The sequence below is a fragment of the Pseudophryne corroboree genome, chromosome 1 (genome assembly GCF_028390025.1).
Source record: "Pseudophryne corroboree isolate aPseCor3 chromosome 1, aPseCor3.hap2, whole genome shotgun sequence".
NCBI lineage: Eukaryota > Metazoa > Chordata > Amphibia > Anura > Myobatrachidae > Pseudophryne > Pseudophryne corroboree.
The window spans coordinates 989,370,123-989,514,301 of NC_086444.1; positions in this window are offsets into that span (position 1 = coordinate 989,370,123).

Sequence of the window (144,179 nt, forward strand, 5' to 3'; positions counted from 1 at the left end):
GATACTAGTATACTTGACGACACAGAGGTAGGTAGAGCAGTGGCCTACTGTACCGTACTGCTATATATTATATACTGGTGGACAGCAAACTGTGCAAAACTGAAATGCACCACAGGTATGGATGGATAGTATACTTGACGACACAGAGGTTGGTAGAGCAGTGGCCTACTGTACCGTACTGCTATATAGTATATACTGGTGGTCAGCAAACTGTGCAAAACTGAAATGCACCACAGGTATGGATGGATACTAGTATACTTGACGACACAGAGGTAGGTAGAGCAGTGGCCTACTGTACCGTACTGCTATATATTATATACTGGCAGACAGCAAACTGTGCAAAACTGAAATGCACCACAGGTATGGATGGATACTAGTATACTTGACGACACAGAGGTAGGTAGAGCAGTGGCCTACTGTACCGTACTGCTATATATTATATACTGGTGGACAGCAAACTGTGCAAAACTGAAATGCACCACCGGTATGGATGGATACTAGTATACTTGACGACACAGAGGTAGGTAGAGCAGTGGCCTACTGTACCGTACTGCTGTATAGTATATATTGGTGGTCAGCAAACTGTGCAAAACTGAAATGCACCACAGGTATGGATGGATAGTATACTTGACGACACAGATGTAGGTAGAGCAGTGGCCTTCTGTACTGTACTGCTATATATTATATACTGGTGGACAGAAAACTGTGCAAAACTGAAATGCACCACAGGTATGGATGGATACTAGTATACTTGACGACACAGAGGTTGGTAGAGCAGTGGCCTACTGTACCGTACTGCTATATATTATATACTAGTGGACAGAAAACTGTGCAAAACTGAAATGCACCACAGGTATGGATGGATACTAGTATACTTGACGACACAGAGGTAGGTAGAGCAGTGGCCTACAGTACCGTACTGCTATATATTATATACTGGTGGACAGCAAACTGTGCAAAACTGAAATGCACCACAGGTATGGATGGATACTAGTATACTTGAGGACACAGAGGTAGGTAGAGCAGTGGCCTACTGTACCGTACTGCTATAATATACTGGTGGACAGCAAACTGTGCAAAACTGAAATGCACCACCGGTATGGATGGATACTAGTATACTTGACGACACAGAGGTAGGTAGAGCAGTGGCCTACTGTACCGTACTGCTGTATAGTATATATTGGTGGTCAGCAAACTGTGCAAAACTGAAATGCACCACAGGTATGGATGGATAGTATACTTGACGACACAGATGTAGGTAGAGCAGTGGCCTTCTGTACTGTACTGCTATATATTATATACTGGTGGACAGAAAACTGTGCAAAACTGAAATGCACCACAGGTATGGATGGATACTAGTATACTTGACGACACAGAGGTAGGTAGAGCAGTGGCCTACTGTACCGTACTGCTATATATATTATATACTAGTGGACAGAAAACTGTGCAAAACTGAAATGCACCACAGGTATGGATGGATACTAGTATACTTGACGACACAGAGGTAGGTAGAGCAGTGGCCTACTGTACCGTACTGCTATATATTATATACTGGTGGACAGCAAACTGTGCAAAACTGAAATGCACCACAGGTATGGATGGATAGTATACTTGACGACACAGAGGTTGGTAGAGCAGTGGCCTACTGTACCGTACTGCTATATAGTATATACTGGTGGTCAGCAAACTGTGCAAAACTGAAATGCACCACAGGTATGGATGGATACTAGTATACTTGACGACACAGAGGTAGGTAGAGCAGTGGCCTACTGTACCGTACTGCTATATATTATATACTGGTGGACAGCAAACTGTGCAAAACTGAAATGCACCACAGGTATGGATGATTACTAGTATACTTGAGGACACAGAGGTAGGTAGAGCAGTGGCCTACTGTACCGTACTGCTATATATTATATACTGGTGGACAGCAAACTGTGCAAAACTGAAATGCACCACCGGTATGGATGGATACTAGTATACTTGACAACACAGAGGTAGGTAGAGCAGTGGCCTACTGTACCGTACTGCTATATATTATATACTGGTTGACAGCAAACTGTGCAAAACTGAAATGCACCACAGGTATGGATGGATACTAGTATACTGGACGACACAGAGAAAGGTAGAGCAGTGGCCTACTGTACCGTACTGCTATATATTATATACTGGTGGACAGCAAACTGTGCAAAACTGAAATGCACCACAGGTATGGATGGATACTAGTATACTTGACGACACAGAGGTAGGTAGAGCAGTGGCCTACTGTACCGTACTGCTATATAGTATATATTGGTGGTCAGCAAACTGTGCAAAACTGAAATGCACCACAGGTATGGATGGATAGTAAACTTGACGACACAGACGTAGGTAGAGCAGTGGCCTTCTGTACCGTACTGCTATATATTATATACTGGTGGACAGCAAACTGTGCAAAACTGAAATGCACCACAGGTATGGATGGATACTAGTATACTTGACGACACAGAGGTAGGTAGAGCAGTGGCCTACTGTACAGTACTTCTATATATTATATACTGGTGGACAGCAAACTCTGCAAAACTGAAATGCACCACAGGTATGGATGGATACTAGTATACTTTACGACACAGAGGTAGGTAGAGCAGTGGCCTACTGTACCGTACTGCTATATATTATATACTGGCAGACAGCAAACTGTGCAAAACTGAAATGCACCACAGGTATGGATGGATACTGGTATACTTGACGACACAGAGGTAGGTAGAGCAGTGGCCTACTGTACCGTACTGCTATATATTATATACTGGTGGACAGCAAACTGTGCAAAACTGAAATGCACCACAGGTATGGATGGATACTAGTATACTTGACGACACAGAGGTAGGTAGAGCAGTGGCCTACTGTACCGTACTGCTATATATTATATACTGGTGGACAGCAAACTGTGCAAAACTGAAATGCACCACTGGTATGGATGGATACTAGTATACTTGACGACACAGAGGTAGGTAGAGCAGTGGTCTACTGTACCGTACTGCTATATATTATATACTGGTGGACAGCAAACTGTGCCAAACTGAAATGCTCCACAGGTATGGATGGATAGTATACTTGACGACACAGAGGTTGGTAGAGCATTGGCCTACTGTACCGTACTGCTATATAGTATATACTGGTGGTCAGCAAACTGTGCAAAACTGAAATGCACCACAGGTATGGATGGATACTAGTATACTTGACGACACAGAGGTAGGTAGAGCAGTTGCCTACTGTACCGTACTGCTATATATTATATACTGGTGGACAGCAAACTGTGCAAAACTGAAATGCACCACCCGTATGGATGGATACTAGTATACTTGACGACACAGAGGTAGGTAGAGCAGTGGCCTACTGTACCGTACTGCTGTATAGTATATATTGGTGGTCAGCAAACTGTGCAAAACTGAAATGCACCACAGGTATGGATGGATAGTATACTTGACGACACAGAGGTAGGTAGAGCAGTGGCCTTCTGTACTGTACTGCTATATATTATATACTGGTGGACAGAAAACTGTGCAAAACTGAAATGCACCACAGGTATGGATGGATACTAGTATACTTGACGACACAGAGGTTGGTAGAGCAGTGGCCTACTGTACCGTACTGCTATATATATTATATACTAGTGGACAGAAAACTGTGCAAAACTGAAATGCACCACAGGTATGGATGGATACTAGTATACTTGACGACACAGAGGTAGGTAGAGCAGTGGCCTACTGTACCGTACTGCTATATATTATATACTGGTGGACAGCAAACTGTGCAAAACTGAAATGCACCACAGGTATGGATGGATAGTATACTTGACGACACAGAGGTTGGTAGAGCAGTGGCCTACTGTACCGTACTGCTATATAGTATATACTGGTGGTCAGCAAACTGTGCAAAACTGAAATGCACCACAGGTATGGATGGATACTAGTATACTTGACGACACAGAGGTAGGTAGAGCAGTGGCCTACTGTACCGTACTGCTATATATTATATACTGGCAGACAGCAAACTGTGCAAAACTGAAATGCACCACAGGTATGGATGGATACTAGTATACTTGACGACACAGAGGTAGGTAGAGCAGTGGCCTACTGTACCGTACTGCTATATATTATATACTGGTGGACAGCAAACTGTGCAAAACTGAAATGCACCACCGGTATGGATGGATACTAGTATACTTGACGACACAGAGGTAGGTAGAGCAGTGGCCTACTGTACCGTACTGCTGTATAGTATATATTGGTGGTCAGCAAACTGTGCAAAACTGAAATGCACCACAGGTATGGATGGATAGTATACTTGACGACACAGATGTAGGTAGAGCAGTGGCCTTCTGTACTGTACTGCTATATATTATATACTGGTGGACAGAAAACTGTGCAAAACTGAAATGCACCACAGGTATGGATGGATACTAGTATACTTGACGACACAGAGGTTGGTAGAGCAGTGGCCTACTGTACCGTACTGCTATATATATTATATACTAGTGGACAGAAAACTGTGCAAAACTGAAATGCACCACAGGTATGGATGGATACTAGTATACTTGACGACACAGAGGTAGGTAGAGCAGTGGCCTACAGTACCGTACTGCTATATATTATATACTGGTGGACAGCAAACTGTGCAAAACTGAAATGCACCACAGGTATGGATGGATACTAGTATACTTGAGGACACAGAGGTAGGTAGAGCAGTGGCCTACTGTACCGTACTGCTATAATATACTGGTGGACAGCAAACTGTGCAAAACTGAAATGCACCACCGGTATGGATGGATACTAGTATACTTGACGACACAGAGGTAGGTAGAGCAGTGGCCTACTGTACCGTACTGCTGTATAGTATATATTGGTGGTCAGCAAACTGTGCAAAACTGAAATGCACCACAGGTATGGATGGATAGTATACTTGACGACACAGATGTAGGTAGAGCAGTGGCCTTCTGTACTGTACTGCTATATATTATATACTGGTGGACAGAAAACTGTGCAAAACTGAAATGCACCACAGGTATGGATGGATACTAGTATACTTGACGACACAGAGGTAGGTAGAGCAGTGGCCTACTGTACCGTACTGCTATATATATTATATACTAGTGGACAGAAAACTGTGCAAAACTGAAATGCACCACAGGTATGGATGGATACTAGTATACTTGACGACACAGAGGTAGGTAGAGCAGTGGCCTACTGTACCGTACTGCTATATATTATATACTGGTGGACAGCAAACTGTGCAAAACTGAAATGCACCACAGGTATGGATGGATAGTATACTTGACGACACAGAGGTTGGTAGAGCAGTGGCCTACTGTACCGTACTGCTATATAGTATATACTGGTGGTCAGCAAACTGTGCAAAACTGAAATGCACCACAGGTATGGATGGATACTAGTATACTTGACGACACAGAGGTAGGTAGAGCAGTGGCCTACTGTACCGTACTGCTATATATTATATACTGGTGGACAGCAAACTGTGCAAAACTGAAATGCACCACAGGTATGGATGATTACTAGTATACTTGAGGACACAGAGGTAGGTAGAGCAGTGGCCTACTGTACCGTACTGCTATATATTATATACTGGTGGACAGCAAACTGTGCAAAACTGAAATGCACCACCGGTATGGATGGATACTAGTATACTTGACAACACAGAGGTAGGTAGAGCAGTGGCCTACTGTACCGTACTGCTATATATTATATACTGGTTGACAGCAAACTGTGCAAAACTGAAATGCACCACAGGTATGGATGGATACTAGTATACTGGACGACACAGAGAAAGGTAGAGCAGTGGCCTACTGTACCGTACTGCTATATATTATATACTGGTGGACAGCAAACTGTGCAAAACTGAAATGCACCACAGGTATGGATGGATACTAGTATACTTGACGACACAGAGGTAGGTAGAGCAGTGGCCTACTGTACCGTACTGCTATATAGTATATATTGGTGGTCAGCAAACTGTGCAAAACTGAAATGCACCACAGGTATGGATGGATAGTAAACTTGACGACACAGACGTAGGTAGAGCAGTGGCCTTCTGTACCGTACTGCTATATATTATATACTGGTGGACAGCAAACTGTGCAAAACTGAAATGCACCACAGGTATGGATGGATACTAGTATACTTGACGACACAGAGGTAGGTAGAGCAGTGGCCTACTGTACAGTACTTCTATATATTATATACTGGTGGACAGCAAACTCTGCAAAACTGAAATGCACCACAGGTATGGATGGATACTAGTATACTTTACGACACAGAGGTAGGTAGAGCAGTGGCCTACTGTACCGTACTGCTATATATTATATACTGGCAGACAGCAAACTGTGCAAAACTGAAATGCACCACAGGTATGGATGGATACTGGTATACTTGACGACACAGAGGTAGGTAGAGCAGTGGCCTACTGTACCGTACTGCTATATATTATATACTGGTGGACATCAAACTGTGCAAAACTGAAATGCACCACAGGTATGGATGGATACTAGTATACTTGACGACACAGAGGTAGGTAGAGCAGTGGCCTACTGTACCGTACTGCTATATATTATATACTGGTGGACAGCAAACTGTGCAAAACTGAAATGCACCACTGGTATGGATGGATACTAGTATACTTGACGACACAGAGGTAGGTAGAGCAGTGGTCTACTGTACCGTACTGCTATATATTATATACTGGTGGACAGCAAACTGTGCCAAACTGAAATGCTCCACAGGTATGGATGGATAGTATACTTGACGACACAGAGGTTGGTAGAGCATTGGCCTACTGTACCGTACTGCTATATAGTATATACTGGTGGTCAGCAAACTGTGCAAAACTGAAATGCACCACAGGTATGGATGGATACTAGTATACTTGACGACACAGAGGTAGGTAGAGCAGTGGCCTACTGTACCGTACTGCTATATATTATATACTGGTGGACAGCAAACTGTGCAAAACTGAAATGCACCACCCGTATGGATGGATACTAGTATACTTGACGACACAGAGGTAGGTAGAGCAGTGGCCTACTGTACCGTACTGCTGTATAGTATATATTGGTGGTCAGCAAACTGTGCAAAACTGAAATGCACCACAGGTATGGATGGATAGTATACTTGACGACACAGAGGTAGGTAGAGCAGTGGCCTTCTGTACTGTACTGCTATATATTATATACTGGTGGACAGAAAACTGTGCAAAACTGAAATGCACCACAGGTATGGATGGATACTAGTATACTTGACGACACAGAGGTTGGTAGAGCAGTGGCCTACTGTACCGTACTGCTATATATATTATATACTAGTGGACAGAAAACTGTGCAAAACTGAAATACACCACAGGTATGGATGGATACTAGTATACTTGACGACACAGAGGTAGGTAGAGCAGTGGCCTACAGTACCGTACTGCTATATATTATATACTGGTGGACAGCAAACTGTGCAAAACTGAAATGCACCACAGGTATGGATGGATACTAGTATACTTGAGGACACAGAGGTAGGTAGAGCAGTGGCCTACTGTACCGTACTGCTATAATATACTGGTGGACAGCAAACTGTGCAAAACTGAAATGCACCACCGGTATGGATGGATACTAGTATACTTGACGACACAGAGGTAGGTAGAGCAGTGGCCTACTGTACCGTACTGCTGTATAGTATATATTGGTGGTCAGCAAACTGTGCAAAACTGAAATGCACCACAGGTATGGATGGATAGTATACTTGACGACACAGATGTAGGTAGAGCAGTGGCCTTCTGTACTGTACTGCTATATATTATATACTGGTGGACAGAAAACTGTGCAAAACTGAAATGCACCACAGGTATGGATGGATACTAGTATACTTGACGACACAGAGGTAGGTAGAGCAGTGGCCTACTGTACCGTACTGCTATATATATTATATACTAGTGGACAGAAAACTGTGCAAAACTGAAATGCACCACAGGTATGGATGGATACTAGTATACTTGACGACACAGAGGTAGGTAGAGCAGTGGCCTACTGTACCGTACTGCTATATATTATATACTGGTGGACAGCAAACTGTGCAAAACTGAAATGCACCACAGGTATGGATGGATAGTATACTTGACGACACAGAGGTTGGTAGAGCAGTGGCCTACTGTACCGTACTGCTATATAGTATATACTGGTGGTCAGCAAACTGTGCAAAACTGAAATGCACCACAGGTATGGATGGATACTAGTATACTTGACGACACAGAGGTAGGTAGAGCAGTGGCCTACTGTACCGTACTGCTATATATTATATACTGGCAGACAGCAAACTGTGCAAAACTGAAATGCACCACAGGTATGGATGGATACTAGTATACTTGACGACACAGAGGTAGGTAGAGCAGTGGCCTACTGTAGAGTACTGCTATATATTATATACTGGTGGACAGCAAACTGTGCAAAACTGAAATGCACCACCGGTATGGATGGATACTAGTATACTTGACGACACAGAGGTAGGTAGAGCAGTGGCCTACTGTACCGTACTGCTGTATAGTATATATTGGTGGTCAGCAAACTGTGCAAAACTGAAATGCACCACAGGTATGGATGGATAGTATACTTGACGACACAGATGTAGGTAGAGCAGTGGCCTTCTGTACTGTACTGCTATATATTATATACTGGTGGACAGAAAACTGTGCAAAACTGAAATGCACCACAGGTATGGATGGATACTAGTATACTTGACGACACAGAGGTTGGTAGAGCAGTGGCCTACTGTACCGTACTGCTATATATATTATATACTAGTGGACAGAAAACTGTGCAAAACTGAAATGCACCACAGGTATGGATGGATACTAGTATACTTGATGACACAGAGGTAGGTAGAGCAGTGGCCTACTGTACCGTACTGCTATATATTATATACTGGTGGACAGCAAACTCTGCAAAACTGAAATGCACCACAGGTATGGATGGATAGTATACTTGACGACACAGAGGTTGGTAGAGCAGTGGCCTACTGTACCGTACTGCTATATAGTATATACTGGTGGTCAGCAAACTGTGCAAAACTGAAATGCACCACAGGTATGGATGGATACTAGTATACTTGACGACACAGAGGTAGGTAGAGCAGTGGCCTACTGTACCGTACTGCTATATATTATATACTGGCAGACAGCAAACTGTGCAAAACTGAAATGCACCACAGGTATGGATGGATACTAGTATACTTGACGACACAGAGGTAGGTAGAGCAGTGGCCTACTGTACCGTACTGCTATATATTATATACTGGTGGACAGCAAACTGTGCAAAACTGAAATGCACCACCGGTATGGATGGATACTAGTATACTTGACGACACAGAGGTAGGTAGAGCAGTGGCCTACTGTACCGTACTGCTGTATAGTATATATTGGTGGTCAGCAAACTGTGCAAAACTGAAATGCACCACAGGTATGGATGGATAGTATACTTGACGACACAGATGTAGGTAGAGCAGTGGCCTTCTGTACTGTACTGCTATATATTATATACTGGTGGACAGAAAACTGTGCAAAACTGAAATGCACCACAGGTATGGATGGATACTAGTATACTTGACGACACAGAGGTTGGTAGAGCAGTGGCCTACTGTACCGTACTGCTATATATATTATATACTAGTGGACAGAAAACTGTGCAAAACTGAAATGCACCACAGGTATGGATGGATACTAGTATACTTGACGACACAGAGGTAGGTAGAGCAGTGGCCTACAGTACCGTACTGCTATATATTATATACTGGTGGACAGCAAACTGTGCAAAACTGAAATGCACCACAGGTATGGATGGATACTAGTATACTTGAGGACACAGAGGTAGGTAGAGCAGTGGCCTACTGTACCGTACTGCTATAATATACTGGTGGACAGCAAACTGTGCAAAACTGAAATGCACCACCGGTATGGATGGATACTAGTATACTTGACGACACAGAGGTAGGTAGAGCAGTGGCCTACTGTACCGTACTGCTGTATAGTATATATTGGTGGTCAGCAAACTGTGCAAAACTGAAATGCACCACAGGTATGGATGGATAGTATACTTGACGACACAGATGTAGGTAGAGCAGTGGCCTTCTGTACTGTACTGCTATATATTATATACTGGTGGACAGAAAACTGTGCAAAACTGAAATGCACCACAGGTATGGATGGATACTAGTATACTTGACGACACAGAGGTAGGTAGAGCAGTGGCCTACTGTACCGTACTGCTATATATATTATATACTAGTGGACAGAAAACTGTGCAAAACTGAAATGCACCACAGGTATGGATGGATACTAGTATACTTGACGACACAGAGGTAGGTAGAGCAGTGGCCTACTGTACCGTACTGCTATATATTATATACTGGTGGACAGCAAACTGTGCAAAACTGAAATGCACCACAGGTATGGATGGATAGCATACTTGACGACACAGAGGTTGGTAGAGCAGTGGCCTACTGTACCGTACTGCTATATAGTATATACTGGTGGTCAGCAAACTGTGCAAAACTGAAATGCACCACAGGTATGGATGGATACTAGTATACTTGACGACACAGAGGTAGGTAGAGCAGTGGCCTACTGTACCGTACTGCTATATATTATATACTGGTGGACAGCAAACTGTGCAAAACTGAAATGCACCACAGGTATGGATGATTACTAGTATACTTGAGGACACAGAGGTAGGTAGAGCAGTGGCCTACTGTACCGTACTGCTATATATTATATACTGGTGGACAGCAAACTGTGCAAAACTGAAATGCACCACCGGTATGGATGGATACTAGTATACTTGACAACACAGAGGTAGGTAGAGCAGTGGCCTACTGTACCGTACTGCTATATATTATATACTGGTTGACAGCAAACTGTGCAAAACTGAAATGCACCACAGGTATGGATGGATACTAGTATACTGGACGACACAGAGAAAGGTAGAGCAGTGGCCTACTGTACCGTACTGCTATATATTATATACTGGTGGACAGCAAACTGTGCAAAACTGAAATGCACCACAGGTATGGATGGATACTAGTATACTTGACGACACAGAGGTAGGTAGAGCAGTGGCCTACTGTACCGTACTGCTATATAGTATATATTGGTGGTCAGCAAACTGTGCAAAACTGAAATGCACCACAGGTAAGGATGGATAGTATACTTGACGACACAGACGTAGGTAGAGCAGTGGCCTTCTGTACCGTACTGCTATATATTATATACTGGTGGACAGCAAACTGTGCAAAACTGAAATGCACCACAGGTATGGATGGATACTAGTATACTTGACGACACAGAGGTAGGTAGAGCAGTGGCCTACTGTACAGTACTGCTATATATTATATACTGGTAGACAGCAAACTGTGCAAAACTGAAATGCACCACAGGTATGGATGGATACTAGTATACTTGACGACACAGAGGTAGGTAGAGCAGTGGCCTACTGTACCGTACTGCTATATATTATATACTGGTGGACAGAAAACTGTGCAAAACTGAAATGCACCACAGGTATGGATGGATACTAGTATACTTGACGACACAGAGGTAGGTAGAGCAGTGGCCTACTGTACCGTACTGCTATATATTATATACTGGTGGACAGCAAACTGTGCAAAACTGAAATGCACCACTGGTATGGATGGATACTAGTATACTTGACGACACAGAGGTAGGTAGAGCAGTGGTCTACTGTACCGTACTGCTATATATTATATACTGGTGGACAGCAAACTGTGCCAAACTGAAATGCACCACAGGTATGGATGGATAGTATACTTGACGACACAGAGGTTGGTAGAGCAGTGGCCTACTGTACTGTACTGCTATATATTATATACTGGTTGACAGCAAACTGTGCAAAACTGAAATGCACCACAGGTATGGATGGATACTAGTATACTGGACGACACAGAGGTAGGTAGAGCAGTGGCCTACTGTACCGTACTGCTATATATTATATACTGGTGGACAGCAAACTGTGCAAAACTGAAATGCACCACAGGTATGGATGGATACTAGTATACTTGACGACACAGAGGTAGGTAGAGCAGAGGCCTACTGTACCGTACTGCTATATAGTATATATTGTTGGTCAGCAAACTGTGCAAAACTGAAATGCACCACAGGTATGGATGGATAGTAAACTTGACGACACAGACGTAGGTAGAGCAGTGGCCTTCTGTACCGTACTGCTATATATTATATACTGGTGGACAGCAAACTGTGCAAAACTGAAATGCACCACAGGTATGGATGGATACTAGTATACTTGACGACACAGTGGTAGGTAGAGCAGTGGCTTACTGTACCGTACTGCTATATATTATATACTGGTGGACAGCAAACTGTGCAAAACTGAAATGCACCACAGGTATGGATGGATACTAGTATACTTGACGACACAGAGGTAGGTAGAGCAGTGGCCTACTGTACCGTACTGCTATATATTATATACTGGTATACAGCAAACTGTGCAAAACTGAAATGCACCACAGGTATGGATGGATACTAGTATACTTGACGACACAGAGGTAGGTAGAGCAGTGGCCTACTGTACCGTACTGCTATATATTATATACTGGTGGACAGTAGAGATGAGCGCCTGAAATTTTTCGGGTTTTGTGTTTTGGTTTTGGGTTCGGTTCCGCGGCCGTGTTTTGGGTTCGAACGCGTTTTGGCAAAACCTCACCGAATTTTTTTTGTCGGATTCGGGTGTGTTTTGGATTCGGGTGTTTTTTTCAAAAAACCCTAAAAAACAGCTTAAATCATAGAATTTGGGGGTAATTTTGATCCCAAAGTATTATTAACCTCAAAAAACATAATTTACACTCATTTTCAGCCTATTCTGAACACATCACACCTCACAATATTATTTTTAGTCCTAAAATTTGCACCGAGGTCGCTGTGTGAGTAAGATAAGCGACCCTAGTGGCCGACACAAACACCGGGCCCATCTAGGAGTGGCACTGCAGTGTCACGCAGGATGTCCCTTCCAAAAAACCCTCCCCAAACAGCACATGACGCAAAGAAAAAAAGAGGCGCAATGAGGTAGCTGTGTGAGTAAGATTAGCGACCCTAGTGGCCGACACAAACACCGGGCCCATCTAGGAGTGGCACTGCAGTGTCACGCAGGATGGCCCTTCCAAAAAACCCTCCCCAAACAGCACATGACGCAAAGAAAAAAAGAGGTGCAATGAGGCGCAATAAAAAAACCACGGTTAGGTGGTATATATTATAATAATAATACAATTATGGATGGACGGACTGCCTGCCGAGTTCCGACACAGAGGTAGCCACAGCCGTGAACTACCGCACTGTACACTGGTTGATAAAGAGATAGTAGTATACTCGTAACAACTAGTATGACACTATGACGGTATAAAGAAAGAAAAAAAAATACCACGGTTAGGTGGTATATATTATAATAATAATACAATTATGGATGGACGGACTGCCTGCCGACTGCCGACACAGAGGTAGCCACAGCCGTGAACTACCGTACTGTACACTGGTTGATAAAGAGATAGTAGTATACTCGTAACAACTAGTATGACACTATGACGACGGTATAAAGAATGAAAAAAAAACCACGGTTAGGTGGTATATATTATAATAATAATACAATTATGGATGGACGGACTGCCTGCCGACTGCCGACACAGAGGTAGCCACAGCCGTGAACTACCGCACTGTACACTGGTTGATAAAGAGATAGTAGTATACTCGTAACAACTAGTATGACACTATGACGACGGTATAAAGAATGAAAAAAAAACCACGGTTAGGTGGTATATATTATAATAATAATACAATTATGGATGGACGGACTGCCTGCCGAGTTCCGACACAGAGGTAGCCACAGCCGTGAACTACCGCACTGTACACTGGTTGATAAAGAGATAGTAGTATACTCGTAACAACTAGTATGACACTATGACGGTATAAAGAAAGAAAAAAAAATACCACGGTTAGGTGGTATATATTATAATAATAATACAATTATGGATGGACGGACTGCCTGCCGACTGCCGACACAGAGGTAGCCACAGCCGTGAACTACCGCACTGTACACTGGTTGATAAAGAGATAGTAGTATACTCGTAACAACTAGTATGACACTATGACGACGGTATAAAGAATGAAAAAAAAACCACGGTTAGGTGGTATATATTATAATAATAATACAATTATGGATGGACGGACTGCCTGCCGACTGCCGACACAGAGGTAGCCACAGCCGTGAACTACCGCACTGTACACTGGTTGATAAAGAGATAGTAGTATACTCGTAACAACTAGTATGACACTATGACGACGGTATAAAGAATGAAAAAAAAACCACGGTTAGGTGGTATATATTATAATAATAATACAATTATGGATGGACGGACTGCCTGCCGACTGCCGACACAGAGGTAGCCACAGCCGTGAACTACCGCACTGTACACTGGTTGATAAAGAGATAGTAGTATACTCGTAACAACTAGTATGACACTATGACGACGGTATAAAGAATGAAAAAAAAACCACGGTTAGGTGGTATATATTATAATAATAATACAATTATGGATGGACGGACTGCCTGCCGACTGCCGACACAGAGGTAGCCACAGCCGTGAACTACCGCACTGTACACTGGTTGATAAAGAGATAGTAGTATACTCGTAACAACTAGTATGACACTATGACGACGGTATAAAGAATGCAAAAAAAACCACAGTTAGGTGGTATATATTATAATAATAATACAATTATGGATGGACGGACTGCCTGCCGACTGCCGACACAGAGGTAGCCACAGCCGTGAACTACCGCACTGTACACTGGTTGATAAAGAGATAGTAGTATACTCGTAACAACTAGTATGACACTATGACGGTATAAAGAATGAAAAAAAAACCACGGTTAGGTGGTATATATTATAATAATAATACAATTATGGATGGACGGACTGCCTGCCGACTGCCGACACAGAGGTAGCCACAGCCGTGAACTACCGCACTGTACACTGGTTGATAAAGAGATAGTAGTATACTCGTAACAATTAGGATGACACTATGACGGTATAAAGAATGAAAAAAAAACCACGGTTAGGTGGTAGGTATATAATAATAAATAATACAATTCTGGTCGGACGGACTGCCTGCCGTGTGCCGACACAGAGGTAGCCACAGCCGTGAACTACCGCACTGTACACTGGTTGATAAAGAGATAGTAGTATACTCGTAACAATTAGGATGACACTATGACGGTATAAAGAATGAAAAAAAAACCACGGTTAGGTGGTAGGTATATAATAATAAATAATACAATTCTGGTCGGACGGACTGCCTGCCGTGTGCCGACACAGAGGTAGCCACAGCCGTGAACTACCGCACTGTACACTGGTTGATAAAGAGATAGTAGTATACTCGTAACAATTAGGATGACACTATGACGGTATAAAGAATGAAAAAAAAACCACGGTTAGGTGGTAGGTATATAATAATAAATAATACAATTCTGGTCGGACGGACTGCCTGCCGTGTGCCGACACAGAGGTAGCCACAGCCGTGAACTACCGCACTGTACTGTGTCTGCTGCTAATATAGACTGGTTGATATTTAAAGAGATATTAGTAGTATACAACAATACTATACTGGTGGTCAGGCACTGGTCACCACTCCTGCAGCAAAAGTGTGCACTGTTAATTAATATAATTGTACTCCTGGCTCCTGCTAACAACCTGCAGTGCTCCCCAGTCTCCCCCACAATTAATTATAAGCTTTTAATTTATACATTGATGACTGTGCAGCACACTGGGCTGAGCTGAGTGCACACAGACTGAGTCACACTGTGTGACTGACTGTGCTGTGTATCGTTTTTTTTTTCAGGCAGAGAACGGATATAGCAGAGAGAAGTGAACGGATATATTATATTAAATAAAAGTTAACTAGCAACTGCACTGGTCACTGACTGTGGTAAACTAACTCTGTCTGCGACTCTGCACAATCTCTCTCTATCTAATCTATCTATCTCTATTCTAATGGAGAGGACGCCAGACACGTCCTCTCCCTATCAATCTCAATGCACGAGTGAAAATGGCGGCGACGCGCGGCTCCTTATATAGAATCCGAGTCTCGCGATAGAATCCGAGCCTCGCGAGAATCCGACAGCGTCATGATGACGTTCGGGCGCGCTCGGGTTAACCGAGCAAGGCGGGAAGATCCGAGTCGCTCGGACCCGTGGAAAAAAATGTGACGTTCGTGCGGGTTCGGATTCAAAGAAACCGAACCCGCTCATCTCTAGTGGACAGCAAACTCTGCAAAACTGAAATGCACCACAGGTATGGATGGATACTAGTATACTTGATGACACAGAGGTTGGTAGAGCAGTGGCCTACTGTACCGTACTGCTATATATTATATACTGGTGGATAGCAAACTGTGCAAAACTGAAATGCACCACTGGTATGGATGGATACTAGTATACTTGACGACACAAAGGTAGGTAGAGCAGTGGTCTACTGTACCGTACTGCTATATATTATATACTTGTGGACAGCAAACTGTGCCAAACTGAAATGCTCCACAGGTATGGATGGATAGTATACTTGACGACACAGAGGTTGGTAGAGCATTGGCCTACTGTACCGTACTGCTATATAGTATATACTGGTGGTCAGCAAACTGTGCAAAACTGAAATGCACCACAGGTATGGATGGATACTAGTATACTTGACGACACAGAGGTAGGTAGAGCAGTGGCCTACTGTACCGTACTGCTATATATTATATACTGGTGGACAGCACACTGTGCAAAACTGAAATGCACCACCGGTATGGATGGATACTAGTATACTTGACGACACAGAGGTAGGTAGAGCAGTGGCCTACTGTACCGTACTGCTATATAGTATATATTGGTGGTCAGCAAACTGTGCAAAACTGAAATGCACCACAGGTATGGATGGATAGTAAACTTGACGACACAGACGTAGGTAGAGCAGTGGCCTTCTGTACCGTACTGCTATATATTATATACTGGTGGACAGCAAACTGTGCAAAACTGAAATGCACCACAGGTATGGATGGATACTAGTATACTTGACGACACAGAGGTAGGTAGAGCAGTGGCCTACTGTACAGTACTGAGATATATTATATACTGGTGGACAGCAAACTCTGCAAAACTGAAATGCAGCACAGGTATGGATGGATACTAGTATACTTTACGACACAGAGGTAGGTAGAGCAGTGGCCTACTGTACCGTACTGCTATATATTATATACTGGCAGACAGCAAACTGTGCAAAACTGAAATGCACCACAGGTATGGATGGATACTAGTATACTTGACGACACAGAGGTAGGTAGAGCAGTGGCCTACTGTACCGTACTGCTATATATTATATACTGGTGGACAGCAAACTGTGCAAAACTGAAATGCACCACAGGTATGGATGGATACTAGTATACTTGACGACACAGAGGTAGGTAGAGCAGTGGCCTACTGTACCGTACTGCTATATATTATATACTGGTGAACAGCAAACTGTGCAAAACTGAAATGCACCACTGGTATGGATGGATACTAGTATACTTGACGACACAGAGGTAGGTAGAGCAGTGGTCTACTGTACCGTACTGCTATATATTATATACTGGTGGACAGCAAACTGTGCCAAACTGAAATGCTCCACAGGTATGGATGGATAGTATACTTGACGACACAGAGGTTGGTAGAGCATTGGCCTACTGTACCGTACTGCTATATAGTATATACTGGTGGTCAGCAAACTGTGCAAAACTGAAATGCACCACAGGTATGGATGGATACTAGTATACTTGACGACACAGAGGTAGGTAGAGCAGTGGCCTACTGTACCGTACTGCTATATATTATATACTGGTGGACAGCAAACTGTGCAAAACTGAAATGCACCACAGGTATGGATGGATACTAGTATACTTGAGGACACAGAGGTAGGTAGAGCAGTGGCCTACTGTACCGTACTGCTATAATATACTGGTGGACAGCAAACTGTGCAAAACTGAAATGCACCACCGGTATGGATGGATACTAGTATACTTGACGACACAGAGGTAGGTAGAGCAGTGGCCTACTGTACCGTACTGCTGTATAGTATATATTGGTGGTCAGCAAACTGTGCAAAACTGAAATGCACCACAGGTATGGATGGATAGTATACTTGACGACACAGATGTAGGTAGAGCAGTGGCCTTCTGTACTGTACTGCTATATATTATATACTGGTGGACAGAAAACTGTGCAAAACTGAAATGCACCACAGGTATGGATGGATACTAGTATACTTGACGACACAGAGCTAGGTAGAGCAGTGGCCTACTGTACCGTACTGCTATATATATTATATACTAGTGGACAGAAAACTGTGCAAAACTGAAATGCACCACAGGTATGGATGGATACTAGTATACTTGACGACACAGAGGTAGGTAGAGCAGTGGCCTACTGTACCGTACTGCTATATATTATATACTGGTGGACAGCAAACTGTGCAAAACTGAAATGCACCACAGGTATGGATGGATAGTATACTTGACGACACAGAGGTTGGTAGAGCAGTGGCCTACTGTACCGTACTGCTATATAGTATATACTGGTGGTCAGCAAACTGTGCAAAACTGAAATGCACCACAGGTATGGATGGATACTAGTATACTTGACGACACAGAGGTAGGTAGAGCAGTGGCCTACTGTACCGTACTGCTATATATTATATACTGGTGGACAGCAAACTGTGCAAAACTGAAATGCACCACAGGTATGGATGATTACTAGTATACTTGAGGAAACAGAAGTAGGTAGAGCAGTGGCCTACTGTACCGTACTGCTATATATTATATACTGGTGGACAGCAAACTGTGCAAAACTGAAATGCACCACCGGTATGGATGGATACTAGTATACTTGACAACACAGAGGTAGGTAGAGCAGTGGCCTACTGTACCGTACTGCTATATATTATATACTGGTTGACAGCAAACTGTGCAAAACTGAAATGCACCACAGGTATGGATGGATACTAGTATACTGGACGACACAGAGAAAGGTAGAGCAGTGGCCTACTGTACCGTACTGCTATATATTATATACTGGTGGACAGCAAACTGTGCAAAACTGAAATGCACCACAGGTATGGATGGATACTAGTATACTTGACGACACAGAGGTAGGTAGAGCAGTGGCCTACTGTACCGTACTGCTATATAGTATATATTGGTGGTCAGCAAACTGTGCAAAACTGAAATGCACCACAGGTATGGATGGATACTAGTATACTTGACGACACAGAGGTAGGTAGAGCAGTGGCCTACTGTACCGTACTGCTATATATTATATACTGGTGGACAGCAAACTGTGCAAAACTGAAATGCACCACAGGTATGGATGGATACTAGTATACTTGACGACACAGAGGTAGGTAGAGCAGTGGCCTACTGTACCGTACTGCTATATATTATATACTGGTGGACAGCAAACTGTGCAAAACTGAAATGCACCACTGGTATGGATGGATACTAGTATACTTGACGACACAGAGGTAGGTAGAGCAGTGGTCTACTGTACCGTACTGCTATATATTATATACTGGTGGACAGCAAACTGTGCCAAACTGAAATGCACCACAGGTATGGATGGATAGTATACTTGACGACACAGAGGTTGGTAGAGCAGGGGCCTACTGTACTGTACTGCTATATATTATGTACTGGTTGACAGCAAACTGTGCAAAACTGAAATGCACCACAGGTATGGATGGATACTAGTATACTGGACGACACAGAGGTAGGTAGAGCAGTGGCCTACTGTACCGTACTGCTATATATTATATACTGGTGGACAGCAAACTGTGCAAAACTGAAATGCACCACAGGTATGGATGGATACTAGTATACTTGACGACACAGAGGTAGGTAGAGCAGTGGCCTACTGTACCGTACTGCTATATAGTATATATTGTTGGTCAGCAAACTGTGCAAAACTGAAATGCACCACAGGTATGGATGGATAGTAAACTTCACGACACAGACGTAGGTAGAGCAGTGGCCTTCTGTACCGTACTGCTATATATTATATACTGGTGGACAGCAAACTGTGCAAAACTGAAATGCACCACAGGTATGGATGGATACTAGTATACTTGACGACACAGTGGTAGGTAGAGCAGTGGCCTACTGTACCGTACTGCTATATATTATATACTGGTGGACAGCAAACTGTGCAAAACTGAAATGCACCACAGGTATGGATGGATACTAGTATACTTGACGACACAGAGGTAGGTAGAGCAGTGGCCTACTGTACCGTACTGCTATATATTATATACTGGTATACAGCAAACTGTGCAAAACTGAAATGCACCACAGGTATGGATGGATACTAGTATACTTGACGACACAGAGGTAGGTAGAGCAGTGGCCTACTGTACCGTACTGCTATATATTATATACTGGTGGACAGCAAACTCTGCAAAACTGAAATGCACCACAGGTATGGATGGATACTAGTATACTTGATGACACAGAGGTAGGTAGAGCAGTGGCCTACTGTACCGTACTGCTATATATTATATACTGGTGGACAGCAAACTGTGCAAAACTGAAATGCACCACTGGTATGGATATATACTAGTATACTTGACGACACAAAGGTAGGTAGAGCAGTGGTCTACTGTACCGTACTGCTATATATTATATACTTGTGGACAGCAAACTGTGCCAAACTGAAATGCTCCACAGGTATGGATGGATAGTATACTTGACGACACAGAGGTTGGTAGAGCATTGGCCTACTGTACCGTACTGCTATATAGTATATACTGGTGGTCAGCAAACTGTGCAAAACTGAAATGCACCACAGGTATGGATGGATACTAGTATACTTGACGACACAGAGGTAGGTAGAGCAGTGGCCTACTGTACCGTACTGCTATATATTATATACTGGTGGACAGCACACTGTGCAAAACTGAAATGCACCACCGGTATGGATGGATACTAGTATACTTGACGACACAGAGGTAGGTAGAGCAGTGGCCTACTGTACCGTACTGCTATATAGTATATATTGGTGGTCAGCAAACTGTGCAAAACTGAAATGCACCACAGGTATGGATGGATACTAGTATACTTGACGACACAGAGGTAGGTAGAGCAGTGGTCTACTGTACCGTACTGCTATATATTATATACTGGTGGACAGCAAACTGTGCCAAACTGAAATGCTCCACAGGTATGGATGGATAGTATACTTGACGACACAGAGGTTGGTAGAGCATTGGCCTACTGTACCGTACTGCTATATAGTATATACTGGTGGTCAGCAAACTGTGCAAAACTGAAATGCACCACAGGTATGGATGGATACTAGTATACTTGACGACACAGAGGTAGGTAGAGCAGTGGCCTACTGTACCGTACTGCTATATATTATATACTGGTGGACAGCAAACTGTGCAAAACTGAAATGCACCACAGGTATGGATGGATACTAGTATACTTGAGGACACAGAGGTAGGTAGAGCAGTGGCCTACTGTACCGTACTGCTATAATATACTGGTGGACAGCAAACTGTGCAAAACTGAAATGCACCACCGGTATGGATGGATACTAGTATACTTGACGACACAGAGGTAGGTAGAGCAGTGGCCTACTGTACCGTACTGCTGTATAGTATATATTGGTGGTCAGCAAACTGTGCAAAACTGAAATGCACCACAGGTATGGATGGATAGTATACTTGACGACACAGATGTAGGTAGAGCAGTGGCCTTCTGTACTGTACTGCTATATATTATATACTGGTGGACAGAAAACTGTGCAAAACTGAAATGCACCACAGGTATGGATGGATACTAGTATACTTGACGACACAGAGCTAGGTAGAGCAGTGGCCTACTGTACCGTACTGCTATATATATTATATACTAGTGGACAGAAAACTGTGCAAAACTGAAATGCACCACAGGTATGGATGGATACTAGTATACTTGACGACACAGAGGTAGGTAGAGCAGTGGCCTACTGTACCGTACTGCTATATATTATATACTGGTGGACAGCAAACTGTGCAAAACTGAAATGCACCACAGGTATGGATGGATAGTATACTTGACGACACAGAGGTTGGTAGAGCAGTGGCCTACTGTACCGTACTGCTATATAGTATATACTGGTGGTCAGCAAACTGTGCAAAACTGAAATGCACCACAGGTATGGATGGATACTAGTATACTTGACGACACAGAGGTAGGTAGAGCAGTGGCCTACTGTACCGTACTGCTATATATTATATACTGGTGGACAGCAAACTGTGCAAAACTGAAATGCACCACAGGTATGGATGATTACTAGTATACTTGAGGAAACAGAAGTAGGTAGAGCAGTGGCCTACTGTACCGTACTGCTATATATTATATACTGGTGGACAGCAAACTGTGCAAAACTGAAATGCACCACCGGTATGGATGGATACTAGTATACTTGACAACACAGAGGTAGGTAGAGCAGTGGCCTACTGTACCGTACTGCTATATATTATATACTGGTTGACAGCAAACTGTGCAAAACTGAAATGCACCACAGGTATGGATGGATACTAGTATACTGGACGACACAGAGAAAGGTAGAGCAGTGGCCTACTGTACCGTACTGCTATATATTATATACTGGTGGACAGCAAACTGTGCAAAACTGAAATGCACCACAGGTATGGATGGATACTAGTATACTTGACGACACAGAGGTAGGTAGAGCAGTGGCCTACTGTACCGTACTGCTATATAGTATATATTGGTGGTCAGCAAACTGTGCAAAACTGAAATGCACCACAGGTATGGATGGATACTAGTATACTTGACGACACAGAGGTAGGTAGAGCAGTGGCCTACTGTACCGTACTGCTATATATTATATACTGGTGGACAGCAAACTGTGCAAAACTGAAATGCACCACAGGTATGGATGGATACTAGTATACTTGACGACACAGAGGTAGGTAGAGCAGTGGCCTACTGTACCGTACTGCTATATATTATATACTGGTGGACAGCAAACTGTGCAAAACTGAAATGCACCACTGGTATGGATGGATACTAGTATACTTGACGACACAGAGGTAGGTAGAGCAGTGGTCTACTGTACCGTACTGCTATATATTATATACTGGTGGACAGCAAACTGTGCCAAACTGAAATGCACCACAGGTATGGATGGATAGTATACTTGACGACACAGAGGTTGGTAGAGCAGGGGCCTACTGTACTGTACTGCTATATATTATGTACTGGTTGACAGCAAACTGTGCAAAACTGAAATGCACCACAGGTATGGATGGATACTAGTATACTGGACGACACAGAGGTAGGTAGAGCAGTGGCCTACTGTACCGTACTGCTATATATTATATACTGGTGGACAGCAAACTGTGCAAAACTGAAATGCACCACAGGTATGGATGGATACTAGTATACTTGACGACACAGAGGTAGGTAGAGCAGTGGCCTACTGTACCGTACTGCTATATAGTATATATTGTTGGTCAGCAAACTGTGCAAAACTGAAATGCACCACAGGTATGGATGGATAGTAAACTTCACGACACAGACGTAGGTAGAGCAGTGGCCTTCTGTACCGTACTGCTATATATTATATACTGGTGGACAGCAAACTGTGCAAAACTGAAATGCACCACAGGTATGGATGGATACTAGTATACTTGACGACACAGTGGTAGGTAGAGCAGTGGCCTACTGTACCGTACTGCTATATATTATATACTGGTGGACAGCAAACTGTGCAAAACTGAAATGCACCACAGGTATGGATGGATACTAGTATACTTGACGACACAGAGGTAGGTAGAGCAGTGGCCTACTGTACCGTACTGCTATATATTATATACTGGTATACAGCAAACTGTGCAAAACTGAAATGCACCACAGGTATGGATGGATACTAGTATACTTGACGACACAGAGGTAGGTAGAGCAGTGGCCTACTGTACCGTACTGCTATATATTATATACTGGTGGACAGCAAACTCTGCAAAACTGAAATGCACCACAGGTATGGATGGATACTAGTATACTTGATGACACAGAGGTAGGTAGAGCAGTGGCCTACTGTACCGTACTGCTATATATTATATACTGGTGGACAGCAAACTGTGCAAAACTGAAATGCACCACTGGTATGGATATATACTAGTATACTTGACGACACAAAGGTAGGTAGAGCAGTGGTCTACTGTACCGTACTGCTATATATTATATACTTGTGGACAGCAAACTGTGCCAAACTGAAATGCTCCACAGGTATGGATGGATAGTATACTTGACGACACAGAGGTTGGTAGAGCATTGGCCTACTGTACCGTACTGCTATATAGTATATACTGGTGGTCAGCAAACTGTGCAAAACTGAAATGCACCACAGGTATGGATGGATACTAGTATACTTGACGACACAGAGGTAGGTAGAGCAGTGGCCTACTGTACCGTACTGCTATATATTATATACTGGTGGACAGCACACTGTGCAAAACTGAAATGCACCACCGGTATGGATGGATACTAGTATACTTGACGACACAGAGGTAGGTAGAGCAGTGGCCTACTGTACCGTACTGCTATATAGTATATATTGGTGGTCAGCAAACTGTGCAAAACTGAAATGCACCACAGGTATGGATGGATAGTAAACTTGACGACACAGACGTAGGTAGAGCAGTGGCCTTCTGTACCGTACTGCTATATATTATATACTGGTGGACAGCAAACTGTGCAAAACTGAAATGCACCACAGGTATGGATGGATACTAGTATACTTGACGACACAGAGGTAGGTAGAGCAGTGGCCTACTGTACAGTACTGCTATATATTATATACTGGTGGACAGCAAACTCTGCAAAACTGAAATGCACCACAGGTATGGATGGATACTAGTATACTTTACGACACAGAGGTAGGTAGAGCAGTGGCCTACTGTACCGTACTGCTATATATTATATACTGGCAGACAGCAAACTGTGCAAAACTGAAATGCACCACAGGTATGGATGGATACTAGTATACTTGACGACACAGAGGTAGGTAGAGCAGTGGCCTACTGTACCGTACTGCTATATATTATATACTGGTGGACAGCAAACTGTGCAAAACTGAAATGCACCACTGGTATGGATGGATACTAGTATACTTGACGACACAGAGGTAGGTAGAGCAGTGGTCTACTGTACCGTACTGCTATATATTATATACTGGTGGACAGCAAACTGTGCCAAACTGAAATGCTCCACAGGTATGGATGGATAGTATACTTGACGACACAGAGGTTGGTAGAGCATTGGCCTACTGTACCGTACTGCTATATAGTATATACTGGTGGTCAGCAAACTGTGCAAAACTGAAATGCACCACCGGTATGGATGGATACTAGTATACTTGACGACACAGAGGTAGGTAGAGCAGTGGCCTACTGTACCGTACTGCTGTATAGTATATATTGGTGGTCAGCAAACTGTACAAAACTGAAATGCACCACAGGTATGGATGGATAGTATACTTGACGACACAGATGTAGGTAGAGCAGTGGCCTTCTGTACTGTACTGCTATATATTATATACTGGTGGACAGAAAACTGTGCAAAACTGAAATGCACCACATGTATGGATGGATACTAGTATACTTGACGACACAGAGGTTGGTAGAGCAGTGGCCTACTGTACCGTACTGCTGTATAGTATATATTGGTGGTCAGCAAACTGTGCAAAACTGAAATGCACCACAGGTATGGATGGATAGTATACTTGACGACACAGATGTAGGTAGAGCAGTGGCCTTCTGTACTGTACTGCTATATATTATATACTGGTGGACAGAAAACTGTGCAAAACTGAAATGCACCACAGGTATGGATGGATACTAGTATACTTGACGACACAGAGGTTGGTAGAGCAGTGGCCTACTGTACCGTACTGCTATATATATTATATACTAGTGGACAGAAAACTGTGCAAAACTGAAATGCACCACAGGTATGGATGGATACTAGTATACTTGACGACACAGAGGTAGGTAGAGCAGTGGCCTACTGTACCGTACTGCTATATATTATATACTGGTGGACAGCAAACGGTGCAAAACTGAAATGCACCACAGGTATGGATGGATACTAGTATACTTGAGGACACAGAGGTAGGTAGAGCAGTGGCCTACTGTACCGTACTGCTATAATATACTGGTGGACAGCAAACTGTGCAAAACTGAAATGCACCACCGGTATGGATGGATACTAGTATACTTGACGACACAGAGGTAGGTAGAGCAGTGGCCTACTGTACCGTACTGCTGTATAGTATATATTGGTGGTCAGCAAACTGTGCAAAACTGAAATGCACCACAGGTATGGATGGATAGTATACTTGACGACACAGATGTAGGTAGAGCAGTGGCCTTCTGTACTGTACTGCTATATATTATATACTGGTGGACAGAAAACTGTGCAAAACTGAAATGCACCACAGGTATGGATGGATACTAGTATACTTGACGACACAGAGGTAGGTAGAGCAGTGGCCTACTGTACCGTACTGCTATATATATTATATACTAGTGGACAGAAAACTGTGCAAAACTGAAATGCACCACAGGTATGGATGGATACTAGTATACTTGACGACACAGAGGTAGGCAGAGCAGTGGCCTACTGTACCATACTGCTATATATTATATACTGGTGGACAGCAAACTGTGCAAAACTGAAATGCACCACAGGTATGGATGGATAGTATACTTGACGACACAGAGGTTGGTAGAGCAGTGGCCTACTGTACCGTACTGCTATATAGTATATACTGGTGGTCAGCAAACTGTGCAAAACTGAAATGCACCACAGGTATGGATGGATACTAGTATACTTGACGACACAGAGGTAGGTAGAGCAGTGGCCTACTGTACCGTACTGCTATATATTATATACTGGTGGACAGCAAACTGTGCAAAACTGAAATGCACCACAGGTATGGATGATTACTAGTATACTTGAGGACACAGAGGTAGGTAGAGAAGTGGCCTACTGTACCGTACTGCTATATATTATATACTGGTGGACAACAAACTGTGCAAAACTGAAATGCACCACCGGTATGGATGGATACTAGTATACTTGACAACACAGAGGTAGGTAGAGCAGTGGCCTACTGTACCGTACTGCTATATATTATATACTGGTTGACAGCAAACTGTGCAAAACTGAAATGCACCACAGGTATGGATGGATACTAGTATACTGGACGACACAGAGATAGGTAGAGCAGTGGCCTACTGTACCGTACTGCTATATATTATATACTGGTGGACAGCAAACTGTGCAAAACTGAAATGCACCACAGGTATGGATGGATACTAGTATACTTGACGACACAGAGGTAGGTAGAGCAGTGGCCTACTGTACCATACTGCTATATAGTATATATTGGTGGTCAGCAAACTGTGCAAAACTGAAATGCACCACAGGTAAGGATGGATAGTATACTTGACGACACAGAGGTAGGTAGAGCAGTGGCCTTCTGTACCGTACTGCTATATATTATATACTGGTGGACAGCAAACTGTGCAAAACTGAAATGCACCACAGGCATGGATGGATACTAGTATACTTGACGACACAGAGGTAGGTAGAGCAGTGGCCTACTGTACCGTACTGCTATATATTATATACTGGTGGACAGCAAACTGTGCAAAACTGAAATGCACCACAGGTATGGATGGATACTAGTATACTTTACGACACAGAGGTAGGTAGATCAGTGGCCTACTGTACCGTACTGCTATATATTATATACTGGTAGACAGCAAACTGTGCAAAACTGAAATGCACCACAGGTATGGATGGATACTCGTATACTTGACGACACAGAGGTAGGTAGAGCAGTGGCCTACTGTACCGTACTGCTATATATTATATACTGGTGGACAGCAAACTGTGCAAAACTGAAATGCACCACTGGTATGGATGGATACTAGTATACTTGACGACACAGAGGTAGGTAGAGCAGTGGTCTACTGTACCGTACTGCTATATATTATATACTGGTGGACAGCAAACTGTGCCAAACTGAAATGCACCACAGGTATGGATGGATAGTATACTTGACGACACAGAGGTTGGTAGAGCAGTGGCCTACTGTACTGTACTGCTATATATTATATACTGGTTGACAGCAAACTGTGCAAAACTGAAATGCACCACAGGTATGGATGGATACTAGTATACTGGACGACACAGAGGTAGGTAGAGCAGTGGCCTACTGTACCGTACTGCTATATATTATATACTGGTGGACAGCAAACTGTGCAAAACTGAAATGCACCACCGGTATGGATGGATACTAGTATACTTGACGACACAGAGGTAGGTAGAGCAGTGGCCTACTGTACCGTACTGCTGTATAGTATATATTGGTGGTCAGCAAACTGTGCAAAACTGAAATGCACCACAGGTATGGATGGATACTAGTATACTTGACGACACAGAGGTAGGTAGAGCAGTGGCCTACTGTACCGTACTGCTATATATTATATACTGGTGGACAGCAAACTGTGCAAAACTGAAATGCACCACAGGTATGGATGGATACTAGTATACTTGAGGACACAGAGGTAGGTAGAGCAGTGGCCTACTGTACCGTACTGCTATATATTATATACTGGTGGACAGCAAACTGTGCAAAACTGAAATGCACCACCGGTATGGATGGATACTAGTATACTTGACGACACAGAGGTAGGTAGAGCAGTGGCCTACTGTACCGTACTGCTGTATAGTATATATTGGTGGTCAGCAAACTGTGCAAAACTGAAATGCACCACAGGTATGGATGAATAGTATACTTGACGACACAGATGTAGGTAGAGCAGTGGCCTTCTGTACTGTACTGCTATATATTATATACTGGTGGACAGAAAACTGAGCAAAACTGAAATGCACCACAGGTATGGATGGATACTAGTATACTTGACGACACAGAGCTAGGTAGAGCAGTGGCCTACTGTACCGTACTGCTATATATTATATACTGGTGGACAGCAAACTGTGCAAAACTGAAATGCACCACAGGTATGGATGGATAGTATACTTGACGACACAGAGGTTGGTAGAGCAGTGGCCTACTGTACCGTACTGCTATATAGTATATACCGGTGGTCAGCAAACTGTGCAAAACTGAAATGCACCACAGGTATGGATGGATACTAGTATACTTGACGACACAGAGGTAGGTAGAGCAGTGGCCTACTGTACCGTACTGCTATATATTATATACTGGTGGACAGCAAACTGTGCAAAACTGAAATGCACCACAGGTATGGATGGATACTAGTATACTTGAGGACACAGAGGTAGGTAGAGCAGTGGCCTACTGTACCGTACTGCTATATATTATATACTGGTGGACAGCAAACTGTGCAAAACTGAAATGCACCACCGGTATGGATGGATACTAGTATACTTGACAACACAGAGGTAGGTAGAGCAGTGGCCTACTGTACCGTACTGCTATATATTATATACTGGTGGACAGCAAACTGTGCCAAACTGAAATGCTCCACAGGTATGGATGGATACTAGTATACTTGACGACACAGAGGTTGGTAGAGCATTGGCCTACTGTACCGTACTGCTATATAGTATATACTGGTGGTCAGCAAACTGTGCAAAACTGAAATGCACCACAGGTATGGATGGATACTAGTATACTTGACGACACAGAGGTAGGTAGAGCAGTGGCCTACTGTACCGTACTGCTATATATTATATACTGGTGGACAGCAAACTGTGCAAAACTGAAATGCACCACCGGTATGGATGGATACTAGTATACTGGACGACACAGAGATAGGTAGAGCAGTGGCCTACTGTACCGTACTGCTATATATTATATACTGGTGGACAGCAAACTGTGCAAAACTGAAATGCACCACTGGTATGGATGGATACTAGTATACTTGACGACACAGAGGTAGGTAGAGCAGTGGTCTACTGTACCGTACTGCTATATATTATATACTGGTGGACAGCAAACTGTGCCAAACTGAAATGCTCCACAGGTATGGATGGATACTAGTATACTTGACGACACAGAGGTTGGTAGAGCATTGGCCTACTGTACCGTACTGCTATATAGTATATACTGGTGGTCAGCAAACTGTGCAAAACTGAAATGCACCACAGGTATGGATGGATACTAGTATACTTGACGACACAGAGGTAGGTAGAGCAGTGGCCTACTGTACCGTACTGCTATATATTATATACTGGTGGACAGCAAACTGTGCAAAACTGAAATGCACCACCGGTATGGATGGATACTAGTATACTGGACGACACAGTGGTAGGTAGAGCAGTGGCCTACTGTACCGTACTGCTATATATTATATACTGGTGGACAGCAAACTGTGCAAAACTGAAATGCACCACAGGTATGGATGGATACTAGTATACTTGACGACACAGAGGTTGGTAGAGCATTGGCCTACTGTACCGTACTGCTATATAGTATATACTGGTGGACAGCAAACTGTGCAAAACTGAAATGCACCACAGGTATGGATGGATACTAGTATACTTGACGACACAGAGGTTGGTAGAGCATTGGCCTACTGTACCGTACTGCTGTATAGTATATATTGGTGGTCAGCAAACTGTGCAAAACTGAAATGCACCACAGGTATGGATGAATAGTATACTTGACGACACAGATGTAGGTAGAGTAGTGGCCTTCTGTACTGTACTGCTATATATTATATACTGGTGGACAGAAAACTGTGCAAAACTGAAATGCACCACAGGTATGGATGGATACTAGTATACTTGACGACACAGAGGTAGGTAGAGCAGTGGCCTACTGTACTGTACTGCTATATATATTATATACTAGTGGACAGAAAACTGTGCAAAACTGAAATGCACCACAGGTATGGATGGATACTAGTATACTTGACGACACAGAGGTAGGTAGAGCAGTGGCCTACTGTACCGTACTGCTATATATTATATACTGGTGGACAGCAAACTGTGCAAAACTGAAATGCACCACAGGTATGGATGGATAGTATACTTGACGACACAGAGGTTGGTAGAGCAGTGGCCTACTGTACCGTACTGCTATATAGTATATACCGGTGGTCAGCAAACTGTGCAAAACTGAAATGCACCACAGGTATGGATGGATACTAGTATACTTGACGACACAGAGGTAGGTAGAGCAGTGGCCTACTGTACCGTACTGCTATATATTATATACTGGTGGACAGCAAACTGTGCAAAACTGAAATGCACCACAGGTATGGATGGATACTAGTATACTTGAGGACACAGAGGTAGGTAGAGCAGTGGCCTACTGTACCGTACTGCTATATATTATATACTGGTGGACAGCAAACTGTGCCAAACTGAAATGCTCCACAGGTATGGATGGATACTAGTATACTTGACGACACAGAGGTTGGTAGAGCATTGGCCTACTGTACCGTACTGCTATATAGTATATACTGGTGGTCAGCAAACTGTGCAAAACTGAAATGCACCACAGGTATGGATGGATACTAGTATACTTGACGACACAGAGGTAGGTAGAGCAGTGGCCTACTGTACCGTACTGCTATATATTATATACTGGTGGACAGCAAACTGTGCAAAACTGAAATGCACCACCGGTATGGATGGATACTAGTATACTGGACGACACAGAGATAGGTAGAGCAGTGGCCTACTGTACCGTACTGCTATATATTATATACTGGTGGACAGCAAACTGTGCAAAACTGAAATGCACCACTGGTATGGATGGATACTAGTATACTTGACGACACAGAGGTAGGTAGAGCAGTGGTCTACTGTACCGTACTGCTATATATTATATACTGGTGGACAGCAAACTGTGCCAAACTGAAATGCTCCACAGGTATGGATGGATACTAGTATACTTGACGACACAGAGGTTGGTAGAGCATTGGCCTACTGTACCGTACTGCTATATAGTATATACTGGTGGTCAGCAAACTGTGCAAAACTGAAATGCACCACAGGTATGGATGGATACTAGTATACTTGACGACACAGAGGTAGGTAGAGCAGTGGCCTACTGTACCGTACTGCTATATATTATATACTGGTGGACAGCAAACTGTGCAAAACTGAAATGCACCACCGGTATGGATGGATACTAGTATACTGGACGACACAGTGGTAGGTAGAGCAGTGGCCTACTGTACCGTACTGCTATATATTATATACTGGTGGACAGCAAACTGTGCAAAACTGAAATGCACCACAGGTATGGATGGATACTAGTATACTTGACGACACAGAGGCTGGTAGAGCATTGGCCTACTGTACCGTACTGCTATATAGTATATACTGGTGGTCAGCAAACTGTGCAAAACTGAAATGCACCACAGGTATGGATGGATACTAGTATACTTGACGACACAGAGGTAGGTAGAGCAGTGGCCTACTGTACCGTACTGCTATATATTATATACTGGTGGACAGCAAACTGTGCAAAACTGAAATGCACCACAGGTATGGATGGATACTAGTATACTTGAGGACACAGAGGTAGGTAGAGCAGTGGCCTACTGTACCGTACTGCTATATATTATATACTGGTGGACAGCAAACTGTGCAAAACTGAAATGCACCACAGGTATGGATGGATACTAGTATACTTGAGGACACAGAGGTAGGTAGAGCAGTGGCCTACTGTACCGTACTGCTATATATTATATACTGGTGGGCAGCAAACTGTGCAAAACTGAAATGCACCACAGGTATGGATGGATACTAGTATACTTGAGGACACAGAGGTAGGTAGAGCAGTGGCCTACTGTACCGTACTGCTATATATTATATACTGGTGGACAGCAAACTGTGCAAAACTGAAATGCACCACCAGTATGGATGGATACTAGTATACTTGACGACACAGAGGTAGGTAGAGCAGTGGCCTACTGTACCGTACTGCTGTATAGTATATATTGGTGGTCAGCAAACTGTGCAAAACTGAAATGCACCACAGGTATGGATGAATAGTATACTTGACGACACAGATGTAGGTAGAGCAGTGGCCTTCTGTACTGTACTGCTATATATTATATACTGGTGGACAGAAAACTGAGCAAAACTGAAATGCACCACAGGTATGGATGGATACTAGTATACTTGACGACACAGAGGTAGGTAGAGCAGTGGCCTACTGTACTGTACTGCTATATATATTATATACTAGTGGACAGAAAACTGTGCAAAACTGAAATGCACCACAGGTATGGATGGATACTAGTATACTTGACGACACAGAGGTAGGTAGAGCAGTGGCCTACTGTACCGTACTGCTATATATTATATACTGGTGGACAGCAAACTGTGCAAAACTGAAATGCACCACAGGTATGGATGGATAGTATACTTGACGACACAGAGGTTGGTAGAGCAGTGGCCTACTGTACCGTACTGCTATATAGTATATACCGGTGGTCAGCAAACTGTGCAAAACTGAAATGCACCACAGGTATGGATGGATACTAGTATACTTGACGACACAGAGGTAGGTAGAGCAGTGGCCTACTGTACCGTACTGCTATATATTATATACTGGTGGACAGCAATCTGTGCAAAACTGAAATGCACCACAGGTATGGATGGATACTAGTATACTTGAGGACACAGAGGTAGGTAGAGCAGTGGCCTACTGTACCGTACTGCTATATATTATATACTGGTGGACAGCAAACTGTGCAAAACTGAAATGCACCACCGGTATGGATGGATACTAGTATACTTGACAACACAGAGGTAGGTAGAGCAGTGGCCTACTGTACCGTACTGCTATATATTATATACTGGTGGACAGCAAACTGTGCCAAACTGAAATGCTCCACAGGTATGGATGGATACTAGTATACTTGACGACACAGAGGTTGGTAGAGCATTGGCCTACTGTACCGTACTGCTATATAGTATATACTGGTGGTCAGCAAACTGTGCAAAACTGAAATGCACCACAGGTATGGATGGATACTAGTATACTTGACGACACAGAGGTAGGTAGAGCAGTGGCCTACTGTACCGTACTGCTATATATTATATACTGGTGGACAGCAAACTGTGCAAAACTGAAATGCACCACCGGTATGGATGGATACTAGTATACTGGACGACACAGAGATAGGTAGAGCAGTGGCCTACTGTACCGTACTGCTATATATTATATACTGGTGGACAGCAAACTGTGCAAAACTGAAATGCACCACTGGTATGGATGGATACTAGTGTACTTGACGACACAGAGGTAGGTAGAGCAGTGGTCTACTGTACCGTACTGCTATATATTATATACTGGTGGACAGCAAACTGTGCCAAACTGAAATGCTCCACAGGTATGGATGGATACTAGTATACTTGACGACACAGAGGTTGGTAGAGCATTGGCCTACTGTACAGTACTGCTATATAGTATATACTGGTGGTCAGCAAACTGTGCAAAATTGAAATGCACCACAGGTATGGATGGATACTAGTATACTTGACGACACAGAGGTAGGTAGAGCAGTGGCCTACTGTACCGTACTGCTATATATTATATACTGGTGGACAGCAAACTGTGCAAAACTGAAATGCACCACCGGTATGGATGGATACTAGTATACTGGACGACACAGAGATAGGTAGAGCAGTGGCCTACTGTACCGTACTGCTATATATTATATACTGGTGGACAGCAAACTGTGCAAAACTGAAATGCACCACAGGTATGGATGGATAGTATACTTGACGACACAGAGGTTGGTAGAGCAGTGGCCTACTGTACCGTACTGCTATATAGTATATACTGGTGGTCAGCAAACTGTGCAAAACTGAAATGCACCACAGGTATGGATGGATACTAGTATACTTGACGACACAGAGGTAGGTAGAGCAGTGGCCTACTGTACCGTACTGCTATATAGTATATATTGGTGGTCAGCAAACTGTGCAAAACTGAAATGCACCACAGGTAAGGATGGATAGTATACTTGACGACACAGACGTAGGTAGAGCAGTGGCCTTCTGTACCGTACTGCTATATATTATATACTGGTGGACAGCAAACTGTGCAAAACTGAAATGCACCACAGGCATGGATGGATACTAGTATACTTGACGACACAGAGGTAGGTAGAGCAGTGGCCTACTGTACCGTACTGCTATATATTATATACTGGTGGACAGCAAACTGTGCAAAACTGAAATGCACCACAGGTATGGATGGATACTAGTATACTTTACGACACAGAGGTAGGTAGAGCAGTGGCCTACTGTACCGTACTGCTATATATTATATACTGGTAGACAGCAAACTGTGCAAAACTGAAATGCACCACAGGTATGGATGGATACTAGTATACTTGACGACACAGAGGTAGGTAGAGCAGTGGCCTACTGTACCGTACTGCTATATATTATATACTGGTGGACAGCAAACTGTGCAAAACTGAAATGCACCACTGGTATGGATGGATACTAGTATACTTGACGACACAGAGGTAGGTAGAGCAGTGGTCTACTGTACCGTACTGCTATATATTATATACTGGTGGACAGCAAACTGTGCCAAACTGAAATGCACCACAGGTATGGATGGATAGTATACTTGACGACACAGAGGTTGGTAGAGCAGTGGCCTACTGTACTGTACTGCTATATATTATATACTGGTTGACAGCAAACTGTGCAAAACTGAAATGCACCACAGGTATGGATGGATACTAGTATACTGGACGACACAGAGGTAGGTAGAGCAGTGGCCTACTGTACCGTACTGCTATATATTATATACTGGTGGACAGCAAACTGTGCAAAACTGAAATGCACCACCGGTATGGATGGATACTAGTATACTTGACGACACAGAGGTAGGTAGAGCAGTGGCCTACTGTACCGTACTGCTGTATAGTATATATTGGTGGTCAGCAAACTGTGCAAAACTGAAATGCACCAAAGGTATGGATGGATAGTAAACTTGACGACACAGACGTAGGTAGAGCAGTGGCCTTCTGTACCGTACTGCTATATATTATATACTGGTGGACAGCAAACTGTGCAAAACTGAAATGCACCACAGGTATGGATGGATACTAGTATACTTGACGACACAGTGGTAGGTAGAGCAGTGGCCTACTGTACCGTACTGCTATATATTATATACTGGTGGACAGCAAACTGTGCAAAACTGAAATGCACCACAGGTATGGATGGATACTAGTATACTTGACGACACAGAGGTAGGTAGAGCAGTGGCCTACTGTACCGTACTGCTATATATTATATACTGGTAGACAGCAAACTGTGCAAAACTGAAATGCACCACAGGTATGGATGGATACTAGTATACTTGACGACACAGAGGTAGGTAGAGCAGTGGCCTACTGTACCGTACTGCTATATATTATATACTGGTGGGCAGCAAACTGTGCAAAACTGAAATGCACCACAGGTATGGATGGATACTAGTATACTTGAGGACACAGAGGTAGGTAGAGCAGTGGCCTACTGTACCGTACTGCTATATATTATATACTGGTGGACAGCAAACTGTGCAAAACTGAAATGCACCACCGGTATGGATGGATACTAGTATACTTGACGACACAGAGGTAGGTAGAGCAGTGGCCTACTGTACCGTACTGCTGTATAGTATATATTGGTGGTCAGCAAACTGTGCAAAACTGAAATGCACCACAGGTATGGATGAATAGTATACTTGACGACACAGATGTAGGTAGAGCAGTGGCCTTCTGTACTGTACTGCTATATATTATATACTGGTGGACAGAAAACTGAGCAAAACTGAAATGCACCACAGGTATGGATGGATACTAGTATACTTGACGACACAGAGGTAGGTAGAGCAGTGGCCTACTGTACTGTACTGCTATATATATTATATACTAGTGGACAGAAAACTGTGCAAAACTGAAATGCATCACAGGTATGGATGGATACTAGTATACTTGACGACACAGAGGTAGGTAGAGCAGTGGCCTACTGTACCGTACTGCTATATATTATATACTGGTGGACAGCAAACTGTGCAAAACTGAAATGCACCACAGGTATGGATGGATAGTATACTTGACGACACAGAGGTTGGTAGAGCAGTGGCCTACTGTACCGTACTGCTATATAGTATATACCGGTGGTCAGCAAACTGTGCAAAACTGAAATGCACCACAGGTATGGATGGATACTAGTATACTTGACGACACAGAGGTAGGTAGAGCAGTGGCCTACTGTACCGTACTGCTATATATTATATACTGGTGGACAGCAAACTGTGCAAAACTGAAATGCACCACAGGTATGGATGGATACTAGTATACTTGAGGACACAGAGGTAGGTAGAGCAGTGGCCTACTGTACCGTACTGCTATATATTATATACTGGTGGACAGCAAACTGTGCAAAACTGAAATGCACCACCGGTATGGATGGATACTAGTATACTTGACAACACAGAGGTAGGTAGAGCAGTGGCCTACCGTACCGTACTGCTATATATTATATACTGGTGGACAGCAAACTGTGCCAAACTGAAATGCTCCACAGGTATGGATGGATACTAGTATACTTGACGACACAGAGGTTGGTAGAGCATTGGCCTACTGTACCGTACTGCTATATAGTATATACTGGTGGTCAGCAAACTGTGCAAAACTTAAATGCACCACAGGTATGGATGGATACTAGTATACTTGACGACACAGAGGTAGGTAGAGCAGTGGCCTACTGTACCGTACTGCTATATATTATATACTGGTGGACAGCAAACTGTGCAAAACTGAAATGCACCACCGGTATGGATGGATACTAGTATACTGGACGACACAGAGATAGGTAGAGCAGTGGCCTACTGTACCGTACAGCTATATATTATATACTGGTGGACAGCAAACTGTGCAAAACTGAAATGCACCACTGGTATGGATGGATACTAGTATACTTGACGACACAGAGGTAGGTAGAGCAGTGGTCTACTGTACCGTACTGCTATATATTATATACTGGTGGACAGCAAACTGTGCCAAACTGAAATGCTCCACAGGTATGGATGGATACTAGTATACTTGACGACACAGAGGTTGGTAGAGCATTGGCCTACTGTACCGTACTGCTATATAGTATATACTGGTGGTCAGCAAACTGTGCAAAACTGAAATGCACCACAGGTATGGATGGATACTAGTATACTTGACGACACAGAGGTAGGTAGAGCAGTGGCCTACTGTACCGTACTGCTATATATTATATACTGGTGGACAGCAAACTGTGCAAAACTGAAATGCACCACCGGTATGGATGGATACTAGTATACTGGATGACACAGTGGTAGGTAGAGCAGTGGCCTACTGTACCGTACTGCTATATATTATATACTGGTGGACAGCAAACTGTGCAAAACTGAAATGCACCACAGGTATGGATGGATACTAGTATACTTGACGACACAGAGGTAGGTAGAGCAGTGGCCTACTGTACCGTACTGCTATATATTATATACTGGTAGACAGCAAACTGTGCAAAACTGAAATGCACCACAGGTATGGATGGATACTAGTATACTTGACGACACAGAGGTAGGTAGAGCAGTGGCCTACTGTACCGTACTGCTATATATTATATACTGGTGGACAGCAAACTGTGCAAAACTGAAATGCACCACAGGTATGGATGGATACTAGTATACTTGAGGACACAGAGGTAGGTAGAGCAGTGGCCTACTGTACCGTACTGCTATATATTATATACTGGTGGACAGCAAACTGTGCAAAACTGAAATGCACCACAGGTATGAATGGATACTAGTATACTTGACGACACAGAGGTAGGTAGAGCAGTGGCCTACTGTACCGTACTGCTGTATAGTATATATTGGTGGTCAGCAAACTGTGCAAAACTGAAATGCACCACAGGTATGGATGAATAGTATACTTGACAACACAGATGTAGGTAGAGCAGTGGCCTTCTGTACTGTACTGCTATATATTATATACTGGTGGACAGAAAACTGAGCAAAACTGAAATGCACCACAGGTATGGATGGATACTAGTATACTTGACGACACAGAGGTAGGTAGAGCAGTGGCCTACTGTACTGTACTGCTATATATATTATATACTAGTGGACAGAAAACTGTGCAAAACTGAAATGCACCACAGGTATGGATGGATACTAGTATACTTGACGACACAGAGGTAGGTAGAGCAGTGGCCTACTGTACCGTACTGCTATATATTATATACTGGTGGACAGCAAACTGTGCAAAACTGAAATGCACCACAGGTATGGATGGATAGTATACTTGACGACACAGAGGTTGGTAGAGCAGTGGCCTACTGTACCGTACTGCTATATAGTATATACCGGTGGTCAGCAAACTGTGCAAAACTGAAATGCACCACAGGTATGGATGGATACTAGTATACTTGACGACACAGAGGTAGGTAGAGCAGTGGCCTACTGTACCGTACTGCTATATATTATATACTGGTGGACAGCAAACTGTGCAAAACTGAAATGCACCACAGGTATGGATGGATACTAGTATACTTGAGGACACAGAGGTAGGTAGAGCAGTGGCCTACTGTACCGTACTGCTATATATTATATACTGGTGGACAGCAAACTGTGCAAAACTGAAATGCACCACCGGTATGGATGGATACTAGTATACTTGACAACACAGAGGTAGGTAGAGCAGTGGCCTACTGTACCGTACTGCTATATATTATATACTGGTGGACAGCAAACTGTGCCAAACTGAAATGCTCCACAGGTATGGATGGATACTAGTATACTTGACGACACAGAGGTTGGTAGAGCATTGGCCTACTGTACCGTACTGCTATATAGTATATACTGGAGGTCAGCAAACTGTGCAAAACTGAAATGCACCACAGGTATGGATGGATACTAGTATACTTGACGACACAGAGGTAGGTAGAGCAGTGGCCTACTGTACCGTACTGCTATATATTATATACTGGTGGACAGCAAACTGTGCAAAACTGAAATGCACCACCGGTATGGATGGATACTAGTATACTGGACGACACAGAGATAGGTAGAGCAGTGGCCTACTGTACCGTACTGCTATATATTATATACTGGTGGACAGCAAACTGTGCAAAACTGAAATGCACCACTGGTATGGATGGATACTAGTATACTTGACGACACAGAGGTAGGTAGAGCAGTGGTCTACTGTACCGTACTGCTATATATTATATACTGATGGACAGCAAACTGTGCCAAACTGAAATGCTCCACAGGTATGGATGGATACTAGTATACTTGACGACACAGAGGTTGGTAGAACATTGGCCTACTGTACCGTACTGCTATATAGTATATACTGGTGGTCAGCAAACTGTGCAAAACTGAAATGCACCACAGGTATGGATGGATACTAGTATACTTGACGACACAGAGGTAGGTAGAGCAGTGGCCTACTGTACCGTACTGCTATATATTATATACTGGTGGACAGCAAACTGTGCAAAACTGAAATGCACCACCGGTATGGATGGATACTAGTATACTGGACGACACAGTGGTAGGTAGAGCAGTGGCCTACTGTACCGTACTGCTATATATTATATACTGGTGGACAGCAAACTGTGCAAAACTGAAATGCACCACAGGTATGGATGGATACTAGTATACTTGACGACAAAGAGGTAGGTAGAGCAGTGGCCTACTGTACCGTACTGCTATATATTATATACTGGTAGACAGCAAACTGTGCAAAACTGAAATGCACCACAGGTATGGATGGATACTAGTATACTTGACGACACAGAGGTAGGTAGAGCAGTGGCCTACTGTACCGTACTGCTATATATTATATACTGGTGGACAGCAAACTGTGCAAAACTGAAATGCACCACAGGTATGGATGGATACTAGTATACTTGAGGACACAGAGGTAGGTAGAGCAGTGGCCTACTGTACCGTACTGCTATATATTATATACTGGTGGACAGCAAACTGTGCAAAACTGAAATGCACCACAGGTATGAATGGATACTAGTATACTTGACGACACAGAGGTAGGTAGAGCAGTGGCCTACTGTACCGTACTGCTGTATAGTATATATTGGTGGTCAGCAAACTGTGCAAAACTGAAATGCACCACAGGTATGGATGAATAGTATACTTGACGACACAGATGTAGGTAGAGCAGTGGCCTTCTGTACTGTACTGCTATATATTATATACTGGTGGACAGAATACTGAGCAAAACTGAAATGCACCACAGGTATGGATGGATACTAGTATACTTGACGACACAGAGGTAGGTAGAGCAGTGGCCTACTGTACTGTACTGCTATATATATTATATACTAGTGGACAGAAAACTGTGCAAAACTGAAATGCACCACAGGTATGGATGGATACTAGTATACTTGACGACACAGAGGTAGGTAGAGCAGTGGCCTACTGTACCGTACTGCTATATATTATATACTGGTGGACAGCAAACTGTGCAAAACTGAAATGCACCACAGGTATGGATGGATAGTATACTTGACGACACAGAGGTTGGTAGAGCAGTGGCCTACTGTACCGTACTGCTATATAGTATATACCGGTGTTCAGCAAACTGTGCAAAACTGAAATGCACCACAGGTATGGATGGATACTAGTATACTTGACGACACAGAGGTAGGTAGAGCAGTGGCCTACTGTACCGTACTGCTATATATTATATACTGGTGGACAGCAAACTGTGCCAAACTGAAATGCTCCACAGGTATGGATGGATACTAGTATACTTGACGACACAGAGGTTGGTAGAGCATTGGCCTACTGTACCGTACTGCTATATAGTATATACTGGTGGTCAGCAAACTGTGCAAAACTGAAATGCACCACAGGTATGGATGGATACTAGTATACTTGACGACACAGAGGTAGGTAGAGCAGTGGCCTACTGTACCGTACTGCTATATATTATATACTGGTGGACAGCAAACTGTGCAAAACTGAAATGCACCACAGGTATGGATGGATACTAGTATACTGGACGACACAGAGATAGGTAGAGCAGTGGCCTACTGTACCGTACTGCTATATATTATATACTGGTGGACAGCAAACTGTGCAAAACTGAAATGCACCACCGGTATGGATGGATACTAGTATACTTGACAACACAGAGGTAGGTAGAGCAGTGGCCTACTGTACCGTACTGCTATATATTATATACTGGTGGACAGCAAACTGTGCCAAACTGAAATGCTCCACAGGTATGGATGGATACTAGTATACTTGACGACACAGAGGTTGGTAGAGCATTGGCCTACTGTACCGTACTGCTATATAGTATATACTGGTGGTCAGCAAACTGTGCAAAACTGAAATGCACCACAGGTATGGATGGATACTAGTATACTTGACGACACAGAGGTAGGTAGAGCAGTGGCCTACTGTACCGTACTGCTATATATTATATACTGGTGGACAGCAAACTGTGCAAAACTGAAATGCACCACCGGTATGGATGGATACTAGTATACTGGACGACACAGAGATAGGTAGAGCAGTGGCCTACTGTACCGTACTGCTATATATTATATACTGGTGGACAGCAAACTGTGCAAAACTGAAATGCACCACCGGTATGGATGGATACTAGTATACTTGACGACACAGAGGTAGGTAGAGCAGTGGCCTACTGTACCATACTGCTATATATTATATACTGGTGGACAACAAACTGTGCAAAACTGAAATGCACCACAGGTATGGATGGATACTAGTATACTTAACGACACAGAGGTAGGTAGAGCAGTGGCCTACTGTACCGTACTGCTATATAGTATATATTGGTGGTATGTGCAAAACTGAAATGCACCACAGGTATGGATCGATAGTATACTTGATGACACAGAGGTAGGTAGATCAGTGGCCTTCTGTACCGTACTGCTATATAGTTTATACTGGTGGTCAGCAAACTGTGCAAAACTGAAATGCACCACAGGTATGGATGGATAGTATACTTGACGACACAGAGGTAGGTAGAGCAGTGGCCTACTGTACCGTACTGCTATATATTATATACTGGTAGACAGCAAACTGTGCAAAACTGAAATGCATGGATACTAGTATACTTGATGACACAGAGGTAGGTAGAGCAGTGGCCTACTGTACCATACTGCTATATATTATATATTGGTGGTCTGTGCAAAACTGAAATGCACCACAGGTATGGATGGATAGTATACTTGATGACACAGAGGTAGGTAGATCAGTGGCCTTCTGTACCGTACTGCTATATAGTTTATACTGGTGGTCAGCAAACTGTGCAAAACTGAAATGCACCACAGGTATGGATGGATAGTATACTTGACGACACAGAGGTATGTAGAGCAGTGGCCTACTGTACCGTACTGCTATATATTATATACTGGTAGACAGCAAACTGTGCAAAACTGAAATGCACCACAGGTATGGATGGATACTAGTATACTTGACGACACAGACGTAGGTAGTGCAGTGGCCTACTGTACCGTACTGCTATATATTATATACTGGTGGACAGCAAACTGTGCAAAACTGAAATGCATCACAGGTATGGATGGATACTAGTATACTTGACGACACAGAGGTAGGTAGAGCAGTGGCCTACTGTACCGTACTGCTATATATTATATACTGGTGGACAGCAAACTGTGCAAAACAGAAATGCACCACAGGTATGGATGGATACTAGTATACTTGACGACACAGAGGTAGGTAGAGCAGTGGTCTACTGTACCGTACTGCTATATATTATATACTGGTGGACAGCAAACTGTGCCAAACTGAAATGCACCACAGGTATGGATGGATAGTATACTTGACGACACAGAGGTTGGTAGAGCAGTAGCCTACTGTACCGTACTGCTATATAGTATATACTGGTGGTCAGCAAACTGTGCAAAACTGAAATGCACCACAGGTATGGATGGATACTAGTATACTTGACGACACAGAGGTAGGTAGAGCAGTGGCCTACTGTACCGTACTGCTATATATTATATACTGGTGGACAGCAAACTGTGCAAAACTGAAAAGCACCACCGGTATGGATGGATACTAGTATACTTGACGACACAGAGGTAGGTAGAGCAGTGGCCTACTGTACCGTACTGCTGTATAGTATATATTGGTGGTCTGCAAACTGTGCAAAACTGAAATGCACCACAGGTATGGATGGATAGTATACTTGACGACACAGAGGTAGGTAGAGCAGTAGCCTACTGTACCGTACTGCTATATAGTATATACTGGTGGTCAGCAAACTGTGCAAAACTGAAATGCACCACCGGTATGGATGGATACTAGTATACTTGACGACACAGAGGTAGGTAGAGCAGTGGCCTACTGTACCGTACTGCTGTATAGTATATATTGGTGGTCTGCAAACTGTGCAAAACTGAAATGCACCACAGGTATGGATGGATAGTATACTTGACGACACAGAGGTAGGTAGAGCAGTGGCCTTCTGTACTGTACTGCTATATATTATATACTGGTGGACAGAAAACTGTGCAAAACTGAAATGCACCACAGGTATGGATGGATACTAGTATACTTGACGACACAGAGGTAGGTAGAGCAGTGGCCTACTGTACCATACTGCTATATATTATATACTGGTGGACAACAAACTGTGCAAAACTGAAATGCACCACAGGTATGGATGGATACTAGTATACTTAACGACACAGAGGTAGGTAGAGCAGTGGCCTACTGTACCGTACTGCTATATAGTATATATTGGTGGTATGTGCAAAACTGAAATGCACCACAGGTATGGATGGATAGTATACTTGATGACACAGAGGTAGGTAGATCAGTGGCCTTCTGTACCGTACTGCTATATAGTTTATACTGGTGGTCAGCAAACTGTGCAAAACTGAAATGCACCACCGGTATGGATGGATACTAGTATACTTGACGACACAGAGGTAGGTAGAGCAGTGGCCTACTGTACCATACTGCTATATATAATATACTGGTGGACAACAAACTGTGCAAAACTGAAATGCACCACAGGTATGGATGGATACTAGTATACTTAACGACACAGAGGTAGGTAGAGCAGTGGCCTACTGTACCGTACTGCTATATAGTATATATTGGTGGTATGTGCAAAACTGAAATGCACCACAGGTATGGATCGATAGTATACTTGATGACACAGAGGTAGGTAGATCAGTGGCCTTCTGTACCGTACTGCTATATAGTTTATACTGGTGGTCAGCAAACTGTGCAAAACTGAAATGCACCACAGGTATGGATGGATAGTATACTTGACGACACAGAGGTAGGTAGAGCAGTGGCCTACTGTACCGTACTGCTATATATTATATACTGGTAGACAGCAAACTGTGCAAAACTGAAATGCATGGATACTAGTATACTTGATGACACAGAGGTAGGTAGAGCAGTGGCCTACTGTACCATACTGCTATATATTATATATTGGTGGTCTGTGCAAAACTGAAATGCACCACAGGTATGGATGGATAGTATACTTGATGACACAGAGGTAGGTAGATCAGTGGCCTTCTGTACCGTACTGCTATATAGTTTATACTGGTGGTCAGCAAACTGTGCAAAACTGAAATGCACCACAGGTATGGATGGATAGTATACTTGACGACACAGAGGTATGTAGAGCAGTGGCCTACTGTACCGTACTGCTATATATTATATACTGGTAGACAGCAAACTGTGCAAAACTGAAATGCACCACAGGTATGGATGGATACTAGTATACTTGACGACACAGACGTAGGTAGTGCAGTGGCCTACTGTACCGTACTGCTATATATTATATACTGGTGGACAGCAAACTGTGCAAAACTGAAATGCACCACAGGTATGGATGGATACTAGTATACTTGACGACACAGAGGTAGGTAGAGCAGTGGCCTACTGTACCGTACTGCTATATATTATATACTGGTGGACAGCAAACTGTGCAAAACAGAAATGCACCACAGGTATGGATGGATACTAGTATACTTGACGACACAGAGGTAGGTAGAGCAGTGGTCTACTGTACCGTACTGCTATATATTATATACTGGTGGACAGCAAACTGTGCCAAACTGAAATGCACCACAGGTATGGATGGATAGTATACTTGACGACACAGAGGTTGGTAGAGCAGTAGCCTACTGTACCGTACTGCTATATAGTATATACTGGTGGTCAGCAAACTGTGCAAAACTGAAATGCACCACAGGTATGGATGGATACTAGTATACTTGACGACACAGAGGTAGGTAGAGCAGTGGCCTACTGTACCGTACTGCTATATATTATATACTGGTGGACAGCAAACTGTGCAAAACTGAAAAGCACCACCGGTATGGATGGATACTAGTATACTTGACGACACAGAGGTAGGTAGAGCAGTGGCCTACTGTACCGTACTGCTGTATAGTATATATTGGTGGTCTGCAAACTGTGCAAAACTGAAATGCACCACAGGTATGGATGGATAGTATACTTGACGACACAGAGGTAGGTAGAGCAGTAGCCTACTGTACCGTACTGCTATATAGTATATACTGGTGGTCAGCAAACTGTGCAAAACTGAAATGCACCACCGGTATGGATGGATACTAGTATACTTGACGACACAGAGGTAGGTAGAGCAGTGGCCTACTGTACCGTACTGCTGTATAGTATATATTGGTGGTCTGCAAACTGTGCAAAACTGAAATGCACCACAGGTATGGATGGATAGTATACTTGACGACACAGAGGTAGGTAGAGCAGTGGCCTTCTGTACTGTACTGCTATATATTATATACTGGTGGACAGAAAACTGTGCAAAACTGAAATGCACCACAGGTATGGATGGATACTAGTATACTTGACGACACAGAGGTAGGTAGAGCAGTGGCCTACTGTACCATACTGCTATATATTATATACTGGTGGACAACAAACTGTGCAAAACTGAAATGCACCACAGGTATGGATGGATACTAGTATACTTAACGACACAGAGGTAGGTAGAGCAGTGGCCTACTGTACCGTACTGCTATATAGTATATATTAGTGGTATGTGCAAAACTGAAATGCACCACAGGTATGGATGGATAGTATACTTGATGACACAGAGGTAGGTAGATCAGTGGCCTTCTGTACCGTACTGCTATATAGTTTATACTGGTGGTCAGCAAACTGTGCAAAACTGAAATGCACCACAGGTATGTATGGATAGTATACTTGACGACACAGAGGTAGGTAGAGCAGTGGCCTACTGTACCGTACTGCTATATATTATATACTGGTAGACAGCAAACTGTGCAAAACTGAAATGCATGGATACTAGTATACTTGATGACACAGAGGTAGGTAGAGCAGTGGCCTACTGTACCATACTGCTATATATTATATATTGGTGGTCTGTGCAAAACTGAAATGCACCACAGGTATGGATGGATAGTATACTTGATGACACAGAGGTAGGTAGATCAGTGGCCTTCTGTACCGTACTGCTATATAGTTTATACTGGTGGTCAGCAAACTGTGCAAAACTGAAATGCACCACAGGTATGGATGGATAGTATACTTGACGACACAGAGGTATGTAGAGCAGTGGCCTACTGTACCGTACTGCTATATATTATATACTGGTAGACAGCAAACTGTGCAAAACTGAAATGCACCACAGGTATGGATGGATAATAGTATACTTGACGACACAGACGTAGGTAGTGCAGTGGCCTACTGTACCGTACTGCTATATATTATATACTGGTGGACAGCAAACTGTGCAAAACTGAAATGCACCACAGGTATGGATGGATACTAGTATACTTGACGACACAGAGGTAGGTAGAGCAGTGGCCTACTGTACCGTACTGCTATATATTATATACTGGTGGACAGCAAACTGTGCAAAACTGAAATGCACCACAGGTATGGATGGATACTAGTATACTTGACGACACAGAGGTAGGTAGAGCAGTGGTCTACTGTACCGTACTGCTATATATTATATACTGGTGGACAGCAAACTGTGCCAAACTGAAATGCACCACAGGTATGGATGGATAGTATACTTGACGACACAGAGGTTGGTAGAGCAGTAGCCTACTGTACCGTACTGCTATATAGTATATACTGGTGGTCAGCAAACTGTGCAAAACTGAAATGCACCACAGGTATGGATGGATACTAGTATACTTGACGACACAGAGGTAGGTAGAGCAGTGGCCTACTGTACCGTACTGCTATATATTATATACTGGTGGACAGCAAACTGTGCAAAACTGAAATGCACCACCGGTATGGATGGATACTAGTATACTTGACGACACAGAGGTAGGTAGAGCAGTGGCCTACTGTACCGTACTGCTGTATAGTATATATTGGTGGTCTGCAAACTGTGCAAAACTGAAATGCACCACAGGTATGGATGGATAGTATACTTGACGACACAGAGGTAGGTAGAGCAGTGGCCTTCTGTACTGTACTGCTATATATTATATACTGGTGGACAGAAAACTGTGCAAAACTGAAATGCACCACAGGTATGGATGGATACTAGTATACTTGACGACACAGAGGTAGGTAGAGCAGTGGCCTACTGTACCATACTGCTATATATTATATACTGGTGGACAGCAAACTGTGCAAAACTGAAATGCACCACAGGTATGGATGGATACTAGTATACTTAACGACACAGAGGTAGGTAGAGCAGTGGCCTACTGTACCGTACTGCTATATAGTATATATTGGTGGTCTGTGCAAAACTGAAATGCACCACAGGTATGGATGGATAGTATACTTGATGACACAGAGGTAGATCAGTGGCCTTCTGTACCGTACTGCTATATAGTTTATACTGGTGGTCAGCAAACTGTGCAAAACTGAAATGCACCACAGGTATGGATGGATAGTATACTTGACGACACAGAGGTAGGTAGAGCAGTGGCCTACTGTACCGTACTGCTATATATTATATACTGGTAGACAGCAAACTGTGCAAAACTGAAATGCATGGATACTAGTATACTTGACGACACAGAGGTAGGTAGAGCAGTGGCCTACTGTACCGTACTGCTATATATTATATATTGGTGGTCTGTGCAAAACTGAAATGCACCACAGGTATGGATGGATAGTATACTTGATGACACAGAGGTAGGTAGATCAGTGGCCTTCTGTACCGTACTGCTATATAGTTTATACTGGTGGTCAGCAAACTGTGCAAAACTGAAATGCACCACAGGTATGGATGGATAGTATACTTGACGACACAGAGGTAGGTAGAGCTGTGGCCTACTGTACCGTACTGCTATATATTATATACTGGTAGACAGCAAACTGTGCAAAACTGAAATGCACCACTGGTATGGATGGATACTAGTATACTTGACGACACAGACGTAGGTAGTGCTGTGGCCTACTGTACCGTACTGCTATATATTATATACTGGTGGACAGCAAACTGTGCAAAACTGAAATGCACCACAGGTATGGATGGATACTAGTATACTTGACGACACAGAGGTAGGTAGAGCAGTGGCCTACTGTACCGTACTGCTATATATTATATACTGGTGGACAGCAAACTGTGCAAAACTGAAATGCACCACAGGTATGGATGGATACTAGTATACTTGACGACACAGAGGTAGGTAGAGCAGTGGTCTACTGTACCGTACTGCTATATATTATATACTGGTGGACAGCAAACTGTGCCAAACTGAAATGCACCACAGGTATGGATGGATAGTATACTTGACGACACAGAGGTTGGTAGAGCAGTAGCCTACTGTACCGTACTGCTATATAGTATATACTGGTGGTCAGCAAACTGCAAAACTGAAATGCACCACCGGTATGGATGGATACTAGTATACTTGACGACACAGAGGTAGCTAGAGCAGTGGCCTACTGTACCGTACTGCTGTATAGTATATATTGGTGGTCTGCAAACTGTGCAAAACTGAAATGCACCACAGGTATGGATGGATAGTATACTTGACGACACAGAGGTAGGTAGAGCAGTGGCCTTCTGTACTGTACTGCTATATATTATATACTGGTGGACAGAAAACTGTGCAAAACTGAAATGCACCACAGGTATGGATGGATACTAGTATACTTGACGACACAGAGGTAGGTAGAGCAGTGGCCTACTGTACCATACTGCTATATATTATATACTGGTGGACAACAAACTGTGCAAAACTGAAATGCACCACAGGTATGGATGGATACTAGTATACTTAACGACACAGAGGTAGGTAGAGCAGTGGCCTACTGTACCGTACTGCTATATAGTATATATTGGTGGTATGTGCAAAACTGAAATGCACCACAGGTATGGATGGATAGTATACTTGATGACACAGAGGTAGGTAGATCAGTGGCCTTCTGTACCGTACTGCTATATAGTTTATACTGGTGGTCAGCAAACTGTGCAAAACTGAAATGCACCACAGGTATGGATGGATAGTATACTTGACGACACAGAGGTAGGTAGAGCAGTGGCCTACTGTACCGTACTGCTATATATTATATACTGGTAGACAGCAAACTGTGCAAAACTGAAATGCATGGATACTAGTATACTTGATGACACAGAGGTAGGTAGAGCAGTGGCCTACTGTACCATACTGCTATATATTATATATTGGTGGTCTGTGCAAAACTGAAATGCACCACAGGTATGGATGGATAGTATACTTGATGACACAGAGGTAGGTAGATCAGTGGCCTTCTGTACCGTACTGCTATATAGTTTATACTGGTGGTCAGCAAACTGTGCAAAACTGAAATGCACCACAGGTATGGATGGATAGTATACTTGACGACACAGAGGTATGTAGAGCAGTGGCCTACTGTACCGTACTGCTATATATTATATACTGGTAGACAGCAAACTGTGCAAAACTGAAATGCACCACAGGTATGGATGGATACTAGTATACTTGACGACACAGACGTAGGTAGTGCAGTGGCCTACTGTACCGTACTGCTATATATTATATACTGGTGGACAGCAAACTGTGCAAAACTGAAATGCACCACAGGTATGGATGGATACTAGTATACTTGACGACACAGAGGTAGGTAGAGCAGTGGCCTACTGTACCGTACTGCTATATATTATATACTGATGGACAGCAAACTGTGCAAAACTGAAATGCACCACAGGTATGGATGGATACTAGTATACTTGACGACACAGAGGTAGGTAGAGCAGTGGTCTACTGTACCGTACTGCTATATATTATATACTGGTGGACAGCAAACTGTGCCAAACTGAAATGCACCACAGGTATGGATGGATAGTATACTTGACGACACAGAGGTTGGTAGAGCAGTAGCCTACTGTACCGTACTGCTATATAGTATATACTGGTGGTCAGCAAACTGTGCAAAACTGAAATGCACCACAGGTATGGATGGATACTAGTATACTTGACGACACAGAGGTAGGTAGAGCAGTGGCCTACTGTACCGTACTGCTATATATTATATACTGGTGGACAGCAAACTGTGCAAAACTGAAATGCACCACCGGTATGGATGGATACTAGTATACTTGACGACACAGAGGTAGGTAGAGCAGTGGCCTACTGTACCGTACTGCTGTATAGTATATATTGGTGGTCTGCAAACTGTGCAAAACTGAAATGCACCACAGGTATGGATGGATAGTATACTTGACGACACAGAGGTAGGTAGAGCAGTGGCCTTCTGTACTGTACTGCTATATATTATATACTGGTGGACAGAAAACTGTGCAAAACTGAAATGCACCACAGGTATGGATGGATACTAGTATACTTGACGACACAGAGGTAGGTAGAGCAGTGGCCTACTGTACCATACTGCTATATATTATATACTGGTGGACAGCAAACTGTGCAAAACTGAAATGCACCACAGGTATGGATGGATACTAGTATACTTAACGACACAGAGGTAGGTAGAGCAGTGGCCTACTGTACCGTACTGCTATATAGTATATATTGGTGGTCTGTGCAAAACTGAAATGCACCACAGGTATGGATGGATAGTATACTTGATGACACAGAGGTAGGTAGATCAGTGGCCTTCTGTACCGTACTGCTATATAGTTTATACTGGTGGTCAGCAAACTGTGCAAAACTGAAATGCACCACAGGTATGGATGGATAGTATACTTGACGACACAGAGGTAGGTAGAGCAGTGGCCTACTGTACCGTACTGCTATATATTATATACTGGTAGACAGCAAACTGTGCAAAACTGAAATGCACCACTGGTATGGATGGATACTAGTATACTTGACGACACAGACGTAGGTAGTGCTGTGGCCTACTGTACCGTACTGCTATATATTATATACTGGTGGACAGCAAACTGTGCAAAACTGAAATGCACCACAGGTATGGATGGATACTAGTATACTTGACGACACAGAGGTAGGTAGAGCAGTGGCCTACTGTACCGTACTGCTATATATTATATACTGGTGGACAGCAAACTGTGCAAAACTGAAATGCACCACAGGTATGGATGGATACTAGTATACTTGACGACACAGAGGTAGGTAGAGCAGTGGTCTACTGTACCGTACTGCTATATATTATATACTGGTGGACAGCAAACTGTGCCAAACTGAAATGCACCACAGGTATGGATGGATAGTTTACTTGACGACACAGAGGTTGGTAGAGCAGTAGCCTACTGTACCGTACTGCTATATAGTATATACTGGTGGTCAGCAAACTGCAAAACTGAAATGCACCACCGGTATGGATGGATACTAGTATACTTGACGACACAGAGGTAGCTAGAGCAGTGGCCTACTGTACCGTACTGCTGTATAGTATATATTGGTGGTCTGCAAACTGTGCAAAACTGAAATGCACCACAGGTATGGATGGATAGTATACTTGACGACACAGAGGTAGGTAGAGCAGTGGCCTTCTGTACTGTACTGCTATATATTATATACTGGTGGACAGAAAACTGTGCAAAACTGAAATGCACCACAGGTATGGATGGATACTAGTATACTTGACGACACAGAGGTAGGTAGAGCAGTGGCCTACTGTACCATACTGCTATATATTATATACTGGTGGACAACAAACTGTGCAAAACTGAAATGCACCACAGGTATGGATGGATACTAGTATACTTAACGACACAGAGGTAGGTAGAGCAGTGGCCTACTGTACCGTACTGCTATATAGTATATATTGGTGGTATGTGCAAAACTGAAATGCACCACAGGTATGGATGGATAGTATACTTGATGACACAGAGGTAGGTAGATCAGTGGCCTTCTGTACCGTACTGCTATATAGTTTATACTGGTGGTCAGCAAACTGTGCAAAACTGAAATGCACCACAGGTATGGATGGATAGTATACTTGACGACACAGAGGTAGGTAGAGCAGTGGCCTACTGTACCGTACTGCTATATATTATATACTGGTAGACAGCAAACTGTGCAAAACTGAAATGCATGGATACTAGTATACTTGATGACACAGAGGTAGGTAGAGCAGTGGCCTACTGTACCATACTGCTATATATTATATATTGGTGGTCTGTGCAAAACTGAAATGCACCACAGGTATGGATGGATAGTATACTTGATGACACAGAGGTAGGTAGATCAGTGGCCTTCTGTACCGTACTGCTATATAGTTTATACTGGTGGTCAGCAAACTGTGCAAAACTGAAATGCACCACAGGTATGGATGGATAGTATACTTGACGACACAGAGGTATGTAGAGCAGTGGCCTACTGTACCGTACTGCTATATATTATATACTGGTAGACAGCAAACTGTGCAAAACTGAAATGCACCACAGGTATGGATGGATACTAGTATACTTGACGACACAGACGTAGGTAGTGCAGTGGCCTACTGTACCGTACTGCTATATATTATATACTGGTGGACAGCAAACTGTGCAAAACTGAAATGCACCACAGGTATGGATGGATACTAGTATACTTGACGACACAGAGGTAGGTAGAGCAGTGGCCTACTGTACCGTACTGCTATATATTATATACTGATGGACAGCAAACTGTGCAAAACTGAAATGCACCACAGGTATGGATGGATACTAGTATACTTGACGACACAGAGGTAGGTAGAGCAGTGGTCTACTGTACCGTACTGCTATATATTATATACTGGTGGACAGCAAACTGTGCCAAACTGAAATGCACCACAGGTATGGATGGATAGTATACTTGACGACACAGAGGTTGGTAGAGCAGTAGCCTACTGTACCGTACTGCTATATAGTATATACTGGTGGTCAGCAAACTGTGCAAAACTGAAATGCACCACAGGTATGGATGGATACTAGTATACTTGACGACACAGAGGTAGGTAGAGCAGTGGCCTACTGTACCGTACTGCTATATATTATATACTGGTGGATAGCAAACTGTGCAAAACTGAAATGCACCACCGGTATGGATGGATACTAGTATACTTGACGACACAGAGGTAGGTAGAGCAGTGGCCTACTGTACCGTACTGCTGTATAGTATATATTGGTGGTCTGCAAACTGTGCAAAACTGAAATGCACCACAGGTATGGATGGATAGTATACTTGACGACACAGAGGTAGGTAGAGCAGTGGCCTTCTGTACTGTACTGCTATATATTATATACTGGTGGACAGAAAACTGTGCAAAACTGAAATGCACCACAGGTATGGATGGATACTAGTATACTTGACGACACAGAGGTAGGTAGAGCAGTGGCCTACTGTACCATACTGCTATATATTATATACTGGTGGACAGCAAACTGTGCAAAACTGAAATGCACCACAGGTATGGATGGATACTAGTATACTAAACGACACAGAGGTAGGTAGAGCAGTGGCCTACTGTACCGTACTGCTATATAGTATATATTGGTGGTCTGTGCAAAACTGAAATGCACCACAGGTATGGATGGATAGTATACTTGATGACACAGAGGTAGGTAGATCAGTGGCCTTCTGTACCGTACTGCTATATAGTTTATACTGGTGGTCAGCAAACTGTGCAAAACTGAAATGCACCACAGGTATGGATGGATAGTATACTTGACGACACAGAGGTAGGTAGAGCAGTGGCCTACTGTACCGTACTGCTATATATTATATACTGGTAGACAGCAAACTGTGCAAAACTGAAATGCATGGATACTAGTATACTTGATGACACAGAGGTAGGTAGAGCAGTGGCCTACTGTACCGTACTGCTATATATTATATATTGGTGGTCTGTGCAAAACTGAAATGCACCACAGGTATGGATGGATAGTATACTTGATGACACAGAGGTAGGTAGATCAGTGGCCTTCTGTACCGTACTGCTATATAGTTTATACTGGTGGTCAGCAAACTGTGCAAAACTGAAATGCACCACAGGTATGGATGGATAGTATACTTGACGACACAGAGGTAGGTAGAGCAGTGGCCTACTGTACCGTACTGCTATATATTATATACTGGTAGACAGCAAACTGTGCAAAACTGAAATGCACCACAGGTATGGATGGATACTAGTATACTTGACGACACAGACGTAGGTAGTGCAGTGGCCTACTGTACCGTACTGCTATATATTATATACTGGTGGACAGCAAACTGTGCAAAACTGAAATGCACCACAGGTATGGATGGATACTAGTATACTTGACGACACAGAGGTAGGTAGAGCAGTGGCCTACTGTACCGTACTGCTATATATTATATATTGGTGGACAGCAAACTGTGCAAAACTGAAATGCACCACAGGTATGGATGGATACTAGTATACTTGACGACACAGAGGTAGGTAGAGCAGTGGTCTACTGTACCGTACTGCTATATATTATATACTGGTGGACAGCAAACTGTTCCAAACTGAAATGCACCACAGGTATGGATGGATAGTATACTTGACGACACAGAGGTTGGTAGAGCAGTAGCCTACTGTACCGTACTGCTATATAGTATATACTGGTGGTCAGCAAACTGTGCAAAACTGAAATGCACCACAGGTATGGATGGATACTAGTATACTTGACGACACAGAGGTAGGTAGAGCAGTGGCCTACTGTACCGTACTGCTATATATTATATACTGGTGTACAGCAAACTGTGCAAAACTGAAATGCACCACAGGTATGGATGGATACTAGTATACTTGACGACACAGAGGTAGGTAGAGCAGTGGCCTACTGTACCGTACTGCTGTATGGTATATATTGGTGGTCTGCAAACTGTGCAAAACTGAAATGCACCACAGGTATGGATGGATAGTATACTTGACGACACAGAGGTAGGTAGAGCAGTGGCCTTCTGTACTGTACTGCTATATATTATATACTGGTGGACAGAAAACTGTGCAAAACTGAAATGCACCACAGGTATGGATGGATACTAGTATACTTGACGACACAGAGGTAGGTAGAGCAGTGGCCTACTGTACCATACTGCTATATATTATATACTGGTGGACAGCAAACTGCAAAACTGAAATGCACCACAGGTATAGATGGATACTAGTATACTTAACGACACAGAGGTAGGTAGAGCAGTGGCCTACTGTACCGTACTGCTATATAGTATATATTGGTGGTCTGTGCAAAACTGAAATGCACCACAGGTATGGATGGATAGTATACTTGATGACACAGAGGTAGGTAGATCAGTGGCCTTCTGTACCGAACTGCTATATAGTTTATACTTTTGGTCAGCAAACTGTGCAAAACTGAAATGCACCACAGGTATGGATGGATAGTATACTTGATGACACAGAGGTAGGTAGAGCAGTGGACTACTGTACCGTACCGCTATATATATAGTTATACTGGTGGTCAGCAAAATTCTGCACTGTCCTCCTACTATATACTACAATGCAGCACAGATATGGAGCGTTTTTCAGGCAGAGAACGTATAATACTGGTGGTCACTGGTCACTGGTCAGCAAAACTCTGCACTGTCCTCCTACTATGTAATACTGCTGGTCCCCAGTCCCCACAATAAAGCAATTAGCACACTGAGCACAGATATTTGCAGCACACTGAGCACAGTCAGATATGGAGCGTTTTTCAGGCAAAGAACGTAGATATTTGCACTTGCAGCACACTGAGCACAGATATTTGCAGCACACTGAGCACAGTCAGGCAGAGAACGTAGATATTAGCACTTGCAGCACACTGAGCACAGATATTTGCAGCACACTGAACATAGAAATTGAGAGGACGCCAGCCACGTCCTCTCACGCTCATCTCCAATGCACAAGTGAAAAATGGCGGCGACGCGCGGCTCCTTATATAGAATACGAATCTCGCGAGAATCCGACCGCGGGATGATGACGTTCAGGCGCGCTCGGGTTAACCGAGCAAGGCGGGAGGATCCGAGTCTGCCTTGGACCCGTGTAAAATGGATGAAGTTCGGGGGGGTTCGGATCCCGAGGATCCGAACCCGCTCATCACTAAACATATCTAATACAATCTTTGTTTTGTTTTTTCTTTTTATCCACGTTCGGTACTAGTAGGGAATCTCTTGTTCTCTGATGGGTTTCCTTCTTAGCTTCTTGTATTTTTTTGTGACTGTAGCCTCTTGCTTTAAACCTGTTGGTAAGTTCTTTGCACCTTGTCTTATAGGTCTGGGGTTTAGAGCAATTTTGTTTGGTCCACAAAAATTCACCCATTGGGACTCCCTTGATAGTAGACGGCAAGTGTGAGCTTTTGGCATGTAGGATACTAATTGTCGCGGTTTCTTTGCGATATAGGTCTGTAGTGTCCCATCTTCTTCCATTTTAATTCTTAGTTCCAGGAAGTGTATTGCATTCTGACTAATTTCAAAAGTCAGTTTGAGATTTAATGAGTTATTATTAAGCTTGTTGATGAATTCCTCACAGGTGGTTTTATGACCTTCCCATATGATCAGAATATCATCTATGTACCGGAGCCAGATGACAATGGGGGTCATTCTGAGTTGTTCGCAAGCTGTTTTTGTTCGCAGTGCAGCGATTAGGTAAAAAAGCGGCACTTCTGCGCATGCGTATGGGGCGCAATGCGCACGCGCAACGTACTTTCACAACAGTCGATGCAGTTTCACACAAGGTCTAGCAACGCTTTTCAATCGCACTGCTGGCCGCAGAGTGATTGCCTGGAAGTTGGTGTTTCTGGGTGGTAACTGACCGTTTTCAGGGAGTGTGTGTAAAAACGCAGGCGTGTCAGATACAAACGCGGGCATGCCTGGGGAAACGCAGGCGTGGCTGGCCGAACGCAGGGCGTGTTCGTGACGTCAAAACAGGAACTGAAGTGATCGCAAGCTAGGAGTAGGTCTCGAGCTGCTCAGAAACTGCACAATCTTTTTTTGTAGCAGCGCTGCGATCCTTTCGTTCGCACTTCTGCTATGCTAAGATAGACTCCCAGAGGGCGGCGGCTTAGCGTTTGCATGGCTGCTAAAAGCAGCTAGCGAGCGAACAACTCGGAATGAGGACCAATGTGTTCCGTGTAAATATCATTGTCGTAAACACAAATTCTTTCTCCCACCATCCCAGGTAGAGGTTTGCATAAGTGGGGGCACACGTAGTCCCTATTGCAGTAACTCATACCTGGAGATAGCGGGTTTCATTGCAGACAAAGAAATTTTTAGTCAGGACAAATCTCAGTAGGGTCAGGATAAACTAATTCAAATCCTGTGTGGTACCCATACTGAGAAAATGTTCCGATGCTTTGATACCTACTTCATGGTCTATACTAGTGTATAGGCAAAACATCAGAGCTAGCTAGCCATGCGTTGGTTGGTAGTGAAATGTCCTGTATCTTTGTACGTCCAGAGTATCCCTGACATAAGAGGGTAGTGTCTCAACATAGGGGGTAATTCCAAGTTGATCGCAGCAGGATTTTTGATAGCAATTGGGCAAAACCATGTGCACTGCGGGGGGGGGGGGGGGGGGGGGGGCAGATATAACATGTGCAGAGAGAGTTAGATTTGGGTGTGGTGTGTTCAATCTGCAATCTAATTTGCAGTGTAAAAATAAAGCAGCCAGTATTTACCCTGCACAGAAATAAAATAACCCACCCAAATCTAACTCTCTCTGCACATGTTATATCTGCCTCCCCTGCAGTGCACATGGTTTTGTCCAATTGCTATCAAAAATCCTGCTGTGATCAACTTGGAATTACCCCCATAGTTTCTAAGGTGGTAATCAACAAAAATACTGGCTTTCTCTGTCAAGCTACCCCTTCCCAAGACAATTGGTCTGCCTGGAGGTTTGTGTTCAGCTTTGTGTATTTTTGAAGCAAGTACAATGTGGGGGTTTTAGGGGTTTCCACCTTTACTGCAGCAAAGATGTATGAGGACACATTTATACATGTATGTGTAAAAGGACTTCATATTAAGCCATTAGGACAAATGTACTCACTAAATCATGTTTTAATATGTGCTACAAAACACAATTCCCTTATTGTACCCCCTAGATAGTGTATGTACCTAAGCATACAATAAAAACACATTAAGGGTAAATCTAAATTTGACTTTCAAATTAACTTTTGTTTTTCAAAAAACACAAACCCAATTTTTGAAAGGACACATTACTTAATTTTGAAAAAAAATGGCTACAAATGTCAACAAAATATAGTTGTTTTGCAGAAAACAAAGTAGGGGGAAAAAAACAAAAATCATTGGGAGGAGGAATCCCCTCGATCCCTCAATGCGGTCATTACACCTTGTGGGGATGACTGGTGAGCCACTCTGTGTGCCAGAGTGGAAGGAGCTGGCTGTTGTTGAAGTTGGCCCTTCATGGCCTGCTCTTTGAGCTGCCAGCTCCCTTTGCAGGGCCGCAAACATCTAGATTTGCTCCCTGATGGCCTGCATGTACTCCCTGGTTGCCTGCAGTTGATCCTGAGCCACCTCCGTCTGCTGCTGTGTGGCCTGGGTCAATTACTGCTGGTGATTATTTATCTGCAAGGCCATCCAGGTGCTGGTGCCCTGTGCCACTGCTGCAGTTCTACTCATCCGCCGCATTTGCCGCCCAATATAGTCCAGCTGGCTGGTCTGGTGCTCCATTAATGCCCTGTGCTGTTCACGCAATGGGTGGAGGGGATGGGGATCTCCTCCACATTGGGTAAATTGGGCTGTGGCCTGGGCAGTGGTGGTTGCAGCTGCTGTGGAAGTGGCACAGGGGGCATATGCTCCACGGGAGTGAGAATGTTATCGTACTCCTACTCATCTTCCCCTGTTGAATAAGCCACAAGCCCTGGAAGTGGCAGGCCCAGAGCAGCTGGTGATGGGGGAAGTAAATGGCTCAGGAGGCACTGGCTAGTACCAGAGCAAGATTTACATGCAATATATGAGCCAAGGATGCATGTGTGCATTATACACAGGTGCAGCGGTATATACTCCTGGAAATTTGGTGAGTTTTGATCAGAGATGTGTGGAAAAGATAAGCAAGTGAGGCACTGCCTCACCTGTCATAGATTTTTTACTCCAGAGTTTTGACTATAAAAATGATTAGAATAATACAAAGAAGATATTTCTAACATATTCTTTGTATTTTTCATATACTTTATACAATTAAAACTCTGTCACAAACATTAGTGTGGTAAGTCACTCATGGGGGTAAATTTACTAAGATGGGAGTTCTATTTAAGATGGGATGTTGCCCATAGCAACCAATCAGATTCCAGGTATTATCTTCTAGAAGGTGCTAGATAAATGAGAAGTAGAATCTGATTGGTTGCTATGGGCAACATCCCATCTTAAATAGAACTCCCATCTTAGTAAATTTACCCCATGGTTGGGTGATTGTAGGTGTACGTGCAGTGCCGGCGCTAGCCGCTCAGCAAAGCCTGCAAAGCAGGGAGGCGCTGCACTCATGAGGCGCTCTCCCTGCTCTGCTACTACCCTTTGCTGCTAGCTGGTGCTGCCCGCGCCTGTCACACTGACAGGTAGCAGCGGCGCCGGCAGCATATACGGAAGCTCTTCATTGTTCTTACGTATCATGGACCTTCCCTCTTGTCCGGCTCCTCCCTGCACCTTCTGTAAAGCTGAATAACAGGCCGGCAGCAGTGTCACCCCCACCCCCTTCCCTCCCCTTGTCAGTATAGACACAGCAGTCTCCGCAGTGCCCGCCCCCTCCCTTATCCACCTTCTCTCCCCTCCCATATCCCCCTTCTCTCCTCTCCCATCGATGTAATAGTATAGTATGTGGCCGGGCACTTTTAATTTGCAGCCACATACTATGTGTACTATGTGTATATACTATGTGTGCTCAGCCTCATAGCAGACCTGGGCAGCCACCTCCCGATGCTGAGCCTGCTTCCTGACATTGGGCAGGAACAGGATGTCATGTGGTGCACATATGAATGCACGACTGGAGGAGCCTTCAGACGTGAGAGGAGCAGCCCAGCCCATCTAGCAGCTAGCCATGCCATACCATACAGAGAAGCAGAGACTCAGGTACACTCTGCAGCTGACACACAGTGTGTGGGGGTGGGGTGGGGGTATATAAGTGTGTGCTGGGGAGGTGGATATAAGTGTGTGCTGGGGAGAGGGAGGTGGATATTATTGTGTGCTGGGGAGCGGGGGTGGTATATTATTGTGTGCTGGGGAGGGGGGGTATATTATTGTGTGCCGGGGAGGGGGGGTGGTATAATAGTGTGTGCTGGGGAGGTGGATATTATTGTGTGCTGGGGAGGGGGGGGGTGGTATATTATTGTGTGCTGGGGAGGGGTAGGTGGATATTATTGTGTGCTGGGGAGGGGTGGTATATTATTGTGTGCTGGGGGGATATATTATTGTGTGCTGGGGAGGGGGGGTATAATAGTGTGTGGTGGGGAGGTGGTATATTATTGTGTGCTGGGGAGAGGGAGGTGGTATAATAGTGTGTGCTGGGGAGGGGGAGGGGGTATATTAGTGTGTGCTGCCCGTGGGTGTGCATGCATCTGTGATCCCTAGGATTGCATGGTGTGTACACTCCCTCAAACAGGACGCAGCTTACGATGCGGCTGCTTGCAGGTAAGATGAGTGTGGCCACATCTGTATTTGTAGGAGGGCGCCAAATTTATAGTTTGCAGGAGGGCGCCGAACACCTTAGCACCGGCCCTGTGTACGTGTTATACCTGTACCTTCCCGTCGCCGTGTGTCTCAGCCTCCTGAAGAGCTCTGGACGTCGCCCCTGTGGACATTTTGGCAGAGAGATGAGGGCAACCCCCAGAGGACCCCCACAGAAAAAATGGCAGACAGAATGTATGCAAAAGGATTTTGTATTTATTTCTCAAATTATATCAACACAGGAATCACTTAGCAGTTTGCAATCATGTCTACTTAAGCATGGAAGGATATAGTCATATACACTCTCAATATCGTTTGGTTCAATGAAAATTAAATAGATGAAGAGTCCAGACCACAATGTCATCTTTGTGTTTAACATCAGTCCATGTGATTTTATAAATTATCTGGTGACAGTGCAACATTAGTCTATGTATAGTTAAGCATTGAACATTCCTCAGGGTAATAAATATCTCTGTCCTAGGACTGGAAATGGAGTCAGACCATGTTCATAGGATAGGATGGATAAGGCAATAAGCTCCGTATTTCAATGGTATAGTTGCAGTGCTGATATATGTGTTACAGACAATGTCTAGCACAGGCTGGTGAATGCATAGATGAAATGGGTGAATGTATCAGGCGTCTCCTTCTTCAGGTCAATCTGGGATAATAATAATAATAATAATAATAATAATAATTTTATTTATATAGCGCTCTTTCTCCAATAGGACTCAAGGCGCTTAACAGATACATAGCATAATATAGTACAGAAAATAATGAAGTACATTTTCATAAAATACAGAAGCATGAAGATACTAAAAGGGACACTATGGAAATGCTTGAGTGAACAGGAAAGTCTTGAGTCTACTTTTGAAGGATTCTATAGTTAGAGCCTCTCGCATTGTGCGGGGAAGTGAGTTCCATAGAGTCGGAGCCGCATGACTAAAAGCTTGACCCCCAGATGAATTACGGTAGATTCTAGGTACTGCTAAAAGTCCTTCATCTATAGATCGCAGTAATCGAGTGGGGCAGTATGGGGTCAGAAGCTGTTTCAGGTACCTTGGGCCCTGGTCATGTAATGCTTTGAAACTCAGTAAGCCAATCTTGAAGATGATTCGCCATCTTACAGGCAGCCAGTGAAGGGAGTAGAGGATGGGTGTTACGTGGCTAGAACGGGGCTGGTTGGTTAACAGCCTGGCAGCTGTGTTTTGCACCAGCTGTAAGCGTTGCAATTCTTTTGCTGGGAGACCAAGGTAGAGGGCATTACAGTAGTCTAATCGGGGATGACTTGGAGCTTTCATTTTTCACACATCATGTACAGCAGGGCTGGCCAAACCGGTCCTCGAGATCTACCAACAGTTCATGTTTTCCAGGGCTCCTGGACATCTGTAGAATTGTCAGTTAGGAATGAATACAGCACATCTTAATTAGTAATGACTACACCTGTGCACCAGCTAGGTGGTCTGGAAAATGTGTACTGTTGGTAGATCTCGAGGACTGGTTTGGCCAGCCCTGATGTACAGTAACTTTCTCTGCTGTCTGCTTCACATCTCTCCATCATGGACTCTTCCTTTTGTGTTTCAACTAACACCTTTTGTAGTCCACTTCCTCCTTCACTTTTCTTGTCTTCCTCCACCCAGCCCCCCAGCTTGAGGGGTCATTTAGTTGCCTGTGATGACACAGATAGGGGGGTTTGTTAACCCCTGCAGCTTGATATAAAGCTTGTCAGCAAGGTCTCTCATGGGATGCCACATAAATGTGACAGGAAAGGCTCTGCCTCTCCTGCCTCACCCCACCGCATGTCACTGCTGCAAAGGAATAAAAAAGATCCTCCTACTTCTCCTCTACTGGCCTCCTCCTCCTCTCTCTACCCTCTTGCCTGGATGCCATACCTACTCAGAAAAATCCAACCACTGCTACCTCCTCACTCTTAAACTACCTGCTCTTCTCCAAAACGCCTACGACATTTCAAAGGACAAAATGGAGGGTGTGGGGTTAATATAGGGTGTGTGATGCTTCAATTATGCGACATTTGTGGGCTAATGCATACCTCCCAACATTACCCTCTCCAGGAGGGACAGAATGCTCTGCTCCTGGACTTCACTGTTAATTTATGATTGCCATCACCTGTGCTGAACCACCTTTCTTATCCAGTAACCTGCTCAACACAGGTGATGGCAATCATACATAAAGAGAAAAGTCCAGAAGCAGAGCATACTGTCCCTCCTGGAGAGGGTCATGTTGGGAGGTATGGCTAATGGGTGAGTTTCTCTCACACTGTGGACCTTCCACACTAAAAAACGCATTCTCTTAGGTCAGAAAATGACGCAAATACATTTAAGATGCATTCCGGTTGGTCTATAAATATCGTACATTTTCTAGTCTAAATACTGCAACACCTCGGATCCGAGATGCTGAAGACGGGAAATAGACGTAAGCAGTTCCATTTCCCGAGTTACGGGAAATTGACGCACATTTGTAAAGTCTGATGTGGTGTAATAATTTTCCGGGCAGCATTATTGGCTCCCATTACACCCCAGCCAATGTGCTTTAATCACATACTAAAACATTGAAACCATGGGGTATAGACGGGTCCCTTGGGAGCCATGGGCACTTTAAGAGTTTAATATTGTGGGCTGGCTCCTCCCTCTATGCCCCTCCAACCAGACTCAGTTTAGAAAATGTGCCCGAGGAGCCGGTCACAGCTATGGGAGCTCCTAGGAGTTCTTTTAGTTTTATTGTTTTTTTAAAAGAGTTAGGCACAGGAAGGCTGCTGGCAACAGCCTCCCTGCTTCGTGGGACTTAGGGGGGAGTAGTGTCCAATCCTCTGAGGTTAATGGCCACTATCTCCGCTGACAGGACAATGAGCTCCTGAGGGTGATGATCGCAAGCCCCCAAGGCGACCGCTCACTCCGGTAGCATGCCGCCACCCCCTAACAGAGCCAGAAGACGTCGGTGGTGAGTAGGTTACCAGCGGCCCGACAAGCGGGGAACCGGTGAGAATGGCGGCATCAGGGTAGGAGCGCAGCGCTGTAGCTGCGCTCTGGAGGGCTCAGAGGCACTGCTGTGTGGCGCTGTGAGGGGCGCCCTGGGCCAGTGTGATACCCTTACACTGGTCATCTGGGCTATCAGGAAAGGTATTCTACTGCTAGCAATGTGTTTTACCTTAGGCCAGTATAATCTTAAAGTGCAAGAAGACGCGCCATGACAGGGGGCGGAGCTTCTCCTCAGAGCGGACCCAGCAGCTCACCGCCGCCATTTTCTCCCTGCAGATCACACACAGAGATTCTGACAGGGAGCGCTGACCCTCCACATGACTCTTGCTATACTGTGCGGTACCAAGGGTTATAGAGGGGGGGGGGGGAGTGTTATTCACAGTTTTACACTGTGTAGTCTATTAAGGTTGCACAGTCAGTGCCAGGCTTTTATTATACTTAACTCTGTGTCTCTCTGAAGGTACTTGGGGGAAACTGTGTCTGAAAATTTCCTGTGTGTGTGTGCGTGTGTGTGTACATATTTCTCACATTACCATGTCCAGGGACTCTGTGTCTTGTGCTGCAGAGTATGTATCTTCCCCAGAGGAATCCATTCCATGTACTCAGGAATGTAATATCAAGTCTCAGCCCTCTGAATCTGAGTTGTTGTGGGTGGCTTCAATTAAGGGAATGATATCCCAGATTTCATCTAAGATTGCTCATACTGAGACTGAAACACAGGTTTTGAGAAAATCTGTAGGGGTTTTGTCTGGTTCTGTTCCCACTACCTCCTCAAACTCCCCTGGTATATGCCCAAAGAAGCGTGCTCTTGCCCAAATTATGCAAGTCAACATGGATACCGACTCTGATATGGGAGACGGTGATGGGGATATGCGGGGTGGTGAGGCATCCCTTGCAAAGGGGGTTCAGCTCATGATAGAGGCCATTAGGGATGTGTTACACATTACTGACAAAGCACCTGAGCAGGTCGAGGAGGCTTACTTTACAGACAATAAGAAAGCCTCCCTGACCTTTTCTGCATCTAAGGAATTAAACGCATTATTTGAAAAATCCTGGAGAAAAAAATCCAGATCCCAAAAAGGGTTCTTGTTGCTTTTCCCTTTCCTGAGGACCATTGGAAAAAGTGGGGAAAACCCCCCTATAGTAGACGCTTCTGTATTTAGACTGTCTAAAAAGGTGGTTTTACCTGTCCCTGGGTCTACCGCTTTCAAAGAACTGGCAGACCGCAAAATTTGAGACTACGCTCAAATCCATATACACTGCTTCAGGCGTGGCATTAAGACCCACTATTGCCATGGATTTCTAAAGCCATAGTAAAGTGGCCAGGCACATTACTTGAGGAATTAGATTCTCTGGATAGAAGTGACATTGAAATGTTTGTACGTCACATACAGGATTCTGCGGGTTTCATGGTGGAGGCCATGAAGGACCTGGGTCATATGAATGCAAGGACGTCTTCCATGGCTGTCTTGGCATGCAGGGGACTCTGGCTGCGCCAATGGTCTGCAGACGCGGAATTCAAGAGAAGTGTGGAGAACCTACCCTTCACAGGTCAGGCTCTATTTTTTGAAGCATTGGATGCATGGATCTCCACGGCAACCACGGGTAAATCAACCTTTCTTCCCTCAGCCACCAAAAAAAAAAAATTCTACTTCTACAATGTAGTCCTTTCGAACTGCAAAGGTTAACAAGTCTAAGCCCCCTTCCACTTTCTTCAGTGGTGGTCGGGGAAAATCCAGAAAACCTGCACCTGCAGGTTCTCAGGAACAGAAGCCTGGCTCTGTTTCCTCAAAATCCTCAGGTGGACCTCCCAGTCAGGAGAGCAAGCAGGTGGGAGCGAGACTCAGACTTTTTAGTCACGTCTGGATATCATCCGGCCTGGATCCCTGGGTACAGGATATTGTGTCCCGGGGTACAGACTGGAGTTTCAAGAGCTCCCACCTCACAGATTCTTCAAATCAGGCTTACCAGCTTTGCTGACAGAAAGGGCTATCCTACAGGAAACCATTCAAAAATTAGAAAAGGCAAATGTCATTGTTCCAGTTCCACCTCATCTGGAAAGCAAGGGTTACTATTCAAACCTATTTGTGGTACTGAAACCGGATGGTTTGGTCAGATCGATTTTGATTCTGGAGTCGTTAAACCCTTATTTGAGGGAATTCAAGTTCAAAATGGAGTCTCTGAGAGCGGTGATCTCAGGTCCGGAGGAGAGGGAATTCCTGGTATCCCTGGATATCAAGGATGCGTACCTCTGCATTCCGATTTGTCGCCACACCAGGCTTATCTCAGATTTGCTCTGTTGGACTGTCACTATCAGTTCCAGGCACTGCCATTCAGCCTCTCCACAGCACCGAGGGTGTTCATCAAGGTGATGGCAAAGATGATGGTACTCCTCTGCAGACAGGGAGTGAACATAATTCCATATCTGGATGATCTGCTGATAAAGGCATCGTCCAGGGAGAGGTTGTTTCAGTCCATTGCTCTCACGACTCGACTGCTCAGGGATCATGGATGGATCCCGAATCTTCCAAAGTCACATTTGGAGCCGACAAGGAGATTGTCTTTCCTGGGGATTATCCTCGACATGGAAGTGCAGAGGGTGTTTCTACCAGTGGAGAAGGCGTTGGTGATACAAACAATGGTCCAGGATGCCTTGAAGCCTGCCCGGGTATCAGTTCATCAGTGCATTCACCTTCTGGGGAAGATGGTTGCCTCCTATGAGGCTCTACAGTATGGAAGATTTCATGCACGGTCCTTCCAACTGGATCTCCTGGACAAGTGGTCCAGATCTCACCTGCACATGCACCAGAGAATTCATCTGTCGCCGAAAGCCAGGGGCTACAAATGCCTCACCTTCTCGAGGGCCGCAGGATCGGGATTCAGAACTGGATCCTTCTCACCACGGATGCAAGTCTCAGAGGTTGGGGTGCTGTCACCTAAGGGGAAACCTTCCAAGGAAGGTGGTCAAGTCTGGAATCCATTCTTCCGATAAACATTCTGGAATGAAGAGCCGTGTACAACGGTCTTCTACAAGCGGCACATATTCTGCAAGATCAGGCTATTCAGGTGCAGTCGGACAATGTAACGATGGTGGCCTACATAAATCGACAGGGCGGAATGAGGAGCAGGGTTGCAATGTTGGAGGTAACAAGAATCCTCCTTTGGGCAGAAAGACACGCAGTGGTGCTGTCAGCAATCTTCATTCCGGGAGTGGACAACTGGGAAGCGGACTTCCTCAGCAGACATGATCTCCATCCGGGAGAGTGGGGCCTCCATCCGGAGGTGTTCACAGAGTTGACAAATCTTTGGGGTGTACCTCAAATAGACATTATGGCCTCCCGCCTCAACAAGAAGCTTCAGAGGTACTGTTCCAGGTCGCGAGACCCACAGGCAGTGGCGGTGGACGCCCTGGTAACTCCGTGGGTGTTCAAGTCAGTGTACGTGTTACTTCCACTTCCACTCATCCCAAGAATTCTAAAACTTGTGAAGAAAACAAGAGTTCAGGCGATCCTCATTGCTCCGGACTGGCCAAGAAAAGCTTGGTAGGTGGATCTTCTGGAGTTACTGCTGGAAGATCCGAGGCCTCTTCCTCTTCGAGAGGACCTTATGCAACAAGGGCCGTTCGCTTATCAAGACTTACCACGGCTACGTTTGATGGCATGGAGGTTGAGCGCAGGATCTTAGCTCGGAAAGGCATTCCGGCCCAGTTTATTTCTACCCTGATACAGGCTAGGAAAGGAGTAACGTCAACACATTACCATTGAATTTGGAAAAAGTATGTGTCTTGGTGTGAATACAGGAAGTTTCCTATGGTGGAGTTTCAACTTGCACGGTTTCTACTCTTAACTGCAAGCAGGTGTGGATGTGGGCCTGCGTTTGGGATCCATAAAGGTCCAGATTTCGGCCTTATCCATTTTCTTCCAGAAACAATTGGCTGCCCTCCCTGTAGTTCAGACTTTCTTGAAAGGGGTTCTGCACTTCCAGCCACCCTTTGTGCCTCCTACGGCACCCTGGGATCTTAACGTGGTGTTGCAGTTCCTGCAATCGGATTGGTTTGAGCCTTTGCAGGAGGTTGAGGTCAAGTTTCTCACTTGGAAGGCTGTCACACTGTTGGCGTTAGCATCTGCTAGACGTGTGTCGGAATTGGGGGCTTTATCCTGTAAAAGCCCCTACTTGATTTTCCATGAGGATAGAGCTGAGCTCAGGACGTGTCAGCAGTTTCATCCAAAGGTTGTGTCGGCTTTTCATATCAACCAACCAATTGTGGTGCCAGTGGCTACTGACTCCCCAATTCCCTCTAAGTCCTTGGATGTTGTGAGGGCTTTGAAGATCTATGTGAAGAGGAATGCTCGTCACAGAAAGTCGAACGCTCTGTTTGTCTTTTATGATCTCAACAAGGTTGGGTGGCCTGCTTCTAAGCAGACGATTGCTCGCTGGATCAGGTTCACTATCCAGCATGCGTATTCTACGGCAGGATTGCCGTGTCCAAAATCTGTTAAGGCCCACTCTACTCATAAGGTGGGTTCTTCCTGGGCGGCTGCCCCGGGTGTCTCGGCTTTACAACTTTGCCGAGCGGCTACTTGGTCAGGGTCGAACACGTTTGCTAAGTTCTACTACTATCGATACTTTGGCCTCTGAGGACCTAAAGTTTGGTCAATCAGTTCTGCAGGGACTTTGCGCTCTCCCTCCCGTACTGGGAGCTTTGGTACATCCCCATGGTACTAATGTGGACCCCAGCATCCTCTAGGACGTAAGAGAAAATAGGATTTTATTTACCTACTGGTAAATTCTTTTCTTGTAGTCCGTAGAGGATGCTGGGCACCCGCCCAGCGCTTCGTTTTCCTGCAGTAGTTCCTTGGTTCAGTACTGCCTTGTTACTTGGTTAAGTACTGCATTGTTACTTGGTTAAGTACTGTTGTTAAGCTGTTGCTGACTTGTTCAAGCTGGTTAGCTTGGTTTGCCTTGTTATGTGTGAGCTGGTATGAATCTCGCCACTATCTGTGTATTTCCTTCTCTCGAAGTATGTCCGTCTCCTCGGGCACAGTTTCTAGACTGAGTCTGGTAGGAGGGGCATAGAGGGAGGAGCCAGCCCACACTATTAAACTCTTAAAGTGCCCATGGCTTCCAAGGGTCCCGTCTATACCCCATAGTACTAATGTGGACCCCAGCATTCTCTATGGACTACGAGAAAAGGATTTACCGGTAGGTAATTAAAATCCATTTTTTTATAATAAGAGATTGCTAGTAATCTGTTGCAACAGAAAATGTAAAAAGGCACTAATAACACAGTTTATTAGATTTGCTTGGGACTTAGTATACGAACAGTTCTAGGATGAGACAAGCCATAGTCCTGGGAATAGTTTATCCACCTAAAGGTATAGTTACCCACTCCGTGGTAGTGGTGATGAATATTCAGATAGCTTGTTGATGAACAGATGGTGTTACTTTTGGTGTAATGCTGTCCAATTGTTGACCCACAAGGGGGCTTGTCTTCCTATTAGTGTCCAGTGGAATCGGACTGGAGTACTCAGCTGGATTGGAATCTAGGGTGAATGGTTGAAAGCTGGGAGGTCTACCATAATTCCTGCTCATGGGTATAGAACAAGAATAGATGGTGTTCGGGTGCACTTTTGTGTTTTAAACTGGTGATCAAGATGTGGCTGCTGATGACTAGAGATACTGGTGGAACAGCCGGAGTCTTGATGGAACCAGTGGATAGATACTGAGCACACAATTACAAGCAAATAGAGTCTGATAGCTGAAGTCACTGGAATGCTGCAGTAACCGGAATGCAACCTAAATACTGTAGTCTACAGAATGGAGCCGAACTGGAGGTGGATTGGATGAGTATGCTGGCTGGCGTGGAGTCTAACGCGCCGGTTGTCTTCACCAGGGACCCCCACAAGGGAATTTGGGCTTAGCTGAGCCGAAAACACAGGTCACGGCTCTCTGACTGGGTTTCCCAGTACTCGTGCCAAAAAGAATATTATGAGTGGAAGGAGATAGCAGGAACCAGGATGTACTGGATGCTGGATCACCGGAATGAAACCGGAATAGCAGGAGCACCGTAATGGAACCGATGCTGCTGGTTATCAGACTGGAACTGATGTCACTGATTAACGGACTGGAACCAGTGGTACAGGATATCTGATGGAACCAGTGGTAGTAGTTATAAGACTGGAACCGATGGTACTGTTTTTTGAACTGGAACTGATAGAGAGCCAGGAGTGAAGCAGGATGGTAATTTGCACTTGGAGTCACTAGGACAAACAAGAATCTGTAGGAGCTCACTGAATTAGCACCCAGCAAGCCTGTGGACAACAAGGGAGAAGAAGGGGAGACCTACAGCCATGGCCAGAGCCGAAGCTGGGCGATGGCAGCTGCAGCGTGTGGACCCCATAGACCACTACAGCCGCAGAGTGCAGAGACTGCAGCCTGAGGGAAGAGAGCTGGAGTAGAGCCAAACAGCAGGATGGGTGAGTGGGGGATCCCTGCTGAGAGTCATCCTGATTGTGACACCTCAAAGGAGTACGCCTAGTTAAATCAGAGCTACTATAGAACAACATCAGCCGATGCTGAGCGCTTACCTTATGGGGGTGTGCCCATGTAGGCCGACAGAAAGCAGTAAGCAGCCTGCTTCCTATTGGTCCATGTAATCATATGACTTTAACACACGCAACCAGCCAAATAACATGAGGCCAAGTAAAAGAAAATGTGAAGCCCGTGGGAAAATGAGTTCAGCATGTTATTCCTGTGGGCGGCTCTGAAAAGAGGAGGTAGCGGCTCAGTTAAACCTTAATTGTGCTGTTTTAAATCAGAAAATCCTCTCAACTTCCAGGCTGTAGCCACAAAGAGAGGATGTAGAGCAGGGATGGGGAACCTTCGGCCCTCCAGCTGTTGTTGAACTACACATCCCAGCATGCCCTGCAACAGTTTTAGCATGGCCAAATAGCAAAACTGTAGCAAGGCATGCTGGTATGTGTAGTTCAACAACAGCTGGAGGGCCGAAGGTTCCCCATCCCTGATGTAGAGCAATAAAACAGTAGATTATCTGTCTACTGCTATTTACCCCAAAACACCAACCCACAAGTTAATTTAATAAAACACGAGTTTGTATTTCGCAGAAATTTTTGCAGTCTTTCCTAATGTTATTTTTCCAGTAATCCAGTATACCATCACAAATGTATTCCATATGCCAGACTGTGACCCAGGAAACATTTCTACACTAACAAGGGCAATCAGGTGTGCAGTTCCTATTACAGAACTGATAGTCATATACATTCTGACTACACATGAATTATTCTCTTATAGTGATGTCATATGAACTGATACATTTACGTTTGTATCTGTCAACATTATCAGGGGCTCCATTAAATAGTGAATGTTTGATATAATCCTCATTTATCTAATAATGCATTTGTACAGGTTTGTTTTGCATTACTAGCCTAGGCTGAATATCTCAGGTATGGGTATGAAATTGCTAGGATGACAATTTTGTTATAGGCTTATACATGTTTTATCATTATACAAGCCAGCATACATCTGTGCAGGTGTGTAAACTATTGCAGGATAGCAGCATGGTTCATGGCAGATTTGTGGTGGTCAGTGTCAGATTAAGGTCCACATGGGCCTGGAGCTGAAATTTAGGAAGGGCCTATTGTGTGCCTCGGCAGGAGGCGTGACAAGCGCTGCAGGGGTGTGATTAGTGATGTGGGGGTGTGACCAGTGTGATGTGGGTGTGGTATAAATAGAGGGTGTGGCCTGTGTCATGGGTGTGGCTATCTCGATAGAGGTCAAAGCTAGTGCCTACCTTTAACCACTTAATAGTGACGCTATAACAAAAATAGTTTGTATCCACCATATAATACAGAGAATCACTGACCACCATATAATACAGAGCATCAGTGACCACCATATAATACAGAGCATCAGTGACCACCATATGATACAGAGCATCAGTGACCCCCATATGATACAGAAAGCATCTCATTGGCCAGCATTTAATACAGAGAGCATCGCAGTGACTGCCATATGATACAGAGAGCTGTATCGAAATGCACAGAAGATGGAAAGGGGAGAAAGGATGGGGCAAAACAGAGCAGATGTGGAAATATTAGAAAAGAGGGGGAGCAATACAGAGATAGGAAGAGGGGAGCCGAGATAGGGACAAAACAGAGCAAACAGGGAACTGAGGGCTCATGGGACCCAGTTACTGATACAGAGACTTATTGACACAGACACCACTTACCGACACAGGCATCTCCTACTGACACAGGCACAATTGCAGACAGACACCGCTTTCCAACAGACACTCTTTACTGACACAAAAAAACGTCTTGGCCACTCATCACTTGTGGTTTCACTGCAACGTGGATCCTCTGAAGAAAAGTATCCTCCCTCTTCAGTATTCACTATTCATGTATAAGACCACCTGGTCTGGAAGATTCCTGTTTGTGTAGGACTATAACCAGTGTCATCATCATACAACTGAGATTCAACCAAACTCATGCCCCCTGTGTCACTTCCTGCCCACTGTTTCCTCTCCAGCCTTCTTCCCCTTGTGTCTCTCTAGCCTCCTGCCCTGTCACTCCAGCCTCCTGTCACTCCAGAACCCCTGCCCTGTATCTCTCAGCCTCCCTCTCACTCTGTGTCTCTCAGCCTCTCAATTGCCCCCTCTGTGTCTTTCAGCCTCTCTTAGCCTCCCCATGTGTCTTTCATCCTCTACCACAGCTTTCCCTGTGTCTCAGCCTCTTGCACTGACCCCTCTGTGGCTCAGGCTCTCTCAGGACCCCCTCTGTGTCATCATTCCCCTGTGTGTCTCACAGCCGGGCCCCATTATCCTCTCCAGCCTCCCCACCCCTGACCTGTCTCCCCAGCCCAGCCCACACTTTGTACGGCATAACGTGGATGCTGTGCTGCTTCATCTTCACGGGCAGTTTGGGTCCTCTTCAGTGTCTAACAGCACAATGTCATGATGTCAAGTCACTGCATCTGCAATAAAAACTTTATTGCGCTGCAGCTGCACGCCGGTGGCTATCTGGGCTCTGCTGCCTCCTCTCTCCCTCCTGCAGTTTGTCCCGTGTTCATATTAGACATGAAAATGGAACAAATTGTGCCCCACTGGTGGTAAAGTGGTCATGCAGTACAGCACGTTGGCTACTAATGTCTTAATGGTACACTGTACCGCCTTACTTGCACCGCTACAGGTATAATGCCTGCCTTCCATTTTTGTTATAGGCTAATAGGCTGTAAGGTGCTTGCCAGACACTTAATTAAGTCCTCCTAAATATGCCCCATTTGCTGCCTATTTTCAATATCTTCTGCATGCTTGCTCCAGTGACCTTTGCTATTCAATTAGAATATGCTAATACACGGCACCCACATGGTAATTCTACATGAAAAAGTGAGAAATCACCCTGAACCTGAAAGAGATTGGATAATAGAATAAAAGTCTATTAGTGGTCATAATAAAAGTACTTTAGGTAATTAAAAGGTGTCAATGATTTATAAATGTACCTTTTACTCTGTTTCCACATTTTACCGATTCCCATGTTTAACATTTGTTCTATTTGCCTTCCTCTGTATGTACTACAGCATTACTGATTTCCTTTCCATATTTTTGACTGACTGCTCAAGATAATTATAAAAAAAAATTAAATTGTGAAATAGTTGATTTTTAACTTTTTAACAGTGGAAAAATTATATTCAGCAAGTGTTTTTCACCAAATTAGATACTTTTGAGGCACATAAAAATTACTGTAATGTGATGGTTAATTGTTTTAACGACAGTTCCAAAATATTGGGATAAAACACTTGTATCTCCTATCTGCAAACTTCAATTAATTTCCCAAAATACCTGGCCGACATAATTCAACACTTTTTTTTAACCTCTTTAGAAAAAATCACCTGAAAAATGGCATGACATTATTCGCCAAATTATGCCACCAAGTGCATGATTATTCATTGGGAGGTCCTGACATTTTTTACCCTAAAATAAAGATTTTTCCCTAATTTATACCTACTCAGGGGATGCAAACTAAAATCTGCAGTTACTTCCACTGAGACCTGTGTTCAAGTAATAATTTATTTCTAACTGAATTGGAAAAAGTCACAGCCATGGCTTATTCACCTGCGGTATCATGTGTTAATGGAACCGATTTTCATCTTTGTGTCTATAATACACTTGAAAAGTTATTATAGAATAAACTTATATGTATTTTTTTTAACAGTACTGAAACCTTGATAACTTGCAAACTAACAAAATAAAATTTATTATGCTTGCATCTAGAGCTGCATTAGCTCAATTATGGAAATTCCCCCACCCCACCGCCACCCTCTCTAAAGTGATTTCTAAACTTCAATATCTTTTTAATATTAAAACTTTTGCAGCTCCATATTCTACAAAGCCCTCTTCTCCTATAATGAAATGTCTTTCTTGGCATTTCTATGTTACTGAGGATGTTGGAGCGAGCGTTCTTTGGGGGTCATTCCGAGTTGTTCGCTCGCTAGCAGTTTTTAGCAGTCATGCAAACGCTAAGCCGCCGCCCTCTGGGAGTGTATTTTAGCTTAGCAGAAGTGCAAACAAAAGGATCGCAGAGCGGCTACAAAAAAAAAATTGTGCAGTTTCAGAGTAGCTCCAGACCTACTCCTAGCTTGCGATCACTTCAGACCATTCAGTTCCGGATTTGACGTCACAAACACGCCCTGCGTTCGACTAGCCACGCCTGCGTTTTTCCTGGCACGCCTGCGTTTTTTCCAACAATCCCTGAAAACGGTCAGTTGACACCCAGAAATGCCCTCTTCATGTCAATCACTCTGCGGTCAGCAGTGCAACTGAAATGCGTCGCTAGACCCTGTGCAAAACTACATAGGCCGTTGTGAGCTAGCGATCAACTCGGAATGACCCCCTTAATCCTTGTAACGACTCTGCAGTCCCTTCTTCAGGCTCTCCGATGTAACTGTGTAGTGAGATACCTGCTTTGGGTCTTTCAGTTCCTCTGTTATGTTCTATTTTTTTCTGCCTACCTGTTGCTATATTTGTGAAGACATTTATTGTCCTTTATAATTTGAGTATGTATATTTATACCTCTGAGTTATAAATCTGTTTGAATATGTTTCTGGCCAATTGTTCTTTGAAATTTGATTCATATTGTTTGTCATAACCCCTTCCTTTTTTATTTTCTGTGTTCCCTCCTTTATTATATTGTTGTTACATTTCATTTTTTAAAATCTTGAATACAAATTATTGAAGTAAAAAAAAAAAATTATGGATCCTAATTTGCGTTCACACTGACTCTTTGAAGTGTTTCATTCTCATTGTCTACAAACTGTAAAAAGACTTGATCGTAAACTCATCAAAGTATTTTTAATCCTCATTCCAGACAGTTCTAGAACCATTAGCTTTATTTGGAATGGGGCCATGTGTAAAACTAGCATTTATCCTGCTCTGACGTGATGAGATTGTCACTATTTTACACTGCTGCATCTTATAAAGTCATGTTTCATTTATACAGTACTAGATAAAGCCTATTTCAAACAGAAAAAAATGTGCTATTGTTTATTTTAAGTTCCAATAAAAGTCAATTGCTTAAAGAAGAACTAAACCCAAATTTAAATCATTATGATTAACTCCTGGTTCCATCCAATCAGAAGAGGTCTCGGATATAACAATTAAAGTGAGTGTATTTTAGAAAAAGCATGATTTATAGTGTTAGTTAGACTTAATAACTTCATCTTGGTCGTTATAGAAAAATAGTGTTAAACACAGATTAGTGTAAGAATCATAAAAAAAGCTTTAACTACTGTAGATGGACATTACGTTACTAACTATGTATGTTTCATCTGAGGCTGGACCAGGCAGGGGAAATTTACATTAAAGCATGGCAGAAACCATACATCAGAAAGACCTTTAATTGAGTCTAGAGATTACTATAGTCAATGTTTTATGTACAGTATGTAAACCATATTATCCAAAAGACTTCTCTTTTTCAATAGCTTTCTTGCACATCATGTTTACAGCTATGCATAAAGTAATACATAAGGCATAGCCAGATTGAGGAAAGGGGAGGGGGGCAGGGATACTGTAATCTGGATCCCCTCTGGCAAGAGCACACTAGCATCACTAGTTCTCCTTCTTGTGCAGCAGCACCAGGCAGCCAAAATGTGAGCAGGGCAGTGTGCAGTGCAGGGACACAGGGTCAGGGTCGGACTGGCCCAGAGGGGTACATGGGGAAAACCTGGAAGGCCTCACTACCTGAGGGCGCACCCCCTTTTCTAGGGATCAGATTCAGACTGTGCACTTGAATTATACATTATACATATGTTACATTATACTGGTGTATGTCAACAGTGCATTGCTGTTATTAATCTGATACATTCATACATGCATAGACTAGCAGTATTTACCCTAGGCCTATATATATTTATCAAGGGGCCCATACCATGTATACTCTAATGGTTAGGCAAGCCTCTATATGGGCTGTCAACACCCCCTCTGCAGGCCGGCCACACCACTAAGCATGGCCCCCTACCACTGCATTCTCCCAGTGGGCCCTTGATCACCCAGTCTGACACTGCACAGGAGTATCAGGTTTCATGAGCTACCGATGGAGCTTCCCGATCAGAGTAGAGATAGGCTGGGGGAGAAAGCTGTAAGTGACCCAGGGATCCCAGCTTCTAGAGAGAGACACACACAGGGAGTACTACTGAGTCCTGTTCCACTGTGTAAGTAGTACAGAGGCTGCTGCTGCTATTTTTGCATGTGATGAGATAATTTATAGATTTTATTTTTCTAGGTGTATTTTAATGTTTTTTTAAGTTGTCTTTGTTCCTCTACAAGAAAACTTTATAAAATAGTTGTCTCTCAAATAAGCTATAAACAATACCCAGACATTATTAAACTATTAGTTTAAATCTAGTATACACCATTGGTTTAAATGTCATATACACAATCCATTTCTCCCAACATGACCCATTCCAGGAGGGACAAAACACTCTCTTCCTGGACTTCTCTCTTAGTTTATGATTGCTGTCACCTGTGCTGAAATACCTTCTTATCAATCTTTAACCTTATCAATTAAATAGTTCAACACAGGTGATACTAATCATATTTTACATGGAAAGTCTAGGTAAAATTGATTTTTCCCTCCAGGAATGGTTGGGAGATATGCACAATATAATATACCCCCCTTTCCCCGGGCCCTTTCTATATTAAGTGCACCAGGTCCCCCAAGACTTATTCCGGCCCTGACATAAGGCGCAGTTCTTTTCTATTCTAGATAGTAAGAAAAATTTGGAAGACATCAAACTATTTCTCAAGTACTAGTTCTCTGGGGCACTGGTAATGGATATGTTTAAACTTTTCTTGCAAAACAGGACACGTGTATGGATTTTTCAAACTAAATTGGAAGTAATAAATATATTTATGCCCAGGGGATTCTGATATTCCAAAACCGTGCATACTTGTCCTACATAAGGATATCAATCCTGAATGCTGAAACCTCTTCCTGCAAAGCCAAAGATAATATTCACTGCTGCTATCTTTGGCTCTCTCACCAAATGGTATAGTACAAGTTCAACATAGTAGGTCATAAAAAAGCATGATATAACTTGTGTCTCTCTAGAAATTTGGAGCCCTTAGAGTTAATTATCATATTTGCAGCTTGTGAAAAATCACTTTTTGATGGGAACATCAGAGTCCTGTACACTTGCTACTAATGATGTACATTTTCTGCCAACAAGAATATTTGTAACAGTGAATCCGTCTGGAACCAATCCCTATACTGACTGCAACCAGATCTCTTACCCTTTCTTGACGTTATTTATCTTTGCCATACTCTTACTTATCAAATGAGCAGGCTTGTTCCAATAGAGTGGCTGAACTTGGCGCCACACTTAATGGGCGCCGCTATCTCTCACTGCCATATTGGAGCCTGTTCCCTACAGAAGCAGCGTCCGTCCCGCAGCCTGCCTTCTAGCCTCCTAGCAGTGGCTGTGTGATGATGAGGGGGAGTGCTGTGGGCGGGCCAAAGCTAAACTATGTGCGGGCTGTGCGGCGCTGGCATCTGACGTCAGACACGCACATAGTTTAGCTTTGCCCCCCCCCAGCACTCCGCCTCATCGTCACAGCCACTGCTAGGAGGCTAGGAGGCGGGCGCAGGATGAATGCTGCTGTTGTCCCTTCCTGAAGTAAGCCTTGCCTTAAGGGTAGTTTTTTTCTCATGTGGTGCACTGTTCTAGCAGATTATGTGTATCTGGCACTGTGGGGCATATAATGTGTATCTGGCACTGTGGAGGTATTTAATGTGTATCTGGCAATGTGGGGCATATAATGTGTATCTGACACTGTGGGGGCATATAATGTGTATCTGGCACTGTGGGGGCATATAATGTGTATCTGACACTGTTGGGGCATATCATGTGTATCTGGCACTGTGGGAGCATATCATGTGTATCTGGCACTGTGGGGAGCATATCATGTGTATCTGGCACTGCTGGGGGCATATAATGTGTATCTAGCACTGCTGGGGAAATATAATGTGTATCTGGCCCTGCTGGGGCATATAATGTGCATCTGCCACTGCTGGGGGCATATAATGTGTATCTGGCACTGTGGGGCATATAATGTGTATCTGACACTGTGGAGGCATTTAATGTGTATCTGGCACTGTGGGGCATATAATGTGTATCTGACACTGTTGGGGCATATAATGTGTATCTGGTACTGTGGGGCATATAATGTGTATCTGACACTGTTGAGGCATATCATGTGTATCTGGCACTGTGGGGGCATATCGTGTATATGGCACTGTGGGGTCATATCATGTGTATCTGGCACTGCTGGGGGCATATCATGTGTATCTGGCACTGCTGGGGGAATATAATGTGTATCTGGCACTGCTGGGACATATAATGTGCATCTGCCACTGCTGGGGGCATATAATGTGTATCTGGCACTGTGGGGCATATAATGTGTATCTGACACTGTGGAGACATTTAATGTGCATCTGGCACTGTGGGGCATATAATGTGTATCTGACACTGTCGGGGCATATAATGTGTATCTAACACTGTTGGGGCATATCATGTATATCTGGCATTGTTGGGACATATCATGTGTATCTGGCACTGTGGGGGCATATCATGTGTATCTGGCACTGCTGGGGTCATATCATGTGTATCTGGCACTGCTGGGGGAATATAATGTGCATCTGGCACTCTGGGGCATATAATGTGTATCTGGCACTGTGGCGGCATATAATGTGTATCCGGCGCTTCACTGCTGGGGGCATATGTGTATCTGGCACTGCTGGGGGCTTATAATGTGTATTTGGCACTACTGGGGGTGTATGTCTATTTGGCACTACTGGGGGCGTATGTGTATCTGGAGTTGAACTACTGGGGTCATTATGTGTCTAACACTATACTGGAGATGTGTAAGGACCAATACTGTAGGCGTTATGTGTAAGGCTGCTAATTGTGTGTGTGTGTAGGGGGGGAGGCCACGCCCAGTTTCCAGGAGCGTGCATGGTGGTGGTGGTGGTGGTGGTTGGGGCACTAGTAGGCCTGGAGCCGGTCCTGAAAATGAGGAAAAGTTAATACTAATCTGCACCACATATTCTATAATTGAAAATGATGGACATCGGGATACTGCAGCATTCCTTAGTAATAATTGTATTTCAACCACTAGTTAATGCCTGGGTTTTAGTGTAGTGATAGGAGACTTATAGGAAGGAAGACGTGTGCATGGACATTATGTATATTAGATCCTTATTATACAGGGACATCTTAATGTATAGGCACATTGGTCACCTGCCCAGGGCACCACGATTCTAGGTGCTTTAGAGCAGGGGCTGTTGCCTCTGGAGCTTCTTGGGGGGCAGGTACAGAGAGCTGCTTCCTGGCCTGCAGACAGACAATGATTGGCTGTTAGCATGCTTATTGGTGTATTGCTTGAGATATGTCACAAACCAGTCTGGTCTCCCTTTCCGCTGGGTTACTCACAGCATCCCCTGTCCCGTATAATGCATCCATGGTAGGTTATCTGTACTTGTCAGCTATGCCTTATTTTATTGTTTGGACAATTGTTTCATACAATACACTTTCTATAAATATACAGATGTATACATTGTTTTTTATTATAATTGAAGTGTTAAATGTTGTGCTATCTTCTGAACCATTATTTATACCCCTTTCACACCGCACAAATAACCCGGTATTGACCCGGCATATTGTTGGGTCGACACAGGTCGGCGTGCGGTGTGAAAGGGGCATTGCCAAAATCGCGGGTCGCCTGACCCGGCAATTCAACCCGGCAATAAAGCAGTGTTATACCCGAGTTGAATACCAGGTCAGTGGCTGCGTAAAGGGGCTCCCGGGTCGACGCGACCCGGGACCCATTTACTAGATAGGGAGAGGCGACGCGGAGATGAGCTTATCTCCCAGTGCCGCCTCCACCTCCGCCCCCCGCTGCTATGGCAACCCGCCCGGCTTATTGCCGGGTCGGGGAAGCCAGCACCAGCTGCCAATTCCGGATCCCACCCGGGAAGGACCCGCTTCCAATTCCTGGGTGGGATCCGGCATTGGCAGTGTGAAAGGGGTATAAGTATGATGCAATCTTATACTGCCGATTTCCTGCCCAGTGTGCATTTGCAGGGGTGTACTACGATATACCGGCACTCGGGATCCCAGATACGCTATTTATTCTCCCTCCAGGGGTGTCATGGACACTCCAAGAGGGAGAATATTTGTCGGTGTCGCGGCGGTCAGGGTCCCAGTACTGGTATGCAGAGTGCTGGGATCCCAACAGCCGGGATATCGAGTGCCTCCCCATGTTCAAGGCCCGTCCTGCAAGTGCATGGACATGGCAATGCGATCGCAGGCAGAGGTTCGCGGGGTGGTTGTGGGTGGGGGGGCACGAGGCATTGCAGGGGCATGGCATCTGACATGGGGGTGGGTCAAGGCCATTATCAGAGCTGTCCTGTGACATCACATGCGCCCACTGTGATGGGGAAAATGGCGGCGATCCAACTGTCTTCGCAGCCAGGCTGCATAGGCAGGGGGCTTCCCTTATTCAGCGATGCAATTGAATGGTGATCACATTGCTAGCGGACATTAGCATGGTGGCCTGCCCCCAGCATGAGACTGATCGACTGATAGCAGTTACAGTTTTGCTAAATTAGCAATAATAATAAGTACTAGGGCTGCTTCACGGTCCCAGTCCGTCCCTTTTTATCAGTGTATTATCCTGGAGTTGCAGGAGCTCTTAATCAGGTATCAAGGTACCCTTGCTATATACCTGACTGAGTTCTTAGGTCCGCAATTATTTCATTTCTAAGGAAGCATGGACACAATGTAAATAAGGCAGAAAAAAAAGCAAAGTACACTAGAAAACTATGCACAAATCCTTTATTTACAGTTTAAATTAAAATGTAACCGCCAGCCCCATAGTCTCTGGTAGCATGTTGATATCTTTTGTGAACATTTTTCTTACATGACATCTGAGAGGTTAAGGTTTTGTATTTGTTTTTTTTTTTTTTTTAGCTCCCACCCCTTCTTCATCCAATCATCTCCCTCATATTTTACTTTTGGACGGTCCTGAAGAAAAGTCCTTCCAAAAGCTTCTTGCATAACAATAACAGGAGTTTATTGTTGTGTCTGAGCAGATAGAACAAGGAATTGTTCTTTGGGGTAGTTTACACTAAAGCTGATGTTTGGTCTATGTCTCGATTACATTGAGCTAACTTTCTGTAGAATAAATGCTATATTGAATAGTAGATGTGACCTAAAATTTGTAATATTAATAATAATTATAGAATGCATAATTATATGTTAATCATCTTCAAGTACTGTGCAGTTGGCACCTTTAAGAAAATATTATTACATACTGCAAGGATTTGTACAATATATTATAGTAATCACGTGATATTACAGTTTCCCTATGCTTTTGCAATCTTTATAGATAGAGGGGGTGATAGAGATGTGGTCATAAATAGCATCGCTGCTGCTTACTTGGAAGCATCAGCGATACTAACATACAGTAATGCAGCAGGAGGTGTCTGGTTTAAGTAGATGTCTCCTGCCTGCATGTGTGATCCGCTGCTGTGACACCATCAGCCGGTTGAGTAATCCATGAGGTAATGCAGACCAGCCACTGCATCTCCATCGCTGAGCCCAGGAAATCTCCACTGGAAGACCATGACCCTGGCCTTGGCACTCCCACAAAACGGAGGTCATGCGCCTCCAATTTGTGAAACGTAGGCCATCGCCGCCCACAAGCGGCTTGAGACTGTCCATCAACTGACGTTGGCAGTCGCACCACATCTGACAATGCAGGACCCATACTACAAATGCGCAGTACGGGTCTGGCGCATACGCAATGTACCGAACACTGGTACATTACATTTAATTTCAGCTTGCGACCAGACCTGAATCACCCCCAAAATGTATAATCAGGATATGAAGCTATTTATGAATTAAACACCCATGCAGACTAATTTACATACACAAAAGAGGATGCATTTTTGTTATTGATGTCTTGCCCCTAGGTTGGCTCAGTAAGCATACAAATGAAGATATGTCTATGCGGACGTGCACTATTCTGCCACCTACACCTTCCTGCATGTGGATGGATGTGAAGGGGGGTGCCGGTCACATGACCAGATCCCATGATGGGGAAGGTAAGGGGTGTTCAACTTCTAACATAGGCCTAGTTCAGTATTGGTATGTTTAGGTTTATACAGTGCGTCCGGAAAGTATTCAAAGTGCTTCACTTTTTTCACATTTTGTTATGTTACAGCCTTATTCCAAAATGGAATAAATTCATTTTTTCTCTCAAAATTCTACACACAATGGCCCTCATTCCGAGTTGTTCGCTCGCAAGCTGCTTTTAGCAGCTTTGCACACGCTAAGCCGCCGCCTACTGGGAGTGAATCTTAGCTTATCAAAATTGCGAACGAAAGATTAGCAAAATTGCGAATAGACACTTCTTAGCAGTTTCTGAGTAGCTCCACACTTACTCAGCAACTGCGATCAGTTCAGTCAGTTTCGTTCCTGGTTTGACGTCACAAGCACTCCCAGCGTTCGGCCAGACACTCCTCCGTTTCTCCAGCCACTCCCGCGTTTTTCCCAGAATAGGTAGCGTTTTTTCGCACACACCCATAAAACGGCCAGTTTCCGCCCAGAAACACCCGCTTCCTGTCAATCACATTACGATCACCAGAACGAAGAAAAAACCTTGTAATGCCGTGAGTAAAATACCTAACTGCATAGCAAATTTACTTGGCGCAGTCGCACTGCGGACATTGCGCATGCGCATTAGCGACTAATCGCTCCGTTGTGAGAAAAATATAACGAGCGAACAACTCGGAATGACCCCCAATAGCCCATAATAACAACGTGAAAAAAGTTTAATTTGATTTTGCAAATTTATTAAAAATAAAAAACTAAGACATCACATAAGTATTCACAGCCTTTGCTCAATACTTTGTTGATGCACCTTTGGCAGCAATTTCAGCCTCAAATCTTTTTGAATATGACATCGGTGCACAGACATTTTCAGAACTCTCCAGAGATGTTCAATTGTATTCATGTCTGGGCTCTGGCTGGGCCACTCAAGGACATTCACAGAGTTGTCCTAAAGTCACTCCTTTGATATCTTGGCTGTGTGCTTAGGGTCATTGTCCTGCTGAACCGACATCGAGTCTGAGGTCAAGACCGCTCTGGAGCAGGTTTTCATCCAGGATGTCTCTGTACATTGCTGCATTCATCTTTCCCTCTGTCCTGACTAGTCTTCCAGTTCCTGCCGCTGAAAAACATCCCCACAGCATGATACTGCCACCACCATGCTTCACTGTAGGGATGGTATTGGCCTGGTGATAAGCGGTGCCTGGTTTCCTCCAAACATGATGCCTGGCATTCACGCCGAAGAGTTCAATCTTTGTCTCATCAGACCAGAAAATTTTGTTTCTCATGGTCTGCGATTCCTTCAGGTGCATTTTGGAAAATTCCAGGTGGGCTGCCATGTGCTTTTTACTAAGGAGTGGCTTCTATCTGGCCACTCTACCATACAGGCCTGATTGCTGGATTGCTGCAGAGATGGTTGTCCTTCTGGAAGGTTATCCTCTCTCCACAGAGGAATGCTGTAGTTCTGGCAGAGTGATCATCGGTTTCTTGGTCACCTCCCTGACTAGAGCCCTTCTCCCCCGATCACTCAGTTTAGATGGCTGGCCAGCTCTAGGAAGAGACCTGGTGGTTCCAAACTTCTTCCATTTATGGATGATGGAGGCCACTGTGCTCATTGGGACCTTCAAAGCAGCAGATATTTTTCTGTACCCTTCCCCAGATTTGTGCCTTGAGACAATCCTGTCTCGGAGGTCTACAGACAATTTCTTTGACTTCATGCTTGGTTTGTGCTCAGACATGCACTGTCAAGTATTGGACCTTACATAAACAGGTGTGTGTCTTTCAAAATCACGTCCAATCAACTGAATTTACCACAGGTGGACTCCAATTAAGCGGTAGGAACATCTCAAGGATGATCAGTGGAAACAGGATGCACCTGAGCTTAATTTTTTGCTTCAGGGCAAAGGCTGTGCCTACTTATGTACATGTGATTTCTTAGGTTTTTTTTATTTTTTATAAATAAGCAAAAATCTAAAAAAACTTTTCACCTTCTCATTATGGGGTATTGTGTGTAGAATTTTGAGGGGAAAAAATAATTTATTCCATTTAGGAATAATGCTGTAACATAACAAAATGTGGAAAAAGTGAAGCGCTGTGTATACTTTCCGGATGCACTGTTTGGTTCTTGCAGACTTAGAGAATCACATAATTACTCCGGTTAGTCTCAAGACCTCTTACCAACATAGGTAAAATATCCACTTGCACTCCCCAATTAACAGATCACTTTTCTAAGTTGAGGTATCCTAAACAAGTCTATAGGTCTGATGTATCACAGTAGATTTGCTGTCAGTCTATGGCAATATACCATTTGTGTGCTATAATGTTGTTGTAACCTGTATGGAGGTCATCCAATATCTGCTGCGGTCCCCATACATACAGTCTAGTGATGCATAACATTTGCGGGTAACCCCCTTACATTTTTGTACGCTGGTATTGTTAAACAAAATGATACAGTTCTACTCTCCACATTGTAGCTGATATTTATTCACTGTGATGTATGTGCTTTTTTAAACTGTATGTGTTGATATCTATTTATTTGTGTTTATTCATTTTTACAAAATATATTTCTGGAGTTGACAGTGGTTGTTATAATATGCTTGAATCAAGTAAATACTTTTAATGATACACACTGGTCTCCTGTGAGTTTTCTATGGTATTGCTATTAATTCTCTAAAGATTTTGTATCCTATAGATATTAGATTCATGTGATTCAGAGTCACTGAACAATTATTTTGTGATTTAATTAATATTTTTAGTGCCTGACTCAAGTAAGCTGTTATTTTTTTCTGTCACTTTATGTAAAGTTGACAGTGTCTAGGTGTACCGATAAGTCTAGCTGTGCCTACGTATACCGATAAATTTGGGCAGTGGCAAAAAAGTTTTCAACCACAGTTTCTGGAATATAGAATCAATAATCTCAGAATTACTTGTATATAGATTACTTTGTATACTACTGTATATAATGGCAAACATATATTAAAGATACAAATGTAAAATTGAGTACTGGTGTACAGTACATAGTCATGTTATTTGAAAATTCCATAAATAGAAAAATATTCCTCCCATAACTCCAGCTTATACTATGCTTTTATAAACAAGCCTAAGAAAAAGCAGCGCTAGTGTAAAGATACCTGAAATACCAGGATCAAATAAAAAGTAACAAACCAGTGCAAATAGCAATCAATGATTCATTACATAACGAATAAGTAACAATTAATAAAAAAACACAGTATACACTCCCGGCGTAGATATACCTTCAAAATGTTGACATTTAGAATGTCAATGCCAGAATGTTGGCATGGTCTGAATCAGCGGTGGCTCCGTACCTATCTGGCCAGGTGGGGTCTGCATTGTGCCTGAATCTGATTCCCCTCTCTACCTTCCTGATTATTGATGGCTGATGTCACCAGGAGGTGGGGCCTAAGTAGATGGAGCCTGAATACAGGGACGGGGCTTAAGTCCGGCGTACAACTACAGACTGGCTTCTAGGGACTGCATTGGTTGCAGCCCCCAGAAACCAGATAGGGCTGGTGTAATAGTAGTGAAGAGGCTTCCCATGGGAAGTTCTCTCTCTGCTATTGCAGTCTGGAATTGCAGGAAAAACACCTCCTGCTGGTATTGACTGTTTGGCTGTGATTTGCAGGGAGTGCTTGCAATGCGAAGCCACTGCTAGGCAGTCCATGCAAGTGGCAGATTTTCCTCAAGGGAGGGAGGGGGGGGAGGGGGGGGGCTGCAGTCCAGCAGCCTCTAGGTAAAATATGCCTCTGGTCTGTATATCAGCATGGATAGGATGTTGACATTCAACATGTTGACTATGACGGGATGTCAACATGTGACAATTGTAAATATCATCAGCTGATCTATACAGATTTTAGGGTGTGGGTTAGGTAGTGGTTAGGATTAGATTTAGGATTAGTTAACATGTCTACAGTATGACATGTCAACCATCACAATGTCATCATTCTGGTGATGTCAACATTGTGAATATGACATGTTTATCTCCCATCCATGTTGACATTAAGACCATATTGTCTTCCTTGTGTTTCGCTCTGTGGTGAATAGATGCTGTGCACATGCGCACTGCATTTATTCACAGGAGACAGAGGGACTGGGGGCATGCCAGCAGCTCATGGGGGGGTAATTCCAAGTTGATCGCAGCAGGAATTTTGTTAGCAGTTGGGCAAAACCATGTGCACTGCAGGGGAGGCAGATTTAACATGTGCAGAGAGAGTTAGATTTGGGTGGGGTGTGTTCAATCTGCAATCTAATTTGCAGTGTAAAAATAAAGCAGCCAGTATTTACCCTGCACAGAAACAAAATAACCCACCCAAATCTAACTCTTTCTGCACATGTTATATCTGCCTCCCCTGCAGTGCACATGGTTTTGCCCAACTGCTAACAAAAATCCTGCTGCGATCAACTTGGAATTACCCCCATAGAGCGCTGGGCATGCCCCTACAGTGACGGAAAATGGGAGCATGGCCAGCAAAGTCTTGCCCCTTTTTGGCATCTTAGGCACGCGAGAAGTCCGGACTCTGTGTTTCAAGATGTTGGGAGGTGTGCATCCATGTCACTGCAATTCAGGCCAGACAGCATCTATGTTAACACATATGGGGCAGACAGCATGCCAGTGACTGTCTTACAGTAGAAACAGCTTCCTTGGAACTTCCATGTAATAAAGACAACATCCCAATGATTGTCATACAGTCCAGACAACATTCCAGTGACTGCCACACAGTACAGAGAGCATCAAAATCACTGCCATAAAATACAGATAGCATCCAGCTGATTGCCATACATCGCAGACAGCATCCTAGTGACTGCCATTCAGTCCAGATTACATCACGGTGACTGTTATAAAATACAGATCATCTATACAGCAGCCGGGTGACCATCATACAGCACCATACATTGTAGACCAAGGGTGTCAAACACGCAGGCTGTGGTCCGCATGCTGCCCCTACCACATCCTTTTGCGGCCCACGGCTATGGGTTTTTATGCGGCCCATTGATGGGGAACTGGGCCAGAACGCTTATTTCAGAACTTACAGGGGTTAACCGCCTCCTGCCCACACTGTGTCCTCGTCCGCCTGCCTCTGTATGCCCCACTTGCCTGCACCGCCCACCCCACTGAGTCTTGGGTGCTGCAGGAGGAGAAGAGGCTGGGTTCTGGATGGAATTTCTTTTGCCTTCTCCACCCATATCATAATACACTCATTCAGGTGCTGCGTCACTGGCCCCTTCTTTCTTCCCGCCCAGTCCTCCTTTCAGCAGCAGAGGTCCCGGATGTTTGGAGGATGAGGTGAGTTAAGCCATCCTGCAAATGGTGGCTGATTGTAAGTTTTCCTACATACCATTGTGACTGTATTCTAATATGAGCACCGGCGGTAGGTGCAGGAGATCCAGCCTCCTCTCCTACAGCAACTTTGACTTTGGGGGTAATTCAGAGTTGGTCGTAGCAGTAAATTTGTTAGCAGTTGGGCAAAACCATGTGCACTGCAGGTGTGGCAGATATAACATTTGCAGAGAGAGTAAAAATTTGGGTGAGTTATTTTGTTTCTGTGCAGGGTAAATCCTGGCTGCTTTATTTTTTACACTGCAATTTAGATTTCAGTTTGAACACACCCCACCCAAATCTAACTCTCTCTGCACATGTTATATCTGCCCTCCCCATGCAGTGCACATGGTTTTGCCCAACTGCTAATAAATTTGCTACTGCGATTAACTCTGAATTAAAGGGGGGTACTCACGGAGCGATATTCTAAGCAATCTGACTAGATTGCTTAGAATTTGAGCATTATCGCTCCGTGTGTACCCCCTACAGCGATAGCGATGCGCAGCCCGGCGCATCGCTATCGCTGGTGCCAGATTGGCCTGCATGCAGGCCAATCAAGCGGGTTGCTCACTTCACCTGCTGGGTGAAATAAGCCCCCCCCCCCGTCTCCCCCCACACGCTCAGCACAGATCGCGCTGTGCTGAGTGGCAGGAGAGATGTGTGCTCAGCACACATCTCTCCCGCATCGGCCCGTCTATATGGGCCTTTAGGCCCTTTATTCATGGCACTATACTGGGAGACAGTATGCGTAACCCACACTATACTAGGGACATTATGTGTAACTGGCACTATATTGGGGGACATTATGTGTAACTGGCACTATACTGGGAGACATTATGTGTAACTGGCAATATACTGGGGGACATTATGTGTAACTGGCACTATACTGGGGGACATTATGTGTAACTGGCACTATACTGGGGGACATTATGTGTAACTGGCACTATACTGGGATACATTATGTGTAAATGGCACTATACTGGGAGACATTATGTGTAAATGGCACTATACTTGGGGACATTATGCATAACTGGCACTATACTTGGGGACATTATGTGTAACTGGCACTGTACTGGGAGACATTATGTGTAACTGGCACTATACTGGGGGCATTATGCATAACTGGCACTATACTGGGGGCATTATTTCTATCTGGCACTATAGTTGGGGATATTATCTGTAACTGGCACTATACTGGTGGACATTATGCGTAACTGGCACTATACTGGGGGCATTACTTGTATCTGGTACCATAGTGGGTGATAATATATGTAACTGGCACTATACTGGAGGCATTACTTGTATCTGACACTATAATGGGGAACATTATGTGCAACTGGCACTAAAGTGGGTGACATTATGTGTAACTGGCACTATATTGTGGGACATTATGTGTAAGTGGCACTATACTGGGGGCATTACTTGTATCTGGCACTTGTCACGATCCGGGTATCTGGACGCCATTTCTTACCCATCAGATGCCTCCTAAGGCTGGCTCAGCGCTCCAGGACCGGATCCCATCTGTTATCCTGATGTGTACATTCCTGTATCCTCTCCTGTCACTCTGGGACGCTGTCACAGTAAACGCCATATTACACCTGGCATGGCGTCTCCCGCGGCCTCCGCCGCCGTCCCTGAACTTCTGCATGCAGAGTGTCTGAGTGGCGATTACGTCAGCCGCGGCCTCCGCTGTGTCCGCGTGGTTGGATGTGCATCTGTCAGCCTGGCGCCTCCTGTCTCCGGTGGCCGGCGCCGCCATTACTGTTTTCATTACCACATGGATTACAAACCAAACTTCCCTCCAAGTGTCTGCATGGGCGCAGCCATCTTGGATTCTGTCAGCTGATCATTTCCACCAATCTGTTCTCAGTATTGATAATCTGCATAATTGCCTAGCCAATCCCTTCCTTGCTGCAGGTATAAATACACTGTGCCTGAGCAAGGAAGGCGTCAGTGCTTTGGTTGTCAAACCTAGTTCCTGTTTGTCTCTCTCCTGTGATTGTCTTCCAGGTTCCAGCTCCTGTCTCAAGACTTCCACCATAGAGACCCGCACCAGCATTCCACCTGCGGTGTAGCCTGACTCTCCAATCCATTGTGGATTCATCTGTTTCCAGCTACAACATTACCTGCTTCCAGCTCAGCTTCCAGCAGAGTACAGCTTCCCTTAAAGGGCCGGTGTCCTTTCTACACTTTACCACTCTCCACCGGTATTATTATTTCTCCGCTCTCAAGTTCTACATTTCAGTTCATATTTCATCGCTCCCAAGTTCATTTATTATTTAACTGGTTCCAGCCAGTATCCACTCCGTGCTAACAACAGTCTGGTTCCAGCCAGTATCCACAGCAGCTGTTTTATCTTCAGCAACCCAGCTTTTCCTGGAACACCAGCTGGCACAATCCTGGGTTATCTCCATTGCTACAGTCGGGCCTGGTAAGGACTTTCCATCTAGAAGATCATAAGAACTATCTCACACTACCAGTGCCCTGTGGCTCCTGCCATCCTGTAGTACCCAGGAACTGTATTTATTCTTTGCTGACTTTTTACGTTTTCTTTTACTGCTGCTGTGTTGCGGAGTTGTCATAATAAACATCATTGACTTTTATCCAAGTTGTCGTGGTCACGCCTTCGGGCAGTTATTATTCATGTTACTTACATGTCCAGGGGTCTGATACAACCTCCCAGGTTCCGGTACATCTCAGCCCCTACAACTGAGGCTGCCTCCCGTCAGCTCAGGCCCTCAGTTGTGACAGCACTATAGTGGGGCCATAAAAATAAAAATATTCAGAAATACGGAATAATCAATTATTCAAAATGCTTTTGTTCCCAAGCATTTTGGATATGTGTATATGTGTGTGTGTGTGTGTGTGTGTGTGTGTGTGTGTATATATATATATATATATATATATACATATATAGTAACAGGAGTCTTGCTGGAATGCACACTGCTACAAAAATTCCACCAACAACCGACCCCAGGCTTGTGAAAAAACAACAAATACCTTTTAATCAGGTAGCTCAGAAAAAAAGATATACATAAAACATAGATCACTGTCTTTAGTATAAACTGCCAGGGAGGTTAGGCCCTGCCTCACTCCCTCTTACTAAATAAGGAACCCTTCAGGTCTTAGCATCCTGACACTAGTGCCCCAGTCTTCCTGATCCCACTGTCCCTAGCAGGCCTATCACCTGGACACTAACTTGCTTCAGGAGCCCTGACTCATGGGAGAGACTCTGCTTTAAACCCAGCACCCAGGTGCTGGCTGATGAAGCAGCTTCTTGGGCTAAGAATCCTATAAGACCTGGTCTGGGCCAAATGGATGAGAACCCGGTCCATCCACACTTCCCATCCACCCCCAGGACCTTGTGTGTAGCTTACAGGTGGCAAAGTACCTCTCCTGCCACAATATATATACAGTATAAATAAATTTTTCTTGCGGGGGCCCACAGAAGACATAGACCTTGATAATTTGGCTTTTGACAGTTTGGATTTTGAGTTTGACATGCCTGATGTAGACAGCATCAAAATGACCAGCACAAAATACAGACATCTTCCCAGTGATCAGCCTAGATTACAGGCAGCATCAAAAGTGACCTTCACACAATTCAGACAGTTTTTCAGTGACCATCATACAGCATAGAAAGCATCCCAGTGACTGCTATAAATCTAGGCAGATCCCAGTCACCGCCATACACAACATACAGCACCCAGTGACTGACATACAGTACAGACAGCGTACCATCATAGTGTTATGATGAGTGTATAAAATATAGAAATAGTAACCTGAATAAAAATTTTTAGGTAGCTAGAAGCTGGAATCCACAGACCCCAATGTCTGAAAGTCCATCACTTCAAATTGATATATAACACATTAAAATTCCAAAAAGCTATTTCAGTAACTAGCACATAGCTAAATCCACAGTAGATCAAACTGAAGTTACATTTAATCACATTGACTTTTTGGAATGTATGAACTGGATACACCTGTTCGGATCAAGCAGTACTGCATTTCTGTCAGCTTTCTGAGAAAGTTTTACAAAAGTTCTAGTTTGTTGAGCTGCTCTTAAATGTGTGCATCTGGCACGAGGGTGTGAGGATAGCAGTCCTCTCAAACCACAGTATCAGTAGGTATACAGTATATATACATAGTCCCTTGATGCCTTAAACTCAGGGCTGTAACTAGGTCTGTGCTGGAGGTGCTTTGCCCCAGAGCAATGCGCTGTGGGTGGAAAAAATCTCCGTCAGCACCTGCAGGTACACGCCACACTACTGCCCGCCCGCCATCGCCGCCAAATAGCTGCAGTGCTGCCTGTAGAGGGGAGTGCCCAGCTCCCTCTCTCACTGATAATACTTGTAGCCAGGCAGCGCTTCAGCTGCATGCCTGCATGCTCCACCCCCTTCCTCCGCAGCATCTCTTGAGACTCTCTCTCCCAGCCTGCCCGCCAGCACACACCCACAGGGCCCTGCAAAGAGCCACGACATTCCGGCTGGTGGAAGAGCCCAGAAGCATGCAGATTGGACAGCCCATCCCAGCCCCCAGCAGCAGGTGCAGCACTGACCTGACAGTGTCTGTACCCCCACTCTGTCCAGGTCAGTGCCCTCAGTCACAGTCTCACGGAGGGATGGATGGGGGCTCTGGCTGTATCTGATGTAATGTGTATAATGGGCTCTACCTGGTATAATGTGTATAAGTTGCTTTACATGTTGTACTGTGTATAATGGGCTCTACCTGGTGTAAAGTGTATAAGACACTCGACCAGGTGTATGTGTATAATGGGCTTTACCTGTCGTAATGTGTATAAAATGCTCTACCTGGCGTATGGTGTATAATGGTCTCTACCTGGCGTAATGTGTGTAATGGCATCTACCTGGCATAATGTGTATAATGGGCTCTATCTGGCATAATGTGTGTAAGGGGCTCTACCTAGCGTAATGTGTATAAGATGCTCTACCTGGCGTAATATGTGTAATAGGCTCTACCTGGCATAATGTGTGTAATGAGCTCTACCTAACATAAAGTGTATAAGGGCATACCTGGCATAATGTGTATAAGATGCACTACCTGGCTTAAATTGTATAATGGGCTCTACATGGCATAAAGAGTGTAATGGGCTCTATCTGGCGTAATGTGTATAATTGACTTTACCTGGCTTAATGTGTGTAATGGGCTCTACCTGGCGTAATGTGTATAAGGTGCTCTACCTGGCATAATGTTTAAAAGGGGTACTACTGTGTGGTGTTATGTGAATTGGTACTATTCTGTGGCCATGCCCCTTCCCAATGAAGCCACACCTCTATAATGTTGATTTTTTTCCCCTACCATGCTTCCGGCATGCTATATCCTTGTTTTAAGTATGGGGGGCAGCGGGAGGCACCAATTTACTTTCTGGCACAGGGCACCAAAATGTCTAGTTACGGCTCTGCTTAAACTTATGCCATATTTTATTGACATAAAAAAAATTGGTATCTTATTCTCCTTTGTTCAGTGTATAGCTCACGGGTGGCAATCCTGCAGCCCGATGGGAATAAGCACCATGAGTAACGGAGGTCCGCACAGCTGCACATCGGTCTAATAAGGGTGCTGGTCCTAGGGGATAGGCAAATAATCATGAAGCCATCCAATTCAATATCGGGCCGGCACTCTAATAACCAGGTTCAGACCAATGAGTTTGTGCCATACAGTTCATGACTCAAAGTAAATTATACAATATGCCCATGACATCATAGGTACACAGGTTGAGAACCACTGCAATAACTTGTGTGAGCAAATATATATTCTTGGCTTGAGTTACTAATGGTTGTACAGTAGTTACATATTTAAACCTATAAAAATATATTAACTACAATAAGATCCATATTCAAATAAACATTGCACTGGAAAAAATACTATTAAATACATTTATTATAATAATGTATTTAGTTCCAATACATATTTATTAACAAGACTTAAAAACTGAAAATAAAAATATTACATAGCAAAGATAAAAAAGGAAAAATAAATAACATAAAAAATAAAAATAAGCAGACCATTTGAAAGGTGTTTTATTAAAAATTCAACAAAAATTCTACACTTTGAGTACTGTAATAGAACTGACCATTATCTAGTCTGTAATCTTTGAGTACATCAAGCTAGTAATAGAATAAAAGTATTAGATACTCCTAATGGTGAGAAGCTTCTTATACCCCTTTCATACATGCTCCAACTTCCCGGGATTTTGCACATGAATGCGCATCATCCCGGGAATTTGAAAGGTCCCAACCAGGGAACACGTCCCTGGATGCCGACCCTGCAATTGACCAGGGTTATGTCTGAAAAGCGTTGACGTGGGAATTTCCCAGGTCTCCAGCAAAAACCAGAGATTTTTAAAAGATGAAAAACCCGGGACTGAGCAGGGAAATTCCTGGGTCGTATGTCTGAAAGGGGTATTAATCTCCTAAACTGTAGACAAACTATAGAAGAATCCATCTCTGGGTTCCTTAAAGATTTAAACCTTCCATCTATAACTCCAGAATGTTTATCTTAACACTCTCTGGTCAGCACAGAAGTAAAAAATGCCATTAAATCTAGGGCTGGGATACAACTAGGGGGAGCTAAGGGCATATGTTCCCTGGGCACAGGATTTGAGGGGGCACCAATGGAGTTACAGAGGCAGTGCCGTAACTAGCCATTTTAGCGCTGTGTGCAAGAAACGACAGTGGCGCCCCCCCCCCATGCAAGACAGGGGCAGTGCGCGCCGCAGGCGCTCGAAAAATTTATAGGGGCGTGGCTTCACGGGAAGGGGCGTGGCCACAAAATAACAGCAATTCATACTACGGTGCACAGTAGTCTACATTATTCAAATTACGCTGCACAGTAGCGCCACTACACCAGGTAGAGCCCCTTTTATACATTACAGCAGACAGCGTCCCCCTTTTTACACATTACGGCAGCCAGTCCCCCTCTTTACACATTGCGGCAGCCAGGCCCCCTCTTTACACATTGCGGCAGCCAGGCACCCTTTTTACACATTGCGGCAGCCAGACCTCTTTTTATACATTGTGGCAGCCAGTCCCCCTTTTTACACATTGCGGCAGCCAGGACCCCATTTTACACATTGCGGCAGCCAGGACCCCTTTTTACACATTGCGGCAGCCAGGACCCGCCCTTTTTACACATTACGGCAGCCAGTCCCCCTCTTTACACATTGCGGCAGCCAGGCCCCCTCTTTACACATTGCGGCAGCCAGGCCCCCTCTTTACACATTGCGGCAGCCAGGCCCCCTCTTTACACATTGCGGCAGCCAGGACCCCATTTTACACATTGCGGCAGCCAGGACCCCATTTTACACATTGCGGCAGCCAGTCCCCCTTTTTACACATTGCGGCAGCCAGGACCCCATTTTACACATTGCGGCAGCCAGGACCCCATTTTACACATTGCGGCAGCCAGTCCCCCTTTTTACACATTGCGGCAGCCAGGACCCCATTTTACACATTGCGGCAGCCAGTCCCCCTTTTTACACATTGCGGCAGCCAGGACCCCATTTTACACATTGCGGCAGCCAGGACCCCATTTTACACATTGCGGCAGCCAGTCCCCCTTTTTACACATTGCGGCAGCCAGGACCCCATTTTACACATTGCGGCAGCCAGGACCCCATTTTACACATTGCGGCAGCCAGTCCCCCTTTTTACACATTGCGGCAGCCAGGACCCCATTTTACACATTGCGGCAGCCAGTCCCCCTTTTTACACATTGCGGCAGCCAGGACCCCATTTTACACATTGCGGCAGCCAGGCTCCCTTTTTACACATTGCGGCAGCCAGACCCCCTTTTTATACATTTCGGCAGCCAGTCCCCCTTTTTACACATTGCGGCAGCCAGGACCCCATTTTACACATTGCGGCAGCCAGGACCCCTTTTTACACATTGCGGCAGACGGTGTCCCCCTGAGAGAGAGAGAGAGAGAGAGAGAGAGAGAAAGAGAGAGAGAAAGAGAAAGAGAGAGAGACATACTTACCTTCTCCCCGCTGACAGGCTCCTCGCGCAGCTCCCTCTCGGTGCAGGCTGTGTGAGATGAGAAGGAGGAGGAGGGAGGGGGAGCAGGGAGCCGCAGCAGCGCTATTTGATTGGTAGTAAGCGCCGCTGCAGCATCCCCCTCTCCTTCTGTATTGGTTGCCTGGCGCTGCTGTGGATGCTGGGATGAAGGAACCGCATCCCAGCATCCATAGCAGCGCCGGGCAGCCAATACAGAAGGAGAGGGGGATGCTGCAGCGGCGCTTACTACCAATCAAATAGCGCTGCTGCGGCTCACTGCTCCCCCTCCCTCCTCCTCCTTGAACCCGGCGCTGGTCTCTCTCGTCCAGCGCGGCGCGCGGCGCACACAGAGGCGGCATGTAATGAGTCAATTTGACTCATTACATGCCGCTGGCCGTTGCGCCCCCAGGGCAACTGCGCTGTGTGCCAAGCCCCCTTGGCACACACGTAGTTACGGCCCTGTACAGAGGAGCAGGTGGTGGGTACCAGCAGTGCTGCGCTGCTCTGGTGACACAGCAGACGGCCCCGGGAAACTGGGGCACTTTTGCCGACCTACCTGTCTGCCCACGACTGGCTCTGATGCTGTACAGGTGAGTACCAGTTCCTGGGACCTCTCCTATGCTGCCTACTGGATTATCTTCTTTGTCATCCCCTTGCAAACTATAGAAGAGGGCTGACAGCGCCGTATCTTCCAGCAGTCTACAATCCCGGCTGCCTGCACAGCACCATTCAATAACAAACTGCCGGCTACACACCAATGAGAGGACACACTGACCCACGCATCCGTTTGTTAACAGGTGCAGTCTCTGATGTTACAGAAATCAAATGCTCACTTTGCCAGCCAGCCATCCACCTGGCAGTGGAAACATAGAGCCTGGAAAACCTGCAACTGATTATCACTATCCCTGGACGCAGGGAATTACAGCAGCTTTGTGGTGAGTTTAAAGACAGACTTTATTGTTGGCACCGTGCCCCCAGATAGCAGTATCAAACTCTGATTTGCCTCACAGATAGGGGATGTAGTTTAGCATATAGGGGGTGTAGTGTAGTAGAAAAATAGGTTCAGGAACTCCTGGGGTGGGTGGAGTTCTGGATAATGTGGCAGTAGCTACAGTGGGTGGGGCATCAATAGGTGTGTAAACCAATTTTTAAAAAATGGTAAGGAAAGATTGGGCTGTGAGTGGGCGTTATTATAACGGGTTCAGCATGATTTACCAACAGACACAATATTGACGGTCATAATCACGAAAGCCATTGACCTACAGTCAAAATACCGACATGGTCAAAATACCAACATTCATTATGGTGACATGGTCAAAATGCCAAAATCGTCAGAATACTGACATCTGAAATGCTGACATGTCAAAAAACCGACATGAGTTTTTATGTTTTTTTGGCTATCAGTGTTGACATAGGTCGACATAGATGCCGTCTAAGTGTGCTGCGTCTCCTCGCATGGCTCACTACGCTCACTATGCTTCGGGCTATTATATTCCCCCTCCAGGTCCACTGGGATGGTAAAGTATGAACAAGCCTGTTTTGGGGTAAAAATTCCTTTAAAAAGCAGGTCAGCATTTCGACATGTCGGTATTCTGACCATGTCAACATTTTGAACATGTCAGCATAATGAATGTTGGTATTTTGACCGTGTCTGTATTTTGACTGTTGGTCAATGGCTGTCGGGATTATAACCGTTGGTACTGTGTCCGTTGGTAAATCAACTGCTACCCATTATGACGTGTCAATTTATCATATAATATATTAAACTATAGAAATAGAGAAATATAGGAGAGAAAACTTCTGTATATTCACATCCACAGCCACAGAAAACCAGAATCCATACTACTGTACTTGTACTAATACATTGAAAAAGCCAGATCCACTCGTTCAATGCAACAAAAAAAGTCAGATCCACATACAGTACAATGCACCAAAAAGCCAGATCCTCATACAGTACACTGAATAAGCCAGATCCTCATACAGTACACTGAATAAGTCAGATCCACATACAGTACACTGAATAAGCCATGTCCTCATACAGTACACTGAAATAAGTCAGATCCACATACAGTACACTGAATAAGCAAGATCCACATACAGTACACTGAATAAGCCAGATCCTCATACAGTACACTGAATAAGCCAGATCCTCATACAGTACACTGAATAAGCCAGATCCACATACAGTACACTGAATAAGCCAGATCCACATACAGTACACTGAAATAAGTCAGATCCACATACAGTACACTGAATAAGCCAGATCCACATACAGTACACTGAAATAAGTCAGATCCACATACAGTACACTGAATAAGCCAGATCCTCATACAGTACACTGAATAAGTCAGATCCACATACAGTACACTGAATAAGCCAGATCCACATACAGTACACTGAATAAGCCAGATCCACATACAGTACATTGAATAAGCCAGATCCACATACAGTACACTGAATAAGCCAGATGATACAGAGAAACACCGGGACTTGGAGACATTCACACTGGTGATAGGGGGGGGGGGGGGAGAGAGTGACATGAAGACATATAAGCCATACCCTCCAACATTTTACACATGAAAACCGGTACAAATTAGGAAAGGGGACGTGGCCACGGGTAAAAGGGGCATGGCCACACCCCCATTCCTATACTTTCTATGTTAATTTGGAGAGTCAAAAATCAGTACAAAGCCCTTTTTGGCAGGTACAGACCATAAAAAAAGGTACTCTACCTGCCAAAAAGGTACAGTTGGAGGGAATGATACACTGGTGACCGGAAGGGCAGGCAAGACATATACACTGATGACTGTAGGGGAAGGAAGACATATACACTGGTGACTGGAGGGGCATGGAGACATACACACTGGTGACTGGAGGGGCATGGAGACATACACACTGGTGACTGGAGGGACAGGGAGACATACACACTGGTGACTTGTGTGGCAGGGAGACATACACACTGGTGACTGGAGGGGCATGGAGACATACACACTGGTGACTGGAGGGGCATGGAGACATACACACTGGTGACTGGAGGGGCAGGGAGACATACACACTGGTGACTGGAGGGGCATGGAGACATACACACTGCTGACTGGAGGGGCGTGGAGACATACACACTGGTGACTGGAGGGACAGGGAGACATACACACTGGTGACTGGAGGGGCAGGGAGACATACACACTGGTGACTGGAGGGACAGGGAGACATACACACTGGTGACTGGAGGGACAGGGAGACATACACACTGGTGACTGGAGGGACAGGGAGACATACACACTGGTGACTTGTGTGGCAGGGAGACATACACACTGGTGACTGGAGGGGCAGGGAGACATACACACTGGTGACTGGAGGGGCATGGAGACATACACACTGGTGACTTGTATGGCAGGGAGACATACACACTGGTGACTGGAGGGACATGGAGACATACACACTGGTGACTGGAGGGACAGGGAGACATACACACTGGTGACTGGAGGGGCATGGAGACATACACACTGGTGACTGGAGGGACATGGAGACATACACACTGGTGACTGGAGGGACAGGGAGACATACACACTGGTGACTGGAGGGACATGGATACATACACACTGGTGACTGGAGGGGCAGAGAGACATACACACTGGTGACTGGAGGGGCAGAGAGACATACACACTGGTGACTTGTGTGGCAGGGAGACATACACACTGGTGACTGGAGGGACATGGAGACATACACACTCTTGACTGGAGGGGCATAGAGACATACACAGTGGTGACTGGAGGGGCATGGAGACATACACACTGGTGACTTGTGTGGCAGGGAGACATACACACTGGTGACTGGAGGGGCAGGGAGACGTATACACTGGTGACTGGAGGGGCAGGGAGACGTATACACTGGTGACTGGAGGAGCAGGGAGACATACACACTGGTGACTGGAGGGGCACGGAGACATACACACTGGGGCCTGAGGCGGGACAGAGACATTCACAATGGTGACTGGGGAGAGGGGGTATGGAAACATGTGTAATACCCCCATTGTTATTTAAAAAAGACCCCCCTGCTCCAGAGCCAGTGCGTGGGAGTCTCAGTTCGGTTGTGTCTACTCAGTTCGGTTGTGTCTATGTTACCTTCGTGCTCAGGACCTGGAAGTGACAAAACGAGAGGGCAGAAGAGAACTTCCGCCCTTACAGCACCTAAATGTTTTCTTTGTTCTCCGTTCATTTGGGGTAATTTCTTTTTTCTATGCAGATTTGGACCCTTGCGGGCTCGCTTCGCTCGGCACGCTTCAGGCTCAGTGTCTCGCTTCGCTCGTCACACGTTACTATTTCAAATAGATTGTGACATGGACCCAGGGGGTTATGGGAAAGGTCCTCTCCACGAAGGTAAACTAGACGCTACCGTCTCAGTTCATGCCCACACGCTGGCTTGACTCACACTGGCACCAATGCAGTCTTGAACACTTGAATATATGTCAGTCCACTCAACTCTCCCCCCTCCTAGATCAGGGGTATATATGGTTGCTTAATGGGCAACTTTATAATAGTGGGGCACCATATGGGGCAACTTATAATAGTGGGACACCACAGGAGGTCTGGAAGGCTCCGTAGGGGAATAAAAGGAGCAGCCAGAGAAGTGAGTGGGGAATACTTATGGGAACTGACCTGTGTATAGGAACATAACATAGCCACCAGAAGTGCAGCACAGACCTGCTGGGTAGCGGATGCCCTGCGCCAGAAGGACCACATCCCATACTTGCCTACCTGACCCTCTCCATGAGGGAGAAAATGCTCTGTTCCTGGACATTCCTGGTAATGTATGATTGCCATCACCTGTGGTGAAACACCTTTCTTATCAAGTAACTAGCTCACCACAGGTGATGGCAATCATACATTACCAGGAAAGTCCAGGAACAGAGCATTTTCTCCCTCATGGAGAGGGTCAGGTAGGCAAGTATGCGACATCCTGAGAAGCAGAGCAGCAGCGCTGAGGACCCCGCAGCACCAGAGTCGAGAGAAAGACCCTGCCTGGAGAGAAGAGCTGTCTACGTCATCCAGTGAGGCCGTGGATGCCCTCCGTCCCCTGGATCCCGATGAGCAGCAGCGGACGGCCGATGATGGGCACGCAGGCACCGTGGTAGACAACCCTGGGGAGAAGACCCCAAAAAGGACCCCTGGCTGGCTGCAAGGATCCTTGGCCGTCGGGAAAGAGCATCGGAGAAGAGGATCCAGACTAGAGAGGACCCCGGAGTACAGTGGTTCCTGCTGCAGCCCCAGTGCGGTGCATGGCATCCCAGGTGGTGCAAGTCGAAGGTGGCTGAAACGACTTCTCTTTAAGCCTTCCGCTGCCAGACTCTGCCTTGTTCTACTTTCCGCTGCAAGACTCTGCTTTTGGGGAACAATAGAAAAGAGGTTAGGCTCCCCATCAGTCAGAGCCCCTACACAACAGTTAAAAAGGGTAGGCTCCCCACCTAAGATGCCCTGTTTGTAGGATAAATGGGACAGGCTTCCCATCTCTAGCTTCCCTTTGCATAGCAATTAAAATAAGGGGGTAGGCTCCCAACCAGCCGGGGTCCCTGTGTATTATCATAAGGGTAGGCATCCTGCTGCTAGTGCTGCTCAGTCATAGTAAATGCCAGGGACGTGGTCCCTGGTGTTGCCCTCCTTACTCTTAGAGAAATCTACATTCTCCTAAGAGCAATCTCATGTGAAAAGTTATTGATAGAGAAGTGCTCCTAAATGCTAAAGTGTGTTAATGTAAAAGCATATGATTCAGTGCAACTGTATTGGAGATTGGAGATACGCTCCTTTATGCTAAAATGGTGTTGATGTGAACATATGATATGTAATACTAAAACGAGGCTGAAGTTAGCTTCTTATTCGGCCAGCTTATTATTCTTCTTATTCACTTCTTATTCTCTTCTTATTCGAACTACAGCTCTTATTCAGAAAATTGAGTTTTGCAAGGGTTAACTAGTCTTGGGCCACTAATTTGACACCTGAAATCATCAAAGCGTGGTCACTTACATATGATACACTTGTATTTTGCCTGGCCCAATGCTTTTTTGGGCATGGAATACACTGGCAAAGTCGGCACAAACACCATATTTTCCATTTTGAATAAGTAGCTGTAGTTTTGCAAGGGTTAACCAGTCTTGGGCCACAAATTTGACACCTGAAATTAACAGAGAGTGGTCACTTACATATGACCCATTTGTATTTTGCCTGGCCCAATGCTGTTTTGGGCATGAAATACAATGGCAAAGTCAGCACAAGCACCATTTTTTAAATTTTAAATTGCCATTTTGAATATTGCTAATGTTTGCAGTTAAAGATTTACCCAAAGCCTCTATGGGGTTTAGCCCTTCAAGCTCCTCTATGGTAGACAACGTAGAGGGATACTAGATCTATTAAAAGAAGGGTGGGAGCAGCAATTGTCCCAAAAGCCTAACATCGTTCAGTTTGTGTCCCAATTTTATGGCTGTCTAAGGCAAATTGTGCCACTTCTGACCAAGCACATGGTAAGTGCTCAATAGCATCAAAAACGCAGTCATGACGTTACTGCTGTCAACCGGACCTTTAATAGGGGCGACAAGGTACTGATACTTGTGTCTAGGTATGGCAGGAAGGTAGAAGGAAAGGGTCATTCAGACATGATGGCTCGCTAGCTATTTTATTGCAGCACTGCGATCAGATAGTCGCCGCCTATAGGAGAGTGTATTTTTGCTTTGCAAGTGTGCGAACGCATTTGCAGCTGAGCGCTGCTAAAAAGTTTTGTGCAGTTTCTTAGTTGCCTAGAACTTACTCACCCACTGCGATCACTTCAGCCTGTCCGGGCCCAGAATTGACGTCAAACACCTGCCCTGCAAACGCTTTGACATGCCTGCGTTTTTCCAAACACTCCCAGAAAACGGTCAGTTGTCACCCAGAAACGCCTTCTTCCTGTCAATCTCCTTGCGATCGCCCATGCAAATGGATTCTTTGTTAAATCCTTCGCTAGGCGCCGATCCGCTATGCACTCGTACGATGCGCCTGCGCATTGCAGTGCACACCCATGTGCAGTTCGGACCTGATAGCTGCGCTGTGAAAATCCGCAGCATGCGATCAGGTCGGAATAACCTATGTTACTCCACCCGGGGTGGTGATAAAACAAAAGCCATATTATATATCTGAGACCCAGCAGGCAGCAGTAAAACGGGAACTGGAAGAGATGCGGCGCTTGGGCGTCATAGAGGAGTCAAACAGTGAATAGAATAATCCCATTGTTTTAGAGCCCAAGCCTTTTGGAGCTTTGAGATTCTGTAATGACTTCAGAAAGTTAAGTAAAGTTCATCATCCTATCCTATGCCCCGGGTTGATGAACTGGTAGAAAACTTAGCAATAAGCCATGCTAGATTTTCTGAAGGGCTGCTGGCAAATTCTTCTGATGGAAGCTGCCAAAGCAGCGATAGCCTCTCTACTCCAGTGGGTTTGTTCCAGTATAAAGTCGCACCTTCCAAAGGTGGATGCAGTGTTACAGTCTCTACAGGCACAAGGGTTCACAGCTAACCTGGAGAAGTGTACCATCGGAATTGTGGAGGCAAAGTATCTGGGGTATATTGTATGCCAAGGTCAAGTTAAACCTCAACCCAGCAAGGTGGAAGCAGTCCTCACATGGCCTAAGCTAAAATGCAAGTCGCAACTCAGGACATTCTTTGGTCTGGTGGGCTATTATCGTAGGTGCAAGGGTGGAACTTGCAGCGGTGCAACTGGTGCAATGCACCATGGCCCCACCACGATGAAGAGGCCCACAGCCGGAGGCACTACAATGAGTCAGACTGACTCATTACATGCCACCCGCCGGCATGCTGCAAGCCGCCGGTTCCCATTAGCAGAATGAGGCTGAGCTGGTGTGCACAGCTGCGGTCTGGCCAGAGGGGGAGGAGGATGTAGTGGAGGAGTCTGGAGAAGGGGAGTACAGTAGCTGAAGTAGTGCAGCAGCATTCCTTGTAAGGCGATCAGGCAGTTGTGTGTTTATTTAGTTTAATTGTATTATACATTTTCTTACATCCTAGGGGATACTGGGAATCCATTTAGTACCATGGGTACAGACGGGTCCACTAGGAGCCATGGGCACTTTAAGAAATTGTGTGTGCTGGTTCCACCCTCTATACCCCTCCTACTAGACTCTGTTTAGAAAATGTGCCTGGAGGAGCCGGTCACGTCTCTGGAAGCTCCTGAAGAGTTTTCTGCATTCATTTCCTGTGCTTGTTGTTTTCAGGCAGGACTGGATGGCACCAACCTGCCTGCTTCGTGGGACTTAGGGGGGGGGGGGGGGCGGGAGGGGGAAACCGCTCTCTCAGGGTTAATGGTCCCATTCCCTGCTGACAGGACATTAGCACCTGAGGGAACTATTCATGAGCCCCACCACGGCAAGCATACATTCCCGCAGCACACCGCCACCTTTAACAGAGCCAGAAAAAAGAAGAGTGGTGAGTACCAAGCCAGCGTCCCGGTTAGCGGGTCGCCGACCTTTATGGTGGCATGAGGGTACAGAGATGCACGGCTCCTAAATGGGGCAGATTGCATCTCCCGCTGTGTAAGGACACATACGCTGAACAGCAGGCACAGTACCCAGACTGGCAACAAAGCCATAAAAGGAATCGTCTCCATTTTATGCACTTAGACACATACAGCCAGTATAAAAAAGAGCGGGAAGACTGCAGCATTGAAGGGGCAGGGCTTCACTATGAGCGGATCCAGCAGATCACAAGCGCCATTTTCCCTCTGCGGCTAACACAGACGCAGACTGGCAGGGACTCCAGATTACCTCAGCGGTACCAGGGAGTCATAGCAGGGGGGGAGCGATTATCAGTGTACTAAGTCTTTAATCTAGGTACTTAGTCTGCGACCTGGCTAAGCTTGGCATTAGCGTTAAGGGCGTGGTGTGCTGGTTCCATACTCTCTCTGTGTCTCCCTGGAAGGGCTCTTTGTGGGTTAATTGTGCATTTAACTTTTTCTTGTGTGTGTGCTGTCACTGCTGCAGTATGTCAGACAAAGAGTGTGTTTCATGTAAGGCACAGTGTCCCTCTTTCCCAGGGGGTTTACTAGTGTGTACTCAATGTACTGTCCCTTCCCAGGCTAGAGGGGCAGAACCAGCATGACTGGACCCCATTAGGGGAATGATTTCCTCAATCTCTACTAAGTTATCTCGGACCGAGAAAAAGACGCAATACTTAAGACAATTTATGACTGAAATTATGAAAAGAGATCAATACCCAAACTAGCGTCTCAGTCCCCTGCCATTTGTCCGCAAAAACGTACTTTGGCACATATCCTGCAGTCTGACTCGGATGTTGAGGGGTCAGAAATGGAGAAGGGTGAGGTGGACTCAGAGGTGGGCAAGGGTACTCTTTCACAGGGAATAGAAGCTATCAGAGAAGTTCTAAATATCCCTGATAAAGTGACAGAGAAGAGTGAGAAATCTTATTTTTTTCAATATAAAAAATAAATCCTCAGCCACTTTTCCTGTGTCAAAGAAACTAAATACCCTGTTTGAAGAACCGTGGGTTAGTCTTGATAGGAAATTTCAAATCCCTAAAAGGTTGTTATCATCCTTTCCTTTTCCTCCTGAGGATAGGAAAAAATGGGAAAATCCACCAGAAGTGGATGCATCAGTATCCAGGCTTTCATGAAAAATTGTATTGCCTGTCCCAGGTTCAGCCCCCCTAAAAGACGTGGTTGACCGCAAAATTGAGACTACGCTCAAATCTTTGTATACAGCTGCTGGGGTGACCCAGAGAACCACTATAGCATGTGGGGGGATTACAAGAGCCATTGCCAAATGGTCGGGTAACCTGATTGAAGTGTTAGACACCTTGCCTCAGGAGGAGGTTATCTTGTTCCTACAGCATATATAGGACTCTGCAAATGTTATGTTGGAAGTCATAAGAGAAATAGGCTTGCTTAATGCACGCACTACGGCTATGGCAGTGTCTGCATGCAGGGGTCTATGGCTAAGCCAGTGGACTGCGGACTCCAGGAAAGGCGTGGAAGGCCTCCCTTTCACAGGTGAGGCCTTATTTGGAGATGAATTAGACAAATGGATCTCCAAAGCTACTGCGGGTAAGTCCACATACCTTCCTTCTGCAGCACTCCCAGCCAGGAAGGCCTACTCAGGTCCCAATTTACAGTCCTTTCGGACTGCCATGTTTAGAGGAAAACCCAGAGGTTCTTCTACAGCCACCAGAGGCGCTAGAGGTAAACCACACAAACCAGCAACTGCCGGTTCACATGAACAGGGCTCAAGCTCTGCTTCCTCAAAACCCTCAGCATGACAGTGGACCGCGACGCCTGGAAGAGTGCCAGTTGGGAGCCCGGCTAAAATTCTTCAGTCACATCTGGACAAGCACGTGCCCCGACCCCTGGGTCATAGATCTTATTTCCCAGGGCTACAGACTGGAGTTCCAGGAGTTCCCACCTCCCAGATTCTTCCAATCAGGCTTACCAGTTTCACAAGAGGCAAGTATAATTTTACATGACGTCATTCAAAAATTGGTACAGACTCAGGTCATTGTTCCAGTTCCACCTCATCTACAAAACAAGGGGTACTATTCCAACTTGTTTGTAGTATTGAAACCGGACGGTTCGGTAAAGCCAATTCTGAACCTCACGTCCTTGAACCCGTACTTACGAATGTTCAAATTCAAGATGAAGTCTCTGAGAGCAGTGATATCAGTTCTGGAGGAGGGGGAATTACTAGTGTCTCTGAATATCAAGGATGCGTACCTTCACATTCCGATCTGGCCGCCTCATCAGGCTTATCTACGGTTTGCACTGCAGGACTGTCACTACCAGTTCTAGTCCCTGCCATTTGGTCTCTCCACGGCAGCGAGGGTGTTCACCAAAGTGATGGCAGAGATGATGTTTCTACTCCGCAAACAAAGAGTGAACATAATTCCATACCTGAGCGTACTTCTGATGAAGGCACTGTCCAGGGAGCATTTGTTGGACAGCATTGGCCTCTCAACCAGACTACTCCTGGATCACGGGTGGATTCTGAATCTACCAAAATCTCACTTAGAACCAACACAGAGGCTTCCTTTCTTGGGAATGATACTGGACACAGAGTCTCAGAAGGTGTTCCTTCCCTTGGAAAAGACAATGGTAATCCAGTCGATGGTTTGGGCTGTCCTGAAACCAACCCAGATCTCGGTGCATCTGTGCATTCGCCTTCTGGGAAAGATGGTGGCCTCTTACAAGGCGCTTCAGTACGGAAGGTTTCATGCAAAGCCCTTCCAGCTAGATCTGTTGGACAAATGGTCCGGATCGCATCTTCAAATGCACCGGAGGATCTGTCTGTCGCCAAAAGCCAGGATCTCCCTCCTATCGTAGCTGCAGACTTCTCCCCTAGCCGAGGATCGGTTGTTCAGGATTCAGAACTGGATTCTTCTAACCACAGATGCAAGCCTCAGACGTTGGGGCGCAGTCACCCAAGGGGTGCAGTTTCAGGGAAGATAGTCAAGTCAGGAAGTCGTACTTCCAATAAACATCCTGGAACTCAGGGCTACTGTATATACAATGCCTTTCTGCAGGCCTAATCTCTTCTTCAGAGTCAGGCTATTCAGGTCCAGTTGGACAATGTGACGGCAGTGACGTACATAAACCGACAGGGCGGAACGAAAAGCAGAGCCGCAATGTCAGAGGTGTCAAGAATTCTCCTCTGGGCGGAAAAACACGCCGTGGCATTGTCAGCGGTCTTCATTCTGGGAGTAGACAACTGGGAAGCAGACTTCCTCAGCAGACATGACCTGCACCTGGAGGAGTGGGGCTTTCACCCGGAGGTGTTCCGGTGGTTGACACATCAGTGGGGATGTCCATAGATCAACATGATGGCCTCTCGACTCAACAAGAAGCTCAAGCGGTATTGTTCCAGGTCAAGGGACCCACAAGCAGTGGTGATAGGTCTGCAAACTCGGTCCTCATTACCCCACACAGTGCATGTTTTGCAGGTAACCTAGCAGGTGCACAGGTGTATTAATTACTCACAGACACATTTTAAAAGGTCTGCAGGTGGAGTTAATTATTTCACTTGTGATTCTGTGAGGAGACCTGCAAAACATACACTGTGTGGGGTAATGAGGACCGAGTTTGCAGACCTATGCGGTAGACGCTCTGACAACTCCGTGGGTTTACCAGCTGGTGTACGTGGTTTCTACACTTCCTCTCATCCCAAGAATTCTAAAAAGAATAAAAAGGGAAAAGGTTCAAGCAATCCTCATTGCTTCGGACTGGCCACAAAGGGCCTGGTATGCGGATCTTCTCGAGATGCTGCTCGAAGACCCGTGGCCTCTACCTCTTTGCGAGGATCTTCTGCAATGGGGCCCATTCGTCTATCAAGACATACCGTGGCTATGTTTAGGAAGTTGAACAGCAGATTCTAGCCAGGAGAGGGATTCCTGACAAGGTCATACCGACTATGATCCAAGCCAGGAAGGGGGTAACGTCTAAACATTACCACCGTATTTGGAAGAAATACGGCTCTTGGTGTGAGAGCAGACTATATTCTGTGGTGGAATTTCATCTGGGTCATTTCCTGCTTTTTCTGCAGTCGGGAGTGGATGTGGGCATACGTCTAGGCTCCATAAAAGTCCAGATTTCGGCCTTGTCTATCTCAGTTTGGTGCTGCAGTTTCTCCAATCGGACTGGTTTCAACCATTACAGGAGTTTGACGTAAAGTACCTTATGTGGAAGACCGCCACACTGTTGGCCTTGGCTGCAGCAAGATTTGTGTCGGAGCTAGGGGCGTTGTCTCACAAGAGCCCCTACCTAATTTTCCATGAGGACAGAGCTGAACTCAGAACTCGTCAGCAATTTCTTCCTAAGGTGGTGTGTGCATTTCACATCAACCAACCTCTTGTGGTTCCGGTTGTTACGGACACCTCTGCTACTTCAAAGTCTTTGGATGTTGTGAGGGCTTTGAAGGCATATGTAAAAAGAACAGCTCATCACAGGAAATCAGACTCGCTGTTCGTTCTCTATGATCCCAATAAGATTGGGTGTCCTGCTTCAAAGCAGTCAATTGCATGCTGGATCAGGCTCACTATCCAGCATGCTTATTCTACAGCAGGCTTGCCGGTTCCAAAATCTGTACAGGCCCACTCTATTAGGTCGGTGGGTTCTTCTTTGGTGGCTGCATGGGGTTTCTCGGCTTTACAGCTCTGCCGAGCAGCTACTTGGTCAGGTTCAAACACGTTTGCTAAGTTTTACAAGTTCGATACTTTGGCCTCTGAGGACCTTCAGTTGGTCAATCGGTTCTGCACGAACCTCAGCAATCTCTCCCACCCAGTTTGGGAGCTTTGGTACTTCCCCATGGTACTAACTGGATTCCCAGTATCAACTAGGATGTAAGAGAAAATAGTATTTTAATTACCTACCGGTAAATCTTTTTCTCGTAGTCAGTAGGGTATACTGGGCGCCCGTCTGGTGCTTCGTTCTTTCTGCACTGTAACTTGGTTAAGTATTCTGGTTTGTTCAGCTGTTGCTGTTCATGTTTCAAGTTTGGTTAGCATTTGGGTGTGCTGGTTCATAATCTCACCACTTTCCTTATCTATCCTTCTCTCAAAATATGTCCGTCTCCTCGGGCACAGTTTCCTAGACTGAGTCTAGTAAGGGGGGCATAGAGGGAGGAGCCAGCACACACTATCAATTTCTTAAAGTGGCCATTGCTTCTAGTGGACCCATCTTTACCCATGGTACTAAATGGATTCCCAGTATCCCCTATGGCTACGAGAAAAGGATTTACCGGTAGGTAATTAAAATCCTATGTTTTTTAATTGTACATTTCACCCTGTAAACTCAGAATTGCGGACCTCGAAGAGCCGGATCCTACATTGAGTGGGCAGAGATTAGGAGGTGGTGGGCAGGGTTGTTACAGTAAACTAGGCTCTCTGCAAACAGTAATGGTGACTGTGCAGTGACATATAACATACAGCAAAGGATAGAGTGGCCTCACTAAGGCAGCCAGGCACAAAGTCATGTGTTGTCACCCAAGGTGCATGTGCTGCTGCTGGCTGCATGATGCATAGTGTGGGCATCTGTCTCCATGGGCCTTGTGTATCCTTGTACAAAGGAATTGTCCCATCTTTATACAGTGAGAAGCCTCCTGAGTTTTTGTGGGTGTTGGATACAATTGGCTGACAGTTATTATATTGACATTCATTATGTCGACATGAAGAACTGTCAACAAACAGTCCCTTGTGATCTAGCAGTTTCGTACTTTGTACCGGTGGCAGTAGTGCTTTTTTCTGGATCACATTGCATTAGCGATGTCTCAGCAGTGTTCTGGTGAGTATTTTCCCCACTATCCCTAATCCCTAAACCTCCCCCTAGTAGCTATCCTTAACCTTTCCCCCTCCCCGCAGCCTAACCCTAGCCACCCCTCCCCCAGTGCCTAACTCCCCCCCCCCACCCGCAGCCTAAACCCAAACTTACCGGTAGTGCCTACTATATTGGCGATACATGTAAAAGGAGCACTACTGTGTGGCGTAATGTATATACAGAGCTCTATTGTGTGGCGTAACCTGTATAAGGGGTACTACTGTTTGGTGTAACGTATATAAGAAGCACTACTGTGTGGCGTAACGTGTATAAGGAGCACTATTATGTGGCATAAAGTGTATAAGGAGCACTACTGTATGGTGTAACATGTATAAGATGCAGTACTGTGTGTTGTGACGTGTATAAGGAGCTCTACTGTGTGGCATAACATGTATAAGGAACACTACTGTGTGGCAAAAGGTATATTAAGAGTACTACTGTGTGGCGTAACATGTATAAGAGGCACTACTGTGTGTTGTAACGTGTATAAGGAGCACTACTGTGTGGCGTAACGTGTATAAGGATCTCTACTATGTGGCGTAAGGCATATAAGAAGCAGTACTGTGTTGCGTAACGTGTTTCAGGAGCACTACTATGTAGCGTAATGTATACAAGGCGTACTACTGCTCAGTGTAATGTAATGTAATTCGGTATAATGCAATAACGTTGCACTACTGTGGGGCAACATTTGAATTGGTAGTACTATTGTGTGCCCACACCCCTTTTCATGAAGACCATGCCCTATTTTTTTACACACATTTTTTGGATTAGGGGGGGGGGGGGGGCAATGCATATTTTTGCACCTGGGCCCACGGTCTTGTTCCGCCACTGCGTAGGTTCACATGAGATTTTGCCACAAGGCAGCATCCTTCACTGATTGTCTGAGGAAACAGTCCCCAGACAAGATCTGATCGTAGATGTGCTAAATGTAGCACATCTACGATCATTTGCTCTGACATGCGGGGGAAACGCCCAGCACAGGGCTAGTTCGCCCCGTATGACTGGCCCTAGCACCCCCTTCCTCGCCCATGTATAAAACCATTGCACGGTGGCGATGATTTTGCACCTGATGAATAGCTCCCTGCCAGTGCAGCTCCTGTATATGTGTAGATTCTAAATAGCATTCAAAAGAAAAGTGGGTATTATTATTATTTAGAAATTATGGGGTACATTTACTAAGCAGTGATAAGAACGGAGAAGTGAGCCAGTGGAGAAATTTCCCAATCAACCAATCAGCAGCTCTGTATCATTTTATAGTATGCAAATTATAGATGTTACTTCAGTGCTGATTGGTTGCCATGGGCAACTTCTCCACTGGCTCACTTCTCCGCTCTTATCACTGCTTAGTAAATGTACCCCTAAGTATCAAGATCCTCCTAAAAGAATGTCCTCAGATCACATGGATATAATATGGAATTAGCATATATAAATATGATTGTAATGACACTGGAAAACTAATTGTATACCATGAGAGGGAGCTATTGAGCAAAAATATTTGTTTTATTATGAGATGCCGTCTGACCACGTGACCGTATTTATTGTTGACTGAGAAGATGCGGCCATGGGACCAGAAATATATTTGTACACCGTTTGCTATGTTACTAATTTTTGTCCTATCATGTGATTATATCCAGAGTTGAGGATAGTCACATAATTAGAAAAATGACATCACTACAAGTCCCATTAGAGGTATAGAGGTTATGTATTTGAGAGTGTTGTTTCTGTCACGGGCCACCGTCCGATCATGTGACTGTGCCCACGTCACGGGCTGCCGTCCGATCATGTGAGTATGCCCACGTGACCGGGAATATGACGTCGTTGGGTTGTAGTCACATGGTCGGAAAGAAGACGTCACTACAAGCCTCATTAAAGGTATGGGAGCGATGTGCTAAAAAAGGTTTCTCCTGTCGCGAGCCATTGTCCGATCACGTGACCATGCGCACGTGACCGGAAATATGACGTTGCCGGAGATCTAAATAAGGGCATAGATATGTGTCATACTATCCGGAAGTCTGAACAGGGATACCTGAGTTGTCATAGCAACGGATATTGTTGTGGACAACAGCCAATGACGATGCTTTATGAGGGAAAGAGCGATCATGTGACTAGTATCACATGATCGTTCTCTAGAAATACACTGAATATAAAAAGGTTTTTTAAGTGGTTTATAAATTTAGTTTTTTGATTTGAAAATAAGAGTATCTTATGGTTTGTTCTCCTGCTGCTTTCTAGAGATTCCAAGATTGTTTTTGAATATATTTATGTCATTAAGTTTGTTCAGGTGCTAATTATCTGTGTTATTGAATCCCCTATATAAGTGGTATTGAGCCTCTAGTACATTACCTTTGATAAAGCTGTCAAACAGACAGTGAAACGTGTTAGGTTGCCAGTCCATGACCAGGACGTCGCCAGGCCAGTAATTGAGACCGTCTGCAGCGGTTCATGGAATTGACCATCCATTGCTTTCCATAATTCTGGACATTCACGTTTGGGATGACCCACAGTGGTCTATAGAGCTCTAACCCATTCAACATTCATCCATCCTCCTGACACCTATCCAGAATCCGTTAGTGTGGACGTTTAATAAAAGGGGAGAACCACCATTGATATTGGTGTAGGACTGAATCATCATCACCTCGCTAGGTGGAATACCCGGCTATTTTTCCACTTGGGATCTGGTAATTATAAACCAGTTATCCGGGCATGGTCACTGCATGTTAAAGCATTGCAACATTTACATTCATCACTTGGCCGATATAGAGTCCATGGAGAATCATTTTGGTCATAATAATGGCATTGAGGCTTTTTTATTTGTATTTTGATGTCCATTTTTGATTTTATGTGTATGTGTTTATGGTATTTTAACTAGAGATGAGCGCCGGAAATTTTTCGGGTTTTGTGTTTTGGTTTTGGGTTCGGTTCCGCGGCCGTGTTTTGGGTTCGACCGCGTTTTGGCAAAACCTCACCGAATTTTTTTTGTCGGATTCGGGTGTGTTTTGGATTCGGGTGTTTTTTTCAAAAAACCCTAAAAAACAGCTTAAATCATAGAATTTGGGGGTCATTTTGATCCCAAAGTATTATTAACCTCAAAAACCATAATTTACACTCATTTTCAGTCTATTCTGAATACCTCACACCTCACAATATTATTTTTAGTCCTAAAATTTGCACCGAGGTCGCTGTGTGAGTAAGATAAGCGACCCTAGTGGCCGACACAAACACCGGGCCCATCTAGGAGTGGCACTGCAGTGTCACGCAGGATGTCCCTTCCAAAAAACCCTCCCCAAACAGCACATGACGCAAAGAAAAAAAGAGGCGCAATGAGGTAGCTGACTGTGTGAGTAAGATAAGCGACCCTAGTGGCCGACACAAACACCGGGCCCATCTAGGAGTGGCACTGCAGTGTCACGCAGGATGTCCCTTCCAAAAAACCCTCCCCAAACAGCACATGACGCAAAGAAAAAAAGAGGCGCAATGAGGTAGCTGACTGTGTGAGTAAGATAAGCGACCCTAGTGGCCGACACAAACACCGGGCCCATCTAGGAGTGGCACTGCAGTGTCACGCAGGATGGCCCTTCCAAAAAACCCTCCCCAAACAGCACATGACGCAAAGAAAAAAAGAGGCGCAATGAGGTAGCTGACTGTGTGAGTAAGATAAGCGACCCTAGTGGCCAACACAAACACCGGGCCCATCTAGGAGTGGCACTGCAGTGTCACGCAGGATGGCCCTTCCAAAAAACCCTCCCCAAACAGCACATGATGCAAAGAAAAATAAAAGAAAAAAGAGGTGCAAGATGGAATTGTCCTTGGGCCCTCCCACCCACCCTTATGTTGTATAAACAGGACATGCACACTTTAACCAACCCATCATTTCAGTGACAGGGTCTGCCACACGACTGTGACTGATATGACGGGTTGGTTTGGACCCCCCCCAAAAAAGAAGCAATTAATCTCTCATTGCACAAACTGGCTCTACAGAGGCAAGATGTCCACCTCATCATCATCCTCCGATATATCACCGTGTACATCCCCCTCCTCACAGATTATCAATTCGTCCCCATTGGAATCCACCATCTCAGCTCCCTGTGTACTTTGTGGAGGCAATTGCTGCTGGTCAATGTCTCCGCGGAGGAATTGATTATAATTCATTTTAATGAACATCATCTTCTCCACATTTTCTGGATGTAACCTCGTACGCCGATTGCTGACAAGGTGAGCGGCGGCACTAAACACTCTTTCGGAGTACACACTTGTGGGAGGGCAACTTAGGTAGAATAAAGCCAGTTTGTGCAAGGGCCTCCAAATTGCCTCTTTTTCCTGCCAGTATAAGTACGGACTGTGTGACGTGCCTACTTGGATGCGGTCACTCATATAATCCTCCACCATTCTTTCAATGTTGAGAGAATCATATGCATAAGTAGACGACATGTCCGTAATCGTTGTCAGGTCCTTCAGTCCGGACCAGATGTCAGCATCAGCAGTCGCTCCAGACTGCCCTGCATCACCGCCAGTGGGTGGGCTCGGAATTCTGAGCCTTTTCCTCGCACCCCCAGTTGCGGGAGAATGTGAAGGAGGAGATGTTGACAGGTCGCGTTCCGCTTGACTTGACAATTTTCTCACCAGCAGGTCTTTCAACCCCAGCAGACTTGTGTCTGCCGGAAAGAGAGATCCAAGGTAGGTTTTAAATCTAGGATCGAGCACGGTGGCCAAAATGTAGTGCTCTGATTTCAACAGATTGACCACCCGTGAATCCTTGTTAAGCGAATTAAGGGCTCCATCCACAAGTCCCACATGCCTAGCGGAATCGCTCCGTGTTAGCTCCTCCTTCAATGTCTCCAGCTTCTTCTGCAAAAGCCTGATGAGGGGAATGACCTGACTCAGGCTGGCAGTGTCTGAACTGACTTCACGTGTGGCAAGTTCAAAGGGCATCAGAACCTTGCACAACGTTGAAATCATTCTCCACTGCACTTGAGACAGGTGCATTCCACCTCCTATATCGTGCTCAATTGTATAGGCTTGAATGGCCTTTTGCTGCTCCTCCAACCTCTGAAGCATATAGAGGGTTGAATTCCACCTCGTTACCACTTCTTGCTTCAGATGATGGCAGGGCAGGTTCAGTAGTTTTTGGTGGTGCTCCAGTCTTCTGTACGTGGTGCCTGTACGCCGAAAGTGTCCCGCAATTCTTCTGGCCACCGACAGCATCTCTTGCACGCCCCTGTCGTTTTTTAAAAAATTCTGCACCACCAAATTCAAGGTATGTGCAAAACATGGGACGTGCTGGAATTTGCCCATATTTAATGCACACACAATATTGCTGGCGTTGTCCGATGCCACAAATCCACAGGAGAGTCCAATTGGGGTAAGCCATTCTGCGATGATCTTCCTCAGTTGCCGTAAGAGGTTTTTAGCTGTGTGCGTATTCTGGAAAGCGGTGATACAAAGCGTAGCCTGCCTAGGAAAGAGTTGGCGTTTGCGAGATGCTGCTACTGGTGCCGCCGCTGCTGTTCTTGCGGCGGGAGTCCATACATCTACCCAGTGGGCTGTCACAGTCATATAGTCCTGACCCTGCCCTGCTCCACTTGTCCACATGTCCGTGGTTAAGTGGACATTGGGTACAACTGCATTTTTTAGGACACTGGTGAGTCTTTTTCTGACGTCCGTGTACATTCTCGGTATCGCCTGCCTACAGAAGTGGAACCTAGATGGTATTTGGTAACGGGGGCACACTGCCTCAATAAATTGTCTAGTTCCCTGTGAACTAACGGCGGATACCGGACGCACGTCTAACACCAACATAGTTGTCAAGGCCTCAGTTATCCGCTTTGCAGCAGGATGACTGCTGTGATATTTCATCTTCCTCGCAAAGGACTGTTGGACAGTCAATTGCTTACTGGAAGTAGTACAAGTGGGCTTACGACTTCCCCTCTGGGATGACCATCGACTCCCAGCAGCAACAACAGCAGCGCCAGCAGCAGTAGGCGTTACACGCAAGGATGCATCGGAGGAATCCCAGGCAGGAGAGGACTCGTCAGAATTGCCAGTGACATGGCCTGCAGGACTATTGGCATTCCTGGGAAGGAGGAAATTGACACTGAGGGAGTTGGTGGGGTGGTTTGCGTGAGCTTGGTTACAAGAGGAAGGGATTTACTGGTCAGTGGACTGCTTCCGCTGTCGCCCAAAGTTTTTGAACTTGTCACTGACTTATTATGAATGCGCTGCAGGTGACGTATAAGGGAGGATGTTCCGAGGTGGTTAACGTCCTTACCCCTACTTATTACAGCTTGACAAAGGGAACACACGGCTTGACAAATGTTGTCCGCATTTCTGGTGAAATACTTCCACACCGAAGAGCTGATTTTTTGGGTATTTTCACCAGGCATGTCAACTGCCATATTCCTCCCACGGACAACAGGTGTCTCCCCGGGTGCCTGACTTAAACAAACCACCTCACCATCAGAATCCTCCTGGTCAATTTCCTCCCCAGCGCCAGCAACACCCATATCCTCCTCATCCTGGTGTACTTCAACACTGACATCTTCAATCTGACTATCAGGAACTGGACTGCGGGTGCTCCTTCCAGCACTTGCAGGGGGCGTGCAAATGGTGGAAGGCGCATGCTCTTCACGTCCAGTGTTGGGAAGGTCAGGCATCGCAACCGACACAATTGGACTCTCCTTGTGGATTTGGGATTTCGAAGAACGCACAGTTCTTTGCGGTGATTTTGCCAGCTTGAGTCTTTTCAGTTTTCTAGCGAGAGGCTGAGTGCTTCCATCCTCATGTGAAGCTGAACCACTAGCCATGAACATAGGCCAGGGCCTCAGCCGTTCCTTGCCACTCCGTGTGGTAAATGGCATATTGGCAAGTTTACGCTTCTCCTCCGACAATTTTATTTTAGGTTTTGGAGTCCTTTTTTTACTGATATTTGGTGTTTTGGATTTGACATGCTCTGTACTATGACATTGGGCATCGGCCTTGGCAGACGACGTTGCTGGCATTTCATCGTCTCGGCCATGACTAGTGGCAGCAGCTTCAGCACGAGGTGGAAGTGGATCTTGATCTTTCCCTAATTTTGGAACCTCAACATTTTTGTTCTCCATATTTTAATAGGCACAACTAAAAGGCACCCCTGGTAAACAATGGAGATGGATGGATACTAGTATACAATTATGGATGGACTGCCGAGTGCCGACACAGAGGTAGCTACAGCCGTGGACTATTGTACTGTACTGTGTCTGCTGCTAATATAGACTGGATGATAATGAGATGTAGTATGTATGTATAAAGAAGAAAGAAAAAAAAACCACGGGTAGGTGGTATACAATTATGGATGGACTGCCGAGTGCCGGCACAGAGGTAGCTACAGCCGTGGACTACCGTACTGTGTCTGCTGCTAATATAGACTGGTTGATAATGAGATGTAGTATGTATAAAGAAGAAAGAAAAAAAAAACCACGGGTAGGTGGTATACAATTATGGACGGACTGCCGAGTGCCGACACAGAGGTAGCTACAGCCGTGGACTACCGTACTGTGTCTGCTGCTAATATAGACTGGTTGATAATGAGATGTAGTATGTATAAAGAAGAAAGAAAAAAAAAACCACGGGTAGGTGGTATACAATTATGGATGGACTGCCGAGTGCCGACACAGAGGTAGCTACAGCCGTGGACTACCGTACTGTACTGTGTCTGCTGCTAATATAGACTGGATGATAATGAGATGTAGTATGTATAAAGAAGAAAGAAAAAAAAACCACGGGTAGGTGGTATACAATTATGGACGGACTGCCGAGTGCCGACACAGAGGTAGCTACAGCCGTGGACTACCGTACTGTACTGTGTCTGCTGCTAATATAGACTGGTTGATAAAGAGATGTAGTATGTATGTATAAAGAAGAAAGAAAAAAAACCACGGGTAGGTGGTATACAATTATGGATGGACTGCCGAGTGCCGACACAGAGGTAGCTACAGCCGTGGACTACTGTACTGTGTCTGCTGCTAATATAGACTGGTTGATAAAGAGATGTAGTATGTATGTATAAAGAAGAAAGAAAAAAAAACCACGGGTAGGTGGTATACAATTATGGACGGACTGCCGAGTGCCGACACAGAGGTAGCTACAGCCGTGGACTACCGTACTGTACTGTGTCTGCTGCTAATATAGACTGGTTGATAAAGAGATGTAGTATGTATGTATAAAGAAGAAAGAAAAAAAAACCACGGGTAGGTGGTATACAATTATGGATGGACTGCCGAGTGCCGACACAGAGGTAGCTACAGCCGTGGACTACTGTACTGTGTCTGCTGCTAATATAGACTGGTTGATAAAGAGATGTAGTATGTATGTATAAAGAAGAAAGAAAAAAAAACCACGGGTAGGTGGTATACAATTATGGACGGACTGCCGAGTGCCGACACAGAGGCAGCTACAGCCGTGGACTACCGTACTGTACTGTGTCTGCTGCTAATATAGACTGGTTGATAAAGAGATGTAGTATGTATGTATAAAGAAGAAAGAAAAAAAAACCACGGGTAGGTGGTATACAATTATGGATGGACTGCCGAGTGCCGACACAGAGGTAGCTACAGCCGTGGACTACTGTACTGTGTCTGCTGCTAATATAGACTGGTTGATAAAGAGATGTAGTATGTATGTATAAAGAAGAAAGAAAAAAAAACCACGGGTAGGTGGTATACAATTATGGATGGACTGCCGAGTGCCGACACAGAGGTAGCTACAGCCGTGAACTACCGTACTGTGTCTGCTGCGACTGGATGATAAATAATGATATAAAAAATATATATATATCACTACTGCAGCCGGACAGGTATATATTATATAATGACGGACCTGCTGGACACTGTCTGTCAGCAGAATTAGTTTTTTATAGAATAAAAAAAAAAACACCACACAAGTCACACGACGAGTGTTTAACTTTTTCAGGCAATCACAATATAGTATACTACTAACTATACTGGTGGTCAGTGTGGTCAGGTCACTGGTCAGTCACACTGGCAGTGGCACTCCTGCAGCAAAAGTGTGCACTGTTTAATTTTAATAATATGTACTCCTGGCTCCTGCTATAACCTATAACTGGCACTGCTCCCCAGTCTCCCACACAATTATAAGCTGTGTGAGCACAGTCAGATATATACATAGATGATGCAGCACACTGGGCTGAGCAGTGCACACAGATATGGTATGTGACTGAGTCACTGTGTATCGTTTTTTTCAGGCAGAGAACGGATTATATTAAATAAAACTGCACTGTCTGGTGGTCACTGTGGTCAGTCACTACTAAACTCTGCACTCTCTACAGTACTCCTAAGCTCCAGTAAATCAAGTGTCTCTGTCTCAAATCAATCTCACTCTCTCTCTTCTAATCTAAATGGAGAGGACGCCAGCCACGTCCTCTCCCTATCAATCTCAATGCACGTGTGAAAATGGCGGCGACGCGCGGCTCCTTATATAGAATCCGAGTCTCGCGAGAATCCGACAGCGTCATGATGACGTTCGGGCGCGCTCGGGTTAACCGAGCAAGGCGGGAAGATCCGAGTCGCTCGGACCCGTGAAAAAAAACATGAAGTTCGGGCGGGTTCGGATTCCGAGGAACCGAACCCGCTCATCTCTAATTTTAACGCTATTTATTAAATTTGTATATTTATATCAATATTAGCACCTGGTAGCGCTGTTTTTATCTTTTTGCTTACTTTGCCACACGTGGTGACTGACTATCACCCCATTTTAACAGCCGCTCAAGAAATCAGCTCTGTTAAAGCGCCCGGAAAAAATATATAAATTTATTAGTATATTTTTAAAGTATTCCTGTGCACTGGCACCCTGCTACTAGCCGCGTCCCGGGTGCAGAGGCTGTGAGTGACATTACACAGCCGCCGCTGCCCGCCCCCCCCCCCCCAATGGTCCGGACAGGCCTCCATTGTCCGGACCGCGGTTCTAACGCCGTTGGCAGGCTCCCTCCCAACCCGTGACCACCTCTGCCTGTCAGTCAGGCAGAGACGATCGCAGCCCTGAGATGCTGATAGCATCTCACTGGGCTTCCGGGTGTGCACGCACAGGGCGCACTCCACAAAGTAATTCAGACTGCGATCGCTGCCGATGCAGTGATGCAGTCTGAATTACCCCCTAGGCCCGCAGAGACTGCTTTGCAGAATTTAAGAAAAGCTTTGTGCGCAGAGCCTGTATTGCAAGCTCCTGAATTCAGGTGTAAAATTTGTGGCCCAAGACTAGTTAACCCTTGCAAAACTACAGCTACTTATTCAAAATGGCAATTTCTAAAACGGTGTGTGTGTGCCAAATTTGCCAGTGTATTTGATGCCCAAAACAGCGTTGGGCCAAGCAAAATACAAGTGGGTGATATGTAAGTGACCACTCGGTTAATTTCAGGTGTCAAATTTGTGCCCCAAGACTAGTTAACCCTTGCAAAACTACAGCTACTTATTCAAAATGGCAATTTATAAAATGGTGTTTGTGCCAACTTTGCCAGTGTATTCCATGTCCAAAACAGCGTTGGGACAAGCAAAGTACAAGTGGGTCATATGTAAGTGACCACTCTGTTAATTTCAGGTGTCAAATTTGTGGCCCTAGACTAGTTAACCCTTGCAAAACTACAGCTACTTATTCAAAATGGCAATTTAAAAAATGGTGTTTGTGCCCACTTTGCCAGTGTATTTTATGCCCATAACAGCGTTGGGCCAAACAAAATACAAGTGGATCATATGTGAGTGACCACGCTATGTTGATTTCAGGTGTCAAATTTATGGCCCAAGACTAGTTAACCCTTGCAAAACTACAGCTACTTATTCAAAATGGCAATTTATAAAATGGTGTTTGTGCCCACTTTGCCAGTGTATTTTATGCCCAAAACAGCGTTGGGCCAAGTAAAATACAAGTGGGTCATATTGACCACTCCCTTTTAATTTCAGGTGTCAAATTTGTGGCCCAAGACTAGTTAACCCTTGCAAAACTACAGCTACTTATTCAAAATGGCAATTTATAAAATGGTGTTTGTGCCCACTTTGCCAGTGTATTTTATGCCCAAAACAGCGTTGGGCCAAGTAAAATACAAGTGGGTCATATTGACCACTCCCTTTTAATTTCAGGTGTCAAATTTGTGGCCCAAGACTAGTTAACCCTTGCAAAACTATAGCTACTTATTCAAAATGGTAAATATGGTGTGTGCCCAGTTTGCCAGTGTATTTCATGCCCAAAACAGCTTTAGGCCAGGCAAAATACAAGTGGGTCATATGTAAGTAACCACGCTTTGTTGATTTCAGGTATCAAATTTGTGGCCCAAGACTAGTTAACCCTTGCAAAACTACAGCTACTTATTCAAAATGGTAAAATATGGTGTGTGCCCAGTTTGCCAGTGTATTTCATGCCCAAAACAGTGTTGGGCCAGCCAAAATACAAGTGGGTCATATGTAAAAGAACACCCTATGTAGATTTCAGGTGTCAAATTTGTGCCCCAAGACTAGTTAACCCTTGCAAAACTTCAGCTACTTATTCAAAATGACAATTTATAAAATGGTGTTTGTGCCCACTTTGCCAGTGTGTTTCATGCCCAGAACAGCTTTGGGCCAGGCAAAATACAAGTGAGTCATATGTAATTGACCACGCTTTGTTGATTTCAGGTGTCAAGTTAGTGGCCCAAGACTAGTTAACCCCTGCAAAACTCAATTTTCTGAATAAGAAGCTGTAGTTCGAATAAGAAGTTAATAAGAAGTGAATAAGAAGCTGGCCGAATAAGAAGCTTACTTCAGCCTCGTAATACTAAATGGATTATGTAAAAGGGGTTTTATGTCTACAAGTTTGATGCAGAGAGGTGTTCCTAATGGCAAGTGAGATAAAGCAGGTTTTCTTACGCTATTGAGTTATAAAAGTCATAGCCATCCTGTTTCTGCTTCACCTGCCTACTGTCTAATGCTAATGCTGGTTCCCCGTGACTGAGTTATAAAAGCCATAACCATCCTGTTTATGGTGCACCTGTTTCTTGATTCACCTGTTTGCTACCAAACGCTAATGCTGGTTACCTGAGACTGAGTTAAGGCCACAGCCAGCCTGTATGCTGTGCACCTGTATCTTATGTAAACCGTCCTTTATATGAATTGTTATGTATGGTTCTTTAGTATCCTTGAAATTGTTATCCTTTACAATATTCAGTCATATAACAATAAAATGGAGTTGGATCCTGTACAGCAGGGCTGACCAAACCGGTCCTCGAGATCTACTAACAGTTCATGTTTTCCAGGCCTCCTGGAGATCTGTAGAATTGTTAGTTAGGAATGAATGCAGTACATCTTAATTAGTAATGACTACACCTGTGCACCAGCTAGGTGGTCTGGAAAATGTGAAATGTTGGTAGATCTCGAGGACCGGTTTGGCCAGCCCTGCTGTACAGTGTGTGGTCATTGTGTCTGAGGGGCAAAATCAGGACTGCCTCTCTGATCCTACCGAACCTGATTTATTTTATACCTCACTCAATTTTTAAGTTCCGCCACCGGATTTGTGAGTGTTACACATGTGCACACTATTGAATAGAAGGGGCATAGAAACATACACACTGGAGTATGGGGGGGTGTCACAACCTGAGACCTATACAGAGGAGACCAGGGGAGATAGTAGACCTATACAGTGGAGACTGGGGGAGATAGAAAGATGTACAGTGTGAAGTAATGTAAAGGGAGCAGGACACGGGCAGAGGTGCTCAACACAGCGGGAAGGTGAAGCAAGCACAGATCAGTTGGAGCTACACTTACCGGATTGTACAGCGTGGCCATCTGTGGGTTTTGAATAAAGAGGCATCATCATCTTCCACTGTCCTGCCATCCTGGGGCTAAAAGTGAAGCCACAATGCATCTCTCCGCTGGCTCTTCCCCCAACTCTCCATCAGTGCTGGTGGCTCTGCCCACACAATACCCTTGCCGGGAAGCAGCACTAACAACTTGCTTCAGGCCAGGATGTGATCTTCCCTCACCCCCACACCTGCCCACCTAGCAGTCGAACGGGCACCCGACATCGTGATGGAGGCAATTATTGCTAAAGAAAAAAAACTTTGCTGGAGCTAGTGGCCTTACGGAACAACTTTCCGATGTGTTCTGGCTGGAAAATAGCCCTGAGTTTAGTGGTGTAGTGCAGTGACTGCATAGGGGCATGTAGGGTAGTTATGTAGTGCAGCATGTAGGGGTACGTAGTGTAGCATGTAGGGGGGTGTAGTGTAGTGATCTAATGTAGCATATAGGGCATATAGTGCATTGGCAGGTAGTGTAGTGCAGACAGTGTGTAGGGGATGTAGTAAAGTGATGTAGTGCAGCCTATAGGGGCATGTAGTATAGTGATGTAGTATAATGATGTAGTCCAGTGATGTAGTGTAATGTATGGGGATACACAGGGAGGCATGTAGTGGAACACCCTGCTGGGGGGCATGTGACAGAGAAGTTTAAGGAATTTGGGGCACATAGGGGGCATGTGGATAACACGCTGCTGGGAGACCATGTGACAGAGACACTTAGGACACTTGTGGCACATAGGGCAATATCCTTTATTTCCTAAATATTTGATAATCTGATTATATTAGTGTGACGTGAAAGGGGGGAGCGCTAAATTACTGCCTTGCCCTGGGTGACGAATATCCCAGCTTTGGCCCTGTCTATGCATTTGCAAGGGGAAAAAAGCTCCAGGTCCAGATGTATTTACTGTATGAATTATTTTATTACATTTTCTTCTGATTCTATTTCATCTACACTTAATAGTGTTTCTTCAGGCGCCCCCTTCACTAGGGAGATGTTGGAAGCTCAAATTATTGCATTTCCTAAACCAGGGAAAAATCTGAATGAATGCAAAAATTATAGATCAATAGCTTTGCTTAATTTCGATATGGAAATTTATGCTAAACTAATCTCTTGCAGGTTATCCCCCCTTTATACCCCAACTGATCCAACCGGATCAAGTGGGTTTTGTAAGAGGAAGACAAGTTGCAGATAACAATGTAATTATTGCACTGTGGATACCATTCAGTTTCAGTTGCAGTTGTGCTAAATTAGTAAAACTGCAAATGCTTGTAATCGCATGCTGGGTGCCACCCAGCACAAGACAAGGCCTCCCAGCATGCTAATGCGATCACATCGCTGTCCCTGCGAAAAAAGATAGCCCCGCGGCCATCTTACCTGTAGCAGTGGCCGCATGTGATGTCACGTGGCCGCCCTGAAAACAGCCCAAACCTGTATCCACAATGACACATTGCCGCCACCAACCGCCTTGCAAAGGAGTCTGCCTATCACTCAGAGGCATTTGCATTAATGAGATGTGATGGCATCTCCCTGCCTGCGCACATGCAGTGTGGACCCTGCACGTACGCATTGGGCCAATAAACGGGAGTATGCGATCACATCTCAGATGCGTCTCATACTGAATAGGGCCCTATATACAAATCCTACAGCCTGGATGTTTGGCAGTGGATTTATATCAGAAACCTTCCCTATATCAAATGGCACTAGACAGGGATGCCCCCTTTCACCCTTGATGTACGTACTAGCAACAGAACCGCTGGCATGTATGATTAGAAATTCGACGTACTTCCTTTCCAGCAGTTTCAGTATCTCCAGCCATACACAAAAATTGTCTGTTCGCAGATGACGTATTGTTATTTGTGACTGACCCGGAATCTTCACTCCAGATGTTACATGAGATTATAAATAGGTTCAGTGCAGCTTCTTTATACAAGCCCAATACCTGAAAACCAGAGACCCAGGCCTTTGTTTCAGATGTATTAAATGAAGACAACCACTGCATGCTAGTTCCAAGTAGTCATGTTGAACAAGGCAAGTTGAACAGGAAGCCACACCCCCATCACAAGCAGCTACATCTATATAACTCACATGGCACCACTAGGTTAGATTAACATTACACAAACATCTCCCCTTTTCTCTGATGTCCTAGTGGATGCTGGGAACTCCGTAAGGACCATGGGGAATAGCGGCTCCGCAGGAGACTGGGCACAACTAAAAGAAAGCTTTTAGACTACCTGGTGTGCACTGGCTCCTCCCACTATGACCCTCCTCCAGACCTCGGTTAGATCTTTGTGCCCGGCCGAGCTGGATGCACACTAGGGGCTCTCCTGAGCTCCTAGAAAGAAAGTATATTTTAGGTTTTTTATTTTACAGTGAGACCTGCTGGCAACAGGCTCACTGCAACGAGGGACTAAGGGGAGAAGAAGCGAACCTACCTGCTTGCAGCTAGCTTGGGCTTCTTAGGCTACTGGACACCATTAGCTCCAGAGGGATCGACCACAGGACCCGTCCTTGATGTTCGGTCCCGGAGCCGCGCCGCCGTCCCCCTTACAGAGCCAGAAGCAAGAAGAGGTCCGGAAAATCGGCGGCAGAAGACTTCAGTCTTCACCAAGGTAGCGCACAGCACTGCAGCTGTGCGCCATTGCTCCTCATGTACACCTCACACTCCGGTCACTGATGGGTGCAGGGCGCTGGGGGGGGGGGGGGGGGGGGGCGCCCTGAGGGCAATATAAACACCTTGGCTGGCAAAATAATCACAATATATAGTCCCAGAGGCTATATATGTGATAAATACCCCTGCCAGAATCCATAAATAAGCAGGAGAAAAGTCAGCGAAAAAGGGGCGGAGCTATCTCCCTCAGCACACTGGCGCCATTTTCTCTTCACAGTGCAGCTGGAAGACAGCTCCCCAGGCTCTCCCCTGTAGTTTTCAGGCTCAAAGGGTTAAAAAGAGAGGGGGGGCACTAAATTTAGGCGCAATATTGTATATACAAGCAGCTATTGGGGAAAATTCACTCAGTTATAGTGTTAATCCCCACATTATATAGCGCTCTGGTGTGTGCTGGCATACTCTCTCTCTGTCTCCCCAAAGGGCTTTGTGGGGTCCTGTCATCAGTCAGAGCATTCCCTGTGTGTGTGCGGTGTGTCGGTACGGCTGTGTCGACATGTTTGATGAGGAGGCTTATGTGGTGACGGAGCAGATGCCGATAAATGTGATGTCGCCCCCTGTGGGGCTGACACCAGAGTGGATGGATAGGTGGAAGGTATTAACCGACAGTGTCAACTCCTTACATAAAAGGCTGGATGACGTAACAGCTGTGGGACAGCCGGCTTCTCAGCCCGCGCCTGCCCAGGCGTCTCAAAGGCCATCAGGGGCTCAAAAACGCCCGCTCCCTCAGATGGCAGACACAGATGTCGACACGGAGTCTGACTCCAGTGTCGACGAGGTTGAGACATATACACAATCCACTAGGAACATCCGTGACTTGATCCCGGCAATAAAAAAAAAAAAAAAATGTGTTACACATTTCTGACATTAACCCAAGTACCACTAAAAAAGGGTTTTATGTTTGGGGAGAAAAAGCAGGCAGTGTTTTGTTCCCCCATCAGATGAATGAATGAAGTGTGTGAAAAAGCGTGGGTTTCCCCGATAAGAAACTGGTAATTTCTAAAAAGTTACTGATAGCGTACCCTTTCCCGCCAGAGGATAAGTTACGCTGGGAGATATCCCCTAGGGTGGATAAGGCGCTCACACGTTTGTCAAAAAAGGTGGCACTGCCGTCTTAGGATACGGCCACTTTGAAGGTACCTGTTGATAAAAAACAGGAGGCTATCCTGAAGTCTGTATTTACACACTCAGGTACTAGACTGAGACCTGCAGATAGTGCTGCTACAGCGTGGTCTGTGACCCTGTCAAACAGGGATACTAGTTTGCTAACATAAGAGCATATTAAAGACGTCGTCTTATATATGAGGGATGCACAGAGGGATATTTTGCCGGCTGGCATCCAGAATTAATGTAATGTCCATTCTGTCAGGAGGGTATTAGATACCCGACACTGGACAGGTGATGCTGACTTTAAAAGGCACATAGAGATTCTGCCTTATAAGGGTGAGGAATTGTTTGGGGATGGTCTCTGGGACCTCGTATCCACAGCAAAAGCTGGGAAGAAATTTTTTTACCTCAGGTTTCCTCACAGCCTAAGAAAGCACTGTATTATCAAGTACAGTCCTTTCGGCTTCAGAAAAGCAAGCGGGTCAAAGGCGCTTCCTTTCTGCACAGAGACAAGGGAAGAGGGAAAAAGCTGCACCAGTCAGCCAGTTCCCAGAATCAAAATTCTTCCCCCGCTTCCTCTGAGTCCACCGCATGACGCGGGGGCTCCACAGGCGTAGCCAGGTACGGTGGGGGTCCGCCTCAAAAATTTCAGCGATCAGTGGGCTCGCTCACAGATGGATCCCTGGGTCCTTCAAGTAGTATCTCAGGGGTACAAGCTGGAATTCGAGATGTCTCCCCCCCGCCGTTTCCTCAAATCTGCCTTGCCGACAACTCCCTCAGGCAGGGAGGCTGGGCTAGAGGCAATTCACAAGCTGTATTCCCAGCAGGTGATAGTCAAGGTACCCCTACTTCAACAAGGACGGGGTTACTATTCCACACTGTTTGTGGTACCGAAACCGGACGGTTCGGTGAGACCCATTTTAAATTTGAAATCCTTGAACACATACATAAAAAAATTCAAGTTCAAGATGGAATCGCTCAAGGCGGTTATTGCAAGCCTGGACGAGGGGGATTACATGGTATCCCTGAACATAAAGGATGCTTACCTGCATGTCCCCATTTACCATCCTCACCAGGAGTACCTCAGATTTGTGGTACAGGATTGCCATTACCAATTCCAGATGCTGCCGTTTGGACTGTCCACGGCACCAAGGGTGTTTACAAAGGTAATGGCAGAAATGATGATACTCCTTCGAAAAAGGGAGTTTTAATTATCCCGTACTTGGACGATCTCCTTATAAAGGCGAGATACAAGGAGCAGTTGTTGGTCGGGGTAGCACTATCTCGGGAAGTGCTACAACAGCACGGATGGATTCTAAACATTCCAAAGTCACAGCTGGTTCCTACAACACGCCTACTGTTCCTGGGGATGGTTCTGGACACAGAACAGAAAAAAGTGTTTCTCCCGCAGGAGAAAGCCAAGGAGCTGTCATCTCTAGTCAGAGACCTCCTGAAACCAAAACAGGTATCGGTGCATCACTGCACACGAGTCCTGGGAAAAATGGTAGCTTCCTACGAAGCAATTCCATTCGGCAGGTTCCATGCAAGAACATTTCAGTGGGACCTCTTGGACAAGTGGTCGGGATCGCATCTTCAGATGCATCGACTGATAACCCTGTCTCCAAGGACCAGGGTATCTCTACTGTGGTGGCTGCAGAGTGCCCATCTTCAAGGGGGCCGCAGATTCGGCATACAGGACTGGGTCCTGGTGACCACGGATGCCAGCCTTCGAGGCTGGGGGGCAGTCACACAGGGAAGAAATTTCCAAGGACTTTGGTCAAGTCAGGAGTCGTCCCTACACATAAATATTCTGGAACTGAGGGACATTTGCAATGCCCTAAGTCAGGCAAGGACCCTGCTTCAAAACCAGCCGGTACTGATCCAATCAGACAACATCACGGCAGTCGCCCATGTAAACCGACAGGGCGGCACAAGAAGCAGGATGGCAATGGCAGAAGCCACAAGGATTCTCCGATGGGCGGAAAATCACGTCTTAGCACTGTCAGCAGTGTTCATTCCAGGAGTGGATAACTGGGAAGCAGACTTCCTCAGCAGACACGACCTACACCCGGAAGAGTGGGGACTTCATCCAGAAGTCTTCCAACTGATAGTAAACCGTTGGGAAAGGCCACAGGTGGACATGATGGCGTCCCGCTTAAACAAAAAGCTAGAGAGATATTGCGCCAGGTCAAGGGACCCTCAGGCAATAGCTGTGGACGCTCTAGTGACACCGTGGGTGTACCAGTCGGTTTATGTGTTCCCTCCTCTGCCTCTCATACCAAAGGTACTGAGAATAATAAGAAGACGAGGAGTAAGAATGATACTCGTGGTTCCGGATTGGCCAAGAAGAGCTTGGTACCCAGAACTTCAAGAAATGATATCAGAGTACCCATGGCCTCTACCGCTCAGACAGGATCTGCTACAACAGGGGCCCTGTCTGTTCCAAGACTTACCGTGGCTGCGTTTGACGGCATGGCGGTTGAACACCGGATCCTAAAGGAAAAGGGCATTCCGGAGGAAGTCATTCCTATGCTGATTAAAGCCAGGAAAGAAGTAACCGCAAACCATTATCACCGTATTTGGCGAAAATATGTTGCGTGGTGTGAGGCCAGGAAGGCCCCAACAGAGGAATTTCAGCTGGGTCGATTTCTGCACCTCCTACAGTCAGGAGTGACTATGGGCCTAAAATTGGGTTCCATTAAGGTCCAGATTTCGGCTCTGTCGATTTTCTTTCAGAAAGAACTGGCTTCACTGCCTGAAGTTCAGACTTTTGTAAAGGGAGTGCTGCATATTCAGCCCCCTTTTGTGCCTCCAGTGGCACCTTGGGATCTCAACGTGGTGTTGAGTTTCCTAAAATCACATTGGTTTGAGCCACTTAAAACCGTGGATCTGAAATATCTCACGTGGAAAGTGGTCATGTTATTGGCCTTGGCTTCGGCCAGGCGTGTGTCAGAATTGGCGGCTTTGTCATGTAAAAGCCCTTATCTGATTTTCCATATGGATAGGGCAGAATTGAGGACTCGTCCCCAGTTTCTCCCTAAGGTGGTATCAGCTTTTCACTTGAACCAACCTATTGTAGTGCCTGCGACTACTAGGGACTTGGAGGATTCCAAGTTACTGGACGTAGTCAGGGCCTTGAAAATGTATGTTTCCAGGACGGCTGGAGTCAGAAAAACTGACTCGCCTTTTATCCTGTATGCACCCAACAAACTGGGTGCTCCTGCTTCTAAGCAGACTATTGCTCGCTGGATTTGTAGCACAATTCAGCTGGCGCATTCTGCGGCTGGACTGCCGCATCCTATATTAGTAAAAGCACATTCCACGAGGAAAGTGGGCTCATCTTGGGCGGCTGCCCAAGGGGTCTCGGCGTTACAACTTTGCCGAGCTGCTACTTGGTCAGGGGCAAACACGTTTGCTAAATTCTACAAATTTGATACCCTGGCTGAGGAGGACCTTTAGTTCTCTCATTCGGTGCTGCAGAGTCATCCACACTCTCCCGCCCGTTTGGGAGCTTTGGTATAATCCCCATGGTCCTTACGGAGTTCCCAGCATCCACTAGGACGTCAGAGAAAATAAGATTTTACTCACCGGTAAATCTATTTCTCGTAGTCCGTAGTGGATGCTGGGCGCCCATCCCAAGTGCGGATTGTCTGCAATACTTGTATATAGTTAATGCCTAACTAAAGGGTTATTGTTGTGAGCCATCTATTGAGAGGCTCAGGTTATAGTTCATACTGTTAACTGGGTATAGTATCACGAGTTATACGGTGTGATTGGTGTGGCTGGTATGAGTCTTACCCGAGATTCAAAATCCTTCCTTATAGTGTCAGCTCTTCCGGGCACAGTATCCTAACTGAGGTCTGGAGGAGGGTCATAGTGGGAGGAGCCAGTGCACACCAGGTAGTCTAAAAGCTTTCTTTTAGTTGTGCCCAGTCTCCTGCGGAGCCGCTATTCCCCATGGTCCTTACGGAGTTCCCAGCATCCACTACGGACTACGAGAAATAGATTTACCGGTGAGTAAAATCTTATTTTTTTTGCTTTTTTTTTGTATGCTGCAGGTATAACATAACTAACAATGCTAACAATGTCCTCCATTACTTTGTTTATTTTGAAACTATAAATCAAGTCTGTCAGGTGGCCGTGAATGACGGCCCCTACGAGTAAAAACAGGACATTGAGTCGGAGATGAATTTCGTTGGCAGGAGTCTGTATAACTCTAGCAGGTGATAATGATGGACTGCCATCCGGAATGTCTGCATGTTCCATGTTCTCATTTTCTCCATATTCAGGTATAACAATCTGTGGCCTTTTAAATTCCTGATTTACCATTGGCGCAACCGGATCCATAATCAAGCCAGGAACGGAATGCCCAACATTCTTATGTAGTATTGTCCCTTCAGCTACTCGCAAATCCACACGATTACGTCTGTACAAATTACCTTCCACATCCACAAGATATGAGCATGGTGCAACCTTGCGCACACAGGTACCAAGTCTCCAACGGCCTGTGCGATCTCCAGGAAGGGGCTTCATGCGAATTGGCTCACCAATAGCAAGTTCAGGCAACTCCTTAGAAGATCTATCATACCCCAGCTTAGAAATCTGCTTCCTCTGCTGTAGCAATTTAGGCACACCTTGGACTACACTCGGATACAGCAAAGTGCTGGCTACTGGTAAAGATGTCTTAAGTCTCCTTGACATCAGACGCTGTGCAGGACTAGTCCCCATGCCCTCGGTGGGTGTATTTCTCCAATGTAATATGGCCTTCCATTGGTCTGTATTATCACTGCTAGCTTTTTTGCACAAATTCTTTACTATCTTAACTGCAGACTCAGCTTTACCATTCGATTTTGAAAACGTGGGGATGAAGTAACATGCTCAAACTCCCATTCAGAGGCAAATCGTCTAAATTGTTCACATGCAAACTGCGGTCCATTGTCCGAGATCACTCTTTCAGGCTGGCCATAACGTGCAAATTGTGCCTTGCAGTGCTTTATTGTAGTCTCAGATAGTGATGAGCGGGTTCGGATCCTCGGAATCCGAACCCCCCCCGAACTTCACCCTTTTTACACGGGTCCGAGGCAGATTTGAACCTTCCCGCCTTGCTCGGTTAACCCGAGCGCGCCCGAACGTCATCATCCCGCGGTTGGATTCTTGCGAGATTCATATTCTATATAAGGAGCCGCGCTTCGCCGCCATTTTTCACTCGTGCATTGGAAATGATAGTGAGAGGACGTGGCTGGCGTCCTCTCAGTTTTATTCAGGTGGCTGCAAATATCTGTGCTCACTGCTTTATTGTGGGGACTGGGGACCAGCAGTATTATATAGGAGGAGTACAGTGCAGAGTTTTGCTGACCAGTGACCACCAGTATTATACGTTCTCTGCCTGAAAAACGCTCCACATCTGTGCTCAGTGTGCTGCATATATCTGTGCTCACACTGCTTTATTGTGGGGACCGGGGACCACCAGTATTATATAGGAGGAGTACAGTGCAGAGTTTTGCTGACCAGTGACCACCAGTATTATACGTTCTCTGCCTTAAAAACGCTCCATATCTGTGCTCAGTGTGCTGCATATATCTGTGCTCACACTTCTTTATTGTGGGGACTGGGGACCAGCAGTATTATATAGGAGGAGTACAGTGCAGAGTTTTGCTGACCAGTGACCACCAGTATTATACGTTCTCTGCCTGAAAAACGCTCCACATCTGTGCTCAGTGTGCTGCATATATCTGTGCTCACACTGCTTTATTGTGGGGACCGGGGACCACCAGTATTATATAGGAGGAGTACAGTGCAGAGTTTTGCTGACCAGTGACCACCAGTATTATACGTTCTCTGCCTTAAAAACGCTCCATATCTGTGCTCAGTGTGCTGCATATATCTGTGCTCACACTGCTTTATTGTGGGGACTGGGGACCAGCAGTATTATATAGGAGGAGTACAGTGCAGAGACTGAGTTTTGCTGACCAGTGACCACCAGTATTATACGTTCTCTGCCTGAAAAACGCTCCATATCTGTGCTCAGTGTGCTGCATATATCTGTGCTCACACTGCTTTATTGTGGGGACTGGGGACCAGCAGTATTATATAGGAGGAGTACAGTGCAGAGTTTTGCTGACCAGTGACCACCAGTATTATACGTTCTCTGCCTGAAAAACGCACCACATCTGTGCTCAGTGTGCTGCATATATCTGTGCTCACACTGCTTTATTGTGGGGACCGGGGACCACCAGTATTATATAGGAGGAGTACAGTGCAGAGTTTTGCTGACCAGTGACCACCAGTATTATACGTTCTCTGCCTTAAAAACGCTCCATATCTGTGCTCAGTGTGCTGCATATATCTGTGCTCACACTGCTTTATTGTGGGGACTGGGGACCAGCAGTATTATATAGGAGGAGTACAGTGCAGAGACTGAGTTTTGCTGACCAGTGACCACCAGTATTATACGTTCTCTGCCTGAAAAACGCTCCATATCTGTGCTCAGTGTGCTGCATATATCTGTGCTCACACTGCTTTATTGTGGGGACTGGGGACCAGCAGTATTATATAGGAGGAGTACAGTGCAGAGTTTTGCTGACCAGTGACCACCAGTATTATACGTTCTCTGCCTGAAAAACGCTCCATATCTGTGCTCAGTGTGCTGCATATATCTGTGCTCACACTGCTTTATTGTGGGGACTGGGGACCAGCAGAATTATATAGGAGGAGTACAGTGCAGAGTTTTGCTGACCAGTGACCACCAGTATTATACGTTCTCTGCCTGAAAAATGCTCCATATCTGTGCTCAGTGTGCTGCATATATCTGTGCTCACACTGCTTTATTGTGGGGACTGGGGACCAGCAGTATTATATAGGAGGAGTACAGTGCAGAGTTTTGCTGACCAGTGACAACCAGTATTATACGTTCTCTGCCTGAAAAACGCTACATATCTGTGCTGCATTGTAGTATATAGTAGGAGTACAGTGCATAATTTTGCTGACCACCAGTATATAATATATATATAATATATAGCAGTACGGTACAGAAGGCCACTGCTCTACCAACCTCTGTGTCGTCAAGTATACTATCCATCCATACCTGTGGTGCATTTCAGTTTTGCACAGTTTGCTGACAACCAGTATATAATATATAGCAGTACGGTACAGAAGGCCACTGCTCTACCCACCTCTGTGTCGTCAAGTATACTATCCATCCATAAAAAGACAGAATCTAGTGATATAGATTGCGCACTAAGGCTGCCCAGAACCAACTTTATCCCCAAAAAAGTGTCTCTCCAAACACTTAAAACAGTAAAATGCAAACAAATGGAGGGATAAGTAAAGTGAATAGGCGCCTAGATAGAAGTGAGATAAAACAAGGGTAAATCAGTACATTTCTTTCAATTTGGTCAGTGCCTCTTCATAGGTTCATTCCCCTTTTTTGCCAGATGAAGATTCTCACCATATAGGAGAAAAACCAAAGACACATAATGTGTAATACAGTTAATTTAATAAACTACCATACACATGTGATAAAAACAAGCAAAGACAATTTTAAAAATATATACGAGTCCCCCAGTTCCGGTATGGATAGTTCAAACAGTACAATTACCAGAGTTCGTGGAGAACTGGTATGATGCAGCTCTCAAACAGGCGTGTTGGTAAATAATCACCAGAGAGTCTTCCCGGGTTGACAGTCTGGAATCGCCCTCGGGCAACAAGTACTGCAGTCCAAATTCTCAACCGAGACAAGGGGGTCCAGATATTAAGCCAACGCGTTTCGACCCAAGTGCTGTGGGTCTTTCTCAAGACAGTGTAACAATCTTAGTGCAAAAACCTAACTTTTAAACCCCATGAAGCCAAACCCCTTCCTTTGTCCAAAGAGTATCCATTAACCAATAGAAAATGTCCTTATTCCTTCAGTAACTGGTTATTGGTACATTCTCCTGTTAATCATGTGGCAACAAGACCGGAGGTCAGAGTCGAGTGGAAACGCCGCCCCTGACCCCAGACTTGCGGGATCCTCCATCCGTGGCTGACGTCATCTCCTTGGCAACCCGCGACTCACCAGAAGTCATCACCCTGGAGCCGCCAGCAGTATCCTACCGTCTGTGCCGTAACCCTGGCAACTCAGCCGAGCCGCTCAGAAAACGTCTTCCCGGATATGCCGGCAGCGTCCCCATGGTTACTCTGTTGCCGCGGTCACCGTAGATGCGTCTCCTCCGATGGTTCCTCCTCCGCAAGTGTGGAGTCCGTCGCATCACGTCCGTCTCGGCGTGAACCTTCTCTCCTGTCGCTACCATGTTGTCACGTTACCATAGTAGTTAAAAACACTTCCTCCAAAATATCATATCATTAATATTTCATGTTGAAACTCATACAATACCTAAAAGACAGGTAAAAAGGTTTGTTGCAAGTGAAAACAAATCAAAACACATCAAGGAATGTTATGTTAAAGGTAATTTTATAGATACTTTCTGTGAGTTAATTAAAGAGGACTTGGGGGATATGAAACCTACAGGTATCAAATCTAACCTGACCTTTAAAGAAAGGGGAGCCCTCAAAGACCTCAGAACCAACTCAGAGATAACCATCAAACCCGCAGATAAGGGCGGGGGGTTGGTTGTGATGGATACTGTTTGGTACTTGAGACAGGTTGAGGAACATGTAGGGGATAAAGAAACCTATCTAAAGTTACGATCAGAGCCAACAGGAAGAATTGTTTCAGAGTTACAAACCCTTATAGACAGGTATAGGGACCTGGGAATTCTGGAAGAGAGAGAAGTCAAGTTCCTTCTCAACCAGAATCCCATTACACCAGCACTTTACTTATTGCCTAAGGTACACAAAAACGTCACAAATTCCCCTGTTAGGCCGATCATATCAGGGATGGAGTCGGTGACGGTTAACCTATCCAAATATATAGATTACTTCCTTCAACCATTAGTAGTGAACAACCGTTCTCACTTGAAAGATACGAGGGACTTTTTAGAATTTGTATCCACTATAAAGTGGGAGGAGGATATGTACATGGTTACGGCAGACGTGAAATCGCTGTATTATATTATCAACCATGAGGCAGGTGTTAAAGCGTTAACTAAGTATCTGCACAACAGCTCCCTAGAAGATCAGGTACAAGATTTTATTTTGGATGGGATTAAGTTCATACTGAATAACAACTATTTCATTTTTAATGGGGAATTTTATGTCCAGAAGATTGGCACAGCCATGGGCACCAGATTCACTCCAAGCTACGCCAACATTTTCATGGGAGAATGGGAGACTGAATTTGTTTGGAATAACAACCCGTTTGGAGCGAGTCTGGTGTCCTGGCGTTGCTACATCGATGATATTTTCTTCATTTGGAAGGGGGAGAAGGAAGTTTTGGATGATTTCTGTTCTTATTTAAATACAAATTCCCTGAATATAGAACTTACTTTTAAGATTGACAGGACGACGGTTGACTTTTTAGACATCACGGATTCAATAGAGAATCAGGAAATATGTACTAAAACTTTAACAAAACCAACCGATTCAGGAACCTATATAGGCTATGATAGCTGTCATCATATTAACTGGCTAAATTTGATCCCATTAGGCCAGTTCAAACGTCTATAGTAAAAAAAAATTTTTTCCAATTTTAGTGCGCAAAAAAACCCCCTATATTGCAGCTAGTTATGTATATCAGAGTAATGCATCCAGGTTACTCAGAAATAGTGAAAAGAAGAAAAGGATAGATATACACACTCCAGCGCTAAGGAGAGTACCACATTCACAGAGTGAGTTCAGAAAGCTCCATGCAAAAAACTTATCACCAATGTGGATAATAAGTTAATTAATACTTAACGTTAGGGAAGTGATCAACACAAATGTAGAATGATCTTAGTCCATAGATTTCCACAGTTTACCATATGAAAGGAACAAAAGAATATATGATAGTGCAGATTATTTAAAACAAGATTCAAATTTTAATACAGGTATCCACTTACAAACATAGAGTTTGGATTGAGTCTGATATTGTTCCTGTAGTGGCAATTTCAGCATCTAGTAGGTACATCGATTCCAAGTACACCCCGAATCTTTCATGTTGACTCCATAGTAAGGTATGATACCGTAAAAAGAAGAATATAGATAGTGCAAGTATGTAAAAACAGCCAAAAGATTTTAATACAAATATGCACTTACAGACACTTGAAAAAACACAGCATAACGGGTTCCCCACTGGCAAAACAGCATAGGTGAGTTCCTGATGTTTCGAGGAATTCCAACACTCACTTCCGGAATGTGAATGCTGTAACAGACCTACAATCTCCAGCCATGCAGGGTATCCGTCCCAAAGCCACGCTAGACGCGTTTCAGACCAAAGTCCTTCCTCAGTAGCGTGGCTTATGTTCTCCTGAATGTCCTTATATTGAGAGTAAACAGGTGCTCCCAATCCCCGCTAATTTGCGCCGTCCGTGCATCAAACACGTGTCACAGCCGGAACCGGAAGTGATGTCGCGATTTGCGTTCCATCCAACCGGAAATGGTTCATATGCGTTCCACAGTCGTTTTCTGAATGCCAAGCGTGTCCGTCACTACCGGAAACGGAAGTGACGTCATAATTTGCGTTTCACTTGGCCGGAAGGAGATCACATATGTTCCAAGTCCATTTCTCTAACAGGAGTCTTTAACAACAAGTCCAGATACAAGATCCTCTTAATACAACTTCTTTCTGTAACTGAGACCTCAGTGCTGCTCCATGCAGCAATTGTTCTTTGGGTAGTCACTTTAATGACTGATTGTCTCAATATAAGGACATTCAGGAGAACATAAGCCACGCTACTGAGGAAGGACTTTGGTCTGAAACGCGTCTAGCGTGGCTTTGGGACGGATACCCTGCATGGCTGGAGATTGTAGGTCTGTTACAGCATTCACATTCCGGAAGTGAGTGTTGGAATTCCTCGAAACATCAGGAACTCACCTATGCTGTTTTGCCAGTGGGGAACCCGTTATGCTGTGTTTTTTCAAGTGTCTGTAAGTGCATATTTGTATTAAAATCTTTTGGCTGTTTTTACATACTTGCACTATCTATATTCTTCTTTTTACGGTATCATATACCTTACTATGGAGTCAACATGAAAGATTCGGGGTATACTTGGAATCGATGTACCTACTAGATGCTGAAATTGCCACTACAGGAACAATATCAGGCTCAATCCAAACTCTATGTTTGTAAGTGGATACCTGTATTAAAATTTGAATCTTGTTTTAAATAATCTGCACTATCATATATTCTTTTGTTCCTTTCATATGGTAAACTGTGGAAATCTATGGACTAAGATCATTCTACATTCAGTTCAAACGTCTGAAAAGGAATTGTACAAAAGAAAATACCTTCAAGGACCAAGCAGACCAACTAAAAACACAATTTGTAAAAAGTGGATATAAGACCGAAAAAATAGAACAAGCTTTAACAGAGGTAGAAAGAATAGATTAGACCAAAAAGCGACAAATATGAGTGGGCGTTTGTTACGGGGTTTAATTCCCAACACAGAGTCCTAGAAAATTCTTTTAAGAAAAACTGGAACATTCTGAGGAAAGATCCCATTCTAAAAGCAGTAATCCCAGAACGTCCAGTGTTTATTTACAAAAAAGCTCCTGGAAACCCATGCTCTTTCTAACCATTTTAAAACAGTACATAATTGTTCCGTTTCCGATATTATTATATTTTCAGGGATAAAATTGGTGAGATGTAATTCTCGCCAAAAGGATAGTGCTTCCCTTTTAGCAAAATGTGAGATGAAATTTATTTTCAACTTTGATACACTTCACCGGAAAGGCATTAATAAAGACTTCGAATTGAAGTGGTTTTATAACATATTTTATAAAACATATTTTATGTTCCACTTATATTCTCTTTCTCACCTCTCCGGGGTCTTTTTATATTCATATCTTTTTATATGCATATCTCCCATATGCTGTTGCTGCTAAATTTCCTTGATGTGTTTTGATAGAGGAAAACCACTCAGGCTCCCTTGCTGGTATACATAGTATCTGAGGTTGAAAAAAGACAATTGTCCATCAAGTTCAACCTATTTGTGGTCTCCTATGCATGATGATTTGACTAAAATTTCTGACTGATACTGCTGTCAGCCGTTGCATTTTATCCCTATTTATAGTAACTATAATGCATGACTATGCACCATACCCCTGGATATCCTTATCCATTAGGAATTTATCTAACCCATTCTTAAAGGTGTTGACAGATTCCGCCATTGCAACTCCCTCGGGCAGGGAATTCCAAACACGTATTGTCCTTACCGTGAAAAAGCCTTTACGCCGTATTGTGCGGAATCTCCTCTCCTCCAACCTGAGCGAGTGTCCACAAGTCCTCTGTGTTGATCTAACCTAAAACAGGTCCCGCGCAAGCTCTGTGTATTGTCCCCTTATATATTTGTAGATGTTGATCATATCCCCTCTTAGTCTCCGCTTTTCCAATATAAACATGCCTAGTCTTTCAAGCCTTTCCTTGTATTCCATCGTCTCCATGCCCTTAATTAGTTTGGTTGCCCTCCTCTGTACCTTTTCTAGCTCCAGGATATCCTTTTTGTAGTACGGTGCCCAGAATTGTACACAGTATTCAAGGTGTGGCCTCACTAGTGATTTATATAACGGGAGTATAATACTCTCGTCCCTAGCATCAATACCCCGTTTTATGCATGCTAATATCTTATTAGCCTTCTTTGCTGCAGTCCTACTTTGGGTACTACTGCTTAGCTTGCTATCTATGAGGACACCTAAGTCCTTTTCCAGTACAGAATCCCCTAATTTTACCCCATTTAGTAGGCAGGTGTAATTTTTGTTCTTGTTACCACAGTGCATTACCTTACACTTGTCTGTGTTGAAGCGCATTCTCCATTTGACTGCCCATGCTTCTAATTTAACTAAGTCGTTCTGAAGAGACTCGGCATCCTCCTCTGTACTTATAGCCTTACACAATTTGGTATCATCTGCAAAAATTGACACCATGCTCTCTAGACCTTCTGTTAGGTCGTTAATGAAAATATTGAACAATAGCGGTTCTAATACTGAGCCTTGCGGCACACCACTTAGCACTTCAGTCCAAGTTGAAAAAGATCCATTAACCACAACGCGCTGCTCCCTATTATCTAACCAGTTTTTGACCCAAGTGCATATTGTGCTTCCTAGCCCTGATTCTTGTAGCTTGTAGATAAGTCTCATGTGTGGTACAGTATCGAACGCTTTGGCAAAGTCAAAAAAGATTACATCCACGTCTTTACCCTGATCTAGGTTTGCGCTTACTGTTTCATAAAAGCCAAGTAAGTTGGTTTGACAGGATCTGTCCTTCATAAACCCATGTTGATTCCTTTTAATGACCTTATTGACTTCAAGGAACTTCTGAATACTATCTCTTAGAATACCTTCCAATACTTTCCCCACTATAGATGTAAGACTAACTGGTCTATAATTACCTGGTTCAGCTTTACTTCCCTTTTTGAATATAGGCACTACTTCCGCTATACGCCAGTCTTTGGGAACCATACCTGATATAACTGAATCCTTAAAGATCAAAGATAGCGGTTTTGCCAGTTCAGAGTGAAGCTCCATTAGAACCCTTGGGTGAATACCATCGGGCCCTGGTGATTTATTAATCTTTAAATGTTTTAATCGGTCACAGACTACTTCCTCGCTTAAATAAGTACCTATCAGTGGGATATTCTCATTATTGAGATTGTGTGTCAGTCACTGAATTGGGTCCTCTCTAGTGAATACTGTTGAAAAAAACTCATTTAGTGTGTCCGCTATGTCATTATCATTTTTGCTTAAGACTCCCAACTTGTCTTTTAAAGGGCCTATACTCTCCTTCTTTAATCTCTTGCTATTAATGTATTTAAATAATTTTTTGGGATTCGCTTTGCTTTCCTTTGCTACTAGTTTTTCAGTTTCTACTTTAGCCGCTCTTATTTCCTTTTTGCAAATTTTGTTACATTCCTTATAGTGCTGAAATGACTGCTTCCACGTCAGAATTGTATTTTTTAAATGCTCGCCTTTTCTTGCCCATAAGTTCCTTAATCTTTTTGTTAAGCCACATCGGTTTATGATTTTTATTCCTTTTTTTGCTGCTCATAGGAATAAATTTGAGTGTATTTTTAGCTAGCAGGAATTTTAGTACATCCCATTTCTCCGTAGTATTTTTTCCTAAAAACAAACCTTCCCATTCAATATCCCTGAAAAATATCCTCATCTTTTCAAATTTGCTTTGCTTAAGTTTAGAGTCCTAGTTGAGCCAGTATAGGGCTGTTTATGGAAACTGATATTGAATGTGACCATATTGTGGTCGCTGTTTCCTATGGGTTCCCCTACTATAATACCTGATACCAAATCCCCATTGTTTGTTAATACCAGGTCTAAGATTGCATTGTACCTAGTTGGTTCCTCAATTAGTTGGACTAAGTAGTTATCATTAAGTGTGTTTAAAAGGGTGTGGTTCATCAAATCGACGGTGTCTAGGTCGACAATGTTTAGGTCGACCACTATAGGTCGACAGTCACTAGGTCGACATGGATGGAAGGTCGACAGGGTTTCTAGGTCGACATGTGCTAGGTCGACAGGTCTAAAGGTCGACATGAGGATTTTTTTTTTTGGGTGTCGTTTTCTTCGTAGAGTGACCGGGATCCCAAATTAGTGCACCGCGTCCCCTCGCATGGCTCGCTTCGCTCGCCATGCTTCGGGCATGGTGCCTTCGCTCCGCTACCGCTTCGCTCGGCACACTTTACCGTTCCAATCACAGTCCACGTGGATCGTTAAGTATAAAAAAATTCAAAAAAAGAAATTTTTTTTGAAAAACTCATGTCGACCTTTAGACCTGTCGACCTAGCACATGTCGACCTAGAAACCCTGTCGACCTTCCATCCATGTCGACCTAGTGACTGTTGACCTATAGTGGTCGACCTAAACATTGTCGACCTAGACACTGTCGATCTTCAGACCGGATCCCGTTTAAAAACATATTGCCCCTAGCAGTATCACATGAATCGTTTTTCCAGTTTATCTCTGGATAGTTAAAATCTCCCATCACTACTATGTCTCCTACTCCTGCTGCTCTTTCAATTTGCTTTAGTAACAATTCCTCATCAGATGCGTTGATACCAGGCGGCCTATAGCATACACCCAATACTAACTTTTTTATTTCTTTTTTCCCCGCATGCAATTTCTACCCATAATGTCTCGACAGTGTCTACAGTCCCCTCCTGAATATCTTCCCGTATATCAGGTTTTAAAAACGGCTTTACGTAAAGACACACCCCTCCACCCTTTTTATTTAGTCTGTCTCTCCTAAACAGTGTATAGCCCTCTAGATTGACTGTCCAATCATGAGATTCATCCCACCAAGTTTCAGTAATACCTGTAATATCATACTGTTTGCTTGCTGCAAGTATTTCTAGTTCACCCTTTTTACCAGTAATGCTTCTGGCGTTTACATACATACAACTAAGATAAGTATTTTCCCTTGCGTTAGGGACATCTTTCACCTTATGTAGCAATGATGACCTGTAATAGTCATTGGTTAGTGCTTTGGTAAAATCTCTTTTAGTACCCATGTTTGTAACCTTACCGCCTGCTCTTACCCTCCCCCCAACTTCTCCCCCATTTCGTTTACTACCGCCATCCCCACTATTCTCACTGCATGACCCGTAGTTTCTAGCTAAACCCTCCCCCCAGGCTCCTAGTTTAAAATCTCCTCCAACCCTCTAACCATCCTTCCTCCCAGCACCGCTGCCCCCTCCTCAGTCAGGTGCAATCCATCACGACAAAAGAGATGGCGCCTGACTGAGAAGTCCACCCAGTGTTCCAGGAACACAAACCCCTCTTTCCTGCACCAATCCCTAAGCCACACATTTACCTCCCTAATCTCCCTCTGCCTCCCTGGACTAGCGCGTGGCACGGGTAATAATTCCGAGAATATAACCTTAGATGTCCTTGCCTT